General features: G+C 40.5%; 1 protein-coding gene across 2 annotated transcripts; it reads right to left on the minus strand.

Moving 5' to 3' along the window:
• Window positions 1-24,193: 24,193 nt before the first annotated feature.
• rcor1 (REST corepressor 1) lies at window positions 24,194-115,709 on the minus strand. 2 transcript variants are annotated; one of them, XM_052022297.1, is made up of 12 exons: window positions 115,357-115,682; window positions 115,184-115,240; window positions 88,077-88,157; window positions 61,116-61,168; window positions 50,234-50,395; window positions 47,835-47,956; window positions 46,680-46,764; window positions 40,523-40,717; window positions 34,788-34,865; window positions 31,247-31,304; window positions 30,909-31,138; window positions 24,194-28,077 (listed from the first exon to the last, which is right to left on the minus strand). In XM_052022297.1, the coding sequence occupies exons 1-12, from the start codon at window positions 115,496-115,498 to the stop codon at window positions 28,036-28,038; spliced, it is 1,305 nt and encodes a 434-aa protein (XP_051878257.1). In that variant the 5' UTR covers window positions 115,499-115,682; the 3' UTR covers window positions 24,194-28,035. The 2 variants fall into 2 exon arrangements, with proteins under 2 accessions (XP_051878257.1, XP_051878249.1); XM_052022289.1 differs by having other exon boundaries at window positions 24,195-28,077; window positions 40,523-40,720; window positions 115,357-115,709.
• Window positions 115,710-144,179: the final 28,470 nt, after the last annotated feature.

Here is a 144,179-nt window from a genome sequence, read left to right on the forward strand (position 1 = left end):
TCCTTTAACCCTCAGTGATGTCAACAATATTGCAAGCCCCATATTAATTAAAACCTTGAGTTCACCTACTTTACTAGCGATACTCCTTGCATTAAAACAAATGCAGTTATGCTTTGATGTTCACTTGCTTGTTCTGCTGACTGGAATTACTATTTCTCCTCCAGGTGATTGTACCTCTCCATCTGAAGAACTACTCTGAGCCCCCTTCCCCCGCCAACTCAGTTTAAACCTTCCCCAATAGTGCTAGCAAACTTCCCAGCCGGGATATTGGCCTTCCCTCAACCTCAGGTCAAACATGGACATGGAGATCTCCTCCTGATTACTGCCTATTGTCCTCCCTTAGCATCACGTCAAACATGGACAAGACCTCCTCCTTATTACCACCTATCATCCTCCCTCAGCTGATGAATCAGTGCTCCTCCACGTCGAAAAACTCTTGGGGAAAAAAAACACTGAAAGCAGCAGGGGCACAGAACGTATTCTGGGTGGGGCCTTCAGTGTCCATCAACACGAGTTGCTGGTGCCGTCACTACAAACTGAGCTGGCTCAGTCCTGACAGACACTGTTGCCAGCCTCAGTAGCAAGTGAATAAATACAAGGGATAACCCTATTTAATCACTTTCTCAGTAATCTACAACTCTGGCAGATGCATCTGTCATGACAGCATTGGTAGAAGGGACTGTGAAGAAAAAGTCCATGTAAAGAAAAAGTCCTGTCTTTATACCAACAACACCCTCCATTGTGTTGTGTGGTACTATAAATATGTGAAATGTTACAGACTCAGAACTGGGCATCCATGAGGTGTGATGGACCATCGGCTGCAGCAGAACTGTACACTATCACAGCTGTAACCTTGTGGCCTACCAGGTCCCTTACATGTTAGGGAATGGCCTTGAGTCAATGAGGAATGCATTAGGACATGCCAGAAGCATGCCCTTACCTAAAAATAATGAGGCTCCAGCCCAGTAAAGCCGCAATGTAGAACTATAAGCATGCTAAACAGCAAAAACAGTCCGCAGTAGACCAAGATCTTAAAACCCCAAATGATCAAATCAAACCTCCCAATTCCAGTCTTGTGAGGGGTGGGGGATAATTAAATATAGCCATATATAATAACATACAAAGAGAAGGCAGCTCTAAAAACATCCCCATCCTCAACAACGGCAAGGTCCAGCACGTGAATGCATTCACAAACATGTTCAACCAGAAATGCCAGATAGATGATCCACCTCAGCTTCCTCCTGACATCATCACCATCAGGGAACCAGTCTCCAGCCATTTTAGTCCACTCTACCTTACATCCAGAAACTAAGAGGATTAGATACTGCAAATTCCATTCACAATTCCTCAGCAAATGAACCAGCCCATGCCTGAATGCAGCATGACCTGAACAATATTCAGACATGGAAAGATAATGGCGAGTACCATTTGCTCCACCAAAATGCTGGGCAATAAGAATGTTTAACAAGAGAGAGTACAACCACCCACCCATGGCATTCAATGGCATAACCATTACTGAGTTGCTCACCTGGGAGTTGCCAATGACCAGAAGCTCAACTGGACCAGTCACATAAAGTTATGGCTTACAAGAGCAGGTTAGAGACTGGATATCTTGTGGCAAGTGACTCACCTCCCAATACCTCAAGGTCTTTACACCAACTACAAGATGCAAGTCAGGAGCATGATGCAATACTCTTCATCTGCCCAGGTACAGACAGCACCAACTCTCAAGATCAACACTATCCAGGACACCACCTCATCAATCACACGAGACATTCATTCCCTCCGCTATGGTGCACAGTGGCTGCAGTGTGTACCATCTACAAAATGCACTGCTGTTACTTGCCCAGGCTACCCCAACAACATGCAGCCTTTACACTGAGAAAGACGAGGGCAGCAGTGCATGGGAACGTCACCATGTGCAAGTTCCCTTCCAAGTATCATAGCATCCTGACTTGGAAATACGTTACTGGTCCTCCACTGTCATGGAGTCTATGTCGTCGAACACCCTACCCAATACCACGGGGGGCATGCCTTCATCAGAAGGACTGCACAGTTCAAAGCAGTAGTTCACGACACCACCATCTCAAGGGCAATTCAGGATGGGCAATAAATGCTCACCTGCCAGCAAAGCCCAAATCCTGAAAATGAATAAAAAACCTCAAGGTTAATACACTATTGGATCAGGTTATCCTATAACATGTTATCTGAAGACTCAACACCTCCCTTTGCAACTGGATCCTTGACTTTCTGACCAACAGACCGCAATCAGTAAGGAAAGGCGGCAATACCTCCACCACGATTACTCTCAATGCTGGTGCTCCACAAGGCTGTGTCCTCAGCCCCCTGCTCTCCTCCCTATATTCTCATGACTGCGTGGCCAGATTCTGCTCTAACTCCATCTACAAGTTTGCAGATGATACCACCATAGTAGGCCGAATCTCAAATAACGATGAATCAGAGTACAGAAAGGAGAGAGGGAGCCTAGTGACAAGGTGTCAAGATGACAACCTTGCCTTTAATGTCAACAAAACAAAAGAGCTAGTCATTGATTTCAGGAAGGGGGACGCTGCACATGCTCCTGTTTACATCAACGGTGCTGTGGTCGAGAGAGTTGAAAGCTTCAAGTTCCTAGGAGTGAACATCACCAATAGCCTGTCCTGGTCCACATAGATGCCATGGCCAAGAAGGTGCACCAGTGCCTCTACTTCCTCAGGAGGCTAAAGAAATTCAGCATGTCCCCATTGACCCTCACCAATTTTTATAGATGCACCATAGAAAGCATCCTATCTGGATGCATCACAACTTGGTACGGCAACTGCTCTGCCCGAACCTGCAAGAAACTGCAGAGAGTTGTGGACACAGCCCAGCACATCATGGAAACCAGCCTCCCCTCCACGGACTCTGCCTACACTTCTCGCTGCCTCAGTAAACCAGCCAACATAATCAAAGACCCCACCCACCCCAGACATTCTCTTTTCTCCCCCCTCCCATTGGGCAGAAGATACAAAAGCCTATAAACATGTACCACCAGGCTTCTATTCTGCTCCTATATGGCTATTGAATGGTTCCCTAGCATGATAAGATGGACTCTCGACATCACAATCTACTTCGTTATGACCTTACACCTTACTCTCTGCCTAACTGCACTTTCTCTGTAACTGTAACACTTTATTCTGCATTCTGTTATTGTTTTCCCTTGTACTACATCAGTGCACTGTTGTAATGAAATGATCTGTATGGATGGTACGCAAAACAAAGTTTTTCACTGTACCTCGATACATGTGACAATAATAAACCAATTTACCAATTTGTAAGCCTCCTCCCCAGTGGTCTTTGTACACAATGTAATTTGGGTTTTCTTATCTGTTTTCACTTAGAAGCCCCATTGGTACAGTTGTTTAAAACCACCTCCCCACAACTCTTGGCCATCAGGCCCAAAAGGAAGAAATTCTGGAATGTGTTGCTGGATCATGATGGATGAATTATTACAAGAACTTGCACCACAAGCAGGGATCAAAGATAATTTAACAATCACTAGGAGCTTGAACTTAATTTTCCACAAAGTTTCCCAATGCTTATGTAGCCAATGATCAAGGAAAATTCTGGGCTTTCCCACCTTAGTGCAACAGGCTGTCAATTAGATGATGTTTGCTCATTTAATGAGAACATAGGATTACAGATCCAGCTGGCGCTGCCTTTGGGAGCAGCCAGATAGAGTCTGAGCTTCGTAAATAATATGTACCAACTTCACACCATTAACCTTGGCATTAGCTCCAAAGGTCCTGTGTGATAGAGAGAGTGCAAACAACGATCAACACTGAGGAGAATCAATATTGATCTGGGGGAAACAGGAATATTGAAAATATTGAACCAGGTTAGTATTAATGTATGAACTGTTGTGCCATTTTTTCTAATTTGTCCAATATTAAGTTGAATTTCTTGAGTATTATTGGAGCCACACTCATCCAATCAATTGAAGAATATTCCTTCATGCTCCTGACTTGGAGCCATAGAATAATACAGCGTGAAACAGGCCCTTTGGCCCAACTTGTCCATGCCGACCATAGTGCCCGCCAAGCTAGTCCTATTTGCCTGCATTTGGCCCATATCCCTCTGAACCTCTCCTATCCATGTACTTATCTAAATGTTGTTATTGTACCTGCCTCAACCAGTTTCTCTGGCAGCTCATTCCATATATGCACCACCCTCTGCGTGAAGTTGCCCCTTGGGTCCCTTTCAAATCTTTCACCTCTCACCTTAAAGCTATGCCCTCTAGTTTTTAGTTTCCTTTCCCTGGGAAAAAGACTATGAGCATTCACCCTACCTATACCCCTCATGATTTTCTCCTCCATAAGATCACCCCTCAATCACCTATATTCCAAGGAATAAAGTCCTAGCCTGCCCAAGCTCTCCCTATAACTCAGGCCCTCGAGTCCTGGCAGTATTCTCGTAAATCTTCTCTGCACTCTTTCCAGTTTAATGATTTCTTTCCTATAACAGAGTGAACAAAACTGTACTTAAAACTCGAGGTGCAGTCTCACTGTCTTGTATAACTGCAACATAACATCCCAACTCCTAACCTTAATGCCCTGACTGAAGGCCAGTGTACCAAACCCCTTCTTCATCACCCTGTTGACCTGTGACGCCACTTTCAATGAACTTTGTACTCATACTCCTTGGTCTCAGTTCCACAACACTCCCCACGGACTGACCATTCACTGTACAAGTCCTATCCTGGTTTGACTTCCCAAAATACAACACTTCACACATCCAAATTGAAAGCTGTTTGCCAATCTTAGGCACACTTACCTAAATGATCACGATCCCGGTATAATTTTTGATAAACTTCTTCACTGTCTACAATACCATCTATTTTAGTATTATCCGCAAACTTACTAACTATGCCTTATACATTCACATCCAAATCATCTATATAAATAACAAACAACAAAGTTCCCAGCAATGACCCATGGCACACCACCAGTGACAGGCCTTCAGACCAAGAAACAACCTTCAACCATCACTGTCTGCTTCCTAACATTGAGCTAATTATGAATCCAATTTGCTCTCTCTCCCTGGATCCTCTGTGATCTGACCTTCCAGATTAATCTGCCACATGGGACCTTGTCAATGGCCTTGTTAAAGTCCATGTAGAAAGTCCCTTGTCCTATCCTCATCTATCCTCTTGATCATCTCTTCAAAAAACTCTTAAGAGGTTTGTCAGACGTGATTTCCCATGCACAAAACCATGCTGACTATCCCTAATTATACCATGTCTATCAAAACGTTTATAAATCCTGTCCCCAGAATCCCCACCAGTAAATTACCTTCTACCAATGTCAGACCCATTGGTGTGGCTTGTCCTTGCTGCCCTTCTTAAATAATGTGGCTAAAGATGAAGCAAATAGCTCTGCAAGAGCCTCCACAATTTCTTCCCTAGCTTCCCACAAGTTCCAAGGATGCACTTGGTCAGGCCCTGGGAATTTATCCACCTTAATGCACTTTAAGACTGCCAATACCTCCAACCTGGTAATTTGTATGTGATTCAAGACATCATCACTCATTTTCCTGATTTCTTTATCATCCATCATTTTCTCCACAGTAAAACCTGATGAGAAATATTCATTAAAAATCTCACCCTTCTCCTGTGGCTCCAGATATAGAAGGCCATGCTGAACCTTTTCTCCCAAGCCACCCTTTTATTATTAATAAACCTGTAGAATCTCGTGGGATTTTCCTTAACCCTGCCTGCCACATCCATCTTATACCCTCTTTTTGCCCTCCTGATTTCCCTCTTATCAAACAAGTCCATCAGCCAAATAGTTACTATTGTGAATAGCTGGGCCCAAGCAATACCCCATATGTAATGGCCTATCTACTCTATTCAGTGCTCAGAATGTAGTCTCCTCTGCATTGGAGAAACCACAGCAGAAGGGTGTGGAAAGGGTCACTTCTTTCCACAGATGCTGATTGATGCATCAGCTTCTTCCAGCATCTCTTTTTTGGTTCAGATTCCAGCACTTATCCAAAATAAAAGCCATTTTGCTAATCCTCGGCCCACTTATGTAGCTGAATAAGATCCCCCTGCAGTTTTTGATAACCTTCTTCACTGTCTACAATACCACCTATTTTAGTAGCATCTACAAACTTATTATGTCTTGTACATTCACATCCAAATGATTTATATAAAAAACAAAGGTTGCAGCACTGGCCCCTGTGGCACACCACCAGTGATAGGCCTCCAGTCCAAGAAACAACCTTCGACTATCACTCTGTTTCCTACCATTGAGCCAATTATAAATCCAATTTGTTCTCTCTCCCTGGATCCCACTTTCCAACCTAGCCTGCCACGTGGAACCTTGTCAAACTATTTCAGCAGTTACAACATAGGCACCTATCAAACAATGACATTTACCTGTATCTTGTAGATGATGAAGAAGCCTTCAGGTGTCAGGAGGCGAATCACTTACCATAAAAAACCCAGTCTCAGACCTGCTTTTGTAACACAGTACTTGTGTGGCTGATCAAGCTGAGTTTCTGATCAAAGGTGATTCTGAGGATGTTGCTGGTGGGGTTTCAGTGATGGTAATGCCGTTGAATGTCTGGGCCTCTCTCCCTCCCTTTGCAACTGGATCCTCAACTTCCTTATCGGGAGACCACAGTCAGTGCACATCAGTAGTAACATCTCCTCCTCGCTGACAATCAACACAGGCACTCCTCAAGGATGCATACTTAGCCCACTGCTCTACTCTCTCTACACTCATGACTGTGTGACTAGGCACAGCTCAAATGCCATCTATAAATTTGCCGATGACACCACTGTTGTTGGCAGAATCTCAGATGGTGATGAGGCGGCGTACAGGAGTGAGATAGATCGGCTGGTTGAGTGGTGCTGCAACAACAACCTTGCACTCAACATCAGCAAAACCAAGGAATTGATTGTGGACTTCAGGAAGGGGAGATTGGGAGAACACACTTCAGTCTTCATTGAGGGGTCAGCGGTGGAAAGGGTGAGCAGCTTCAAGTTCCTGGGCGTCAACATCTCAGAGGATCTATCTTGGGCTCAACACATTGATGCAATCACGAAGAAGGCACGCCAGTGGCTCTACTTCATTAGGAGTTGGAGGAAATTTGCTATGTCACCAAAGACTCTTGCAAATTGCTACAGATGTACAGTGGAGAGCACTTTGACTGGTGCATCACCGGCTGGTGTGGAGGCTCCAATACACAGGATCAACAAAGGCTGCAGAGGGTTACAGACTCATCCAGTTCCATCACAGGCACAACCCTCCCCACTATTAAGGACATCAAGAGGCGGTGCCTCAAGACGGCAGCATCCATCATTAAGGACCCTCACCATCCAGGACATGCCCTCTTCACGTTACTACCATCGGGGAGGAGGTACAGGAGCCTGAAGACCCACATTCAATATTTCAGGAACAGCTTCTTCCCCTCCACCATCAGATTTCTGAATGGTCCATGAACCCATGAGCACTACCTCATTATTCCTCTTTTGCACTATTTATTTATTTTTGTAACTTGTTGTAATTTTTACACCTTTATGTCTTGCACGGTACTGCTGCCACAAAACAACAAATTTCACGACATATGTCAGTGATAATAAACCTGATTCTGAATGTCAAGGCTGGTTAGTTTCTCTAGTTGAGATGTTCATTGCCCGACACTTTTGCGGCCTGAATGCTACTTGCCACTTATCAGTCTATGTATGAATGTTATCTAGGTCTTGCTGCATGAATTGTTTCATTTACTGAATTGCTGCAAATGGACTTGAACATTATGCAACCATCAGCAAACATGTCCACTTCAAACCTTGATGAAAGGAAGGTCATTAATACAGCAACTGAAGATAAATGACTCCAATCACTGGAGTGGTTTCCCCTTGATGCCCATTGACTTGAATTTTTCCCCAGAGTTCCTTAATGTCAAACGTGATCAAATACTGCCTTACGTCAAGAAGAGTTACTCTTGTCACTTCTCGTATTCAGCTCTTTAATCGATGTTTGGACCATGGCAATGATGAGGTCAGGAGGTGAGTGGTTCTGGCAAATCCAAGATGGGCATCAGTGAGCAGGGCTCACCCATTTGAGATGGATGAGAACGTCCTTTCTCAAGGGCAGCAGCTGCAGTATCTTTGAGATGTTTCTTGATATCATGTGGTGTGCATCCATTTGGTTGCATACATGCTTCTGAGACTGGGAGATTCCAGGAGGAAGCCCAGAAGGATCATTCACTTGGTACTTCTGGCTGCGCATGGTTGTGAATGCTTCACCTCATCTTTTGCACTCACTTTAGGCCCAAGCTGTATCGAGGACAGGGGTGTCCTTGTATCCTCCTACTCCTGTTGGCTGTTTAATTGCCCACCACCATCCACAACTAAATATAGCAGGACTGGAGAGCTTTAAATTGATCCTTTGGTTGTGAGGTCACTTAACTCTATTGCATTCAGTTCGTGCAGTTTAGTGTGCATGTCACAGCTTCTTTGCCAGCCAATTACTTAACCACTCTGCTGCCACATGGATTAAAGCAACTGCACAACTTTAGGAAATATGATAAACTTATGCAGAATTCTTTGCAGGGTTATCATCACACCGATAATACCTTACTTTTTAAAATCATGTTGATCAATGGAAATAAACTGAAATTCATATTGCTTGACAGCAGAACCAGATGTGCTACACTACAACTGATTTTTATTACATGATAGGAGGATGGGCAAGATTATTCAGCCCATTAGGTGTGTTGCCTCCAGATCATGGTGAACCTCTGTCTCATCTGAAAGGAGTGTTTGGGTCCCTGAATGGAGGTGATGTAGGGGCAGGTGTTGCACCTATGGCAGGGGCAGTGGAAAGTTCCTGGGGTGGGAGTGGGATGGGTGGGGGGGGGGGTGGGGGAGGGGGGGAGTGAACGAGGTAGTCAATGAGGGAGTCACGGAGAGCGGTCCCTGTGAAAGACAGAGAGGGGTGGGGAGGGGAAGATGTGCTTGGTGGCGTGGTCCCGTTGGAGATGGTGGAAGTGGCGGACCCACTCCCTATCACTGCTCTGCTTTTCCCTCCTATATATTGGGCTTCCCCTTTTCCTATCTTCAGTCCTGAAGAAGGGTCCTGACCCGAAACGTTGACCACCTGCTTTTCTCCAATGGATGCTGCCAGGCCTGCTGAGTTCCTCCAGCATTATCGTGTTTTTCATCTAGATTCCAGCATCTTCAGTCCTTTGTTTCTCAAGGAGGACAAGACTGACATTGCAACACTGCCGCCTGCACATTTCCTGTAAGACACAGTAGTATGAAAGGCCAGGGGTCAGATGGCAGTCACAACACTACTGACCCCCATGGTCGGATGATAGTATTGCCCATCGGGTCAGAAGCTACACCACTGTCAATCAAGGGTTCGGCTCCGCCCCACCCTTAAGAGCACACCTAAGGATTGGCTTGGTAACACACCTTTGTTCTTGACCCTGAATCATTGGCTTGCTTGAATTACCTGAATGGGCTCCGCTCAGTTCCAGCCCTATAAAAGATGGTACACATGGGCAGCTCTCTCTCTTTCCCAATTGCTGCCGGGGTCGAGATCACAGGTGAGAGGGTGCACTTCCACAGGGGTCTAGGAGCGTCCTAAGTAGATTCCCAGTAGCGTAGAGCTGTTGTTTGTCCAGATTCAGGGGGTTCAGACAACATTTTTGTTCGTTCCCTGATCATTTGTACTAGTTCGGGGGTGTGTGTGTGTGTGTGCGTGTGTGCGCGTGCACGCGCGCACGCACTTCACCCGTTGTGATTCCCCCCACATTTCGCGATCACCTGAGTGCGAGTGTGCATTTGTTCCTTCACATTCTGTTCCCGCGTCAGTCTTTGTAAGTAAAATCCTCCTTTTTAAAGTACAAAGACTGTGTGTCCAGATACCTCTATCTTTAAGATCCAAAAGAACCTTTCTCATAACAATTGGCGCTGCGAGCAGGGTCTTAAGGGTATTGGCTGGACACAGATGCGGGTAGGATGTTCTGGAACAAGGGAAAGAAGGAAAGTGTAGGCACTGAGGAGAGGATCCCAGGATGGACCGATGAGAGAGAGGGATTTGGAAGCCTGGCCAGTCTGCTGGCAGACCATGGGCTGAACAGTTAGATCCACGTGGTAAGAAATTGGGGCACCACGTGGTGACCCTCCTCCAGAAGTCAGGGTTCCCCAGAGCCAAAGGGAGTCAAAGGGTGCCTTCTGGCTCCTGGCATCCCTTTTGAGGCACCAGCTGAGATTACTGACCAGTTACAGGATACCTGCCTACAGAGGGAAAAGGAGATAGAAACGCTTCGGCAGTGATGTTGCACGCTGCAGGAGGCAGTTCAGACTGCCCAGACTCCGACCAATGACCTCGAGGCCAGGGGTACCAAGGTCGCCTGCCGGTTGATCCAAGTACAGCAGGCACAAGCCGCCTGCAGGTCTGGCTGGCAACCGGACCCTTTTAAAATCCATGCCTTGGTCCAGCGCAGAGACAAGCTGGACACATGGCTGTGGAATGGGGACATTTGGATGGATGAGGATGAGGAAGGGGGGTACGGAAAGAGCCCGAACCCCATCATCCCCACCCTATGCGCCAGGGCCCCTGCAGGCTCAAACAGTCACCATGCGGTCCCAGGTGCGCCATAGAAGGGAAGGGAGTCAGGATGGGACCCCCGCAGAGGAAGGTGCCCGCGGCCCCTCCCAGACCACGGAGACCCGGGACTTCTCCATTAAAGAGCTCACCCAGCTGGCGGATTGGTACCGCCAACGGCCAGGCGAACTGCTGGCCACGTGGCTGCTCCGACTGTGGGATGAGGGGGTCCCCAACGTGAGCCCCTCTCACCAGGAGTCGAGTGCCCTGGGGAGCTTGTCGGACCAACAGAGCATTAATACCGGTCTGCGGGTGCCACTGGGAGGGATCGGGGACACCACTGCCCTATGGGATTGGCTAGTGGCCGCCATGAGAGGCCGGTACCCTACCCTCCTCGAGTGGGATTTATACGCGTGACCACAGTGGAGCACAGTCAGTGAGGGCACCAGGGTCATCCGGGAATGGGCACTAGTGACCGGCATATATGCAGGGACAGGTGACCTCAGGCTGTTAGAAAATACCATCGCGGCCAGCGCGCTAGCAGGGTACCTGGTCACCACCACGTGCCCCGACCTGAGGCCAGCGGTCCTGCCCCTCATGGGACCCGCCAGCAGGAGGACTGTACGGGAAGCCATTACCCTCCTGGAGGGGTTGGAATAAATGCAGCTGGGGGGTGCCCACACAGGTCCATAGAGCGGAGACGAAGGCTGGGGACACCACCTCTTGCCTCACGCGCAAGCAGCTGTACCTGGACCTGTTGCGTGCGGGGGTGGACCGTGCTACCATAGATGGGATCCTAACGCCTGCTCTCCATGCACGATGGAAGGAGCTCTGTGGGGGAAAAGCCTGGCCGGGGGATGGCCCGTGACCACCCCGGGGCCAAGCCCGACACGGGGGGCACCCCCAACCAGCAGACCACGTGGGCTGCCCCCGCAGACACCGATACTGCCTCCGCACCTCCCCCACCTGAAGCAGTTTTCCCTGCCCTACGGGCTCAGCTCTGGGACTTTCTGCGACAGGAAATGTCCCACTTCTGCCAGCAGGAATCCTCACCCACGGGGTGGCAGCCCCCTACCCCGTTCCCATAGGATGAAGGCCAGGGTCCCCAGCGCATCTGCTCTGTCACCCTTCCACGCCCGGGGAACCTGAGGCCAATATACCCGTAGCAGTACACTGGGGAAAGGGGAATGTGTACAGGTGGATGGCACTCATCGACATGGATGCCCAGCACACCATTGTCCCAGGGAACCCCAATGCGTGGAAGGGAGTCCAAATGCAGATAGAGGGGTTGGGGGGGGGGGGGTTCCCTTCTGCCTGCAAAGGAAGTCAAGGTTTGCATGACCATCGGGAACCAACCTCCCCGAACTGTGACTGTTTTAATCGCAGACTCCACGGAATGTATACTGGGGATCAACGTCTTAAAGGGACAGTCCCTGCACACCAACCGGGGCAAGTTCACCTTTGGAATTGCCTGTGCTACAGTGGTAGTCGGGGCGGCCAAGTGGGAGCCGGTCGTTGCTCCTCCTCCCTCCCAAGGTCGTTTGCAGTAGACAATATAAGGTGCCAGGGGGACACCGAGATATCACAGAGGTTGTCCAAGCTCTGCTGCAGGAGTCATTAGGCCCGCAGCATCCCCTTTTAATAGCCCCATCTGGCCCGTCCGCAAAAAGAACGGGACGTGGTGCATGACAGCAGACTACCGACACCTAAACAAGGCTGCCCCCCACGTCTGCGTCCGCGGTACCCGACATCGTCACTTTAGTGGAAGACATTGCAGGGTGCCCAGACAAACCGTGGTATGCTGTGGTAGATCTAGCTAATGCATTTTTCTCCATCCTCCTGCACCAGACCTCCCAGGACCAATTTGTATTCACCTGGGACGGGAGGCAATACGCATTTCAACGTCTACCACAAGGCTACATGCATAGCCCCACAATCTGCCACAGTTTATTAGCCCGAGATTTACAAGCCATTCACCTTCCCCCAGGGGTGTCAGTCACTCATTACATAGATGACATACTTACAGGGGCCCTTGGAGGCTATAGTCTCAGAGGCTCTTGATATATTAATATCCCCCCACAGAGAACGGGGCTGGGCCATTAATATGGAAAAGGTACAAGGCCCAGCCCAGAAGGTATTGTTCCTGGGCATACAGTGGCACGCAGGCAGAAGAGAAATTCCTGACACTGCGAAGAACAATATTTTAAATATTGCTGTCCCCACCAACAAGACGGACACCCAGAGTTTTGTGGGCCTCCTTGGCTACTGGCAGCAACACATTCCTCACCTGACCATACTCCTGAGACCGCTTTATAGGATCTCCCGCAAGAAAGCCACTTTCTCGTGGGGGCCTGAACAGCAGGCCGCCTTTGAAGCAGCCAAACAGGCGGTGGAGCAAGCCCTGCCCCTCTCCCTGCAACAGGAAGGGGTCCCCTTCGAGGTACAGGTCTCCGCTGGTGAGTCGGTGGCCGAGTGGAGCCTCTGGCAGAAGGTCCAGGGGCGCAGAGTCCCGCTCGGCTTCTGGACCAAATCACTGCCTGAGGCCGCCACCCGCTACAGCCCCTTCGAGCGCCAGCTGCCGGCCTGCTACCTGGCGCTCCTCGCAACCGAGAACCAAACCGGTACTGACCCCATGGTCCTTCGCCCCCACCTGCCCATAATGCGTTGGGTCAAGTCCCCCGACTCCACACACAAAGAGGGCAGAGCCCAGAGGTCCCTGATAGTGAAGTGGAAGTGGTACATCAAAATGGGACCGCTGGGTCCCATTTATTACTTTTTATTACTGATTTATTACTATTTATTTATTACTATTTATTACTTTGATTTCTTTACCATCCTAACTGCTCATATTTGATCCTACGTTACTGGTCAACTTTTTTTCAAGGAATTGTTTTATTGGATTAAACCAGACATTAGATGAGGCTTTCTATTGAATGGACATTTTGGTGAATAAATTGGTACACCATGTAGTACATTTAATTAGCCATAGAAAAATTCATGTAATTAAAAGAGTCAACATGAAGAGCTCTATAAGGTCAAAAAATTATGCAGCCAGCCTGGAGCTTTTATAGATTCTACTTTACTACAATATTAGCCCAACTCTTGGAAGGATTTTATGCACTTTAGCACCAGCTTTTAAAAAAAAATATTTGCACTAAAAACAGGATCTGCCATCAAAACTGGCCACATCTCTAAAGTAAATTGATCATAATTTCCACTTCATGATTGTTTTGCTCATTTATAATCCTTGAAAGCAGCTCCAAAAATTAAACTGGATCTCTTGGATGCAAGCAGCCAAATATAGATATATATTTTCAAAGATGCAGAATCATTTCTAAATTAACTACGTATCCTATTCTAGGTATTAAATAAATGTTTAATATCATTTTAATTTGGTTGGGTTATTCACCAGCAGTGGACATAATATTATTTAAAATTGCTGATGTTTTTATAATTTTTGGCTATATTGTCCAGATGCATACTCTAGCCTGGGGAATCAGTACACTCAACCTTACAATTGATTTGAAAAATGGCTTCATACGGAGTAAAACATGACAATTATCTTTTGTGGCTATCAGATTATTAAAAAAAATATAAATTTGGAGGAAACAGTAGAACTTCTGATTGGGAAATTTGGCATGATTTGAAAAATGGCTTCATATGGAGTGAAACATGACAATTATCTTTTGTGGCTTTCAGATTATTAAAAAAATATAAATTTGGAGGAAGCAGTAGAACTTCTGATTGGGAAATTTGGCAGTGAACTTAAAACTGTACGGATTCTTTCCAAACAACACTTCTCAGAATTTCTATGGAGGTGTAGGAGCTAATACACAAAACATTTGAAAAGTTATTTAAAATATGGTCTATTATTATGGTTGCATAATGGTCCATTGATTATGACAGCACCTTGAATCACACATTCAGGGTTAGAAAGTCAAAGTGTGCTTTTCTCTGAAATTAGTAGCAACAGCCAACCAATATGAACTCAAATACTTTACAAAACTTCTCTTTAAAACAGTAGGACTACAAAGAGTAAAAAGGTATAAATAAAGCTATCATCTTGGCAGAGAATGACCAAGTTCTCTCTCACCTGTAGGATCCCACACCTCCTCAGGTTCCTTAGATGAGATTAACAGACCAGGTGCGCATTCCATGTACTCTGTATTTACATTTGAATAGGGCCTCATTATCAGTGATTGGATGGGTACTCATTATTGGGAGGATGGCAACATTTTAAGGGTGGGCCATTTCTAAGGGCATTATTGCTCTCTGCATTTCTCATTTCACTGATTACACTATAAAGTTTTAAATTTAATTGTCTATTGTTTAGCTATGTGGCTTTTGAATGCATACTTTCTGTGAACTGACAGCTTTATGAATCACTGTATTTTCCTGCCTGCCTGCTTCATGAGTTGTGTTCCCTAACTACCCAAAAGAAGTTTCATAACCAAGAATAGCACCATAATAGGCTTGTTACAGAGGTAAATTGTTAATAAATGTGGGTGGAAAGTCTGACTTAAGCTGGTAAATAGGAAGAACATGCAGAACACATGGTTCTAGCATGGGAAACATGCAAACTCTTTGCTAAAAGGCAGGGCATGCACAAGAATGTATACAAGCCTAGCTTTGCAGGTACATCTTAATCACACTTAACTAGCATTGGAAAATGCTCTTAATACAGGAGGCAAGTCACAGACTGTAGCATACCAAGCCTGCTTTTATTGCTCCAATACTTACGTGATTGGTCCAGTTAGGTTTCTAATTGTTACCTCCAAGTTGTCTGTGGAGTGGATTTCAACAATGGTAATGCCATTAAGTGGTTAGGCTCTCTTTTTGGAGATGACCATTGCCTGGCCTTGCACAGCAAGAATGTTACTATGTTACAAGAATGCTACTAATTGACCCATGCCCAAATTTTGCTTCTGGCAGGCAAGAACTGGATACTCTGGCTAAACAATGGATGGGAAGTCACTGATAAAGCAGTTGAAGACACTTGGGCCTAGGGCAGTGCCCAGAGAAGCTCCAATCATAGTTGAGATGATTGACCTTCAACAACCCTAACCATCATTTAACTAGATTTGACTGCAGTAACAACATTTCTTGCTTGCAATGATTATTGGACAGTTGGAACCCTCCCTGACAACTTAATATCAGTGGATTACTGTTGATATTTTATATACTGGGTTTTTTTTTGCTGAGTTACTGCAAAGTTGAGGAGCACTCAATGTTTCAGTATCCACACTGCACTTATGCAAATCAATGCACCCTCACAAAGATAGACATCATGAAAACTCCTTCATATTTTCTCAGCCTTGTACATGGTTACTCTTATTTGCTTTGCCATTGATCACAGGGTTATTTCCATTAGTGGACACTTCAATCACACACTAGTTGCCACAGCAATACTTATTATTTCAGATCGTAAAGTTTCCTTCAGCACTAGAAGGATGACAACAATTGACCACAGTCTCAGGATAATTGAATGCAATGTAATGTTTAATTTAGATTTATAGATCTAAATGAAATGAAGTTTTACTTAGCGTTGAAAGTGAGGGGGTCCAAACAACATTTTTCCTGCTTTTTTATATTGGGGATAGAGTCATAGAGCTCTACAGCACAGAAACAGGTCCTTCGGCCTAACTCGTCCATGCCAACCAAGTTGCCTAGTCCCATCTCCCCATGTTTGGTCCATATCCCTCTGAATCTTTCCTATCCATGTACCTAAGTGTCTTTTAAACATTGTAATTGTACCCACCTCTACCGTTTCCTCTCACAGCTTGTTCCACATACCCACCACCCTGTGTGGAAAAAGTTGCCTCTCAAATCCCTTTCAAATCTTTCCCCTCTCACCTTAAACCTATGCCCTCTAGTTTTAGACTCCCCTACTGTGGGAAAAAACAGATCAGCAATTTTAGTTAGTATTTTGTAAAAAATCTGAACAATTGAGGCACTTAAATGATGAGGTTCTTATAAATGCCTCAACTACACAGACTCTCAATCTACACAGCAGAAAAGCACTGTTTGGCCCCTGACACCTTAAGCTCTTCAAGTAATACCTCAAATCATTTAGATCTGTAAATTTGAATGGTATAAACATTATATTCAATAATTTAAATCAGTCCTGTCCTCTTTTGGAAAAATATTGGAAAGACATTTTTAACATTATTTCAACTGTATTGCATATTGATTTACAACCTCACCCTATCACTGCAATTTTTGGATTACCAAGGGTAGAGTCTGGCCATTTATCTGCTTCGCTTATTGTATGATTGCCTTTGTTACATTAATGGCCAAATGATCCATTTTGCTTAAATGGAAGGATCCAATACCCCTACTACTTTTCAATGGTTCTCTCAAACTATATCATGTTTAAACTTGGAAAAAAATTAGGAGTGGTACTGTTGATCCTTTGCTTAAATTTGAAGATATTTGGATTCCATTTATTCAATATTTTCACATGATTTAGATCCCTCTTCAATAACTTTCCGATTTAGAGGAACGGAATTGATGACATAATATTGCTCTGTCTCTATTGAGAAATTTCAGTCCAGTCTTTTTTTTGGTCTTTTTCTTTTGAAATTTTTCTTTTTAGTTTGGTTTGATATATTGTTTATAATTTTTCTTATTGATTTGGGGATTTCTTTTTCTTTTATATACACAATAAATCTTTTTCTTTCCTTTCTTTTATATTATATTCATTTACTAAAAGATCGTGGGATCTACAGATTTTTCTTTATATTTTATTATTCTTTATGATTATCTATGCCATGATTGTTCTTCCGATCTCTTTGTATTATGTGTACAAACATCGATGTTATAATATTAATCCGTACTAATTTGGAAACTAATAAAAAGATTGAAAAAGAAAAAATAATTTAAATCAAAACGTACTTAGGCTTTACTGTAAAAACCCAAGATCAGTGAACAAAAATACATGAAGGAATATATATAGTGTTAGGAAGACATAATTTGTTTTCGAAATGCATCAGCCTTGCACACGCTTACAGTTGTCAATTACTTCATAAACAGTATTTTGTTCATCCACCTTGAATCAGCTGTGGCATCATTCCTTCATTCTTTATATTGCTTCCTATCATGTAGTTTCCTGTCTTAATTACCAACTGGCATATAATTTTCTGTTCATTTCTTTTTCTTATTGTGGATAATGGAGCCAGACTCCAAACTGGGTTTCTGACTTCATTTTCTTTACAACCTCAGATACCATGCACCATGGCCAGCCTGTCTGCTTTGAAACCCTTTAGTATTAGCTTGGCTCAGTGGAGTATCTCTTCTAATAAGCTAGAACTTATTTCAACTTGAACCTCCAGGCAGTAGTACATCACCATAAACTTATTTTCTATATTTGCAGTGGAGTCCTATTGGAAAATTCCCTTTTCCACTGATAAGTACAATTTTACTGGGCAATTTTTCTTTCTTGCGGTACAAGGTAGGAAAATTGACAGGATATATTCATCATCTACTGTACTTTAGACAACCCTCAGCAGGGAAATTTGCAAGACAGATTAGCGGGTATAGTTCTGATTCAGTGGCCAAATGAAGACTGTACACAGAGTCCACATTCTCCAGTTTATTGTGGGCGATACCTCAGGAAATTATTTAGTAAATACAAGTTGAATAAATACAATAGGACATCACACTTTGTTAATGATATTAAACAATATTTAGAAATTGACTGCTTCTGAGTCTCAACTCAGAAGTGCCACTACGCTTTAATCTACAGTCAACTCCTGACCAAACAACAACTGAAGTTTCTTCAAGCTGTGTTGGAAACATTTTTATAACTTCCTGCATATTACTGACTCAGTCCTTCAGCTATTGTAAATAATAGGAAATCTAGTAGATTTCATGAATTGGTTATTGATTGCAGTGATAGTATAACTTAAAATGCTACAATATTTTAGCTTCAATCTTGGAATTTTGCTCTGATTAATGCCAAGCAGCACCTCATCTGCCCACTGTCCAGAAATTCCCCACACAATTACAGCTGTCTTCTTCACTAATGAAAATGCACATAGACAGATAAGAAGCCAACCACAATTCTGCAAAGTTCCTGCATGCAATCTGAAGCATTAGAACAGGAAGCAGCTGAGCCTTGATGCAGGAAAGCCCCTTTTAATTGTTTAAGATGGTAACAGACCAACTGATACTTTGGAACCGGTCCAGAATACATCCTGAAAATTACTTATTACAAAACTGAGAAATCCCTATCAGCCAGATATCCATCCAAATCACTTGAGAGCAGGGTCATGTCACAACATATAATAATGCATTATGGAATGATTCACATGGTAAGATAAGCCATGAACAACATGCTTCACAGAAGAGGTTAGATCCACGTCAGATCCAAACAACTGACTTATCAGGATATGCAAAATATTTAACAATGGGAATAGATTGAAATAGCAGATTTTTTGAAACAATATAGCATTTATGCTTTGGAGATTTCCTGCACTTAATTGGTCAAAAATAGTTAGCATAATTTATTATAGTAAACTACCTTCACAATAAACTACCAGACTTAATAGAGCATGGCATAGTATCCAAATATGTTCCATATTCTCACTTTAGGAAGTAAGCTTCTAGTTTGTTTTAAGAAATAATTTGAAACCATAACATGCGAGGCTGGCTACCTTTTTCTTCCCTCGACAATACTTAGTTGGGTAAATTAAAAAAAAAGTTTAGAATATAATTGTAAACGGAGCTCCCAGGTTATGAAGGACCTGACTGGGAACTCTGATTTTACAAGTTCTCCCATACAATTTTAAAGTTAATTATCATATGTTTCATGGAATTCATTAATGACTGGATATAATACATTCCAATAATTTAATTATGGGTAGTATTAGGGTGATTAAAGAAATGAAAGAATTATAGCAAGTGTATACAGAGCAATACAATATGGGTTACTATAGAAAGTAGACATTTTTGACTTTGAGAAATTGCCTTACGGACAGTTCTCAGAAACTGAATCATTATGTAACCCAGGCACTACGTGTATTACATAAAATATATGTCTTAGAAACATAGAAAAACCTACAGCACAATTCAGGCCCTTCGGCCCACAAAGCTGTGCCGAACATGTCCCTACCCTAGAAATTACCAGGCTTACCCATAGCCCTCCATTTTTCTCAGCTCCATGTACCTATCCAACAGTCTCTTAAAAGACCCCATCGTATCTGCCTCCACCACTGTTGCCGGCAGCCCATTCCACACACTCACCACTCTGAGTGAAAAACTTACCCCTGATATCTCCTCTATATCTACTCCCCAGCACCTTAAACCTATGTCCTCTTGTGGCCACCAATTCAGCCCTGGGGAAAAGCCTCTGACTATCCACCCGATCAATGCCTCTCATCATCTTTTTTACCTCTATCAGGTCCCCCCCTCATCCTCCTTCGCTCCAAGGAGAAAAGGCCAAGTTCCCTTAACCTGCTTTCATAAGGCATGCTCCACATTCCAGGCAGCACCCTTATTAATCTCCTCTGCACCCTTTCTATGGTTTCTACATCCTTCCTGTAGTGAGGCGACCAGAACTGAGCACAGTACTCCAAGTGGGGTCTGACTAGGGTCCTACATAGCTGCAACAATACCTTCCGGTTAATAATGTCTTAGTATTATGTCTTAGGGTAATAATTTCACAAATTACAAAATTAAAAACTTTAAGGTGCAACTTGTATCATTTACAGTGAATGAGTGTATGGTTTGGTTTCACTACAGTAATATACATAGAACAGTACAGCACAGGAATAGGCCCACTCTGTCTGTGCCAGCCATGATGCCAAATTAATCCCGTCTGCCTGCACGTGACTGATATTGTTCCATTCCCTGCCCGTTCATGTGCCAGTCCAAATGCCTCTTAAACGCCACTATCGTATCTGCTTCCACCACCATCCCGGCAGCTCATTCCAGGCATCCACCACTCTTGTGTAAAAAAAAACTTGCCCCGCACATCTACTTTCCGCCTTTCATCTTAAAGCTATGCCTTCTGGTATTTGACACTTGTACTCTGGGACAAAGACTGACTATCTACCCTATCTATGCCTCTCATAATTTTATAAACTTCTATCAGGTCTCCCCTCAGCCTCTGGCCCTCCATGGAAAACAACCCAAGTTTGTCCAACCTCTCCTTATAGCTAATACCCTCTAATCCAGGCAACATCCTGGTAAATTTCTTCTACACCCTCTCTAAAGTCTCCACATCTTTCCTGTAATGGAGCAACCAGAACTTGAACCCCAAGATCCCTCTGTACATCAGCGCTCTTAGGAGACCAGCCATTTCCCAATACCACAGTTAAATGTATGGCTCAAACACTGGCATGGGAGGAATTGGTTGCAATTCATGGCTCCTGGCACCAGAGATGGGGAAAGGGAGCTGTTCCAATGGCATGGCCTTCATTTGAATTGGGCTGGAACTAGGGATGTGAGGTTCTGGTGAGGGGAAATTTAAACAATTGAATAGAATGGACAAGGTGATAACTGATTATCAGTTAACTACCAGCTATGTCAGAAAGGTAGAGTACACAGATATAAGATAATATTTTCAACTGGAGCTAAAGTACAGAAAATGGTAAAAATATAAAACTGAACAAAATATTCAAAACAGGATAGAGGAATTAATGGCACAAATAGAAATAAATGGATACAATCCAACACCCATTACAGGGAAGTGGATATAAAGTGACCAAGGTCGGGAATTAAATATTCTACAATATTTAGAAGAGAACGATAACATGAAAATAAGAACATAGAACAGTAGCTTTATCTGCAAAGATTTGTGTGATACTGAAGTAATTAGTGCTATGCTCTATTTATGTCTGTGTTGGTCAACTTAGATCATTAACTCTGACCTCTTCAATCATGGTTTGAATGCCGTAGATTTTTTTTTAAAAAGGTATCATCTGACATGATTGATTTTTATTTCATTTAGGTCTTTCCAACCAAACATAACTAAGGATATTATGCTAAAACCAGGGTTGTGAACAATTTAAACCAGAAAAAGTTGTCAATTCTGTCTGCTTAAGAGTTACCTCTTTATTTTAAGGTATCTTGGAGACATCTCTTGAAATTGAACAATATTCATGATGAATTAAAAGATTACAGCTGACTATGGTCTCAACTGCAGGAAATAATTTGTAACAATCTACCATAAAGGAATAAAACAGTAGTTATTGTTAGCATTTTGCATTAAAAAATTTCATGTAATTCAAAAAAATGCAACATTTTTTTGGAACCAATCCAGCTAATTAGTGACAGAAGCTGATGATGACACAGCCATCAAGTGACACTTATCAATAACCAGCTTGCTGATCCCAGTTTGTAATTTATCAGACCCATTTGAATCTAGTCTTGCTTCAAAAATGAACCAAAAGGCTGAATTTCTGATGAGTAGTGAGGTAACTGCTCTTGACATCAAGGCAACATTTGATTCGAGTGTGGCATCGAGGATCCCTGAAACAATTGAGCACAAAGGGGAAGACACTCCAATGTATGAAGTTATAAGAAAATGGGAACGATAGTTGTGGTTGCTTGGCATCAATAATCCTAACCTCTGAACATCACTGAAGGAGTTCCTAGGCCCAACTATCCTCAGCTACTTGATCAATGACTTTCCTTGGATCATGATTGCACAAGATTCAATTCCATTCACGTACAGCAACTGAACAAATGAAGTTGTTCATGCCTGCATGTAGCAAGACCCAGCCTCAGCTACTTGATCAATGACTTTACTTGGATCACGATTGCACAAGATTCAATTCCATTCACGTACAGCAACTGAACAAATGAAGTTGTTCATGCCTGCATGTAGCAAGACCCAGAAAATATTTAGGCATGGGCTAATTGGTGGCAGATAACAATTGGCCCATAAAAGTGTCAGGCAATGATCATCAAGAGAGTACTTAATCATCTGTCTTGGAGGTACACAGAGGCATTACCATCACCACAGCTATCAATGTCTTGGGGGTCACCATTGGTCAGAAATTCAACCAGACCACTTGCATGAATATACAAGAGTAGATCTGAGGCCGGATATCCTTGGTGAGTGACACTCTAAAGTCTTTCCACCATTTACACAGAACAAAGCAGCAATGTTATGGAATACTTTCCAGAAATTCCTAAACACTTGAGTTTTAAGTGACTGACCCTTTATGTAACCACGTACCCTGGTTTGACTCATCCACTCTTGGAAACCTCTCAACACGTAGTCTGCCGTGCCCTCTTAGGATCTTGTGTTTCAACAAGATCACCCCTAAATCTCCTAAACTCCAAAGTATACAGATACAACCTTTTTTTTATGCACTCCTGATAGGCCAACCATCTCATCCTAGGAATTAATCAAGTGAAGCTCTTTTGGACTGCCACCAATATTATTATATCCTTTCTTAAATGAGGGGACAAAAACAAATCTAGCCCTACAATCAAAAGGTTCTGGAATGAAGTCCCATTCTAAGACTGGAAGATAAAAACTCAGGTTGATCCACCAGTACAATATGGAGAGTGTTGTGTGCAATTTACTCCTGTTTCCCAGACTTCAGATGTCCAAATTCAAAAATTGACATTGTGAAAAATATATAAATGCATACCTTTCATTAATATTGCAAAATATCTTGTTATGAGGCATAAAATTGAAGTGGTAGTCAAGTTTAGTGCATTATTAAATGACATTTGAATGTATTCATGCACATTACAAATATTCAGTAAGAACTATGGTATTATCCTCAGTTCTATATGGCAATATGTCACTGGGCATAAATTAAACAGTTTAATGGAAAGAAATAAATTTATCTCAACATGATCATGTGCCTCTATATTGTTTTTAAAAACAGGCTGTAGTATATAAAAAGAACAAAGATAGAAATAAATATTGCTTATTAATGCAATACAAATCCAAAATGTATTGATAATCCCTGGATTTAACTGAATATGCCAAGAAATTTTCTGCAAAAGAAATATTGTGCTAAAGTGTTGTTTAAAAAAAAGAATTTGTTCTGTGTGTACCACCTTCAATCCATAACTAGCCATCCCATTTTGAAGCTCTCATCTGCTGGCAGCCAAATGGCTCTCTATTGCAAATGAGGAACAATGAAGTTATATGGTTGTTGCCATATTCCTTCAACAAGCCTGGAAGGCTCTTGCAAATATATTTTTCTTTCTTAATGTCCACCTGAAGGAATGCAAAGACCCTTGATTAACCACAGATAATGCAACATTCGCTCAATTTTGAAACATAAGGAATGGATTATTAAATAACCAGAACTCTGTTTTCATTAAGTGTTATTTAAATCAAGTCATACTTATGTATAGTCTATCTGAATAACACAATTGATTTGCTTACCTTTCTCCAGCATCTTTTTAGTACTGCATGGTTTTCTTCAACATACACATGGATTGAGGAAGCGTGGACAAAAAATGGCAAGGTGCCATATTATAATATTTATCCACTTCAAAGCAGGCTTAAATTTATGCAACACACTATAAATGTTATGAATTTATTTTTTTTATCCAGTTTCAAGTTGACAAGGAATCAGATGTAAAATTTGTCAAATTAAATATTAGATGAGAAATTTGACATTATAAAGTAAAAGACCTGGCAATTACTCCATGTAGATGCTAGTTTTATTTACAGCTACAGCAGAAGCTATAAAACCTTAGTTATTTTTTCCCTATTTTGGATGCCCACTTTTCTCAATCTTCCATTCAGTACCTTAAACATGTTCTAGTATTCAATTAACTAAATGAAACTCCACTTGGCTCCAGAACTCTGTACTTTACCCAGTAAACTTACTGTCAGCCTTGAGAAATTCATGACTCTTAGGAGAGGGATGTGGGTGGAATGCAAGTTCCACATTTCTATTCCCCCTTTATGTGACAAACTATGTCTTGACAGTGTCATCTGTAAACTTAGAAATGCAATTCTTTGTTCCTTCATATGGTTATACGTTGATGCTTAATAGGGGCTCCTGGGGAACACTGTTTATTACTTCCTAGCAATGACAGCATTTTGTTTAGTCCCACTCACAGTTACCACTTCCAAGCCAACTGTTAAAGTTATTTCACAAGATTAACTCCAATTCTATGAATTCTCATATTAATAATCTTGTGCATGTCTTTATTAAATGCCTGTTGGAAATCTAAATTGACAACATTTTGTGAACTCCCAATCATCACATTAGTGACTTCCTCAAAATAAAAAAAATCAACTACTTTACTAGGGCAAAACTGACCTGTCACAAATTCCCACCAACTCTGATTAGCTGATACTTGTCTTTTTGTCAGGCTGTCTCCACTGACAACTTTGTGATACTGGTTTATCTTTCCTTGCTGCATTTCACTTGAACCTGCAAAATATTTGACTACACTGTCCTCCTTCAGCAGCTATTCACCACTGTTGGTAAATTGCACTTGCCTGGTCCCATTTTTATCTGCTTAGTTGTTAGCAGAGAATCACATGCACTTGCCTCTCCTCTTCAGTTTTGACTGTTATCTCTGGTTTTCCTAAAGCATACATTCTTGCCCCACTTGTTTCTACCCTAAAAGCTTTCCCAGAACAACATAATTCAAAAACAAAGTTGGCTCAAATTCCTATTCTCAAATACTTCCTTACCCATTCACCTCTCTTTCATTGTAATCTCCTCCAGCCTTAGAAGCCCAAGATGTACTAACATCAGATGAAAGGTCTCAACCCAAAATGTTGACTGTCCATTTCCCTCCATAGATGCTGCCTGACCCGCTGAATTCCTTCAGCTTTTTGGAGTCCAAATTCCAGCATCTGCAGTCTCTTGTGACTCCCATTTCTGGCTGCTTGTTCATTCCCCAATACAATCACGCCATTATTCTTCTGCTAAACCCCAAAGCTCTTGAATCCCCTCCATAAAACTCTTTTTTTAATTCCTTAAAAACCTGGCACTTAATTTTGTTCCACTATGTTAATGTTGCAAATATAAACAACTTGTTGATAATGATTTTCCAATACACATGTCTGAAATGGAAACCACTGGATTTACAGGATTATGGCATTACACAGTTACTGCACTTTTTTCTTTTCAGTCACCAACTTAAGTTATTTAAAATTTATTGAAATTAAATTCAGTTCAATAGTCCTCAATTTAAGCATCTTGACTTCATCCCCGTTTCATCAAATTTGTTTGCAATAAACAGATTAAATCGGCTTTTTAGATAATTTACAAAGAATAGTTTTGCACACACTTTTGAATGGATAATGAAACTGGTCATGTTGAGAAACTGTTTCAAATAGTGGTTTATTTAACTGTAATCATTCTTTTCAAGTTACTTTAGTGGGCTATCAAGCCAGAAAGAATCTAGAAATAAAAACTTATAAATTTGTTTAAACAGCCACTTGAGTTTTAAATTTAGAGGAAACAATTGACAGAACTTCTAAAAAAAATGCTGTGCCTTGTAAGATGACCATTTGTTCCTCAAACTTCTCACAGCACACAAGGTATCCTGTTCCTATAGTCTGCCCTCATTACGATTTTCTTCTCTCAAAATACTTGAAAAATTGCTAATGCACACGTTTGTTATATTCTTAAAAGTTTATTCACCTTAATGAAATGCAATGGATAATTGTTTTGCATAGTGTAGCTTGTAAATAAATCAACTGTCTTAGTATCCAAGTATTTTATCCAATAATTTTTTTTATTTCAAGGTGGCATTTCAAACATAATACAACTTAACTTTTCTAATGTTTTCTATTTGAGACCAAATACTTCAATTCTTTTCCTCTTTCAAGCTATAAATGTTTAATACTAGATATTGAATATTTGCAATGACAGTTCCATTACTGTTCCAACCTTCACAAGCACAAAAACTCATTAAAAATACAAGATTCTGGCAGGTTAAACCTTAGAAAAATAAAAGGGATTTAAGAAGTTTTTTCTCCTTTCTGAAAACTGCCTTCAAAAGTTATTTTGCTTTACCAAAACTCTTGTGTGCATATTGAGAAGTTAGAAGTACAATTTTATACAAGTGGCATTTACAAATTTTTCAATTTGTTCCTTCTTTGATCGATGACTGTTTATCCCTCCCACTCTTCCTGGATGCAATGTCATAATTATAGTTTCTTAAAAATATACAGTTAGCAAGAACCCTGCACAATATTCAAAGCAGTACTGTAATATCACCATTTCTCAATGTGGAACCATGATACATAATGCTTAAAACCTTGGAAATAATTAGAATTATTTCTCACTAACAATTATTTCTCAGTTAAAATTAGCAGTAACAGGCAATAAAATATAAATCTGCAATATAAACACATTGACTTTTCTTTAAAAAAGAACATCCTATTGAGCACATCAAGAGGCTATATAAAAACATGCTCAATTTATTGCAAACTAAATCCTTATATTTTTTTTTGAAATTCTGGCAAACATCACTACATATCAGCAGCAACCCATAAGCAATTTTGACAAACTTAATTTAGAAAATTCTAAATGCTGGAATATTACTCCCAGAAAGAACTAATAATGGTTTGCATTTCAGGCAAATATTAATGTAGAAATTGTAAACACCCATTCTTACACAGAAACATGCATAGACTCAAATGACTTGAATGAACCCAATGGATCTGTAGCGCATTGTGCTTAACCCTTATCATATTGAATAAGCAGGAACTCCATATGGTTAGCACACCTAATTCTGCAATGAACACCATACAGCTTAGCTGTGCTAATATTCTATACCTGAATATGATCAGTTTCAGTCCAGTAACTGCAATATTCAAGTAAAAATTCTCTCCATACTTGATGTGGAAGAACTACTCTAAAATACTGTACAGCAAACAAGATGAAACTTAAATAAAAACAGATCATTTTTTTTTCATGAAAATGCTAGTAAAAGGCCCTTCAAGTTTCCTCAGACTGGGAGGTATGTTTAAAGTCTATGAGACAGTCCAAACTACAGTTAAAGTACCCAATAATTTAGAGACAGTTCAGACATCCATTTCCTGTACGCCAGTTAATACACTATACAATCATGGCATTCACATTAAATCATAAAATATTTGAGGGAAGTATCAAAGATGTATCTGATGGCAGTCACCATTCCAAAAATATACAAATTATTAATGTCTTGTGGACATTAAATCATGAACTGGTTAAGTGAAAAAAACAATAGACATTCCACAAGCGTTTTTGTGAATTCCCTATTCTGTTTAGAAGCATGTTGAATCAAAGGTTTTTCCATGACTCCGATGAAAAGTTGTTTTCCTGGTGACAAAAGCAGGGTAAGGCAGAAGTGTCCATTTGTGAATATTGCAGCTTTTTTGGTGTTAAGCTGGAAGCTGGTCCTGGTGAGTTTGTGGAGGTGGTTGGTTGAAGTTTGGCATTGTTGGATGACCTGGACTAAACAGCAGTCAAGATAGCATGTTCAGGTCATCTACTGAATGTCATTCTCACGATGCAGAATGGTATCTTACATCAAGCACAGAAGGAACCTGAAAAATATTGTTTAAAGAGATTACCAGTACAGAATTTCAGAATTATTTTAGTCAAATTTAGATTTTTTTTAAACAAGCCTTAACCTAAAAATATTGAAATCTCTGCATCCATATCTATTTACAACATTTGAGAGGATCCAAGTCAAAGCAGAAATACAAGTAAATTATTCCCAGTGTATAACATTTATATGAACTGTATATAATGCAGCTTGGAATTGATTACTATGAACATGATTCTGTTTTGACAGGCAAATATGAGCCATTAATAAAGATCCCTTTAAATGCAATGTAAGGATTTTTTTGTTTTGATGTGGTCACCCTAAAGTAGCCCCCCAAAAATAAACTAGAACCCACTACATCACTGCAAGGCATTCTTATGTATAATGGAGGGAAGGGGTAGTGGAAGCAGGGAAAAGAACAACAGAAATTCTATTCCCTTACAAAGGTGCTGATTCCTTGCTGTGGTAGAGTTCCATGAGTGCCAATAGCACCTCAGCACCTTACTCAAATGAATACTATTCACTTGTAAACCTGAATGAATGCAATAAAACCATCTGATCACTTCATCAAGAGCATCACAGCCAATATTCAACTAGCCCATACCTTTTTTCCCTGCATGGTGTAATTACAACAGGCCAAAGTAAATTAGTGCAGGTGCTGGAGACACTCAGCAAGTTAGGTGTCATCCACTGAGGCATGGTTAGGTTGATAACTTCTCAGTTCTGACAAATTAATGTTGTACCACTTTTCAAAGTGCAAAGGCAGAGAAAGAACAAGAAGAACAAAAAGAAAGGACAGATTTTGTGGAAAGCAGCTGTAATTTAATGACAGTAGAGGTGACAGCTTAAAGGCAAAAGAGTCACAAGACAAAATAAATCATGGGTTGAGAGGAGTGTACATATTAACAGAATCATTAGCATAATCTGCTCTTCAAAAAAATCATGGTCAGTGGTTTTGATCTTAATTGCTGAATCAAGGTCGAGTCTTAATGTTGTTCCTTGACAGAAACAGCAAGCAATTATCTCAGTGCAAGACTGGCACTGCAGAAGTCAGCAAAGCATCACCAACCTGAATTTGGTTCCCCCCACCACCTCCAATATACAACCAGCACTATGAGAGCTAAAGCAGTGTACTGAAATAGAAACACAAGCAGATCACTATTCTATTTGAAAGGATTTTCTGTTAATTGTTCTCCTTTTGCCATTGCCAGATCCCCTAGACCCATATCTTATTTTTCTACTTGTCTCATTATCACCTTCCTTTGCTTTTCACATCATCCCTTTTATCATTTAAATCCTGTACCTTCTAGCTTATCATGGTACTTGTTTATCAAGGACCTTACCACCTACCATTCTCTTTCCTCCCTTCTCACTTTTCCATCTCAATAGCTATACTAAAAACTTGTTGTCTCTCTAAGCTTTCAGCTCTGAGAATCAGAGGCAGCAAAGAGGCACTGCTAATAAAGCTGCAGCCTGATGGCTCCAATGACCCTGGTTTAATCTTGGATCTCCAGTGATATCTGCGTGGAGTTTGCAAGTTCTTCCTGTAACCGCATGGGTTTTCTCTGGGTACTCTAGTTTCTTCCCACATGCTAAAAAAATGTGCTGGCTGACAGGATAATTGGCCACTGGTGTGCAGGTGAATGGTAGAATTGGGGGTATGTGGGGTAGTTGATAGGAATGTGGAGAGAATAAAATGGAACTAATGTAGTATTAGTGTAGATGGGTGCCAAATGATCAGCAATGGACTCAGTGGGCCTGTTTCTGTATTGTTTGATTTTGGTTGAGAGCCCATGACTATGAAAATTAGTCTGAAATGCTAACTGTTTCTCTCCACAGATGTTCAAAATATCCACTAAATTGATAAATAAGCACAACAATTAATTTATTACTTTAAAATAGTTGATGATATGTAATCCTTCCTGTGATTAAACCTGGAAAGATGCCTATCCACTATTCCTTTCATCTCCTTTGTTAATTAAGGACCCTTGTTTTTAAGAGTTTACTTTTGCATACTTCTGTTCTTGAGTCTATTCAGTAAAATCTGACATTTGCATAAATAAAATATCACAATTTTCAATTTGTCTTTCTTCAAAATCCATGTACTCAAAGCACAAGAAAATCCAAGCAGAATAACTTTATTCTTCATTGAAAGCATGTTTAAAAGGCATAATTAGGACAACAGGCATCTGACTTGGAGCTTGCTTTCCCAATTATCAAGGTTGGATATTCTACTGCGCAACTTTTCTCTGATCCCTTGATTTTTCCACCATCCCTAAGTTTATCTTGATTTTGAAAAAAAAATCGACAGAGCCTCCACAACCTTCTAGCAATTTCCAAAGATTCACAACCCTCTGAATAAAGAAACTTCTCATCTCATTCCAAATGGCCTAACCGATATTGAGAGTGTGACCCCTGGCTCTCGACTCCTCAACTAAGGGAAGTATCTTCTCTGCATACACTCTGTCACACCACATAAGTGTTTGAAAAAATCTAGAAAATACAGGCCTCATCTACCAAAATCTCTCATATGGCAAACTTGCCTCAAGTTAGAAAAGGCTACAAACTAAACGCATAGCTCCACTAAGAGCTATACAAAATAATTTAACTAAATACACAAGTGCTATCTGCATTCCATGTAAAGGAGTAATAAATTAGTATTTTCTGCAAGTGCATCTAAATGCCAACTGCCACATACTTGCTGCTTGTTGGAAGCTGCACCTAACATCCTTGTTAAACCAGTTTTCTAGGACCTTTGAAAAATACAAGAGAATTAGATCTTGGCAAGCTTAAGCATAAAAAGTACTAAGGCAAAGGATGGGGATTTACCTCCTCTTCCTCCTCAGAAAGTTTAGTAGCAACATCTGGAGAATTTTGGGATTTGTCACCAATGTTTCCATTTGCTTCTCCACCACCGTGTTCTGCTTCCCATTCCTGTAGAACCTCCTCAAGGTTGAAACGACGACGGTAATTCACAAAGAAGTTTTTCACTTGTACGACTGTCTTATTGCCAATTACATCTGAAATAGCTTGAAAATCTCGGCCATATTTTCTTATTGCTGGGGAAGTGGAAAAAGTCTATTACTCAACATTAAGGTTACAACATTTTAACTAACATTCTTGCATTTTCATTACAAACCAAAATAAAAATTGGAACATTTACTTACCCTGCACAGCTAGCAGTTGCTCTTCAGTGGTCCAACGAGCATTAATTTTCTGATTTGTCTAAAGAACAAACTTGCATTTAATATTCCAAATTGCTTCACAACCAAATAATTACTTCTAATGTGTCCACTCCTGTGACCTTGCTGGCAAACATTGCAGAGCAAGATGCTATCAGCAAAATTGTTTAGCGTCCAATCAATGTGATTTAGCTAAAATAGGTGAGATGAATGTCAGCTTGTATACTGCAAGAACATGGCAATGGGATTTTTTTTAATGTCTCTCTAAATAGATTTGATGATTGGTAAAACCTTGTTTTAAAATCTCATCTGAAATACAGTTCATATGAAAATGCAAAACACATTTACTTGCACCATGGTATTAACCTGCACTTGAGCTGAAGTGGAATAGGGGTGGAACCCACAACCTTTTGATTCAGAGTTGGGAGAGCTATTGGACAATATTTCAGCAACCATCTGACACACAGCAGTATATTTCAAACCTCCAAATTGACCAGGGTTAACTAAGCAACAAAGATGACAATACCGTATCAAATTCATGACTATACATTAATCAAAGGTTCTAATGAAGGGTTTCAGACTTGGACCATAAGTTTCTTTTTCCACAGATGCTACCTAACCTGTTGAACATTTCTGGCATTTTCTGCTTAAATATCACATTTCCAGCATTTGCAATTTTGTTAATGTTCATTAATCAAAGCTTTTCTGAAAAAGATTATGTACCTGGCAATGACTGCAATACTTCAATGAAATGAATTTGCCAGTGTAGTTTGGTCCAAATATTACAGGTTCTGAGAAAAGGATTTGCAGACAATGAAGTTTCACATGTTTTTTTTCTCCTCTATTTCTGTACTCTTGGACTTCCACCACATTATGATAATTCAATATGATCTAAAACTAAGCCAAATAAACCTAACGCAGTAACTTTAACTCCCCACTTCCAAATGCACCCCAAACCTGTGCTCGTGACAAGGCATTATCTGTATGAACTTTTGCAAGGTGTTTAACAAAGATTCCACAGGAGATTATTAACAAAATGCAAGTGGACCGGAATTGGGGATAGCCTTTGAGTTGGAAATTAATTGGGAAGGAGGCACAACAGGAAGGCCAATTCTTATATTGTAGAATGTGGCAATGATACATTTTAACCAAGAGGATATTACTGGGATAGGAACTTCAAATTTTCATCCTCTTTGGTTTTCGACTTGAATGAACAAATAAACAATCCAAGGAGGAGAAAAAATACATACCCTAAATGGGAATTAGGAGCTTTTAAAGGAACACGCACTAACTCTGAGAGGAAAACTATAGAGACATGGAAACAGGCTTTTGGCCCAACTCATCCATGCCAACCAAGTTGCCTACCTGAGCCAATATCCCTCTAAACCTCTCTTATCTAAGTCTCTGTCTAAATGTCTGGTACCTACCTACACTCTGTAGCACGCTCTGTGCGTAAAACTTGCAGATCCTTTTTAAATCTTTCCCTTCTTATCTGAAACCTTTGCCCTCTAGTTTTAAACTCCCCTACCCTTGGAAAAAGACCATGACCATCCACTTTACCTTTGCCCCTCATGATTTTATAAATCTCTACAAAGTCACCCTCAGCCTCCTTCGCTCCAAGGAAAACAGTCCCAGCCCATCCTTGTACAAGCTCTCATGTCCTGGTGATATCCTTGTGAATCTTTTCTGTATCCTTTCCACCTTAATAACATCCTACCTATAGCACGGCGACCAAAACCGAGCACCATACTCCAAGAGTGGTCTTACCAACATCTTGTATGGCTTTAACATGACATCCCAACTCTTGTACTCAGTGCCCCAACCAATGAAGGCACACATGCCATATGCCTTCTTCATCACCGTCTAACAGTGTTGCCACTTTCAGGAAACTTGTATCCTTTGGTCTCTCTGTTCTACAATACTCCCCAGAGTCCTGCCATTCACCGTCTATATCCTACCCTGGTTTAACTTCCCAAAATGCATAATTTCATACTTGACCGAGTTAAATTCCATCTGCCATTCCTTTGCCCACTTCCACCGTTGATCTAGATCCTGTTGTAACGTTAGACAAACTTTTTCACTGTCCACTACATCACCAATTTTGGTGTCACAATTTTGCTGTGACACTACCCTGTATTCTGTTATTGTTTTTACCCTGTACTACCTCAATGCACTGTGTAATGAATTGATCTGTACGAATGGTATGCAAGACAAGTCTTTCCACTGTACCTCAGTACAAGTGACAATAATAAACCAATACACCACCTATATTTGCATCCAAATTGTTAATATAGATGACAAACTAAAGGGGACCCAGCATTGATCCCTAAAGCACACCATTTGTCATAGTCCTCTAATCTGAAAAAAAAAACAACCCTGCACTACACCCTCTGACTCCTACCACCAAGCCACTTTTGTGTCCAATTGGCAAGCTCACCCTGCGATCTAATCTTCTGTAAATAAATTCAAAATGAGCTAGGAGAAAGTAATATTAAACAGAATATTTTCTGGCATTTCAATTTAGGCTAGAACACAATGAGAAGGACATTGTTCTTCAGTTGTATTAGAGACTTGATTAAATACCATCTGGAATGTAGGATTCAGATTTGGTCACTGCATTCATGGAAAGTGACACTGGCCTTGAATCAGGTATAGCATAAATTCAGCATAATGATGCTGGGCTTGGATTACAAACTACAGATTCTTTACTCATGTTTCCTCAAATAGACTGTGGAGTAATCAAGATGTTAAAATGTTAATGGAATTTTTTATAGAAAGGATACATAGAAATTATTTTTACAGAAGACGAGACAAAAATGAGCACGTCTAAACCTAAATATTAGGAGCAAAATCAAGCAATCTCTTAAGGCTGCTGAAATCTATGCTTGGCTTTTATAAACTAATTTCCAGCCCAATTGCAATTCGTTATTGATTTTAAGGGATAAAATGAAAATGAACAGCAAACTTTTGCAAGTTTTATTTTTAATTAGAGAAAACATCCAAAAGGTGAATCTCTTTATTGTTGATCTATCCTCAGCATCTTTACTTAGAATGTTGCATTTTATGAAATACACACCTGTTGCTTCTGTCAATTAAAGCAGACATGCTAACAGATTGCCTTTCATTACACAGTTCATCATTTATAGTATAGGACAGGATAATGGTCAATACTGGCCTAAATACCATTGGCTAAAAACTCAACTAAAGTCATTTAAAATACAATCAATAAACTGGAAATTTTTCTCAAGAAGATTGGTGACAAGAGGATGACAATGTGCAAGCATTAACAGAGAACATGGAAGTAGTCAGGGAGCATTATACAAAATAAGAATAAAATAGACTATGCGTGACATTGCCTATCTTGTGTTTAAGTAGTATATCAATACAACATATGCTCTTAAGGTGCATGAGATATGCGAAAACAAAGAGTAGTATTTCAATGTCTCTGATGCTTTAGGCAAGCAAATACTTAAGATAACAACATAAGCATAACACGCAGATTTTAACTAGGTGAATAGTTCTTTACCTCCAGTGGCTTAAATTCCTCTATCCCACCATGCAACTTTTGTTTCAGAGCACCATTTACCTGTTTCACATTTTGGATCTAGGATTTAAAAAAAAAAGAGCACATTTTAATGAGTACACAAAGAATGCCACTAATGACATTTTTTATTTTAATCTCTGCCATGCAGTTTTTGCTGCTATTAACAGTACAAGGGACGAGGCAACGAAGAACCCTCTTCCCCCCATTTCATCTACAGATGTTAATGACTTGCTGGGATAATTCCCAAGTACATTAGATGTTCTTTACTATCTAATTCAAATTACAGTTTTTCATATGCAAGCTTTAATGAGTGCTGAGCAGTCCATTTGATTTTTAGAGACCTTCATAGCCAAAGATGACCCCATCCTACACAAACGTTTATTAGGTTGAGTATATTATTTAATAATCAGTGGTGTGAGTGTTGGTTCATGTTTCTCAACATAATCCACAGACACCAATTATAGGTTTGGGAGGACCAGAAGGAAGGGAGCGCGGGTGGGTGCTGGGGGGAGAGAGACTTTTGAGGATCAACAGGGCCAGGGACAGTGAATTGGAAGGCTGGGAAGTGGGGGACAAGAGATGCCTGGAAGGAGGAGAGTATTTTGGGGAGATGGATGGGGACTGACTGGAAGACCAGAGAGGTGAGCACACTGCAAGACTCATCAACCCCCTCCTCCATCAACCCCAATCATCTGCCCTACCCTCCCCAGCCCTGCACGCACTCAGCCTCCTCCACCAGGTTCCTGCCTGAGCCACTCCTTGAAAACATTCGTCCTGCCATTTAAGGCTGGGATGATCAGGAATGGTGATTCTTGGGAATTTTCTACCCAGAATTCATCCAAAGAGATCAATAGATTTCTAGATATTAAGGGAATCAAAGGGTATGGGGACACAGTAGGAAAATGGTGCTGAGAATGATTTGTCATGATTTTACTAAATGGTTGAAAAAGCTCAAGAGGTTCAATGGTCTACACCTGGTAATTAATTCTTATATATGCATACTCACCTAATTGATAGTACAAGCAAAATGGACTAGATTGACCTCCTCATACTCCATGATCACATAATGGAGATCAAACCAAAGAGCTTCACGTTGTACATGTTTCAGGACTTTTGGTCATTTTTTTCCCCCCCGAGACACATTTAGTGAAAAGTTATAAAAATATGCTAGAGATACTCAGCAGGTCAGGCAGCATCAGGAATGATGAAACGTCACTGACCCGAAATGCATTCCTCTCCAGAGAAGCTGCCTGACCTGCTAGGTATCTACACCATAGCCGGTTTTTAACTTCCAGCATCTGCTTTAAAAATAGAAAATGCAGAAATACTCAGCAGGTCAGATTACATCTGTGGAGATAGAAACAGAGTTAATGTTTCAAGTTGAAGAACTGGAAAAGTGAGAAAAAAAACTGTTAATTTCAAGTTGTAGAGAGATTGGGGGAGAAATGGATGGGACCAAGAGCATATCTCTGATAGGCTGAGGCAGGGGTTTGCTGAGGTGATACAGCGTTTACAAAGTTGTCAGGTCCATAGATTAATGAGGGCAGTTAGAGACAGAAAAGAGGAGCCATGCAAAAGCTGTTGCAGACAACTGAAACCAAAAGGAGAATGTTGGAAATGCCCTGCTTACCAAGCTGTGTCTGTGGAGAGAGAAAAGCTGAGTTAATATTACAGATGGATAATCTTACAGAAAAACTGGCCAGTTCTGATACAGAGAATGAAAGTTACCCGAAATCATTGAAAACAATATTGAGACGCTGCAGCATGACTAGACAGAAGATGTACTATTCCTCAAGCTTTCACTGGGCCTCACTGAAACAGTACAGGAGGCCAAAGTCAAAAATGGCCAGAGTGGGAGTGGGATTATTAAAGTGACAGGTGACTGGAAGCTCAGATCTGCCCCTGCAAACTGAATGGAAGAACGATGCAAGGTGCTCACCCAATCTTGGTTTGGTTTCTCTAATGTAGAGAAGACAACATTGTGAGAGTAATACACTAAATTAGAAAAAGTGTGCAAGTGAATCACTTCTTCCTTGGATGATGGGAAAGTACAAGGTAGAAGAGCAAGTGTTACATCTCCTGAAATTGTATGGGAAAGTGCTGCAAGGAGGAGAGTGGTTGGTAAAGATGGAGGAGATCAGGAAGTCGTAAAAGGAAAGGTCCTTTCAGAATGTTGAAACGGTAGTGGAGAGGAAGGGAATGTATGTCTGGTAGTGGAATTTTGAAGGGGGTGCAAATTATGAGGGATGAATTGTTGAATGAAGGCTGGTGGGGATGGAAAGTGAGAACCAGGGAAACTGATTTTGCTCTGGCTTGGAGTGGGTTGAGAGTGCAGGTGCAGGAAGTTGATAAGATGCATGAGGGCTTTGTCAACAATGATAGATGGGAAAACACGGATAGAGGGGGAGACATGAATAGAGGGAAAAAGACACCTCAGAGGCATTTTTGGAGAAAGTCTCATCAGAGCAGATATTTACAGAGACCAAGGAACTGGGAGACAAGAATGGAGTACTTACAGGAGGCTTGGTGGAAGTAGAGTTGACATAGCTTTGAGAGTCTGTGGGCATGTAATGAATGCTAACCTATCCTGAGGTCCAGAAAGGATGGGAAAAGTCAGAGATGAACATTTAAAGGAGAGAACAGGACAGAAGTTAACAAAAGGTTTTGCATCTGTAATAGTAACTCAAGATCTCCCCTTTCTACAGGTACTGCCTGATGTGCTGGGTATTTGCAGTATTCTCCTGTTCACTTCTCTGCAACAGGTCCGATCTGCATTCCACAGCTTTAACAATCCCTTTGTTTTCTCTCTCTCCAACTTCCTTCTATCAGTGAGACAGTTTCATTAACATTGCATCACTACAGCAACCCTCGGCTTAACCTATTAGAAATATTCCTTTCACCCTGCCAATTCATCCCCGACTCTTGTTTCAACTCAAAACTAACTTGTTTTCTCATTTTCCCAGTTCTGATAAAGAGTCCTTGATCGGAAACTTTCTCTCCACTGAGCTGTTGAGTGCTTCCAGTGTTTTCTGTTTTCATTTCAGATTTTTGTGGTTTTGATTTTTTTTAAATCCCAGCAATTTTTTATTAGAAAAATAGCCCACAACTCAAAAGATGTAATGACAGATTCAACAATTGTCGTCATTATTGCAAAAAAAAGTAATCTGTAGTGTTTAGAAGAAAACTATTAAACGTGGAAATGAACTTGCTGTCATATTGCTAATACCTTGACACCTCGCCAGGCTGTGCTATTCGTACACTGTCAGCGTGAACTCCAATATTTTGTTCACATTCTCAATACAAAAACATTAAAAACTTTAAAGCATTTTAATTGAGCTATAATTCTTTTAAAACAAAAAGAATACTGAGAATACCAAGCTGCATATTGAGACATAATTACTTCATTGGCTCTAAGTTAAATCTGCAGACTGTCATTCTTTCAGAATATTTAGAAGATCCATGTTTCCTAAATTATTATTTCTTCATAGCTCACAGTATTTTGATTCCATTTTAATCCCACATTCCAATCGTCATTTAAATATACACATTTTACATAAAGCTAAAAAGATAAAATAATGCATTTTACTTCTTCGTTTACCTTTTATAAGAATTCTTTAACCTGAAATGATAATTGACCTAATTAATGACATTCCTATTGCTGGACATCACAACTCCCCAACTGATGAAGGGTGATACAACCTAAACACTATTTTCATGTCACTACTCAAATTTGTATTAACTGAACAAAGGGAATGTGATGGTAATTCTGCACAATAATGTATTTCAAAGTAAGTTAATGGTCCTACCCGAGTTTTGCCTGAGAGCAATTAGAGTACACATGCAGCAGGCAACTGGCTGGTTTAGATCGTATGATGGTTGGGGGCAGAGTTATGTACCCAGGTCTTGTAGCAGAAGTATAGGGAATGAGAAATACCAAAAGAACATGAAGGAATGAGTGACACTGTTAAAGGAAGATGCTTTGATTGTGCCAACTTTTCCAGAATTTGGGGGTATTTGCAAATCATATTCCCTTTGCTTAGCTGCATTGAAGAGGCTAGAAAACCTTGCTGTTAAATATTTCTGTTCTTTAATACATGACATTTAATTCTAGTTTCATGTCATCCCATTTGAAAGGAGTAAATCATTAACTGGTAGCAACCTTTATAAATATTATGAAAAGATTTAGTACAAACACTTCTACATCAGAAACATCCACACAAAGTAATCAGAAATAAGAGCATGCATTTAATTTTCAAAAATGATGCAACTACATTCAAGCAGGGAGTTCTGCAACTAAATCAAAAATCTCTTCAATTCACAGGAAACATTTGGGAAAACACTGGGATGGCCCTTGTGGGCCACGGCTTGCGGTTCCAAACAGAGCTACTGCGTACAGCCATTCAAACATAAGTTCCAATATGGAGTTCAATGTCAGAATCAATACTTGTTGAGATTCCCTCTCACTACTCTGGAAAAAAAATAGCCACTTGGATCCTGAGCTGGGCCAGGCCAGGCCAGGCCGAGTGCAGGATCCAGGACTCCACTGATTTCAATAGGGATTCTAGATAGGCAAATGTAAATTACAGAAAATGTTCGAAGCACTCTGTAGGTCAGGTAGCATCTGTAAAGAGAAACTTAGTCAGTGTTTCTAGTCAATGGCTCTTCATTAGTATTAACAAATCTTCATTTTCACTCATATAATTGTGAACACTTTAGCTTTTTGCCATCCTTACACCCAGCTTTTACTTTTCAATTCTGACGAGGTTCACTGATCTGACATTGGTTCTTTCTCTCTCCGTAGATACTATCTGACCTACTGAGTGCTTCTATTCTGTTTTAGTTTCCAATTTCTGTCATCAGCAGTTCTTTTGTCTCTAATGCTGTTTTTTTTAAAAATTATAATGCTTTAGTTTAATACCTCAAATTTGTGCGTTTATTAAATTTCAAGCAATTGTTAATTATTTACTTCAATTTTAATATTTTTAAAAAATGTTTTATCAGAATGTCAAAAAACACTTAAAAACTAAAAATTGATGACAGCTTTGACAGAAAACAGAGCTCCACCTTCAGCTTTCTATCAAAACCATCAGGGCTTTTCAGAGACAAGGCCTTTGCACTACAATATCTATGGCTTGGATGTTGTCGGGACTCAAGGATAGGGAGAACCAACAGGAAAGGTCCACCACATCCAATAAGGTTGGTGTGGGCATGAAGTACATACGCATGCAAGGTTCTGGGCAGTGAGGCCACTTTAGCATAACTCAATCTATTCAGCAACATTCCAACCATGAGAACAGAGACAAAAGACAAGACATTTGAAGAGGATGCCCAGAAGCTCTTGTTTTAGAGTCTAAAGTCAAAAGGTCATATTAATAACTAAATTAAATGCTGGAGTTTCCAATCACATACAATTATTCTTAAATATTTCCACGCATTTCCTGCTCATTTGCTCATTTTCAGTTTTACCCTCAAATAAAAAGCCCAGGCATAGAAAACGAAGTTTCATTTGATTCTCTGCTTAAATGATATTGTGGGCATTACTCAGGAAGGCTCAGTTTAACCATCAGGAGAGGTCCAACTAATTTTTCTATTTTCATCACTGATTTTTCCCAAAGCATTACTACATAGAGTATAATGAAAGACTTATCTTAGAAAAACTTTCAAAAAGCTATTTAAAAGTCTGCTGAACGTCATTGAAATGAAGAATCAGAGCTTACTTGACGTTTAAGTGAGACCAGTTCCATATCAAGCTGTCTAAGGACTGTGTTAGCAGCACCAGAACCTGTAGACAAAGCATCAAGATCCTCTTGAAGAAGAAACATCCCCTTTGGAGGTTTCTGACTTATTCTTTGCTTCCCTTGGACTGTTCGTGTCTCTTTCTTTGGTGGGACACTTTTCACAGTTTGAGAACCCTGCTGTTAAGAAAGAAAAGTCATAGATTAAAAGACATTTGCCATAGAATTCATAGGAACTTAAAAGAAATTTCCATTACTAATCCTGAATCTGGGTGTGCATTTAAGATTAATTCCTCCTTTGCAATTTTTAAATATTAACCCTTTTTCCCTAGAGAATGACATGTGATATGAACAATAAATAAGCAGAAAAATGAGAATAAGAACTAAGATCAGAGTCCCTTTGATTAATCTGGAGTTTCTAAGTTCAGACAATTCCTGGACTACTCACATCCAGCACTGTCAACAGCTGAGAATATACCACCGGGTCAGTGACGTTGTAGTTTTTTCCCCCACTCAAAATAGTGAATGTTATTTTGGATGCTTATATGGGAGAAGTGATTGCTGTTTCAAAATATAGAGGAGTCTGGTAAAATCTGTAAATTACTGCAGAGATGTTGTTTGGAAAAATCAAAGCAAACTAGTGTCCTTGAAATCCACTAAGCTCACTTGCTTTTGATAACAAGGTTGCCAAATTTTATATACACATAAATTGAAATAGTTCATGTATTCCTGTATATAAATGTCCTGCAGTTTCACAAATCCATTTTGGTTTTCTTATTGTATAGTGTTGATACAGAAATTTGCTGGGGGGTGGGGGCAGAAAATCATTGGTTGTCAATACAAAAGCATCAGTCCCTGGTTGCACTCACCTTCTCATACTTAGCTCCACTGCATTGGGAGTAAAGTACAATCTCCAGCCAATAACCTCTCACCTGTACACTGCTACAAGACAAATGTCTCTAAATCTACACATGAAAGCAAGTGAATAAAAAAAATAAAAAAATCTATTGTGTAAACGCCTACCCCAGCACAGCTTGCCTCTAAGCACAGCCAGTTCAAAGCTACTATTATTTCATATTACTGCAGAATGAACATCTTGATTAACAAAACATCCCCTATATCAGCAAGAGCCTGGCTGAAAAGCATGGGGAAGTTGCCATGGAGTAGCATAGTATATTAACACTATTTTAATTTAAAACAGAATAAACTTTACAATCAAGTTTTGTGTGCAGGATCATTATGTGCAAACTTAATGTAGCACAGATATAGAGGTCTCAGCAGCCAACCTGTACCTGCAGTTGAAAAGCAATAGGAATACTATAACTAAATTTAGAGGAAAAGAATACACATGATGCAAAAATAGATCTCCTATTTAATGTTATTAAGACAATAGTTGATTGTTATTGACATTATCTGTATAAGCAATTAGCTGCAAGATCAAACATTTTCTGAATTCTAACCTCCAGAAAAGATCCAAATAGAATCATAGATATACACTTCATATTTGCCACATTACCTTCCTAATTCTATTTACTCAACTTCAAACATTGGTATAACCCATACAGTATTCCCAGAACTTATGTTTTCAGATTTTACTTCTGGTTTATTTTGGGATTTTGTGTGTTTTTTAAAGTCGCGCTCAAAGTTGGTTCATTTGAATTATTACAAAACACCAGTGAATGAAATGATTTACATTTCAGCCTGTGTAAAACTATATTGAAATAACAACACACATGCTTTCAAATACATGCTATTATTAAAATTTACTCAATTCATTTCTTGTGCCCCAGCACCAATATTGCAGAGTTGATACTTCTGGCTAGCAGCAAAACTGCCCTATCCAATTTCACTGCATCTACTTGGCACATTACACATAAAATTAAAAACTGTCTCAAGTTCTGGAACATTACAGATGCTATAAAAGGATGCAAGGACATAAGAGACAGGAGCCTGATTCACCATTCATCGATATCGTGGCTAATCATCTACCTCAGATTCATTTTCCTGCACTACTTCGATATCCAGAAATTTATCACTCTCCATTTTAAACGACAGAGCCTCCGCAGCTCTCTGGGACAGAATTCCAAAGACTCACCACCCTTTGCATAAAGAAATTTCTCCTTATAGTCCTAAATGGTTTGCACCTTATTCCGACATTGTGCCCCTTAGTTCTACATGCCTCAGCAAGGAGAAACATCCTCTCTGCATCCAGTCTGTCAAGACCTACAAGAATTTTTACATCTTTTAATGAGATCTCTCATTCTTCTACACTTTACTGAATCATTTACTCAAATCTCTCCACATCCAGCAAACCTGACAAGCCTAGAATCAGTCTGGTTAATCTTCACTACACTCCCTCTATGGCAAGCATCCTTTCTTAGGTAAGGAGATCAAAACTCTATTCCATACTCCAGGTGCATTCTCACCAAGACTCTCTAGAATTGAAATGACTTCTTTATTCCTGTATTAAAACCCTTTCATAATAAAGGCGTACACATCATTTGCCTTCTAATCACTTATTGCAACTACATGTTGGCCTTCAGTGACTTGTGTACATGGACACCCAAACTCCTTTGAGCAAAAACACTACCCAATTAAAAGATATTCTGCTTTTCTGTTCTATGCACCAGGGAGTGGATGACCTCTCAATTTTCTGCATTACATTCAATGTGCCATATTCTAGCTTGCTCAGCTTTAAGAATCTGTGTTCTCCAAACTCATAATCACACCTAGTTTAGCATCATCAGGAAATGACATTTGGTCTCCTCGGTCAGATTGTGAATAGCTGGAGCCCAAATATTGATCTCTGTGGTTCCCCACTAGCCACAACTACCTATGAGATATTTATTCAAACTCTTTGCTTTCTGCCCAGTAACCAACTTAATCCATATTATTGCCCCCAATTCTTTGTGCTCCAACCTCCCTGTGTGCGACTTCAGGAGAATCCGAATAACACCATATACACCAATTTCCAGCATTCTACTCATCCTCAGCTCCAGCAAATTCGCCAAATATTATCTTCCTTTCACACCAATTCTGCCCAGCCCTACAGTTCCTTAAGCTGTTTTGTTATTACAGCCTTCATTAGAGATTCCAGTATTTCCCCTACCACCAATATTAAGTTAACAGGTTGGTAGTTCCCACTTTTTCTTCCTTAAATTGTGGAGTTATACTTGCTACCATCCAATCCACAGTAATAATTCCAGAATCCACAATATTCAGGAAGATAATACTGGCATTCACCATCTCGATAGCCACCTGTTCAAAATTCTGGTATGTCATTTAATCGGGCTGCTGGAATTTATAGCTTTCCAGTTACCAACTCTAGTCCCGTTTTTGACTGATACTTATTCCTTCAGTACCTCGTTCTCCCTCGACTCTTGGCTCACTGATGCTTTTGGCAGGCTTTTTTAAAACCTTTTTTCACAAAGACAAGCACAAAATAGTTGTTTAGTTCCTCCACTATTTCCTTATTCCCTTTTATAAATTGTCTTTGTGGGGGACCACATTTGCCCTCGCTAATCTTTTCTACATACCCACAGAAATTCTGACAATATTTTTAGTTTGTGCCAGGCAACTCTCATTGTTTTCTCTTTTCTCAATTTCTTGATCCTTCTTTGCAAATTTCTAAAATGCTTTCCATCTTCAGGCCTACTGCTATTTCTGGCAATTTTATGTTTTTTTCTTTTAAGATACCATTAATTTATCTTGTCAGCCTCAGATGAATCACTTTTTCCTTTGGATTTCTGTACCAGAGCAATTTTGTTTTGCAATTTACACATTATTTCTTTAAATGCTAGCCACTGTCCATCCATCTAACTTTTCAATGTATTTGTCCAATCAACCACTGCCAACTCTTGCTTCATACCTTTGCAGTTTCATTTGTTAGGATTTAAGACCTTAGTTTCAGATTGAACTATGTCACTTTGAAACTCAATGCAAAACTGTATTATATTGCAATTACTCTTCACTGAAGGTCCCTTTACAACAAGATTATCCAAGAACCCATTCCCACTGCACAAACCGAGATCTAAACTACATTTCTCCCTGGTTGGATCCTCGCCAAATTGATCTAGAAACTGCAGAAATTCAGGAACTGCAACTAAAATGAAAAGCAAGAGGAATGCTATTCAGTTCTTAACTTGTTCAGACAATGGTGGAATTGGGAGAACTATGCTTATTCAAACAGAGAGTCCTTTTTGGCGAGTGGTTTTGGAAGGAAGCACCTACAGTAAGGATTCTGCCACATGCATTTGAGCTTTACAGCAAATACTTCTAAAGCAAAATGCACCACACATGTATGGTAAGTAACTAAAAATACTTATTACCCTTCATGAAAACACTGATCTACCTGGCAATCATGCTGCAAGCATCCTGTTTATGTATTATGATAAGAACAAAAACAGGAGAAACCTGTAATGGGTGGTGTGGAAGCTGTGCAAGTATGCAATTCCCTCTCTCTAGTGATATTGCTTGGAAAGAAAATTCTGAACACATTCAAAACACCATGGCTGATGTGATAGATAGGCCATGCACTGATTTTGCAAGTACACAATGAAGTTACTCTGTGACCTGAAATTAATTTGCTCTAATTTTGAAGGGAGAGACATGAAGCCACCTGCAGTTAAAGACTACTGTGCTAATTACAATGCTAAAGACAAGCTTTTACTCAGCTTCTTTAAAGCAACAGTAGCACTGATGCTTTATTCGAAGTTGCACAGGAGTTGAAGTGAGCAGACTTTGCAATCTGCCAGGAAGTGGGTTTTGCACCAAAAATGATACCACAATAATGTCTGTTTAGTCTTCCTTACCAAGGCTGTTAGCTTCTTGGTTAAATAGAGACATTTCATGAAGTTTTTAATAAGTTACAAAGGCTCAAAATTCATCAATCTGAGCAACTTTGGCAAAATCTTTGTTTTCACTCATTTAATCACATATTTCCTTAGCTTTTTACTCCACTTAAACCCCAAATTTTATTTTTCCTTTTTTCTCTCCCAACAGGGACCAACACAGACAAATAGGATTGATCAATAGTTCACATACACTTTTTGAAAGTTACCTGCAGCTTGATGAAAACAAAATGTAAATTCTGCATTATCACAATTTATTACAGGCCTTAAATTTAGTCAGCAAAAGAGATTGATATTTCCAGGTGGGACTCTGAAGGTCCTTGGTTTTTAAAAAAAATCATTAAAAATTGAAAAATTCAAGTCCTCATTGTTCCTCAGAATATGTTCGGGCTTAGTTTTAGTAAGCAAGATGGTGCACTCCTAACAATGAGGGAAGGTTAGACTGAATCCCTAGATAAGTTTGGAATTCTTTGGAAGAATAAAAAGAGGGATGGGATAAAGCACAAATTTATAAATCTTTCATGGGCTTCTTGAGGAAATCTCCAGAATTTTAGTATGGTTAGAAATTGCTGATGTTATTTGAAGAAGCCTATCAGCAAATTTAATTGAGTGATGTCTCTAAGATGAGGTTTCCAAGTTACCTTTTCCATAGTTTCCTTGAACTGTAAAATTTAATGCCGAGCAATAACTCAGAACAGCACAAAATACTTTAATTTTCTTTTGCTATTCTTGCCCCATAAACCAGTGACTGAGAATAAATTCAAAAGAGATACAACTTGAAAGCATTCTAGTTAAGAGACTCTTGCACACTGAATGCGAATGAATATGATCTGATATAAAACAGGATTATACTAAGTCTGACCTTTCTTACTAGATAAAAACAAGTCATAGAAGTTTAAACATGCAATTGAATTAAGTATAATTTAGGCTCCTGGTCTTGTACTTAACCAAAGTCATACATTTGCAATTGGACTGCATCTGCGTGAAAGTTTTGCAAATGAGTCAGGATCATTTGACTGAATGATAATAGTCGATATTCTGAAATGCAGCTATAAGTTTACATTGGATTTGCAATTCAAATTTATGGAATTGTACTAATTAGTTCTAATTTGAAAAAAACATCTTGCAGTGTTTGAGGTTATTAATTTGTTATTATAATGTGTTCTTTTTCTAGCCATGATCATAACTTGAAATTTCTACTTAAGCTAACATCCATACAATCTGGTGGGACACTGGCAAAGAAATTCAAACTGAACAATTGATCAGAAAAATGAACAACATCAACTCACCTCTTTCTTTGCCTCTTTGCTTGGATCAATTTCACTGTCAACAATACTGCTTGTATTTACATTAGATTCTTCAATCTCATCACCACTGTGGAAGAAAACCAGACATGGAGATACATCATAGAATTCAACAATTTGGCAAATCAGTATTCAAAGGCAAAATTTATCAAAGGCAATATTTACCAAAGAGTTACATAACCACCCTAAAGAGGGCCTGCAGGTAACACCTATGAATAAAAAAAATTGTCTGAAAATAAACCACACTATGTTCAGCTCTGCAAGAATGAGTAGAGTTCACGCTAATTTAAATTTACTAATTCAAGTAATCTGTTAAAATGAAATTAAATCAACACACTTGACACTACTAAATTATCCTGTTAACAAAGGAAGCAGTTGTAGCTGATTCATGAGGATCTCAATGGAGCACCAGCAGCAAAAACCTGAAGGACCAAAATTCCCAGCATGTGCTTTTGGTGAGTATCTAGGTTTAATTCCAAGTCCTGGAATTCAGTTAATTGATGGTATACTGGAAGATAATACTGCTCAGGGTAAGGAAACAGCTTCAGTGTGTGGATCCAGTATGTTGGTGCTAGAAGCTACCTCCTAGGTGGTCATGGCTATAAGACGGCTGAGGAAGTGATTCAAAACTTGATGTCCCAATGGGATGACTGCACACAAAATGAAACTCATTGAATTTGGGTTATTTTGTAAATTGATAAAATGATATTGGAACATGAACATCACATTAGCTGAATAATCAGATGATTTCAATATTTGTTTTAAGCATACAATGGCCACCTTTGATGTTTTAGGGAAGTTTTGCGTGAAATTGTTTTCATCAGTCAGCATATAAAAAAAAGAAATTTTGACTTAATTTGTGCTGGGAATTGAAGTGACAGAAAATTGGAATCTTTTTCAAAATAACAATTTTCAGAAAATTTATTCTAAAAATCCTAAAGACGGCAAGTACAAACAAATGTAAAACAATTGAAAATGCTGAAAGAAAATTGAACAGGTGAAAATAACCACAGAATATCTTTATGTAGGCTTTACCTGAAATAAACCATGACCGAAAAATCAATATGTAGTTTTAAAATGTTTACTGTACAATTAATTGCATCAAAACGACAAGAAATGACTGCCATAGCATTTAATTACCTTCCTTCCTTATCCCTTTTCATTTGCTTGCGAGCATGACGATCCATTACACTGGTCTTGGTTCGTGTCTTCTTCCATGAGTAATAAAACTTTACCAGGCTTGCTATGGATTTGTCAGGTAGCTGTAAAGATGCACATAGTTGAGCAATTTTGTGAAGTTCAATCAAATTTCAAAATCCAGCTAATGTGTCATCTCAGAGTTGTACTTTTATCAAAGAAAAAGTTGAAATCAAGCTGCATTTCAAATCTCTGATTAATAAATTCATGAACATAATCAAGGGAAATGGAATAGGATGGGTGGAAGATGAAATTGAACCAGACGATCAGCCTTAATTCTACTGAGAGGTGAATCAGGCTCAAGGGAATGCAAGGACATTACATCCTATTTTAAAACTCACAGTTTCAATTATGTATACATTTGTCACAAAAGTACAGATGAAGGTGACCTGATTGTTCAGCAGAGAAATCCATCAAACAAACAAAATGCTGGAGGAACTCAGTAGGTCAGGCAGCATCTGTGAAAGGAAATGGACAGTTGATGTTTCAGGTCGAGCCCCCTCATCAATCCAGATGAAGGGTCTTGGACTGAAATGCTGACTATCCATTTCCCTTCACAGATGCTGCCCGACTTGCTGAGTTCCTCTGGCATTTTGTTTGTGGCTCCAGATTCCAGCATCTGCAGTCTCTTGGATTTCCAGAGAAATGCATCAGTTGTAATTACACTGAGACAAAAAGGTTCCAAAAAAATTTCAGACCCAGTCTTAAACGTGATAATTTGGACAATATTATCTAGGGTAGCAGCTGTGCCGTTAGCCCCAAAACACATGCTTGGGTAAAGGTTTGGGGAAGAAAAAAAAAATCAACCATTGCTTCTAATTCAATGTTGCTTGTTGAAAAGCAGATATGGGATAGACATTTGGGTTCTACTCTCAAACTGTTTGTGAACTCTTGCTTTTCATGTTAACAGAGGAATAAAACAGCTTCAAAAATGAGGCAGAGAACATGCACTGTTTCCTAATAAAGACTCTTCAAATATGGGAATGGGGAGGACATGTAGTTTAAATGAGATGATAAAATGTCACATGTGATGGTGCATTTGGTCTGAAAGAGTGATCCATGAAAGGATCTACTGCGAGCTCAAGAGATTAAGAATGGGTTTGCTGAATATCCTGAAATGCTCCTAATTACAGATAGAGGCCTTTAAGTGGGAAGCCTGCACCACAAGGCCAAGGTGGATGACAACAAATAGGTTTTACTGGGGGAGGGAGAGATTGTGAGTGGTCCAATGGCAGTTACAAGGGTCCTGTAATTGGGATGTGGGCAGGGCTGTCTTGGTGGCTTCTTAACCTATATCTAAGATAATGAGGATATCAAAAGCATTACTTGCCAAATTATCAAAGTCACAGCAGAAGCTTTAGTATATTTAGAAAAGAAAAAAGATCAGTTGAAGCATAGGTGCAACTTATCAGACAACAGTTTAAATGGTGAATAATTTTCTAAGGCTACTCACTTATAAGAACCCCATTGAGACAGTAAATATACAAAAATCAGGACCGCAACTCTCAGTTCAGTTTTCTACCTTCATTTTCCTATTCTTTGAACTTTATATACTTTCTGCCAGCACAGTAGGGCTCTGCTACTGAATGTCAAAGCAAAAGTTTGAAGGCAGAAAAGAAACAGCCTTCATTCTATGCCGATTTTCACCTCTCCTGTAAACCTTAAGGTCTGACAGGCAGGTTCCATGGGTGCAATGCATTGCCGAATATTTCATCTGCAATACTAGATAATGATTGTTGACAGTCAATCCCAGCATGATCCTCACCCAATGCTCACATCAGCAACAGCCTCCGGATAGTAACTGCTAAGTGCGAACCACATTGAAATACCCCATCTAGGGAAAACTTGCCTGTGGGTTAAATTAGCAGACTCAGGATTTAACATAAATATCCAAAAATGAAGAATACTAAAAGTATGCAAGTCAGAACACCTGCAGTGTTTCAAAAGAGTTCTGAATTAAACCTATCGACAAAGAACAATGGATTTGATGGAGATCTGACTACGAGTTCATTGACAATTGAATAATGACAGTGCAGTCCTGTGGCAGCTTTGAAATCACAAACCAAATAGACTGCACTGTAGAGCAACACCTAGCAGGAATCTGCCCATCTCACATGCAACTTCTCAGTCAAGGAAGGATTATTACACAAAGGAAAAATGTGCACAAAACGGCTGAACTCTATCAAAGCTGTAGTCATTCAAGTTCAGCACTGCCCAGCCACTAAGTTTCAATGAAAAATGACACAGAAAATAAACATACTTCATGTTACAGGTATAAATTTTTTTAATTGACATTATTTACACATAGATACAATTTAAAAAAGGAAACCACTTATTCCTACCATTTGCTGAATTCTGTGGAAAGTCTTCCCATGGAAACTGAATGCCTGCTCAAAGAGTACCCGGTCCTCCACAGTCCACTCATCTGGGAATGGCGTGAAGTTTGGAAGGTCAGCTAAGGACTTCTCAATGTTATGTTTGTGCCAAAAGAGCATACCTAAAGCCTGTGGGGGAGAAAAAGATCACTGGGTGAAAGAAAATTTCAGTCCCCAAAACAGTAACATTAAAAGGAGATTGAATTATGCTGTTATTATTGGAGACCTGCACATCCAGAGCCGTAAAGTTTGATTATTCACTAGCAAAATATAACCAAATTGGCAGCTTGTTGAATGATCGTTAATATCAGTTAAAACCGGCACCAAATTGAAAGGATTGATCATGAATTTCAGAAGATTGTAAGTTTCAAGCTTCTTCAAATCATAGTCAACTAAGGGTGACTGGTCGCAGGTATCGTCTGCTAGTATTTCCTTGTATGAAGGAACACTCATGGACAAGGGAGAAGGGGCAAGATGCAAAACAGCATGATCTGCAACTTGCAAAACCTATCAACATACAAACTTGCAGTGAGACGAGACTGGCAGGTAAAATAAAAACAATTTTACATCTTTATAATGGTGACATAAAATTCTTCACAGGTGTTGCTGCATTTCAAAACCTGTGGCTTAACATATTACACTGAAACTGCAACTTGAGTATGTAGAAACAGTTGAAATGAAACGAATTATAACCTACCTTCAGTAGCTACCTTCTGAAAAGTGCGCATTGAAAGGAATGCAGTAATTCAAAAAGGTTGCTCGTGGGAAATTAAGGATGGACAATAAATTTGTTGATGCTGCCTGGCCTGCTGAATTCGTCCAGCATCATTATGTTTTTCATTTAGATTCCAGCATCTGCAGTCCTTTGTCTCTCTGGACAATAAACTTTATTTATACAGCATGATAATAGGCCCTTTGGGCCCAACAAGCCCGTGCTGCCCAATTACACCCACGTTAACCTGAGCATTGGTCCTAAATCAACTAAAAAACTTTTCTAAATGGAATGATTTTCAATCGTAGCTAGAGACATTGTGTTTAATCAGGTAACAACCCACGTGCCACCCATCCATTTTATCCTTTTATGGGATGCGAGTATCTGCCAAGACTAGCAGCTATTGCTCATTACTAATAACACCCGAGGTGGTGATGATGAGCTGTCTTCTTTAACTGCTGCAGACTGGGGTTGACAGCATTCTGTGACTTCTTGGGTGGGGACATTCAGGATTTGAATTGAACATTATGAAGGCCGAGTGTTAGAAATTTACTCATCCAGACTTCTGTTATGCTGTTGGTGGAAAGGCTTTGGAAAGTCAGGATGCGAGTCACTCACAACTGAATACCTAACCTCTGACTTTTTCTTGCTGCTGCAATAGCTTGTGGAGCTTCTGATCAAGAACAATTTCCATATAATGATGATTAAAACCTTGGATTCACCATTAGTACTGTGGTTGAACGTCAAGGGGAGGTGTTACACTCCGTAGTGATGAGTACCTGGCACTTAATCTTTTTCTTTATTCATTCATGCAATACAGATGTCAGTGGCAAGGGGGCAGCACAGTAGTGTTGCGGTTAGCACAACGCTATTACAGCACCAGCGATCGGGGTTCAATTCCCGCCGTTGTATGTGAGGAGTTTGTACGTTCTCCTCATGACTGCGTGGGTTTCCTCCGGGTGCTCTGGTTTCCTCCCACATTCCAAAGACGTAGGGGTTAGTAGGTTAACATGGGTGTAATTGGGCAGCGCGGGCTCGTTGGGCTGGAAGGGCCTATTACTGTGTTGTATAAATAAAGTTTATCATCCAGAGAAACAAAGGACTGCAGATGCTGGAATCTAATGAAAAACACGATGATGCTGAAGGAATTCAGCAGGCCAGGCAGCATCGACAAGTTTATTGTCCATCCTTACTTTCCCATGAGCAACCTTTTTGAATTACTGCAGTCCTTCCAATGAAGGTAGTTCCAGTGTAGTTGGGTAGGAAGTTCTTGGATTTAAATGCTGAGGTGATGAATCTCCAGAGCAGATGGAATGAGACTTGGACCTGGTGGTGGTGGCACTTCTGTGCAGCTGCTACCACCCTTATCCTTTTCGGTGATAACAGGTTCAGCAAGAATTGTCAGAGTAGCCCAGGCAATTAAATTCAATGCATTTTGTACATTGTACTGAGGCTGCAGTGTATAGAGTCAAAAAGCAATACAGCAAAGATACAGGCTCTCTGGTCCAACCAGTCCATGCCGACCAGAGTCCACACAACTAGTCCTGATTTCCTGCATTTGGCCCATATCCCTTCAAGCCCCACCTCTTCACGTACCTATCCAAGTGCTTCCTAAATGCTATTACTGTGCCAACCTCAACCACTTCCTCTGGCAGCTCTTTCTATAAACTCACCACTTTCTGCCTGGGAAAAGCTGCCATTCAGATCCCTTTTAAATCTTTCCCCTCTCACCCTAAATATATGCCCCCTAGTTGTGGACTCCCCAATCCTGGGGAAAAGACTGTTACCATCCACCTTATCCATGCCTTTCATAATTTTGAACACTTCTACAAGGTCACTCCTCATTATTCCAAGGAATAAAGACCTAGACTGGAATAAAGACCTAGACTGGAATAAAAGACTAGCCTTCTAGTCCTGGCAACATTCTTGTAAATCTTCTCTGCACTCTTTCCAGTTCAACCATGTCTTTTCTATAATAAGACAACCAAAACTGCACGCAGTACTCCAAGTGTGGCCACACCAATGATTTATACAACTAAAACATAATTTCCCAACTCCTATACTCAGTGCCCTGACTGAAGGCCAGCATGCTAAAACACCTTTTACACCACTGTCTTCCTGTGACGCCGCTTTCGATGAACAATGCACTTGTACTCCTCGGTCCCTCTGTTCCATTACACTCCCTAGTGGCCTACCATTCACAGTACATGTCCTACGCTGGTTTGACTTTGCAAAATGCAACACCTCACACTTGTCTGTATTGAAATCCATTTGACACTCCTTGGCCCACTTCCCTAATGATCAAGATTTCTCCTGTAGTCTATAATAATGTTCTTCACCATCAACACCACCTTCCAATTTCATGCCATCTGCAAACTTACTGATCAAGCCTTGCACATTTGCACCCATTTCATTTATGTAAATAATGAATAGCAAGGGTTCCAACACTGACCCCTGCAGCACACCACTAGTCACCGGCCTCCATTCTGAGAGACAACCTTCAACCACGACCCTCTGCTTCCTATCTCTGAGCCAATTTTGAATCCACCTAACTAGCTCTCCTTGGATTCCATGGGACCTAACCTTTCAGAACAGCCTACCATACAGGACATTGTCGAAGGCCTTGCTAAGGTCCAAATAGGCAAAATCCACTGCCTTACCCTCATCTACCCTTCTGGTTACCTCTTCAAAAAAACATGTCAAGCATGATTTTCGAATGCACAAAGCCATGCTGACTCCTCCTAATCAGACTCTGCCTATCCAAATGCTGGTAGATCCTGTCCCTCAGAATTCCCTCCAGTAACTTCCCTACCACTGATGTCAGGCTGACCGGCCTGTAGTTCCCTGGCTTGTCCTTACTACCCTTCTTAAACAACAGAACAACATTAGCCACCTTCCAGTCTTCAGGAACTTCACCAGTGGCTAATGATGAAGCAAAGATCTCTGGAAGGGCCTTGCAATTTCCTCTCTAGCCTCCCACGAAGTCCAAGGATGTACTCAGTCTGGCCCCAGGGATTATTCCACTTTAATGCGCGGTAAAGCTGCAAATACCTCCTCCTTGGTAATATGAATGTTGTCCAAAATAATGTCCACTTGTTTCCTTTATTTCTTGAGCAACCACGATTTTCTCCTCCACAAGCATGAAGGAGATCCAAAATCCTACCCATCTCCTGTGGCTCGAGACTGCTGATTTTTAAGGGAACCTACTCTCTACCTAGGCACCCTTTTAATCCCACTTCTTGGTATTTTCCTTAACCTTACCTGCCAGATCCATCTCATATCCTCTCTTTGCCCTCCTGATTTCCCTCTTAAAGAGTATTCTTGATCTTTTTATCGTCATCAAGGGATTCACTTATCTCCAACCTCCTAAACCCAATGTATGCTTCCTTCTTTTTCCTGACCAGAGCCTCAATATCTCTCATCAGCCATGGTTCCCTAAATTTGCCAGGTTTACTTTAACCCTAACAGGAATGTGCTGCCCCTGGACTCTTGATATCACACTCTTAAAAGCCTCTCACTTGCCATTCATTCATTTCCCTTCAAACAGGGTCACCCAAATGACCCGTTAGATCCTGCCTAATTCCCCCAAAATAAGCCCCACTCCAGTTTAGGACCGTAACCTGTACATGGGCAGTAGAGGAAAATGAATGTTTAGGATGATGATTGGAGGAGCAATCAAAGGGAATACTTTGCCCTGATGGCACTGAGGTTCTAAAATGTTGCTCATGTGAAGAATATTCCATCACACTCCTTAATTGCACTTTGAACATGGTGGAAAAGCTCTAGGATTTCAGGTGGCAAGTCACTCAGTGGAGGATCTCTCACCTCTAACCCATTTTGCAGTGACAGTATTTCTTTGGTTGTTCCAGATGAGTTCCTGGCAACTCCACAATGGCAATGGCATTTATGGGTGGTCACTGCCTGGAAGTTGGTATGTATTGTTGGTTCCAGCAGCCAGAGCAGCAGAGGGGAGGAGCTAGCAGCTTTTTTTTTTACAAAAATGTTGTTTCTGATTGGCGAAGTGTGTGACAACTCAGCCAATAAAAGGAAGGTAGGGTAAAGCAGAGTGGCCATTGTAAGATGGGGAAGCTGAGGCTTTGACTCAAGAGGCTTCAGTGAGAAGAGGTGGAGGAAGTGACCCAGGTGAGGGGAGTGTGAGCAGCTCTTGAGAAGGCACAGATAAGAACAGGCAAGATCTTTATTTTGTTGTAAATCCTTAGTCCTTGATTGAGTGTAGGCAGGATGGCAGTTAAGGCAGTGGAATGCTCCTCCTGTAAGATGTGGGAAGTTGGGGAACCTCAGTCTCCCTGATGACTACATCTGCAGGAAGTGCACCCAGCTGCAGCTGCTGACTGACCAGGTCAAGGAAATGGAGCTCAACGTACTCAGGATGATCTGGGAGGCTGAAAACCTCACAGATGAGACTTTTACTGAGGTGGTCACACCCAGGGCACAGGCTTCAGATAGATGGGTGACCACCAGGAGTGGTAAAGGGAGTAAGCAGTCAGTGCAGGGTTCCCCTGTGGCCATTCCCCTCAGCAACAGGTATACCACTTTAGATACTGCTGGGTGGGGGAGTGGAGGGGGGATGACCAGCAGCAGCCAGGTCAGTGACACTGAGACTGGCTCTGAGGCTCAGCAGGGAAGGGTAAAGTCAGGCAGAGCAACAGTGATAAGAGACTTGATAGGTAGGGGACAGACAGGAGATTCTGTGGCTGCAAAAGAGATGCCAGGATGGTGTGTTGCCTCCCAGATGATAGGGTTGAGGATGTCTCAGAGTGGCTGCGGAATATTCTCGGGGGGGCGGGGGGGGGGGTGCAGCCAGAGGTCGTGGTGCACATTGGCACCAATGACATGGGTAGAAAGGGGGAAAGAGGTCCTGCACAGTGAGTTAAGAAAGAGGCTGAAGAGCAGGACCTTGAAAGTAGTGATTTCTGGATTACTCCCGGTGCCACGTGCTAGTCAGGGCAGGAATAGGATGATAGAACATTTGAATGAGTGGCTTAAGAACTGGTGCAGGGGGTAGGGTTTCAGGTTCTTGGATCATAGGAACTCCTGGGGCAGGGCTGACCTGTACGAGAGGGATGGGTTGCACCTCAACTGGAGGGGAACCAATATTTGGCTGGGAGGTTAACTAGCACTACTCAGGAGGGTTTAAACTGGTTTGGTAGGGGGAATGGAAACCAGAGCACCAGGTCAAAGTGGAGGGATTCAAGAGGAAGGTAGGTCAGGACCAGTATAAACAGGCAGGAGCAAAGTAATAGGCACAATGGGATGGATGGGTTGAAGTGTGTATACTTGAATGCTAGGAGTATTATGGATAAGGATGATGAACTTAGAGCATGGATCAGTACATGGAACCACAATGATATGGCCATTAGAAACTTTGTTGAGAAAGGGATGGGAATGGGTGCTTAATGTTCTATGCTTTAGAAAAGATTGCAGGTGGGGGGGAAGGAGAGAGAGCTGCACTACTCAAGGACAATATCACAGCTGCAATCAAAGGGGACATAATGGAGGGCTCATATACTGAGTCAATTTGGGTAGAACTCAAAAGATAAGAAAGGTGCAATCACTCAGATTATACTACAGTTTCCCCCCCCCTCCCCCCCCCCCCCCAAGAGCCACTGGGACATTGAGGAACAGATATGCAGGCAGATTAGGGAAAGGTGCAAAACCAAGAGGGTTGTTGTCGTGGGGTGACTTCAACTTCTATACATGAAGAACAGGAGGATAACTAGGGAGTGGGTAGGACCACTCATGGATGAAGGAGGGAACATGTGCTTGGAAGTGGAAGATGTGGGTTAGGTCCTAAATGAGTACTTTGTGTCAGTATTTACCAAGGAGAAGGACATGGAGGATAGGGAGATCAGTGTGAAGCGTGCTAATATGCTTGGGCACTTCAAGATAGAGGTGATAGTGTTGGGTCTCTTAAACAGCATTAAGGTGGATAAGTCCCCAGGGTCTGAGTTATACCCCAGGTTACTGAGAGGTGCAAGAGATGAGATTGCTGGGGCCTCGACCAATATCTTAGTGTTCTCTCTAGCCACAGGCGAGGTCCCGAAAGATTGAGTAGCGAATGTTGTCCCATTCTTCAAGAGGAGAAACTGGGATAATCCTGGAAGTCATAGACCGGTGAGTCTCACATCAGTGGTAGAGAAGTTACTGGAGAGGATTCTTCAGGATAGGATTTATGGGCATTTGGAAAACCACAGCCTAATTAGGTACAGTCAGCATAGCTTTGTGCGGGGCAAGTCGTGTCTTGCTAACTTGATCAAGTTTGAGGAGGTGATGAGGGTGATTGAAGGTAGAGCTGTGGACGTTGTCTACATAGATTTTAGTAAGGTGTTCGACAAGGTCCCTCATGGGAGGCTCTTCCAGAAGATTAAGATGCATAGGATCCATGGCGAGTTGGACGTTTGGATTCAGAATAGGCTTGCCCATATAAGGCAGAAGATAGTGGTCGATGGGACATTCTAGCTGGAGGTCTGTGACTAGTGGTGTTCTGTAGGGATCTCTACTGGGACCTCTGCTGTTTGTGATGTATATAAATGACCTGGATAAAAATGTACATGGGTGGGTTAGTAAGTTTGCAGATGACACAAAGATTGGTGTTGTGGATAGCATAGACTGGCAAAGGATACAGCAGGATGTAGATCAGTTGCAGATCTGGGCAGAGAAATGGCAGATGGAGGTTAACTTTGCCAAATATGAATTGTTGCACCCTGGGAGATCAAATGTAAAGAGACAGCGCATTGTTAACGGCAAGACCCTTAACAGTGATGAGCAGAGGGATCATGGGGTCAAAGTTCATAACTCCATGAAGGTGGCTACACAGGTTGATAGGGTGGTAAAGAAAGCATACAGTATGGCATACTGGGCTTTTATTAGTTCTTGCATTCTCTTCAAGAGTCAGGAAGTTATGCTGCAGCTTTATAAAACTCTGGTTAGTCCACATCTGCAGTACTGCATTCAGTTCTGGTTACCCCATTATAGGAAGGATGTGGAGGCTTTGGAGAGGGTGCAGCAGAGGTTTACCAGGATGCTGCCTGGATTAGAGGGCATACGTTATAAGGAGAGGCTGGACAAACTTGGACTATTTTCTCTGGAGTGGCGAAGACTGAGGGGACATCTGAGAGAGGCTTATAAGATGAGAGGCATAGATAGAGTAGACAGTCAGTATCTTTTCCCCAGGGTTGAAATGTCTAATACCAGAGAACATGCACTTAAGGTGACAGGGAGTGGTGGTGCCTGGAATGCACGGCCTGGGGTGGTGGTGGAAGCAAATGACGGGCATTCAAGAGGCTCTTGAATAAGCACATGAATGTGCAGGAAATGTAAGAATATCGATATTTAGGCATAAGGGATTAGCTTAGTTGGGCATTTGATTACTAATTTAATTAGAATGGTACAACATTGTGGGCTGAAGGGCCTGTTCTGTTCTGTGAATGTTAGCTGTCACTTAACAGCTTGTGCCTGCATGCTGTCTAGTTCTTGCTGTGTGCTTGCATGGGTCACTATTTTGTGAAGTTGCAAATGAAATTTAATCTGCATTCATCAAACAACTTGCCCCTAATACTGTAATGTAAAGAAAGGTATTGATAAACCCAATGAAGACAGTTAGGTCAAAGACACTGCACTAAAACAACTACTATAATATTTTGGGTATGGGATGATTGGTTGTAGATGTTGACCATTGGAATCTTCGTCCCACAGTGCTCACCAAATTCAGTTTTACCAGGTTTCCTTAATGCCACTCTTGGTCAAATGCTGCCCTAACATTAACAGCAGTCACCTCACCTGAGAGTCAGCTTCTGTGATGTACTCAAGTGACAGTCAGACAGTATCAGTGAGCAGGTAACTGTATATACAATGTGGTAACACTATCAACTTCATCATTGCTTTGCTGATGACAGTACAATGATTGAGTCTCACTTTTGTAAGACAGGAAATATGAGCAATTTTTCATATTGCCACCTCGTTTATTGGTGTTGGAAATGTACGAGAACAGCTTGGCTAGAAATACAACTGGTTCCATCATTGCTAAATGATTTCTGTTCAACTGTTACATGAAGTATGTTTATAGACAGATGCAGTAGGACTAAAGTACTATATTTTCAGTGGTTGTATTCTGGTACAACAACTTCATTTCAAGTTTTTAGTTCTTTTTAAATGTATTTGCTTATGGCCGCTTTATACTAAACTACATGGTTGGGAGGTCCCTTCTACAGCACCACACAAATGCTATTACAATCTATTTTGTGTAGCAGAACAAAGTGACGAAAAACCCAACAATATTCAGCCCAAACTTGTTTCAAGAAGATGTGTGCAATAGTATTTCCAAGCAAAAAATAACTTTAAAATTGCTTATACTGAGTAGCTCGGTGCCCAATGTTTATAACATGTCTTGGCATTCTATCACCAGGGCAGTGAAAGGTGCTGCATAGCTTGCTAAGCAGTCTTGAATTATTTCTGTTAGTCAAAACAGTACCTGAGTTTAGCAATGACAGGTGGAAGTAAATTGGGAAGGGAGAGACAGTGTGTGGACAGCAGTAAATAGTCATACTTTCGGTATGGTCTCTGCTTGAAGTTCACAATCAAGACCTACTTTTCATCACGGGGGAGGGGGGGGTGGAACAAAGACTATTGAATTCTGCAGCTAGGATTAGTTTTCAGCACTCCCAAGACAAGGGTGAATTGAACAAATTGCCCAAGGGTTTTTTTATCTTGCCATTATAAAATTCTGTGTGCACATTGAAAACGGAAACTGCTAAGGTAATTTGTTGCATTATACTTGCAACATGCTGTGAATGGTGACAGTTTATATTTATCAAAAGTTACTGAATCTGAAAACTAAAAATGCTAACTCCCATGTATTATTGCAAACTGCTAATCTCAACAAATGAAATACTCTTCCGATGAGGCACTTGCAGATTTCAGCTTTTCTTTCATACATCATCACAATTACATGCAACAAAACAATTCTTCCATACTCAAGGGTCACTTGCCAGAATTTCATTCTCTCTCAACATGCCTTTCTGGAGCAATAGAAATTCTCTACACTTCTCAAATTTTTTCCACAGAACAAAGGATTCTTACTAAGAAATATTTGGGAGAAATCCAGAGCAGTCTGAAATGAACATAGCAAACTTGGATTCAGATAAATATTTATGACAAGGAATAACTGTTCTCATTAGCAAAAAGACCAAGTATGCTTTTTAACAAACTGGATGTTTACAGCACCTTTTTAAAAAAAAGTCTCAAAGTGCCCCCTCATTTGTACAATCTGGCAACAAGCAAAGGAGCAGGAGGCCAGAGGAGCAATTAGAAAGTTGGTCTAAAGAATGATATAAAGAAAGTGATATGAAATTTAAGTACATTCCAGGATGAGACAAGGGACTGCAGATACTGGAATCAGCAGCAATACTCAGGATGCTGGAGGAACTCAGTGGGTCTGGCAGCATCTATGGAGGGAAATGGACAGTTGACATGTTGGGTTGAGACCCTTCATCTGGAGTCTAGGGAGACAAAAGTTTGGAGGCCAGAGTTATAGGTGTAAAGAACCTTGCGAGAAGGTGACTGTAGGACTGGAGGTGAAGGAGATGAACAAGATTTAGGTGGGGATTCAAATATCAGGATATTAATTGTGTTTGGTTGTTAGGATAGAGTTTAGACAGGTGTAAAAAGGCAAAGTTCTTGTTTTTCCAATGTTTAATTGGAAACTTGGGTAAGCAGTCTGACAAAGAATGGAGAAAGTTTGATATAGAAATATGGATGCATAAAAACAGGTCAAGAATCGGACATGAGGGGTCCACACACATTTAGAGAAAGCACCACTGATGTACAGAATGCCACATAATCATTCGGGTGCTGTGGCAGAGAAAGAAGAATGACTGGGGATTATGTGATGTGGACAAGGTGGGCACAGATTCACAATGCAGCATCATTTCTAACATGCCACAGTAACCTGCAAGAGCATAGGAATGAAGGACGGGCTTACTAAGCAACAGTCGGCAATTGTGAAAAGGAACAGTCAACACCAGAGTAAAGGGAGTCATTTTCAGCCAGTGAGCATGAGGGCAAATTGGGGAGTCAAAATTGGCTCAAAGATCAAATTTTATATCAAAATATTATTACCTGCTCCATGTTGTAGCCATGCTTCTCTTTTGCTATTGCAATGTACTCATCCACTGAAAATGCAAAACAAAAAGTTAAAACTTTTACAACTTCAGATTAGTTTTAGTGAACATAACAAACAGAAGCAGGAATAGGCCATTCATCCCCTCAACCTGCTCCACCATTCATTAAGATCACAATTGATCTTTCACTTCAGTATTACTTTCCTGTACCAGCCCCATTTCTCTCATTTCCCTTAATATCCTAGAATCTGTCAATTCCAGTGAAGCCTGTCCCAATGAAACAGCTCCCTCTTTCACCCCATGTATTGGAAACCATTTACCTCACACCACTGAGTCATGTAGTCAGCTCTTTAAACTTATTAACTATATGCCAATTTGCACGCAGCTCAGGTGGTAAGCTGCATATTACTATCCTTGTGGTTCTCTCTTTTAATTTTGACCCTAGCTGTTTGCATTCCTTTAGTGCCACCATCTTTACCCTTTCTGGATCACTAAGTTCTTGCATAAACTAACAATCAAGTCTTTTGCCCTTCCATTCCAGGTTTCCCTGCAGCTCCAAGGATATGTCCTTCATCTTGGCACAAGACACATTACATATATCAGTTTGCTTACTCCTCATCCAGTTTTTTGCTCTCACCCACATAGGCTGTAAAAAAAAAATGTATCTACTGAACAATGGAAGGGTTGAAGCTTCTCCAGCACTACCTTCTGGATTCCCAATTGTAGTCATACTTTCTGTCCTATGTGACTATTTCTGTAGTATGTAACTCAAGTTACCAGGTAACTTCCTCCCTGCCTGATACATCACAACATCTGAATGTTAGCCTCCAGCTCATCAGTTTTGAGCTCATGAAGGTCTCGCCACCTGGATGGCAATCTGGTGCAATGGATCATCCAATGTTTATTCCACTGAAGTCAACATTACAAACTTTGGAGGTCTCTATTTCTGTGTAAATAACCTACTTCACCAAATTAGCATCAACACAAAGGAGAAATATTTACCCTTGTACACTTCAGCTTAGTGTACTGATTTCAGAGATGCATGGTAACAGGGTCCTCAAGTGTGACAAGAATATGCAGGGTACAATACCCCAATGTATGAGCAGCTTTAGGAAAACTGAAATCACAACTCAACATGTTTGTAAAATAGATTAATGATTTAGATGAAAATTTAGGTGGGCTGATTAGCAAGTTTGCAGATGACAGGAAAATTGGAGGAGTTGTGAATAGCCAGCTCGTCAAAGCCTACAGCAGAATATTGATCAGTTGGAAATGTGGGGAGAGAAATGCAGATCAAGTGTAATCCAGACAAGTGAGATGATGCATTTTGGGAGGTCAAGTGGAAAGTATACAGTAAAATGGTAGGACCCTTGATATACAGAGGGATCTTGGGGTGCAAGTCCAGAGCTCCCCAAAAGTGGCAACACCAGTAAATAAGGTGGTATAGGCAGTGTACAGCACTCTTGCGATCACTGGTTGGGCCACTGAGTTTAAAAGTTGAAGTCATGTTGCAGCTGTATAAAACTTTAGTTAGGCTACATATAGAGTACTATGTGCAGTCCTGGTTGCTGCACTCCAGGAAGGATGTGGAGGCCTAGGAAAGGGTGCAGAAGTAGCTCACTAGGATGTTGCCTGGACTGGTGTGTATTAGCTACAAGGAGAGATTGGACAAACTTGAATCATTTTCTCTGGAGTGGATGCTAAGGGGGTGATCTGATAGACAAAATTATGAAAGGGTAGATGGTCTTTCCTCTCCCACCCACTCCCCCCCAGCTGGAAAATGTCAAACACTAGAAGGCATGGCTTTAAGGTAAAAGGGGGAAAAGTTTAAAGGAGATTTGTGACACAAGTACACATACCACACACTCAGTGGTATGTGCCTATTGTGTTGCATTTTGAGGTGGTAGAAGCAGATACAATAGCAATATTTAAGAGGTGTTTAGACAGGCAAATGAACAGGCAGGGAATAGAAGGGTGCAGACTGATGGGATTAGTTTAGATTGACATCATGGCAGTGCATACATGGTAGGCCAAGGGTCTGTTCCTGTGCTGCATTATTCCAGTTCTAACTTTGCTTAAGGCCATGGATCAGATCCTTTAGCAGGAAAATGGACGTTCCCAGTTCAAGTATTATGTTGATCACTTGAAGCATCTAAACTATGAGATGGAAGTCTTAGCCAGGAATTGGTTCTTTACAACTGCATTTCTAATTATGTTACATTATGAACAGATTGCTGGTCCACATGGGTTTTAGTTACAGGTGTAGCTCACTAGTTCGGACAATAGTTCTGATGCCACTGCTTTTTGTTTCATTGGCTTGCTCCCTAGTGAAGAAACCAAAGCTTCTAACACCAAATTACTGATGCAGCTGAGTATCATCAGAGACCAAGCTTCCTCAGTATAACTTAGGAATTTACAGTTAGAGGCTATGAACAGGCATTGTTTTATGTTTAAGTGACACATGGGTGCAGTGGTTAGATATTGGAAGTGGAGTTAACATATGCAAAAATTGGACCTCATGCCAAGATAAGGAACCACAAGGTTTTTGTACTTATTCTGATGTCAAAAAGTGCTGCCAGTTTCCAAAACTTTTTGGAATCATCCAAGTACTTTCATAATCAGTTGTAAAACTATCACACTTCCTAATTGTTTTTTGGTTTGCATATTCATGCTTCATGTTCTCCATGTCCATTTGTTTAGCGCACTACAATTCAAAACAAACTCTCCTCTTGCTACTTATTGAGCAGCTTTGATCAAGTAGGACAAATTAATCAGACCTCGTCACAAATGTATGCGAGTGGATATTTTAACAAACCATGCTGCATTTTCTCAGTCTGTAAACCAGCAATGGGTTTGTTACCGACCACTTCAATGCACTGTTTTTTCAAACATACCCTGTTTCCAACAGCACAATCCATCTGTAATACTTCAAATTTTTCCATACTGAATTTTTCACATTCATTAGTTTTAGCTTTCAAAATTCAGCTGTCACAGATCCATGTTTAATTTTGTGATTAAACTATCTAGAGTGCACTGCCTGAATAGCAACCATTTTGTAGTTATGTTTCCATTTTTTGCCTCAAGATCCTTGTAATATCTTAAGTTTCAAAGACATTGTACTTCTGTGCAGGGAGTTTTTTTTGATCTTCACTATCTTTGTGTTCTGAAATATTTACTTGATTGCACCGCAATGTGTTCACAGCACTTTGCTTTTCAAGCCATCTTGAACCACTATTCTTAGTGCAAATATTCATGGCCCATGGTTTTAGTTTATTGATACATGAACCCAAAACACAAGTTGAAAATCTCCATCTCTAAAGGTGAAAAGTTTTTCTGCTGGCCATAAGAACACATGGCTATGACAATTAATTAGATTATAAACTTGCGTGCAAGTATAACTAGCAAGGTCAGCATTTTTTTTGCCTATTGCTAATTATCCTTAGAACAATAAAACTACCAACTACTTAGTGACAATAAAACTACCAACATCTTTCTTTTATTCATTAACAGATGTGGGCATTATTAGCAGGGGCAGCAGTTTTTCCTTCATTCATTGCTGGTGGGGTCATGATGCTAAGTGACCTTAAAATGCTCAAATTGTGCAATGAAAATACTGCCATATTACTTGCTGTACAGTAGATAAAAATGCAGCAAGCATTTCCTGGCCTGTGCTTCAAAGTCAAAAAGTGAAGCACTTGCTACAGGATGTACATCCTTTGACCCCCCTCTTGAAGCTGTATTTTTGTGGTTGTTCTCATTAAATTTCTCAGACTGATACCATCTCCTCATCCTCAATCTTACTCAGTGTGCTCCACCACCTCTCCCTACCCCTCACCATGTTAATGGTCGAGATTGGGTGATACTGCAAATGAATGAGGAAGGAGTTAGTCAGACTCCATTTTGTAGATGTGCATTGTCTGAAGCAAGTCACATTCACACTAACCTAAACACTTTTTCTAGATATTCATATCCAAGAATGAATTGCAAACATCTCAACTTCTGATTTTATAATGGTGTCTTAATGAAGTGGTTGAAAATGGTTAGACCAAGTCCAGCAGCCATGCCTCGAAGCCCACAATCTCAAGAGGAGCCCAATGAGATAACTCACGTGGCAATTGCAGCTGATGGCTCCCAATGGAACAATATCAACTTAGCATTTGATGCGCTCCATGATAGTAGAGGATGAGTATGTTCAAAAAGTCACCTCTTTGCAAGTTTAATTGGCTGTCACCATTCACTTATAGGACTGCAGAGTTTTAGTCTACTGCGATCAGTTAGCTCCACTATATTTGATGCATACATGCCAATTTATATTATAACATTAACGGTTGGCACCTTATTTTCAGTTTCACCAACTGCTGCCATTGTATATTCTTCTACACTCCTTATTGAGCAAAATTTGAATACTTAGCTTGATTCTGTTAGAAGGGTGAAGGATATGCCAAAACCTTCACTTTGAGCAGAATAATCTTGATAATCCACAGGATATCATTAAAACCTAGTTTGGAGTCTGATCAAAATTCATTCTACTTGATGCAAAAGTAGTATTCTTGACATGCAATATAGCCAAACAATGGGATAAGCAAGACAACCAAGCTTGAAGTGGAAGAAAGTGTAGGGGAAGCCTGTGAATGTTCCTAGTACACCTCTTGTCCAGTTGGTAAAGACAAGACCGCAGATTTTCTCCATTGCCTTGGTTCTTTCAGTTTGCCAGCTATGTAATTGGACTACACAAGATATAGGATATGGAAACGTACGGCTCAGTTTTTCCCCAGTTTTGTTTGTAGTTTATCCATTTCTCATACTTGCATTACATTTCCTATCCTCTACTGGGTATATTTTTTGTCAATCCTCACTTGTAAGCTCCCTTATCACACTCTTCCCTACCTCACTCTAGTCATCTTTATCCTTGGCCTCAAAGCACTTTGGTATTCGTGGCTATCACTCAACATTAAATTTATAATGAAACTAGTTTTACTGGAGCAAAGTCATCAAGAACTTTAATATGATACCTATGATCTATTTTCCTCATCACTTTTCTTATTTTTAGTTTAACCAACAACTTTGAAACTCCTCTTCACATTAAGCTTGGAGTTTCTTTTGGTGTGGCACCAGTTTGCTACACACTATAAATGTGACTAATTTTGTTCTCTCCTGAATAGTTATTTTTCCTATAATGAATGGTGGGAGACTGGAGGGATACTCAGCCAGGAATTCAAACCAAACAGGAGAATTTCAGCAATACCATCAGTATAGGTCCTCCCCACTCTACGAATGCTTGACTAATGTACAGCCCGTACACAAGGACAAGCATTTAGGAGACCTACAGGATGGATTTGCCAGCAGTTGGCAGGAGATACCTGCAGCCCTGCCTGTAGGAACTTGGTTCATGGCTGTATTTCTGACTTGTGAACTGTCTGGTAACCTGGGGAGGACCTGCACAGTCAAGAATCAGATTCTCTGTATTCCACTATTTTCCCCAAAAGAAATCTTCAATTAAAATTTGAAATGAAGTGAGCATCATGTTAAAATTCTTCATTAGCATTGCAACTTGAATAAAATAATTGGAGAATAGGTAACAAGTTTGATACATCTTCCACTGGATTTTCAAACAACCATGATGCCTAATGCACTTCCAAGTAGGTATGGCACCTCCAAACAAAGGAACACGTTGCCATTAAATGCAAAGTTAGCAACACATCATTGGAACCATGTTGATAAAACAAATTTTCAAAAAAGAATACTTGCCACCAAATCACATGCATGAAACTAGAATAGTTTAAATTCCTTTCATTTGGGGATTTTTTTGGTCTAAGAGTAGAAACTTTAGTTTCTTTTTCAACTTCTTGGTTACCCGGAATGCAAGAAATTTGCATATTATATACTCAAACATGGTGATTCCACAGATCAACATGTCACAAACTGTTTACTCAGTTACATTACAATAAACAGAATTGCTATCAGAATTGACTCTGGTTTAGAAACTAATTGGTACTTGTATTAAAGTGTGAGAATGTAATTTAAAAGGTTCTTATTTGGCAAATATGTATTGGCTAAACCGATTCGAAACCTTGCCCAAATGCAGATATAAATCAATTTGCCCAAAGTTACAAGGAACTTTTTCATTACTGGCTATTTTGAGTCAGCAAGGAAAACAAATGATTTGTCAGAAATATAGGACCATCCTTAACAATGTCTGACCTGCAAGTAGAAGTGGCTGATATCCTTTCCCTTAGATGACACAAATCTGACATAGAATCATAGAAGAATTGTATAGCACAGAAACTGGCTCTTATGAGACACCTTGTCCATGCAGACCATGATACCTATCCATGCTTGTCCCATTTGTCTGCATTAGACCTGTATCCCTTTATACCTCTCCTATTTTAAGTACCTGTCCAAATGCCTCAAACCTGAAAAATGTTTTTTCACAATATGTAAATAAACTGTTAAACTTCCCAGAATTATGCTTAGTGTAACTACATTGCTAGCATTGAACAGCAAGCAATTATTAGAAAATTGTACAAAAATAGCTCCTTTTATAACTAAAATATTCCTACAAAAATGTATAAAAGTCATCTTTCAGGTAACTTTGATTTTAGTTTTGTTACAGCATCAACCAGGCCATAACTCTCATGTGCAGTAAAAGGGAAACAGCTCAAAGATTCAATTTTAACTGCATAATTTGCTAATCTTGGCTAATGCAGTGCCTCAGTCACCTGGACGCAAGCAAGGGATGCCAGTTAATATAGAACAGGATTGAACTAGACTGTGATTCTCCTAATCACTCATGGGCAAAATGTCCAGTATTCAAGTCCACACACAAATACTGGCTAGTTGAATGAGGTAGCCAAAAGCAAAAAGACTCCAGATACTGAAATTAAAAAACAACAAATACTAGAAAAGTCTCAGGAGCTTAGGACATATTTGTGGAAAGAGGAAAAACAGCACAAACCTTCCAGATCAGTGATCTTTAATCAGAACTGAGAAAATGTGCAAAGCAAAACATGTTGTAAATTGCATGGAAGGGCAAGAGATGAAAAAAATAAAGGCAATATCTGTGATTGTGTGGTCCTGACAGACAGTCATTGTCCTGAACTTCAACTTTAAAGGCAGTTATTAAGGACTAGTATGCTAATTTCCAATGTTTATATAACACAAAAATGTTGGTATTCTCCCAGAAATGGAAACTTTGGATGACAAGTAATATGAAAATGTTTGCATCTTCTGATCACCTGAATACTACTTTTGTAAAATAAATGGCATTTTATGATTCTTAAATTTTGAGCTTTTTAAATTCCAATCTTCCAGATAATTCTTATTCATGGTGTGGTGCACCATCTACTGGTTACAGAAAACAATACCAATGAAATCTCAAGCAATATTGACCAAGGTTGATTCAATTGAATCAATTCTCAATATTGATTAAGAATTCTCAACTGCCATTAAGTAGCTATTTATATTGAATAACTGACTAAAGAAAAAGTTTAATGCCACAAATTTATTCAGCAGAATAAAAAGGAAAAGATAAAGGCTGTCAAGGATGAAGAATTGATTTTGGTAGAAAAAACAAAGTACTACAAGGATGTGTGATAGGAGAAAAGGAATTTAAGACGGGAAAGGAACGGTACTGTGGGAAAGATGGCACATGCCCCTTAAGAAGATGAGCGCAAACCTACTATCTTGGGATTGGGAGGATGGATCAGCAAAGACGAGCTGGTAGGTTGTTGGATTTAAGATAAGTTGCATTTGGTGGACTGTTTAATGATCAGTTTTTAAAAAAGCACCGAAATAAGACAACATTCAACTGGCAGAAGGGTAATATGTTCCACAGCTGAGGATCGGAGATCAAAGTGCAAGCAGAAATATTGCTCAACTGGAAACGTTTCAATGAAATTTGAAGTTTTGAAGCTTATGACAGAGTCAAGCAGAAAAGGCAAGGGCTGGTGCAATCAGACAAGTAGGCCAGAAAAGGGAATGCAGTCGGTGGCAAAAATCCGTAGTTCATGAGATTCAAAAACAATAGCTCTGGTCTTCCTGAAATTGAACTGGATGAAGTTGCAACTGATGCAATGTTATTAGACAGATTATTTGACATGACCAGCAATCATGAGTCAAGAACTGATGGGCAGAGCTGGCAGCATCAGCATACATATTGAAGATGACTCATGTTTAGATGTCGTCACTGCAGCTCAACGTATACAAAATAAGTAAGTGTAGATTCAAAATTAATAATGTAATAAATTGGTAAATTGGTTTATCACCATATGTACCAAGGTATAGTGGAAAAACTTGTCAAGCAATCTCTGTTAGAGATGCATTCCCTACTATAGGATAGGTTACAGTGGAATCAGTATCTGATGCGAAGTACACAATGAAGTGTAGCAAGGACCAGTACAAAAAAAATGTTCCAGAAAGATCAGGGAAAATGAGAAGGGATGAGCTACCACAGATGTTTTGTGATTTTAATCATGGTGGTTAGGTGATCAGTGAACTGAATTCTGTCAGGTTTTAACATGGCGCACGCAGGGACGAGGTGTCTGACAGCTGGGCTGTTTGGAAGTAGGGTTCACAACCTCAAAATAAGGTGGTCAGCCATTCAAGGCTGAAGCAAGATGATTTAACAAAGAGCTCATGAATTTTTGCAATTCTCCACCCAAGAGCCTGGAGAATTGCCTGAATATAGTCAAGGAAAAAATTAATAGAATTTTGAATATTAGGGGGCATGGGGTTAGTTCACTAAAGTGCAGAGGTAAAATATTAGCTATAATATTAATGATTGGGGAAAAGTACAAGGGCCAAATGGCCTGCTTTTGGTTTTTTAATTATTTACAGTATATTATACACGAGATGTTTAGAGTGGAACAAAGGACTACAAAGAGACAACATGCATTGGCAAAAGAGAACATCTGATTTCTTTCATTATTTAAGATTATCCTGGACAAATATTTTGGCTGAAGAGAGCCATACTTAACATGGTTGACCAAAAGTCTGGACACAAAAAGAAATCAGTGGAAACACTCAATTTACAACTACTTTGATGTGAAAACTGTGGCAAACCCCTCAAGAAATTGGACGTAGGCCACTGAGCCCCTCAAGCCAACTCTATTGTTCAGTAACCTGATCTGTTCTTTGGCCTTCCACAGTAGGGCACCTTACAAAGGGAAAGACTATGATAGCATCCAGCCCATTAAACCCAGCCAAAATCTTCTTTCATTGAAATCACCTCTAATTCTTTAAAATCCATGTGGATTACAGGCTTAATCCAAGGATGGTGGTGCAGAAAAGATTAATTGGATTATCATTCCTTAAATGAGGCCAAAATATACACAGCATTCCAGGAATGTTCACATGAAAGCCCCAATAGTTATAGAAATGCTCTTCACACTTTTAATCCATCCCCCTTCTAACAGTCATAGGAGAAAAACAGCCAGATGGACAATAAATGATTTGACAGTAATCAAATATAACATACATTGTGATACGAGCCACAGGACATTTGGATTTTGCGCTTTAATTTGGGAGAGAGCCCCCCCCCCCCCCCCCCCCAAAATGGTCAGATGGCAAAGGTATCTAAAAGGGCAAGGTATCAAAAGCCTAGCAAGAACAAAACATGGAACAGAGAACACAAAAAATATAATCAAATATAGTCTTTGCCAATCAAGCCACAGAAGGCTGAATTTGATTAATTATGGAAATTTTTCCAAATGACACAAAAAGAGCAACAATTCAGAGGACTGGTGCTTCAATGTAGATTGGTATCACCACGTCCACAACGATAGGTGCAGAGTTTAGAGGAGAAATCTAGACCCAAGAAGAAGAGGGGAGTAAAGAAATTTTTAGAATCAGTGATATAGAACAGAAACAGGCCCTTCAGCCCAATTAGAGCATGATGACATCAAGCACCATTTATACTAATCTTATGTTAATCTCATTTTATTCTCCCCATATTCCCATCAACCTGTCTAGATTCTACCACTCACTACATAACAAGTGCTACTTAGTGGTCAAATAACTTACCAACCTGCATGTCTTTGGGATGAGGGAGGAAACTGGAGCACCTGGATGAAATTCCAAGCTCATGTGGAGAACCTGCAAACTCCACATAGACAGCACTAGAGGTTAGGATTGAACCTGGGTGGCTGGAGCAGCAATTCTAATAACTGTGCCACTGCACTGGCAATTTGGCAAGGATGAAAACATTCATGGAGACAAGAAAATTGAAGGAAGTAGATGGATACAAATTTCAGTGGAGTGCTAATGGACAGAGGGAGAGAAAGCATATGTTAACTAGGTTAAAATCCAGAGATTTCTTCAAAAACATAGTAAGACTAGATTTTCCAAAGTGTCTTTTCAATGTCCTTTTCAAATTCTTTTGAAATCCCAGCACAGTGCTCATCAAGGCTCCAACTTAAGTCATTCTCCAACTTAAGTCATTCTGGTTACAAGCTACATAGTTCTGACAGGCAATAAAAGGTATGTGCACTCTTCTAGAACCTTTTCATCCACATGGATCTCCTGCCCTATTTAACAATCTAGTAATGGTTTAAAAGTTACAGCAAGGCAATGAGCCTCATTTTGTGTTGAGATCCAGGGATCATTTAATACTTTTTCCAGGTCAGGGAGGAGTGGTGGATAAACATCGATTACCAAGTTATTTTATGGGCTCGTGTACAGGCCTTTCCATTTACATTCCCAGCAGCTATACAGTTGTTCTGCTGTTAAGTAGCTTAGTTTTGTTGAAACAGCTTCTTTTTTGGTGCAGTCAAGGATGAATTTTCCTGTCTGAGCAGATGCAGGCTGCTGCAGCAGGTTCTGTACCCACATTATTTGAATGCTGACAATGCTGGAAAATCCAGGTTTGTTTCAATATAATTTTCAGTAAATTCCTGACTAAAGAAGAAACACATGCCTGTAGGAACTTGCTGTCTGCTTCAGAGCTTCAGACTTGCGGCAGCACTTTAAAGGGGAGTGGCAATATTTTAGTTATGAAACTTCCAGCATTTGCAAAATGTTGGAGAGAAATATGGCAGCATTATTGATCATCCTCCACAATTTCCACTTTTCTTCAATGGGATTCCACCACCAGACACACCTTTCCTTGTGCATTCCAAATGATTGGTTCCCTCCACTATTCCTTGGTCCACTTTCTTCTCCATCCATCACTCCTTGCACCAATTTCTCACATTACTGCAGTAACATTACATAATCTTTCCAAGTGAGGCAGCAATTCACTTTCACTTCTTCCATTTTAGTGTACTGCATTCAGTACTCAGAACGTGGTCTGTTTGGAGAACCCCATCAGCGACTGGGTGACAGCTTTGTAGAACACCTCTATTCAGTCTATGAGCATGCCTGATCTTCTAGATTCCTGTCACTTTCATTCTTTGCCCCACACTCACTCGGACCCTCTCCAGTGCTCCACTATGCCCAACATTAGATTAAGGGACAGGATGTCACAGCCCTCAGGAATGAATATAGCCATTTCAGGTACCCTCATCCCACACCAACCATTTTCTTTCTATGGAAGTACCTGTGCCTTTATTTCAATTCATTTCATTTTTCCACTGCCAGTTTTTTTTTAAAAAGAGTAGTTGTTACCTTGATGACTTTGGTCTGGTTCCTATCACATGCACTCGTGCTCTCTTCTCCCTCTCCTCTGCAACTTAGAATACTTTTCTCGCATCACCAGTTTTGGAGTTCAGTTGTTTCTCTGCTGTGACCGTTCAACTTGACAAGTGCTTCGAGCATTTTGCGTTAATACTCAGGATTTTCAGCATTTACAGTAATTTTGCTCTAATTTTCCATGCTGTTGGTTGGGTGCTGTTGTAATCATACTATAACAGTTGGCTAAAGTTTGAGAAGATCAGTAACTAGTGAAATACTGTGGTAAAATGGGGCCAAAGACTAGACATTTCAAAAGTGTAGGAGTAAATTATTTGGCAGACAGCTCTATCCAGGGATGGATTTTCAAAGAAATGGTACAGGAACAAAGGTCAAGAGTAATATGAATAGTGATCAGAAATCTTCCTACGATTAAACAATGAGTGCTGACCAGTAATGTAAATTGGGGAGTTTATCTAGAGAAAAAAAATGGAGAGAGGACAGAAGAGCAATGAATTCAGGAAATGGAGCAGAACGAATTGAAGCAGTGGTTGAAAAACATCAACAATAATGAAAAAAAAATAAAGCACAGAGAATGAGGGAGAAAAGCAACCTTCTAGCGAGATCTGATCAATTTTGCATTATTCCCAAGCATTCTTGCACTCAACAGATCACCAGTCTACATCACATTGGTGGATTCATCATTAAGCCCAACAGGACAGGTGATCTTCTGCAGATTTCCCAGCTCTCAACTTCAGTAAACTCCAAGGCTTGGAAATTGGTCCCGCATGATTTTGTAAGCGGCTGGCTTGACAGCCAATGAGTCTGGATGTAGGGCCTCATCATATGCCCAAGCCATTCTGTTAAAGCAATTTGCACTGGAAGAGGCCCAGGCTTGGCACAATGAAAATTGACTAGCACCCTCATGGCTGTGGAAAATCTGGTCTTTTTTTTGTTGTAAGGAGAATATTTAGGATCCAATATATTGCCTGCAAAAGATTCAAGAACCAAAAGTATTTTTAGCCAATACAACAGCATATCCTTGGCTTTCTAGAAGTTTGAATTAATGGCTACATGCAGCACAAGTTTGGAGAATACATTTGTTTGCTTTGTCTAATTTCAGAGAAATTGTGGCTATCTAATGTGGAGAATGTGTCAAAAACAGTGCCTTGCTTTTGGTGTTTTACACTCAATTTTGTGATAGTTTTAAGCAGGATTGACCTATAATTTACATTGTTGAAGCTAGGTTAGTTATTCATTTCTCAACAAACAAGCCTTGAGAGCTAACCAAAGAGAATGTTAGTGGCTGCAATTGCTCATTAGGTGGTTTACAAGGAGAATTGTTGCATGTTCTGTTAAGCATATATACATTTTTGTGTGCACACAGACATTTTCAAACAACAGCATATGGACTGTAGTTTTGTTTTAACTAATTTACTTAACAGTTGAGTTAAAAGCCAGACCCAGTGTGATACCATAGTGCTTTTAAACATTTAGAATCTTGAAAGGCACAATGGTTTCTATCCAAAGCAACAAAGTTGGTGCTAGAGAAAGTGGTTGAGACAGGTAGAATAACATTCAAAAGACATTTGGATAGTACATGCCTAGGAAGGGTTCAGAGGCAAATAGGTCAAACAGGATTAGCTTGGCAGACACCTTGGGTACTATGGACAAGTTGGGGCGAAGAGCCTGTTTCCACGCTGTTGTAGACAGTTGAGGAGAGAAAAGTTAAATGGAAGAACTGAAAACAAGAGAGACTTGGTCAGTATGAACCTGAAGGTACAATGTGAAGCAGGGTCACGCTAACATTTGAACATTTGGTTAGTGCCCATGTGGGAACATAGCTGCAATAATTTTCCACCTGAGACAACTTTAGTGCTGTGTTGCCCCCCACCCCGAGAGAGACAGACAATTTTGAGATGCTGTTTAGCAAGAACAGTATTGTACAAGTCTGAACTGTGATAACTGCATACCAGGTGATTGAGAACCAGCAAGAATTTGAAAGTTTCAAACAAGTACATATGGAAAAGGAGTCGACTTTAGTCACGTAATAGGCTCTGAAATCAAAGCAATGTCTAAAAAAGTTTAGAAAAAAAATGTGTAAAAGGTACCTCGTGAGAAGATAGATAGCAATAACTCCAGAGACCAACAATTGCAGAAGACTACTCCAAGTCTCTGACTCTGAAACTCACCATGTCAAACCCTAGCCAGGTTCATCTAGAGCAGATAATATCTGAATGGACTTGATAAGCTTGAGGTTGTGAAACTGCTAAAAGTTGTGTAACCAAAGAGTTAATGAAGTTTGTTTTGGTAAAACGTTGTGAATCTGGAGTTATTTGAATGAATTGTGATAAATGAAGAAATACAGTTAATGGGCAAAGTCATTGTCTGGTGTGGCTTGTCGTGTGATGCATTTAGTTCAGTTTAATTGGCAACACTATTACTCTGACTCTAATTGTCATCCTGGATGATCCTTAAAAAAAAATCCTGATGGCTGGAGCCCATTGGAAGTCACTCTCTAAAGGCAGAGAGTTCACCTACAAGAATGATTTAAAACTTGGAAGCCAGAAGTTTTAGACAAAGACCAACAATATGAATAAATAAGCAAGCCTGCTTTTACACCAGTTATAGTCAGCCAAGGACTTACAAGATTTAACGTTTGACCATTTTGTAAATACTGTGTGCAGTCATTAGTGCTGACAGAATTCACCCAAGCTTTGTTTCAGGAATCCTCTGTTGAGACAACATTGGGTCTCTAGTTTAAAATAATTATTTGTTGGCTTTGGTTCAGTGGTTACACTCTCACCTGTTGTGTGCTCATGGGTTCATAACCCAATTCAGGATTTGAACTTATTATTTTGGCTGAAAAATTATACAGCAGTTTAAGCAAATGATGCACCACTGAAGAGGTGGTTTATCAGATAAAATGTTAACGTAAGATTGCTTTCCTGCTCAGGAAGATAAAAAAAGGTTCACTAGGAGACCAGACCAATATTTGTATTATCCAATTACGCTTAGATCATTGCTTTTTGCAGGACCTTGTGGTGCCCAAAATGAATGCTGCATTTCCTAAAATTAGATCCAACATCACCAGTGAACAAAAGGTATTAAAGATCAAATTCACTGATTAGAACTTGTTTAATCCCTCCAGTCCACCCATTTTTGTCCCCCATCACCAATTTTCATCCCTATCCCCCTCCCAGTCACTACTCACATATTTCACCCACTGGCTCTCCCCCACATTCTCTCCCTCCCCCCCCCCCCCCCCAATTCTGGTCCTGGTTCCATGCACCTTTCCCCTCTCCCCTAATGGTTCCCATCACTTTCCAGCACTGGTTGCCTTTGTGTGGCTGCTCATCAACCTCCATCAGCCATCTCCACCTTCACCCCTTCCTCCTGGCTCCATCATTTTTTTTTGTCTACCTCCATTGATCATCCACCTGTTTCCCAACTCCACCTCTTCCCCCACCTGGCTCGATCTGTCTGTCATCCAACCTCCCCACCCCATCAGTCCACAGATCAGCTCCGGCCTCTGTCTCCCCTTCTCCACTTCTTAAGGGCATCTCCCCTCAGACCTGATTTTGACCCGACCACCACCCCCCAACAAATGCTGCTTGACCTGCTGAGATCCTCTAGCAGATTGTTGCTCTAGATTCCAGCATCTGCAGTACCTTGTGTCCCCATCGTTCAATTCTTTGTCTAGGTTTAATTCCTTGTCCATGCCAAAGTAGTGGATTTGACATGGGTCAATACAATTTCATTGTGCACTAGATAAATACATCAGAAACACCATTGTTGGCTTATTTATAACTAAAATATAATAATTTGATGTACTTATGACAATTTGTATGCATCATACTTCACGATCAAATGACCATATTCTACTCAAATTCAGCACACCACAATGGGATAAATGTTAATTTCATTTGCAATCTACATAACATTGGCATTCTTTAAACTTTCTCTTCATCACACACACATTCTGCAAATGTGACAGTCAATCTTTAATATCTAATGAAGCCACACTAAAAAATTCAACAGGTTCCCTAAAACTGCCTGCAATTTTCTACATACCCCAGGGATGTTTATATTAAAAAAATCTCTTGCTGCTTCTATGACTTTTATTTAATGACTCGATTACCTGCTTTTCAGTCTTGCCTCCACTGGTGGCACTGTGGAGCAAGTCATCCAGCTTCGCTTACTAATGTACCTCCCAGACCCACTCCCACTTCCCGAGCCCGTTACAAAGAAAGAGCAAAAATGAAGAAACTATTTACTTCCATCATCCAATGGGCACCGATCTCTTTCGATAGCTGTTATTCAATTTTCCTCAGTATAACCACAGCAACTTCTACAGATCTCAAATCAGAAGCCTAATTCCATTTCAAAAACCCATCACATTAACTGACAAATGTATGGAGGTTATTCCATGAAGGGCTTCTTATTTTAAATAAAGGGTGCAAACACTTTACGGAATATCACCCCACATTTAAGTCAGTTGCAAGGCCAGAAGTAATCTTTCCAACAACAGAAATGAATCACCTAATGACTCCTATTACTTGATCTCCTCCAAAATCTCAATTTGCTCAACTGCAAAGGATTTAAATTTGAAGAATTCCCCAAATTTATTACTAGAAAAGAGTTAATTAATAGGAGCTTCTTTTTCCATTGAGTACATTTTGTTTTATCATTCATCATTTACCTCCAGTTTTCAACTTCTCATTCCTCTTCCTGGCCATTGTCCTGGCCCCAAAACCCTTCCTCATGCTGACTAATACCCAGCACCCAAAAAGTAAGAGGAATTTGACACATGAGAAAAGAACAAGGGAAAAACTAATGACAGCAAAATAAAGTTGACAGAAACTGGATAGAAGAAAACTTGCCCTATGACAACGCATTTTCTAAATAGCCCTAAAGAAAAGCAGCTTTGTTTTTTCAACATGGCCCTCAAAACTAAATGGGGCAAGGATCTGAACCACAGGAAGACACTTACAAAAAGTTCTTTTAAAAAAAACCCTAAAATACTAAAGATATTACTAAGTAGCTCCTTATGAAAATGCTTAAAATTCAGAAAATAGGTAACAGTTTAATTCATGGGTGAAAGTCAAATTAACATGGTCACATTTGAACATTGTCCAATTTAAATTTGCCCCACCCTGCACAAGCAATTGACTAAGTGCATAAGAAGTCAGAATAACACTTTTCAATCACATCCATATTACACAAGAAAATCCAATATGTAACAGAATCTGGTAACAGATAGAGGATTTTACAAACTGCATAGCATTTGAATTTAAAACTAATTTTTTCCTTCAAATATGAACCAAGCATGGATTTACAAAAATTTAACTTTGCAATATTTTTGCAAATGTCAAGCATTTTAAACTGACAATGCATCATTTAAGTACACCTTCCTGGAGATGATAAAAATACATGTAATTGTTTCATGCAGAAAGATTTCAAATAGAGCAGAATAATTAAAATTTGCTGCAAGTGAAAGGTATAGTTAATAAGGAAGAAGACTGCAACAGATCACAAGAAAATGCTAAATCACATGCAGATTGCATGTGCTTGTCAGATGTCTGTATACACAGATAAGTGTGAGGTACTGCAGTTCCTTAAGAATGAGGTAAAATATTCCTAAAGAAAATAAATTAAAAGGAATAAGGTAGAAAAAGATTTGAAAGAGAACTCTTATGTGGGGAAAAGAACAACATTAGAGACCATCAATTAGATGGTTACCAAGACATCAAATCAGTAATTCACAAGAGATTTCTTATGCAGAAAGCAGTAAAAAAAAGTGGTAATTATAATATGGAGTAGATGATGCATTTAGTTATAGATGAATTTAAAAGGGGAAGATCATTTAACACAGGAAATATAGCTATGCTGATAGCATTAGGTAAAGAGGGACACAAGGTGGGACATGCAGAGTTTAAAGATCAGCATGGACTATTTGGCTCAAATGGTTCATTTCTGTGCATCAATACTGATGCAATTTTAAGTAGGGAAAGTGAACTTCGAGTACTTTGGCAAACAGAATAAAAAGAGTCGACCAAAACCAGAAATTTTTCCATCTTGGTTGAGGAACGATTCATGGATAAAGCAATGTGGTATGCTGTAAAATGCGTCTAATGGCAATCTCAAAAATGTAATGAAAGATTAGGTTTGAAGTAAAAAAGTTTTATTAAACTATATGCTGGATTATGCATAAAAGAATTAGAATAAATACATTAAGAATATAATGTCAAATAAAATGTGGAACTTATTTCTACTGTCATGGTTACTGGACAGATTATGAGGCCCACATTGGCCTTTCTGGATATCATGGCAGTCTATGTAGTCACCAAAATTATTTAGAATAAAGCCTCCAAGTGTTCACAAGATGAATTTATTTACTTTGATATTTCATGGAGATGACACTACAGTGAACACAGTGCAGAGGCAAATAGCAAACAGAAACACACAGTACATCAATGATGCTTTATTTAAAATATTGATGATAACTTAAAGCAAATCCAAAAGTAACAAGTCCTCTCCTATATTAGGATTAATGATTATATTACAAGTAGTTTATTACCAGCATAACCAACCATCTTTACTATTTCATTATAAATGATGCTCTTAGGTTTTAAATGTGAAAAAACGGAAGAACATTAACCAGAAGAAGATTGCAAAACACTGTTGTTCTCATTGCTGCAGCTGGCAATTTATAATCAGACAGACATTTCTTAAATGCAGCAAGTAACCCAGCTTTGCTCAGGAACTCATTTAAAAAATATCAAATGAATTACCCATGCTCACAAATGATAGAATTATGATTAAATGTTCTAAGTGTAAAGTCTTCAAATTCACTCTTTAGTACAGTTAATTAAAGGAAACTTAAGGATGTGTAGCTCAATCTGTTTACATATACGATCCCTTCAAATGCGTTTAACCACTTCTGGACATGCTAAAAAAAGCAGGGGGCCAGAATCAAACATTGAGATCAAGTAATATCACATTAAGTTATAAAAGTGATTTTTCACAGCCTTTTAACCATCAGAGTAAATAATTGACTCTAAAATCCTTTTTTCACTCTTCAATAAAACAATGAAAAAACACAGATATCATGACTTCAAATAACAGGTTATAAATAATTTTCCAACCATAAACTCTCAATCTCATACCAATCAATATCCATCTTGCTGATTCCTGGCTGTTAAAAATAGTTCTGCAAATCTGCAATCATTATCCTTGTCTTTATAAAGCAACACCCCTTACCTACCCTCCTTTTTTACCCACCTCACCTACTCAATCCAAGAGTATACATGCTACCTTGAAAATCTATGCCCATTTTCCTCAACTCATGTTGAAAGCATTCAGCTTTTGGCATCTGCTGTAGAACTATACAGTCTGCATCAAGGTCACAGGGGCATACTTTGACTGCGACCAAACTGGAGCTAATAATTGTTTCACAACTTAAAATGCAGGGAATGTTTGGCGTCTGTGTGCTTGACAGCATAACTTGGTTGAACTTATTCTTACACTCTCAATAACCAAGTTTTTGATTCAACCAGCATATTATAGATTTTAAATTATTCACTGCTTTACCAATCAAATTATAATTACAGGAACAATTTATCAGTAGATGCTTACTCAGGCGTACAATGTTGCACTGCTTCTAGAGACCGCTTTAGGAAAATTGAGCATTATTTCTAGCCTGCCAGATGCATCACTGCTTCAAAATCATCTATGAGCCTGCAAAGCTGTTTAAGACTCAGCTTAAAAAGGCATGCTTGTACATCAGTATACTGCTGAAAAGACAGACTTCATGGCTCTCCAAGGTTTAGAAACATTATGAAATTAAGCAGATTGGCAACCCAAGGGATTATAGGACAATAAATTTAAACCAAATAGATTATTCCACTGTTTCTGGGTTGAATAGAAATAAGTCAACAGTTTCTTTTTCTCTACATAAATAGACCCCAAAGTTCCTTATTAGCTCAGAACAGGATTCAAGGAATTGCTCCACTCTAAACAAAAACACCAACAAGAAATTGAGAGATTACCTTGCTAAAATTGAAACATTTATATAACTTTTCAGAATGGACTGTGCAATTTCTAAGTAAAACTTTCAAATTATTAAGATGAGTAGCAAGATCTGTAAGGAAAGATCACAGAGCCACTCAGCAGCCTCTAAAGCTCCACTGATTTTGCTTTCATCAGACAAACTTCTCTGGCAGCATTGCCAGAAACCTTTAAAATATTTGCCTGATGAATTCTTATCTACATTGCAAAAGACAATCCTTTTAAAGGTATTTGAAGCTGATAGCAGTCAAGTACATAAAATATTAAAAAATTGTGGAGACAGCATTCATCATGTATTCAGAATAGAGATTTTTGCCAGATTTTGCTGGTGCACAATGTAATGACATTGGATGAGTTGTTCACCTATGTGCTTGAGATGCTTGGTCGTTTATATTATGTTCCCATCATTGATAATCAACCACCTGTCAAAATGCTAACCATTTTTCCTATTCGAAACTCAGAGACTGATAAAATAGAAATCCACACCCGTTGTTCATTCATGAAATGAAGTCAGTTCTGCTGGTTCTCTTCATTTGTCACACTATACAAAAATAATGCCACTTATTAGTAATTTCATCTAATACCAGTGAGAAATTTGAAAATGAGCTACATTTTCTGGTAATGAAATATCATTTCCCAGATCTGACAAACATGGCATTGAACATAATACAATTAGAGTTCAAGTCTTCAGTAAGAGTAACTTTTCCTGCACCATTAAAAGTCAATCTTACACAAAATATCCATTGGCGAAAGGCCAAAAATGGCAATAAACAAAGTAACCTCACTGTTTACATCTATGACAGTTCTTTCTGCACCTCATGGAAAGGCTTTTGCTGGGCAAGGAATTTGTCCAAGATCAGCACTTTTTATTTGACATTTTCAGGATCTGAGTGTCACTGGCAAGGTGAGCCTCACTTTCATTTCTAACTGCCCTAAGAAGAGAGAGTAGTGAGCTGCTTTTTAAACTGCTGCAGTTATTTTTGCATAGCTTGATCACCATTTTTTTTAAATAAGTGTAAATAATGGCTAGGATCAACTTCTATAAAGATTTGATTTGCCCTCACCCAGTGAACAAAAGCACTAAACCATTTTGAGTGAGATATTGCCTTGCTTCCTATTCCACAAGTGCATTCTGCTGCTTCTGTTTTCCTTTGGACATAGACTTTTGAGCCATGCAAAATTGCTACATGTGGAAAATGGTCTGGTCAGCTATCATTGTATTCCATAAGTAATCAATTTGAAATTGTCGCCAGAAGCCAGAAAAGGAATAGAAACATGGAATATGCAAAGAAATCATTATCCAAAGGAATACTTTGCCACTACATCTCCTGCACATGCAAAACTCGTCAACTTCACCACCAACTTTCACCCTGCCCTCAAATTCACTTGGACCATTTCTGACACTTCTCTCCTCTTTCTTCATCTGTCTCCAGCTCAGGAGAAAAATTATTGCTGATATCTGCTACAAACCTACCTAGACTATACCTCCTCCTACTGGTCTAAGGATGCCATTCCTTTCTCTCAGCTTCTCTGTCTTTGCTGCATCTTTTCCCAAGTTGAGGTCTTCCACTCCAGGACAGCAGAGAAGAAATCCTTTTCCAGAAAACAGGGTCTCTCTTCCACCCCCCCCCCCCCCCCCCACGGTTTTGATGGAGCCCTCACCCACATATTCTCCATTTCCTACTCTTCGGTTATTGTGATCCCACCCCTTTCTGCAGTGACCACTCTCTGGTTCTCCCCTCCTCAGGTATTTTCCCCTCCAACTGTACGTTTTGCGATACCTGTCCCTATGCCTCCTCCCTCACCACCATCTCGGGCCCTGAACAACGCTTCCAGGTGAGGCAGAGATTCACCTGCATCTCCTCTGACCTTGTTTATTGTATTCTGTGCTCTTGATGTGGTCTCCTCCACATTGGCGAGCCCAAGCGCAGACTAGTCAACTGTTCTGCCAAACACCTGCACTCCTTCCACCATGGCCTTCTGGGGCTCCCAGTTGCTACCCATTTTAAATTCCCCTCCCCATTCCCACACCAACTTGTTTGTCCTCAATCTCCTCCACTGCCAGGGTGAGGCTAAACAAACTAGAGGAACTGCACCTCATATTCCACCTGGGTAATCTACAACCTGACTGCATGGACAATGAATTCTCCAATTTCAGGTAACCTGATCCCTCTGTCACCTTTCTCTCCTCCTGATCAACCCAGTTCTTCCTGCACTTACCCCCTCCTCCCCCAGTCCCCCCTCACCTGGATTCTTTCCCCAGGCCATCTGTCCATCACCCACACACTCCTCTTACTGGGTCCCCTGCCCTGACTATTCCCATCTGCCCACCCCACCTCTCTTATTTGATTGCTACTTCCACCCTTCCCTCCTCCATCTGCCTATCACCCCTCCTCAACTGGAACCACTGATCACTTGCCAGCTCTTGTTCTGTCCCTTCCTCTCACCTCTTTAAACTGGCCATCTCCCTTCTATCTTTCAGAACAGATGAAGGGTCTCAACCTGAAATGTTAACTCTCCATTTCCCTCCACAGATGCTGCCTGACCAGCTGAGTTCCTCCAGCATCTCTAGTCTCCTGTTGCTAATATTTTGCCATTGTGGTGTAGTTGAGACTGACCATAAAAGGAGCCAAACAGTTGGAGTAGGAAATGATGCAAGTTTTCTAGAGTCAGCGAATTATCATAATGAATTTGATTGATTTTGCCAAAAACACAAAACCTGCACTGAAACAAGAAGTGAACAGCTTCCTCTCTTTGCTGCAAAGTCCTGTAACTCTGGACTGTACAGAATTACTTTGCAACCAGGATAAAGATGCAAGAATAATTATGAGGGGATTTCTATATTAAATAAAGTATTGCATTGTCACCAATCTGCAATATCTGCGATTGCAATAACTTACAGCTAGTAATATAATAAATTTACATAGCTCATGAAGCTGACAGCCAAACAAATCAAAGATCACCTTTACAGAAGGATCACTGAGCTCCATTTTGACAAAATATAAACAATTCTTCCTCTACATCAATGGTGCTGAGGTCAAGAAGGTTGAGAGTTTCAAGTTCCTAGAAGTGAACATCACCAATAGCCTGCCCTGGTCCAACTACGCAAATGCCACGACCAAAAGCAGCTCACTAGCACCTCTACTTCCGCAGTAGGCTAAAGAAATTTGGCATGTCCCCTTTGACCATCACCAACTTTTATTGATGCACCATAGAAAGCATCCTATCTGGATGCATCACGGCTTAGTTTGGTAACTGCTCTGCCGGTGACTGCAAGAAACTGCAGAGAGTTGTGGACACAACTCAGTACATTATGGAAACCAGCCTCCCCTCCATGACTCTGTCTATACTTCTCATTGCCTCAGTAAAGCAGCCAGCATAATCAAAGACCCCATCCACCCTGGACATTCTCTCTCCTCCCATCAGGCAGATGATACAAAAGCCTGAAAACATGTATCACTAAGCTCAAGGACAGCTCCCAATATAATCACAAGACTATTGAACAGTCCCCTAGTACTACAAAATGGACATGACCTCAATCTACCTCGTTATGACCTTGTACTTATTGTCTACTTGTACTGCACTTTCTCTGTAGCTTTTACACTTTATTCTGCATTTTACCTTGTACTACCTCAATGCACTGTGTAATGAATTGATCTGTATGAACGGTATCCAAGACAAGCTTTTCACTGTACCTCAGTATGTGACAATAATAAACCAATTCTAATAATTGATTTAATTTTATTTGTATCTTGAAATCTTTTGTTTTAATCAGAATATATTGGTATCATTTAGGAAAAGTTGATGTAAGTTTTCTGTACATTATAGGATAGCTTTAAATTTGTAGAACAATTGCCCTTACAGATCCTTGTTATTTTATTTGACCACACATGGAATAGGCTGGTACATTTCTCTTTTGATGACTTTCAGCTTCCTTGCATTTACAAAGTATTAGGGAAGGTTCAACAATCAGAAGTGATTGCACATGAATTATATCAGAATCAACATAATCCACTCCTAAACCAAAAATATTTAGCAAAAACAACTCACATTTATACAAATGCTGATAACAAAACAAAACACCAAGGCATTTCAGAGAAATGTTCTTGAACAAAGTTTGATATTGGGCCTGACATGTTCCGAAGGCAGGTGATCAAAAACATGATCAGAGGTTGCCTCATATGCTTGCACGTACAATGTGCCTGTACAACATCCAACCCATACACCTGATCTAACCCACCAGGCCTGCCACAGTGAGACAAGGTTAACCTCCAGCCTACCACAATGCTTTGTGATTTGATCACAGTGTGTCTACTAACAAGAGCACAAGAGGAAACTGGAATACTTTAAAATACTTTGTGTGTGGGAAGCAGCAAAGATTCTGGCAAAGCTGGAAGGAGACAGTGAGGTATGCAAAAGAACATTAGAGGTAATGAGCACCAGAGATCGAGAAGGGCAGAATGGAGATGATCAAACAAGCTGCTGGAGGAATTCAGCAGGTCAGGCAGTATCTGTGGAGGCAAAGAGATAGATGACATTTTGGTTGAAGCCCTGCATCAGGGCAGAGTGTAAAAGGGGAGACAGCCAATATAAAGAGGCTAGGGGCAGGGGTGAGGCAGGAGCTGGCAAACAATAGGTATGCAGGTTAGGAGGGGTTAATGGGCAGATGAAGCCCCGGGGGGGGGGGGGGGGGGGGGGGGGGAGATAGTGACAGAGGCTGGAAGGTGATTAGTGGAGACAAAGGGCTGCAGATAATGGAATCTGATAAGAAAGGAAGGTGGCAAGTGAAACCAGATAAGGGATGGGCAAAAAGGGAGCAATGGGGGAAGGGGAGGGGATAGGAGTCCGAGTGGGTAGAGCGTGGGTGACAGGCAGCTTTGTCCACAATAGCCATCAACTCCCCTCCCTATCCCCAGACTGACCCATCTGTCCCTGGCCTCTTCTGCTGCCAGGATGGAGGCTGCAAATGAGTATAGTGTGTGAGAGATAGGCAGATGCAACCAAGTGGGGAAGGGGAAAGAAACTGGGAAATTGGGGTGGGTGGGTCCCGGGAGAGAAAGGGTGTGCAATAGGACCAGGATGGAAGGAACAGGGGGGTGCAGGTTACTTGAAATTGGAGAATTCAATGTTCATGCTGTTGGGTTGAAGACTACCCAGGCAGAATATGAGCTGCTGTTCCTCTTATTTGTGGCTCACCCTGGCAGCAGAAGAGGCAGAGGACAGACAGGTCAATGTGGGGATGGGGAGGGGAGGGGAGGTGAGGTGAAATGACTTGCAATTGGGAGCTCAAGATGGCCATTGTGGGTAAAGCTCAGGTGCTCAGCAAGGCAGCTGGCCAGCCAGTGCTTGCTCTCGCCGACGTAAAGGCCATATCGAGGGCACCAAATACAAAAGACAAGGTAATACCAGAGATAGTGAGATCTGCGTAGAGCAAGAGTGAACTGCAGATAGCAAAATCTGTGAGGGAGTGCCAGGGACAAGTAAGGAAGTGTATGGACATCTAGATAGCAAGGAAGTGTATTTTATTAAAGATAGAATTAAATACACAATTTTGCAAGAGGAAAGTTGCAGAGCCAAGGAAATTTAACTTGGAGAACTTTTTTTTTTAAAAAGCACATCTCAACAACCTGGATGCAGACAGGAATCCATAACCAGGAATCAGTTTCTGAATAAGGGGTACACCAGTTAGTTCAGAGTCAAGAAGAAACATCTTGAGACGTCTCTAGGAGTAGCTGGGAGGGCTACTTGGCCTACTCCTGCTCTGATTTCTCATGTCCAGCCAATTTAATTCACTGCATGTGATATTGAGAAACAGCTGAGAACAGTTGATATAGCAGAGTGACAAACAGAACATTGATGAAAGGTTATTTTAAAATGCCAACTCTCCTTTTCCACAAAAAGGGGCTGGCCCAAGTCTTTCTAGCATTTGTTTCTAATTCAACATGTTAAGAGCACCATGACTTTGATTTATAATCAACAGATAATGAAGAATTCTACACCAGTTTGAAATCAAAAAGCAAACTTTTCACTTTTTTTTAAAACATTAGGAACCATTGTGTTTAATAATCCCACTGACCGACCAAAAATGATCAGCTTTTCTGAAGAAATCAAATATTTCAAAACTTGAATTATCCAAGCTTCACTACAGTACATGCATGTTATTCCTCACAATGAAATGTTGCAAGGAGCATAGAATACTCAACCACTTGTTAAATAAAAGTTGTAGAAACGTGAAAATCAGCAGCTGCCTTCTAGTTCTGTCCTATTAAGCAAATATAATTATGAACAGACTGACAAAATTGACAGGTGCAAAGTTTGCAACAAATTGAGCTCAGTAACCCCTTAAACCAACAGGTATTTCTAATGTTTCTTTATAACTTTAGAAGTTCCAGAAAAAGTCTTCCCAAAATTTGCAGATACTGGAAATATGAACTATGAACAGAGTTGCTGTAAATACTCAGTAGTTGTGAAGACCTGAGAAGAGTTAACATATCAGGTCGATGTCCTTTCCAATGAAAGATGATGAATCTAAAACATTAACTGCTTTTTCCAAAAAAATGTTGCTTGACCTGCTCGAAGACTAATCTTGTGTACTAGCGGAAGGATAATTATTTCAGAAGATTGCAGTCAAGAGTGAACTATAAGCATTGATATAGCCTTTCCCAATAAACCACAAAAATAGAGCTGCACATTGTTCAGTGTGCTTCAATTAAGTTTTACAACTCTTTGCCAACTAAAGGATACCAATGATGAACAGACCTCAATATTATCATAACTATTTCAATCTCAAATAAACAAAATTCTTACATTGATGATTGAGTGATTCTGGTTTCAATTAATCTGGCTCTACATTTGGTACATTCCTTTTGAAAATACCTAAGTATATTACTCTTCCATGTGTACGCATGCAAATAAAGTCAAAAGCTCAGCTTTAAGATATACATTTCTTTAAAAAGAGTCACAGGCACAGACCCTATTGTCTATTGCCTTTGCCCTCTTATGTGAAGGATAAAATCCCCATGGCTTTATGTTGAAACTGTGTAGAGGAACCAGCATTTACTTTAATTGAATCTTAACAAGCACAAATTCAAAGCAGACTATATACTCGTGGGCTGCATTCTGCACTGTTTTTCTCCAAATAAATTCTCCACCAGTAATTGGTGTAAATCCAACATCTCAGAGACCAATTTCTTGGAAAATTGGGAAATATTCATTTGATCTTATAAAGTAACAGTCTTTAAAATGAAAATGAATGTTTGAAATATAAATTGAAGTACGAACTTACATTTAGACTCGGAGACATTCTGATTAGGTGACCAGACCAGCATTCCAAGGTTGTCCCTTTCCTGACATTGCTTTGCAACTTCTGTGTGCAAAAGGATAAAAATAAACAAACTCTTTATTTGATATTCATGACATGTACCTACTTCCAGCATTTGCAAATAAATACAAATTAAAAACAGTGGCTGGCAATGGTGCCTCCTACTCAGCAACCCACATCCGATCCCAAACTTGGGTGCCATCCGTACAAAATTCCCAGGTTTTCTCTGCAACCACATGGTGTTTTTCCAGGTGCTCACATTTCTGGGGAGCTGATGGACATGTGAAAAAGCAAGTTGCAGAGGTGTAGGAAAACAAGGAGGTGAAATGAGATTAATAGGAATTCTCCCTGGAAGATGCCATTGAGTCATTTTAAGTACAAGAACAACTAGTTCTATCATTGCACCAACATACTTAGCTTTAAGTAGACTTGTTGTATATGTAAGATGAAGAAGGGGTGGGTTTTGGCAGCCAGCAGATAGGAAAACAGTAAGGAAACAATGGTAAGATGAGGTAATTTGTTCCTTTATATTTGAGCATCACCTATTGGTTCATCATTTACAATGTGCACAATTCCTGGATTCAATTTTCTCCTCTTCACACATTCAAAGGGTCCTTGGCCTCAGGATGTTGCAAAATCGTTTACACACAATGAAATGCAGTTACAGTTGTTGAAAACGTAGGAACTAATTTGCGTACAGCATGCTCCTATGAACATTAATGTGATTACAACCAGATATTCTGCTTTTATTCATGCAAGATATGTCTACTCCAACAAGGGCAGCACTTTCTGTTCATCCCCAACCACAGTCAAAAAGAAAGCCCTCTTACTATGATGAGGATGTCCACAATCTTAGCCAAAGACAGTGCAGGAAAAATGATACTAGTTCAAGTGAAGATGTCATGTCCCTTCAAGAACTGGGAGATGACTGTTTAATGCTCCTGCTGCCCTCGTGTGGTATAGGTCAAAGATTTGAGACAGAACAGCCCTACCTGCTAGCACTTACCAAAACAGAAAATGCTAGAAAAACACAGCAAGTCAGACAGCATCTGTGGAAAGAGAAACAGTCAACATTCAGGTCTGTGACCCTTTGTTTTCTATTTCAGATTTCCAGCATCTGCAGCTTACTTTATTTTGATTTACTGCTGGCATTTATCACCTTCTTAGGTTAGAAAGTGGCGAGACCACCAGAGTCACTCAGCTTGAAGACACCCGTAATTACTGTCCCCTTTCAAAACCACCAGGAACAAAGAATCTCCTGCCCCATGTGTCAAAAGAGGTAGGAATGGTGACCTTCACTAGCAGAAATCCAGCTACTGAAATTGTTAGGTATACCCGAGCTGTTGACTAACAGGTCTCTGGCCAATTAAAACACTGGAAAGCTTTTAATTTTGTTATTTTACTTTTTATAGCAGAGCTTTCACCAGCAGCTGAACACATCAGAAAACTGCAAGAACATCCCCCATGAATTTCTACTTATTAATTATAATATGCACACTCTGGAGGCAAGGCTTCCTATTAGTGGCACTCAATCAGGAAAAAGTCTTATAATTGGGTTTAAAAAATGCAAATAATACAAATTACAGTTCCTTTCAAAAACAATTTCTGCCTACAATACCAAAAAGGCAGACTACCCAAGTTGATTGGATGGTGAAGCTAATGGAAGAAGCTGAAGTGAGCACCAGAAGATGCACAAATATTCTGTAGGCTTCCTCCCCTGGCAGAGCATTAAGAGCTGCCAAAAGATTTGTACATAATATGGAAGTGTACTGCCCGAGTATTTTAGGACTACTTTATTACCGGAAGGCAGGTAGATAACAAAAAGTGTACTTAACTCATCTGAGAAAGGTGCTTGTTGTGTTGGGACTCTATTGGCAATCCTTTTAATGATGAAAGGAACAGTCTGAGGGTTGTACATTTAAATTATATGGCAGGTCATGCTTATTATGTACTAAGGCTGATATCAGATATTTCTTTCCAGCCAAAGCTTTTATTCCCTGGGGATCTGCCTCAAAAATAAAAAAAGGGACTAAATCAAGCCATTTGGCCTCTCACAACGAACTTTAAAATAACTTTTTATCTGTTTCCATTTATGGTCCTGAATTCATGAGATACTTGAAGTCACTGCTAAATATTGGGTGGTTGCTTGTTGGCCATGCTGGCAAAGGTCAAAATTGGGGCAACTTGCGGATCAGATAATTGAGTCAACATGGGGGTCATCATGGGAGATACAGAAAAACAATCCACACCTCACTCCTTGCCTTTATGTTCTGCACACACAGGCAACCATTTGGCACTGGTAGTTGTACACAAACAAGCTACATGCAACCATTTGAATACAACTGTATGCATATCTGGGATTCTCTAATCTCTCTATTCTTCATTCTGTTTTCTTGCTAATATCACTTCCCTACAAATCTTCTGGGAGTTCATGACCAGCAAGTCGATTGAGAATGCCAGCAGTGCATGTCGGCAGGTCTGACTTGAAAATGAATGAAATTTCATTGCAGAATGGAATGCAGAGGTTGATTGATATAACTGGCAACCTTGGAAATAACTGCACAATAATTAGAGTAGTTTTGCAACTGACACTTGGAAAGAAAAGGGAATTCAGGTATGCAGAGTTGCTTGTTAAGTTGAACAAACCCAATACTGCGCTGCCCAGGACTGCAAGAAACTGCAGAGAGTCGTGGACACAGCCCAGCACATCACGGAAACCAGCCTCCCCTCCATGGACTCAGTCCATACCTCTCACTGCCTCAGTGAAGCAGCTAGCATAATCAAAGACCCCACCCACCTGGGTCATTCTCTCTTCTCCCCTCTCCCATCAGGCAGAAGATACAGGAGCCTGAGGGCACATACCAACAGGCTCAAGGACAGCTTCTATCCCACTGCGATAAGACTATTGAGATGGACTCTTGACCTCACAATCTACCTTGTTATGACCTTGCACCTTATTGTCTACCTGCACTGCCTCTGTAGTTGTGACACTTTACTCTGTATTCTGTTATTGTTTTTATCCTGCACTACCTCAATGCACTGTGTCATGAATTGATCTATACAAACAGTATGCAAGACATGTTTTTCACCGTACTTTGGAACAAGTGACAATAATAAACGAACACTTAGCAGGTGCAGCTTGATATAGCTGGTTAAACTGATCAGATCAGTGCAGCACTGGATTCATCAAGCAATCTGCAATGCAGCCATTAGTCTCAGGTGGCAAACACATCAAGAAGTGGTGGTTTTATGGAGCATCTTTAAAGGAAAAGAGGGAAAGAGGCAGGAAGGTGTTGGGAGTGAACAACAGGCCTTAAGGTTTTGGCACTTGAGATACAGGACCAAAAATGGGTATCTATTGGGTTTAGGAGTGGAGGCAAATATAGAGGGCACAAGACTAAAGGAGTCAAAAACAAGGATAAGAATTTTTATAAATAGACACAATACTTAATCAGGTGAGTGCTTAGAAAGAAGTGCACTGGAATATTCCAGTCTATGGGTAACAAAGGCATCTGGTTAGCAGCTATGGAATAGAATTTGAGACAGTGAATAAAGATCAATCTTTCCAATAGTCAGAAGAAAATTTTGCTTATTGATGTACTTGGCATTGAACAAGTAATTACACCATTCAGAGAAAGTGAAGTGGGTCAAGAGAAACAGTGTTAAGGTAGATGGTGCTATCAGTATGTTGAATTGGAAGTTGTCTTTTTGGATATTACCAGCGGCACCATGAATGACAAAAGAGTTGTCCAAGGATAGATCTTGAGGGAATTTAAAAGAGGGCCAAAAGAGGAGAAAAGATGAGCAGTAAATGTAAAAGTTAGCCCAAAAATACTCTACAGTGATAGATACCAAGAGTAGTATTGGACATCCAGAATATATAGACAGGCAGGTGGATAGGTGAATGGTTATCAGATTAAATTTAATGCTGAGGAGTAGGAAGCATTACATTTTTGGTAGGAGGAATGAGAAGAGGTATTATAATTCTAACAATGTATAAGAACTGAAAGATTTGGGGTATATGTCCATAGTTCAATGAAAGTGGCACAGCAGGTTGAGAAAGTGGTTAACAAAAAAAGCAAATGAGATCCAGGGCTTCAATGTGCAAGAGCAGGAAAGTCATAATGAACTTTTATTAAACCCTGGTTCAGGCACAAGTCGAGTATTGTGTCCAGTTCTCAATGCCACATTTTTAGAAAGATGTAAAGGCTTTATAGAGCGAGCCAAAAAGATTTACTGAAATGATTCCAGAGACTAGGGGCTAGTTATATAGACCAGAGAAGCCACGATTGCTCCCCATGAACCAAAGAAGAATGTGAGGAGATTTGACAGAGGGTTTTTAAAATCAAGAAGAGTGGTGAGAGAAGGAAACCAATCCCATTGACTGTAGGATCAAGAACCAAGGACAAAGAATGAAGGCGATTGACAAGAGAACCAGAAAGTGAGGGGGGGGGGGGGAAAGAGGACTTTCCTCAGCAAATGATAATGACTTGGAATACACTCAAAAGTAAGTCATAGTGGAGGCAGATTTGATTGTAAAGAAGCTGGATAAGTAACTGAAAGGAAAGAATTTGTAGGGAGAGAGATTAATGGGATTGCCCTTTCATAGTCGAATACAGACTCAATGGGCCAAATGACCTCATTTTATGCTGTAATCATTTTGTGCTACTAGAAATAACCAAATAGTCAATATTTCTGGCACCATCTGATATATTAAACTAGAAATGGGCTACAAATAATGGGAACAGGTTGACTTTGTTACAATTACATGGTTGAAGAAAATTTCTGCTCATCCAGTTCCATATATTGAATAAATAGTTTGACAATATCGAGACAATGGCCAAACCAAAAGGGGTGTTAAGATGTCGAGTGTCATGAAACATGCAGAAACTGAAATGTTTTCTGAAGATGCTGTTAACTGGCTGTATTTGAATGGGAAATAGGAGGCATGAAGGATTGATTTTTGAGGAACACCAGAGGCAATGCAATGGGGTGGGGCCAGAAGCCATTCCCAGTGTTCTCCAGCTAGATGAGAAACCTGGATGAGAAAGGAAAAGGCAAGTCCAGTGTCATTCAGCTAGGTGGCAGCAGTGAGATAGAGAACTTCACTCTCATGCTCAACCATCTCAAAGTCTGCAAGCCGGTCAGGGACAAAAAGATACATTTTATCCATGTCCCAGTCCCAGAAAAAGCTATTTTTGGCCTTGATAAGAGGAACATCAGTTTTGTGGTAGTGGCAGAAATTTGAATGAGTAATTCTAAAAGTATGGGAGTGATCTGGGACAATATATTTAATGGTGATATAGAGATAAGGAACTTGAGATGAGATCACAAGAAAGACTGTAGATGCTGGAAATCTGGAGCAATACACAAAAAAAAAGCCAGAGAAACTCAACAGGTCAGGCAGCATCTCTGGAAGGAAATGAACAGAAGACGTTTCAGGCCGAGACCCTTTAGAGATGGGATGGTAGTTTGCGGGGGGGGGGGGGGGGGGTGGAACTAGATTGTTAATAGTTCTCTTCTTTTCAACAATGTCAAATAGGGGAAACAGAAAGAAAATTGGATGGTCACTACATTTGTAGGAATAAAATCAAGAGACCAGGAGAGTTCAGAGCAGTAACGTTAGGGGAAGTTTGACCACCACCCCCCCCCACCCCGGGGACAAAGGGAATTAGAGGCAACTATAGGACGGCCTCATTCCTAGTCACTGAATTTACAAGTTCCTTGTACTTGTTCTTGCAAGATCAAGTAAGGGAAACCAGAGTTTAAGCAGATAGAGGGAAAAGTTAGAATTTACCCTCACATTCCAGAATGATGCTGGAGTAAGGAAGAGTTTTAGCAGATGAAAGCAGAATTCAATAGTACATTATATAGACCAGCTAAATCTGTTGATGAATGGCAAAAGCAGTTGCCTGTTCAAATCTATGCTTCATGGTCTCAAACAAGATGGGGAAATATACCTGTATATACACACTAGAGGGTGGCATAGTGGTACAGCTAGTTGAGCTGCCGCCTCACAGGATCCTGCAACCTGGGTTCCAATCCACCTATGGTCCTCCTGTTTTTTGTTCCCTTTCCCCATAAACATTCACCCTCCCCCCCCACCGCCACCACCCAAATACTCCATCACTCATTTTCATCCCCCACCTAGTTCCATCCAACTACTACCCACAAACTTCACCCACCATATATCCTCCCCCATCTGGTTCCAGCTGCCCGTCATCTCTCTTTTAATGGTTCCCATTATCACCCTTCTTACAGATGATCAGATTCCAGCACTTGTAGCCTTTTGCGCCCCTGCCTATCATCCATCAGCCCTTGCCACCACCCCCCCCCCACACACCCAAACCCCACCCACCCCGAGAGGCAGCATCTATGGAAGGAAATAAACAGTTGACGTTTTGGGCCGAGACCCTTCACTGGGACTGGAAGGGAAGAGGGCAGAAGCCAGAACAAGGTGGTGGGGGGAGGGGGAGGAGGAGCAGGCAGGTTATAGGGGGAAGGTAGGTGGACGGGGGAAAGATGTAATAAGCCGAGAGGTGATAGGTAGAAGAGGCAAAGGGCTGTAGTAGTAGTAGTAATCCGGTAGGAGAGGACAGTGGACTGTGGAATGAAGAATGGAGGAGGGGAGGAGAGGAGATGGGCAGTAATTTGTTTTTTGCTCCAGGTTTCAGCATCTGCAGTTTATCTCTGGAACTTTTTCTAGGTTGTACATTCCCTGTGACCACATGGGTTTCCTCCCACATGTCAAAAACATGTAGGTTGGCAGGTTAATTGTCTACTGTAAATTGCCAAAATTAGTCAGATGAGTGGTAGAATCTGAGTGAATTATTGGGAACGCAGGGAGAATAAAATGGGATTAGTGTCAAATTAGCACAAATGGGTATCTAAAGGTTGGCATGGACCTGGTAAGCCAAAGTCCTGTTTCTGTGTTGTAGGATTCTACGTGGCCAGGGTGAGAGAGAACAATAGTTTTCATGAAGACCGATACATCAAAGATAGAGGTCAGGATGTGGTTGTGCAATTTGGTACAAAAAGTAGCAGTGAATTCAGGGCCAAAGGTGGAGAACATTTTGTAAGTGAGCTGGGGAATTACTACGTACATACGAGCTGATGAAAGAGGAGGATCAGGTCACTCTGCTACAGCAGACCAGTTATATTGAAGGACTGGGGTAAACAACAGGGGGGATAGAACAATGAAAACTTAGAGGGGAGGGTGCAGAGTGGTAAAGCAAAAGATAAAGGAGGCAGAAAGAAAAAGAACATGTTTGCATCCAGAACAGCAGCTTCAGTACACATGCAAATGATCATTGGACAAAGAGGAGCTTAAATCAAAAGGTCATAAAATTGATGTTCATTGGGTGGAATTAGCATGACTGCCTAAAGTCAGGTGTAACAGTCACCTACGAAAGTGTCAGAAAATATACTGAAGATGCCATTTTCATGGAATTCAAGGTGCAAGAGGTGAGCAGCACTCTCTCACTCTCTATCCTACGCACATTTTTTTAAATTCTCTCCCTCCCTTCTCCTCCCCCCACCCCCCAAATTGGTCATGCCTTTAACTGCATGGTCTTTAAGCTCCAAAGTTTCTTCCCAAACCTCTACTTTGCTTTTTCCCTCCTGGGATAACCACTAAATTCCAGTTCTTTCATAAAACTTTTGTTTACCCACCCTAATCTCACATCACGTGTCTCAATGTTACATGGTATTTAAAACATTCCTGTGAAACATCTTGGAACCTTTTATTCCATTAAATAGATTATTGTTATGGGATATCATATGAAAACCAAAGTTTAGAGTCTTCATTTATTGATCCCACCAAATCAATGACAATTTAGCTCAAAGTCACAACAGTCAAGCACCCTACAATACTTCAGCATACTTTTCAGGGCAATCTGTTTCCTCAGAGCATTCATAGGAATGTAAACAGGCAAGATGAGAAACACATCCAGATCAACCCACTACAGTATACTGAATTAGTAAAAACATCCAGATCGATGTAGAAGCAGAGTATGCGTTTCTGCCATTGGTAGTGAGCAAACCAACATGTGGGATGAACCTATGCTACAGCTCTGGTAGAAGTGATCATTACAGAGACCTTGTGAAAACAAAGTCCACCTTTACAAATACACCCTCCATAGTCTTGTATGACAGTACAAGTACACTGAATGGAATAAACTTGGAATAAATCTGCCATGGAGATGCTGCGGACCAGATATGGCCTGGCATATCCCTCACTCTGTTACAAACAAGCAAAAGGATCATTGGCAGAAGGGCATACCAGAAATAGCAGAGATAAGACTAAAAATGAGGAGCCAACTTGATGAACCTGCAAAGGACTACATGAGCACTAAACAGCAAAAACTGTATTTTACAGATTGAGCCAAGCGCTCCCACAAACAGTAGGTCAGATCAAAGCTATGTAATCCTACCACATCTAGTTGTGAATAGTGGGGGTGGAGGGCAGGGACATTAAACAACTAATGAGAACATTAAAGAATATCCATACCCTCAATGATGGCAGGGCCCAAAACACAACTTCTAAAGGCATAGCTAGGCATTCATAACCATCATCAATAACTGCTAAGCAGATAATACAAACTGCGTCCTCCCAAAATACCCACCAGCGTTAAAGCCAGCTTTCAGTCAAGTCAATTCACATGATATCAACAAACAACCAAGAGCACTGGCTACAGCAAAGTTTAGGGTTCAAACAACCTCCTGGCTATAGTATGTGCTCCAGAACTAGTCAAGTCTTCAACCAAGCTGTCAGATAGATTGTACATCTGACAATATGGAAAACTGCCACTGTTCACAACTCTAAGATCTTGTCTCCTAGAAAGGCAAGATACAATTTGATTAAATTTTGCAGAAATGTTGGGAGAAATAGTAGGGTAGATGGAGAGAAAATATTTCTGCTGGTTGGGGAATCTAGGATTAGAGGCTAAAGTCTAAAAATTAGAGCTGAATTTCAGGAGTGAAATTAGGACTCACTTTTACATGAAAAGGGTGATAACATTTTGGAATTCTTTTTCAACAACAGTAATTGATAAGAGGTCAAATTTTAATTTCATATCTGACAATGACCATTTTATTCAGAAACTGTAATACAAGCCACAACAGGCTCAAGTAACCAAGTGGTGCAACTCCTGTTTCTTTCTGCCCAATTCTTCATAAATTATAAACCTGGGATTTGATATATTGACATCATTTTACTCTCAGCCTTGTTAAAACTTCTAAAATATAAAGGGGGTCTTTACAAGTATGTCAAACCTATACAATGAGTACAAATTTTGAAGATTGTAAACTAGATTATTTGGTCATTTTATATAATGATTTTTAATAACTTTAGGGCCTTTGGATATTATTAGTTGGAATACTCTTGTGCTTCAACAACATGCACTGGAATGGTTTCAAAACCCAGCCTTGCAAGTACTAGGACCCACAGGTGCCCAGTCTCCTGTACCCACTTACCTTCTTTACTTGCAAATTGGTTCTGTAGGTTTGATCTGTAGATCTGTACAAGAAAAGTAACCAAGCTCTCTAAATCATCCATGAGATAGCCACAAGAACAAGATAACACAAAAAAAATTGATTTTTAACAAAAATCTACAAAACACTCAAGATGAATGAAAAAAAATGTAGGAAAAAAAGTAAAAAAGTAAAACTTTCAGAGAAACCGAGCATGAATGAAGGCCAAACAAATTGATTCATCTGTCACTGCTTTGAAAGCAAAATATTTCCATAATTAAAGTTTATTTCAAAACTACACAAAAACGTTAGTATGATTAACTTCCACAGAGAAAGTTATACTGCTCTGCAAAACTAGAGTAGTAAGCAGAAGAGGTACGCAAATAAAATCACTTCATTCAGGTACTTCACTGTTGAGATTATAACTGGATCTGAATAGGGGAAGCTAAAAGGCACTTTATTTTGAGAAACAATGAAGGATCAATCACAATAGTGGAATTTTAAACCAATTGAAACACATTTAAAATAGATTGGAATATAGGAAGTGCTCACAGTGAAAAAGAATTTGTATTGCATATAGCACTGCTTTCAGTCAAGAAACAACTACTTGATCCTATTCTCGGTATTAAAGTACAGCAAATCAGTGAAATCTGGAATGTTTGAAATGTGGCAAGTACAATGTAATTTTTTCTTCATTTTTTTTTAAGCAAAAAGTTGAGCGTATACTGTACTGCACTAGAAAATACAAGATCAAAATGTGCCAAGACTAACTTTAAAGAAATCCTGCAACTAAAGCCACAAGGACGTTGTTCTGGATCCTGCTGAGGTACAATTCCCTCGGCGAAGCACACAATTCAAAAGCCCACCCCTCCTGCACCATAAAAGATAGAATGCAAAATGACAAAGTTAGCAAAAGATAGCCCCTAGGTTTCCAACATATATTGCCTATCCCTAACTGTTCTTGTGATTGTGGTGAAGTTCTTCTGGTGAAGGTATTCTCTAAATACTTCAGGTATTCCCCTTATGCTTCTGCAAAGAGAGTTCCAGGACTTAATCATCTCCAGTCCTACACCCCTCAAAATATCCTTGTTTTGTAGTTTCTTGATTATCAAGGAATGTACTAAACACCCATGCCCCCAGCCACTCAAGTTCCAAAGCTCTGGAATTCACTTTCTCCACCTTTATCCCTTTCCTTCTTTGAGGTACTCCTTAAAGCCTACATTCTCCTTGCTCTAATAATTTCTAGTGTAACATGGGGTCAAAGTCTGTTTGGTAATGCTCCAGCACTTTGGAACATTTGCTACGTTAAGGACACTGCAAATAGAAGTTGCCTCACCAAAACCAATGGATTAGCTCTGTATGCTGCCAATGGACACAACTTGCCACCAGACACGCACTCCTATATACAGATCACCCACATTTGAATATTTTACGTAAGGATGTAAAGATACTGGATCCATAAAGCCATACAGATTGACAAGGTTGAATATGCCTAAGGGGATGGAACAATGAACTCAGATTGAGATGCTAATCCTTCAAGGACAATTGGGGGTTAAATGTTGGCCTTGCCAATTATGTACAAATTACATAAATGAATAAAACCTATTTATCATTTTGAGCATCTCAGATCACACAGATTATATTAAAAGACATATTTCTATCTGTGGTTAAAAGTGTTCTGTTAAGCTTCTATCTTCATGGTGACTTTGTGGAACACTCCTACCAGGGCAACATATACTTCCTGAGGTACAGTATTTAAAACCGCATGCAGTATTCTAGATGGGCATGTCCAAGGTTCTGCATAAATACAACTTTCTCCCTTGTGTATTTCTGCTCTCTTGAAATAAAGAGCAACATTCTGAAGCATTAACATTGTTTAAGTACCTCTACAGTCTGTGTAACTGCAGACCAGTTTTTGAATCTGTGCCTTTGGAGGTACCAAAATCTCTATTTTGTCATGGTTTCAAATCTCTTCTCATTCAGAAAGATTTTTGGATTCAAAATGGATGACACCCTTCCCCATTCTGAATTCCATCTGCCAGAGGTTTACTCATCAAATCTGTCCCATTTTAATTTCCCATTCTCAGTTTCACAATTTACTGTCTTCAACTAGTGTCACCTGCAAACTTCGATGCACACATTTGGTATTCCTTAATCCTATTCATGCAGACTCCTAGGCAATACTACTTGTCATATCCCAATCAAATTCCATTTCTTTTAACCCTACTCATCTCTTACTTTTAACCAATTATAAAATTTTGACACAAGACTGCCTCAAATTCTGAGGATTTTTACTTTTACTATAGCATCGACTGAAGTTTACATTAAGCATTAAATTTCAGGTACTAAAGTACAAAATTTATCACAAATTGAGGGTGTGATTTAGTTGTCTAAAATTTTTGAAAAATGATTAGATATCTTAGAAGAATGTAATTATGTGAGAACCATCAAGCTATCTTACTAAAACCAAATTAACACACAGGACATATGGATATCGTACCACAATCTTAGACCATATGGCAGATAAATATTTCAGTAAATTTACTTTTGGATGTCAGCTAAAAGCAAGATCAGCATCAGAAACTATTAACAAATATTTTAATACATGCTATTTTGAGTAAATGTACATGCAAGCACATGTGGCAATTGTCATTACTTGAGAAAGGAAGCATAAGAAACCTTGCATACAATTTTAGGACAGTAAAAGAATGATTGGAAAAATATTACTTTTTGAAAGGGTGGTATGCAAGTTTACAGAATTTTTAAGCACCAATTCTTTAAGCTGTAAATGGTTTTAAATATAGAATTCATACAAGGCAAATTTGTAAAATTAGCCTTACTCAAGTTATGTGTGGGGGAGATGTAGAAAATAATTGGAACAATTTGCTTAAGTGTATCTGAAATTCTGTTCAGGAAAAAAGGCACATGTGATTACATGCATATTATAAAGTGAGCTTCTCTTCATACCATTAACACAGAAATTATGACTTAAGATATTTTCAACTAATGATACAGCTAACATCTGCTCTACACCTGCACCAAAGAAACAACATTTGCTTGATAGGCATTTTTGAACAGTTCAATGCTACTGCTTGCTTCAGGTCTTGGGTCACATATCTGATTCAAATATTCCACTGCCATTCTGCAGTGTAGTAGAATGGCCTCAACAGAGACTGAATTGTACAGAGGCAATAACAGGGAGTTGAAAGCACATCACTCCGTTCACCATTATGCTCAAAGTCATCTGGAACTAATAAACCTCACCATACATAATATATGAAGCATAGGAACAGGCCCAACCATTCTATGTTGGTGTTTGCACTGTAAACCAATCTTTTCACATACCATCTACCTCATCCCAGTTTTGCAGCATACATTTCCAATTCCTTTTCTCTCATGTATTCGTCAAGATTACTTTTGAAAACATACAAGCATCAGCATTTCCTCTGGTCCTTTCTTTTGAGGATTGGAGGACAATTGCCATTCCAAGTCATTGGTCTGGATTTTTAGAGTTTTGCTAATGGTAAAACTAAGTGTTCACTATAATTATACCATGAAACTGATAGCAACCTCAATTTCCACACATGCAGAGTTTTATGCAGACATCCCAAAGCTGTTGAGAATGATTCCACATTCTTCCATCCACTGCCTCATTTTGCTATCATCTTTACTAAATTGACAGAAATCATTTGCCATCAAAAATGAGATGTTTATGTAGTCTTGTTATAGAATACCCTAAAAATAAAACATTGTTGCAAGGAGTTTAAGTAGGCTTTTAATGGCGTTTTATTCCACACAACCACAAGAAATAGCAGGTCATTCGGCCTTTCCAGACTGATCTGCCATTCATTTAGATCTGTTGTGAATTAACTCAATTACTAAGCCTCCACAACCTTTAAGTTAAAGACTTCCAAAGATTCACAAGCCTGGGTGAAAAGATTTCTCATTTAAATGTCCTACTCCTTTATCTGAGACTCTGACCCCTGGCTCTAGATTCCCCAACCATGGGAAACATCCTGCTGAGATCACCTTTTTCTTCTAAACTGCAGAGAATATGCCCAATGTACTCACTCTCCCCTCAGAGCAAACCCATCATCCCAGGACCCCTTTTAGTTAATGTTTACTGCACACCCCCTGGGGCAAGTGTAGCTTTATATTTATTTATATTAAAAAAGGAAAGGAGACCAAAACTGCACTATACTCCAGGTGAATTTCACCAATATATCTTTACTTCTGTACTCAAATGCATTCATAATAAAGGCCAACACATCATTTACCTTCTCAATTGTTTGCTGCACGTGAATGTTGCCTTTCAGTGACTCGTATACAGGAACACCTTGGTCCCCTCGAGCATCAACATTTCCTGATCTATCACATTTTAAAAAATAATTTGCATCTCTGTTTTGGGTATTTAAGTGGTTGACCTCACTTTGTTCCACAGTATATTCCATTTGCCAAGTTCTCACCCACTCAAAGCTTTTTAAGATTGTCACAATCCCACCTAGTTCTGTATCTTCAGCAAATACGTGGTCCATCAGCCAAATGGTTACTATTGTGAATAACTGGGTCCAAGTGATACTGCATATGTAACAGCCCATTTAGTCTATTCAGTGCTCAGAATGTGGTCTCCTCTACAATGGAGAAACCACAACAGATTAAGGAAAGGGTCACTTCTCTCCACAGATGCTGATTGATGTGTCAACTTCTTCCACCATGTTATTTTGGTTCCGATTCCAGCATTTAGTTTTATTTTCCAGAGCAGATTGGATGACCACTTTCCACACCTCCATTCAGTGTACAAGAGTGACCCTGAGCTCACAGCAGTCTGTCATTTTAATTCTCTATCCCATTCCCACTCTAATCTGCCTTTGCCGTATGCACTGTTTTATATTACAGCCTTCGAGAGTGGCACAATGGTGTAACAGTTAAGGCCACTAGCTCACTGCTTCAGAAATCCAGGTTTGATCTTAACCTCAGGTACTGTGTGGACTTCACACAATTTCCACAAAACCACTTGGGTTTTTGCCAGATGCACTAATTTCCTCGCAACCCACAACACAGGCTGCTAATTGGCTATTCTAAATTACCCTTTAGTGTAGGTAATTGGCAAAAGGACAAAGGGAACTTGCTGGACATGCAAGGGAGAATAAAGTTGCAAGACTACAGGGAAATGAGGAAGGTGTGGAAAATGGGATTGTTCTGCTGGCAGCCCATATGGACCCAATGGGCTGAATAGCTGCCACATATTTAAGGATGCACCCAGCTATTCCAGTCAGCATCAGAACTAGCCACTTTGATGAAAGATTTTCAACCTGTAATGTTCTTCTCCCTCCACAGATGATCCAGCAGCCTGAACTGCTGAATACTTCCAACATCCTCTCATTTCAGATTTCCAGCAAGTGCAACATTGACAGTTCCAGCAACCCTCATTTCTCTCTCTCATCTCTTTCTACTTGCATCAGCTTCTGACAGATCAACTGCAATTAACAAGCTTCCATTGTCTTCACTAAAATCACACCACCACTTAAGAGTAATACAGCATGGAAACAGCCCCTTTGGCCCAACTCATCCACGCCGACCATGGTGCCCACCAAGCCAGTCACATTCTCCTGCGTTTGGCCGACAGTGGCATGCAAAAGTTTGGGCACCCCGGTCAAAGTTTCTGTTACTGTAAATAGCTAAGCAAGTAAGAGATGACCTGATTTCCAAAAGGCATAAAGTTAAAGATGACACATTTCTTTAATATTTTAAGCAAGATTACTTTTTTATTTCCATCTTTTACAGTTCCAAAATAACAAAAAAAAAAGGAAAAGGGCCCCAAGCAAAAGTGTGGGCACCCTGCATAGTCAGTACTTAGTAACACCCCCTTTGGCAAGTATCACAGCTTGTATACGCTTTCTGTAGCCAGCTAAGAGTCTTTCAATTCTTGTTTGGGGGATTTTCGCCCATTCTTCCTTGCAAAAGGCTTCTAGTTCTGAGAGATTCTTCAGCCATCTTGCATGCACTGCTCTGCTGAGATCTACCACAGATTTTCGATGACGTTTAGGTCGGGGGACTGAGGGCCATGGCAAAACCTTCAGCTTGTGCCTCAAGGTAGTCCATTGTGGATTTTGAGGTGCGTTTAGCATCGTTATCCTGTTGTAGAAGCCATCCTCTTTTCATCTTCAGCTTCAGCTTTTTTTATTTACACAGACAGTGTGATGTTTGCTTCCAGAATTTACTGGTATTTAATTGAATTCATTCTTCCCTCTATCAGTGAAATGTTCCCCATGCCACTGGCTGCAACACAAGCCCAAAGCATAATCGATCCATTTTGTCTGATGTTACTGCAGTGAACATCCTGGCTAGAAGCATAGGTGGTTCTGAATCCAACTGTACAGCATCAAGGAACAATGCTTGATAGTGTTGGATAGCTACTGTTTTTAATCCATTGTGATATTACATGGCATAAGTAAAATTTGCCGTTGTGATGTAACTAACATCCAGATTAACGGTATCCTAGTGCAAGCCAATGATGATACTTATTGATATTTCTGGGGGAAGGCCACTATAAACTTTTCAGTCTCATTTTCTTTACTTGGTGGGTTCTACCATAATTCTGGATGGAGATATTCATGCAACTGTCTTCCATTAATTGTTCAGCTGCCCAGACTGAGTGCAGAAGGACTCCAGGGTGTTAATCTGATCTGCAGACAGTGGAATAACTTAACTGTCTATCATATTCTGCATCGACTGTTTAGTCCTGTATGTAACTTCACCAGGTTTGCATGTCTAATTTTGTGTACCTGGTACTTCTCCTGGCATTCTCTTCTGTAGTATTTATTGAACCAATAATGAACCTCTAGCTTAAGGATAATGGAAGTGTGAAGAATATGCTGGTACCCCAAAGTTACAGATTGCAAGGCTAATATAACTCTGCTGCTAATTATGGCCTAGAGTTGCATGGATGCCTAACTTTGAGCTGCTAGACATGTTTGGAGACCATCTTCAGTGCAAAGATGGAACTCTGCCTCCACAGGAAAATGTAATGGTCACTCCCACCTATTTCATCATGGGCTGATGCATCTGCAACAGGTCAATTAGTAAAAACAAGATCAAGTTAATATTTCTCCTCATGCTTCTTTTCTCACCATCTGGCACAGGATCAGTTTCTTAGTCATGTCCTTCAGGTTCTACTTGAAGTGCCCTCGATGTAAGTTCCTCAGAGTAGATTCTGAGCCTTTGCTGCCTTCAGCAGTGATGTGCAACATGGAAGAGTAATGATTCACTGAAGCAGCTTAAAATCATCCAGGATAAACAATCTGCTTAATCGCCCCACCCACTAGTTTACATATTTAGTTTCTTCAACACTGCTACAAACGGTTCTGAACTAGGTGCACTATAGCAATTTACCAAGACTTCAACAGTCCTCACAAACCCATTGCCTTTAAGTGGTAGAAGGACAAAGGCAGCAAGCACCTTGGAACACCATTAACCAAGTTCTCTTCCAAATTGCATACCACCATAATTTGACCATCTGCATTGCTACATCAGAGTTCTGGAACTCCCTACCTAACAGCACTGTAAGTGTATATACAGCACAGAGGCTACAGCCATTCAAGCAGCTGCTTAATACAGCCTTTTCAAGTACTATCACAGACGGACAAGTGCCTGCCTTACCAGCAACATACACTGCCTGGAGTGAATAAAGAAGCAATACTGCTTTCTTCTTTATAGCCCACTTGCTATCCATTTTATAACTGCACTAACTCCACCTCAAGGGTCTACTAAGACAGTGTTTGAGCAATGCAAATTGGAATGAATTGTACACTCAGACCTTAAGTTTCAAGAGAAAATTCAGATGAAGTCAACAACCCAATATGACTAATGGATAAAATTTTGCAAACATGCACTATATTTTATAATGCAAGTACCAGAATCAGGTCCAATGTCAAATCATAGAGAGAAACTTAGGATCTTAAGTAACAAACTTATAATGAAGACAATGAGAACATAATGAAAATACAAGTCACTATTTTTAAGAATGATAGGTTTTAAATATTTCAGTTCTGATGGCCCTGGTGGTCAACTGTCTAGAACACACTTAATTGGTCAAAATTAATCAAGTGTACTTTTAGTACCCACTTTGAGTGGATAAAGCCGGATTTAACATGTTACCAAAGATATCAGAAAATAAAAAAAATTGCCTTGTAGTTGTGATGAGTCACAAGGACTTTGAACAGTTAAGTTAGAAGGTTGATGCCAGAAAACGAACCACTGAATAGATGCAACAGAAGCTCAGAATATTAGCTCCCCTCTCAAGCTGTCAATCTTCTTCATTGGTTAAAAAGAATCTTGTTACTTGCAAAGTGAGAAAAATTGTTAAACTATCCTTAGACTGTGGCCATCTTATTTGCCTCAAGTCCTGCAAATGAATCTTTTTGTGATTTCCTCGTTACAAAGCACTTGCAAACTATATGTCCATCATACAGCATCGGTGGTGTCAAATTCCACTCATGCTGGCAGAGCCAGTAGAGATGCTCTCGCACAGCTGCGGCAATCCAGGTTCAATTCTGACCTCCAATGCTGTTTACACAGAGCGTGCACCTTCTCCCTGTGACTATATGGGTTTCCTCTGAGTGCTCCTGTTTCCACCCACATTCCAAAAGGTGTGTGGTGTGGTAGGTAAATAGGCTATTGTAAAGTGCCCAGAGTTTGTAGGTAATGGTTTAATCACAGGGTGGTAGGTGGAATTGACAAATGTGGGGGAAATTTAAAATGTGATTAATGTAAATGGTGGTATGGATGTTAATGGTTGGCATGGACTTGGTGGCCAAAAAGCCCATTTCCATGCTCCATGGCTCTGGCAAAAAGTTAACTAAGGCATCGGAAACCAAATGCAGGCCGTTTCACAAAAGGTAGTGAGACGCCAAACTCAGAAATTATAAGAGTAGTTTCAAGATAGATTCGTAGACTGTTCAGTCAAATATGCAAATAGTACAAACACATATGAAAGCTATAGGCAAAAAATAGGCCACGGAACCATGTGCAGAATCATGAAATGATGAACACTGTAACATAATATACTCTCTTCTACCTTCCGTTTTCAGCCATTCAAGGGTTTTTAAAATAGAAAGACCTGCAAGCAATCTGCAAAATTGGAGTGAAAGTGTGCAAACTATGCTCAATAGAAATAAGTGTGCAGTAATGGGTGACAGAGTAAAATTAACACCCGTGACATTTAGAAAGATTTCGATGTATTCTCATCTATAACGCTAGAATTGACAAAAGCCACAAAATGAAATGAAAGAAACTGGGTGTCGTACGCAGAGGCATTTATTTGCCACCTTGGTTTTCCTGAATAGTTTGATACAACCTTGTAGCTTACAACATCATTTCTGAGGAAAATAAGGCCTGACCAGGTAATACAGCAATTTTTTTGTCAAAAACAAAACAGCTAATGGCTATATTCAAAGCTAATAACATTTTAGCTCCAAATATTTAAAACTGAACTTAATTTCTCAGTTTGACATTGAAATTCTCTGGATTAGCTCCACTCTCCGAGTTACTGGTCTAGTAATACAACCACAATACTTCCTTTAACAGTTTTCATGATAGATCATAGTAGTCTTCTTGTGCTAACTAAATTGCCAGCTGATTTGGAGTATTTATACACATTTCTACATTTAGATAGTACATTTAATTAGGAAAGGCTATTCCTGTACAAATCAAAACCAATTCTTACTCTCATCATGCCTTACCAAACCCCCTAATATTTAGTAATCACATGCCCATTTGAAAAACAATGCAGGTACCTTGGCATTGTTAAGTTATTGATTACATAGAACACATGCTTTAAATGGCCAATGGCTGATAAACCTCCAAGAAAACATGCAGCATCTGAAATACGTCACAGGTCCAAAACAGTACAAATCCATAATTAAAAACTGAGAACTAAAATGCTCCTGTATACATTAATGTTTAAACCAAACATAGCCCAAATGATTACCAAACAATTATAGCTATAAACAAGGGTAATACAAACATTGAGCAACAACAGTAAACTCTAAGATGCAAAAACTGAGGAATTAACAACATGATTCTTTAACTACGAGAAACAAAAGTAGAAGACATCTCCCTTATACATGGAAAAAGACAAAAGTCTTTATTGTTTGGGGCTTGCATTGAAAAGGATTTGGTTGCAATAACCTTCAATTGCTTAAGCATTCTATTTTTTGACAGCATATTTGTGCAAATATATATTAATTGGTGTGAGATTATGACACATATAATTAAAATGTTACTTGTCATCTGTTTCACAAAAGTATTACTGAAGATACCTAGCCAAAGGAGGAAATATTAGGTCAAAAATTTAGTTTTCAAGAAAAATCTTGAAGCAGACAAACAGTTTAAATGAAGGAATTACTGTCATGTAATTCACAGCTAATTAAGATCAGCTTCATTACATTGTGTCCTGGTCCTTCAATCTACATGATTCAAGACTACAAATAAGACCAAAACCAAATGTGCTACCCAGAAAACTAATTTTCCTTTTAAAACAAAAACTGCCTGCCACATTTTAGGTCCAATTCTCCCCAATCTCTCATGGCATAGTTCATGATGCAGATCAGAAATAGTCAAAATGCTGAGGGTAGGGTCTCTTAGCCACTGCTGACAGAGGCAAAGTAATAAAGTCAATAAAGGAGGCAGGCATAGGGTTACTAGATCAAACAGTGGCGAGAATGGGAACAAAGCCAAGAGATCCGAAAGTAGGACTTACAAGGCCCACAAGAACTTAAGACTGGATTGAGTTAGAAACCAGTCAGCATGGGTCAGATACCCAGAGGCATTTGGGCACAAAGTCAGATTGGGCAATAGCAGAGTCAAAAACGGCTGCGAAGATACGCATTGATGGGAATATTCCTGAAGTATACAACAGAAGCTAAAGAACCTTTGACTGAAAAAGTATGGCCACAAAGGATTCAGAAAAAATTGTTGCAGTAATTTGAATGTTAATCACACAACCCATAAAACCAACAACCATTTAAAGCCAATCAGAAGGGCCTAATGGTTGCTTTAATGCGGTGTGAAGTATCAGATGAAATCATTATAGCATTGGTTTAATAAAAAAAAGTTGCAGCTCAAGTGGTTATGATCCAATATTGATTACTGCTGGTACTGAAGCAGTGATAGTTAAATGATCTCCTTAAGCATTTACACATGTTCACTGCAAGTCTGAATGATATAGTATTTCCAGGACTTTTAAAAAAAAGATATTTTCCCCCTCACACTTTGATCCTTGCACTGCAACAGCCAGATTCAGCTCTTGGTTAACCATGGTGTATACATGGCACCCTAAACTGAAGTGTAGCTAAAAGTGAACTCCACATTTTATACTCTTCACAAGAAAAGTACTCAAATCCTAAAGAATTAAATTGTTCTCTGAACATAGCAACACATGGTGAAATTTGGTTGCAAGTGAAAAATGTAAAAGGAGATTCCTACCTTCAGTGGCAAAAATCACCTACAGGATTCCACACACTTAAAATCATAGCATATCAGATTCTACATTTAAGAACTTCAACTTCAAACTTCTAAAATTATTAATACTATCTTTGCCATGTTATTATATTTGTTAACAGACTCTGAAGAAGCTGCTCCTCCTAGAAACCATCATCACAGAAACAAAGAATGAGCTTGCATTTATCTAGCACCATTTTTATCCTCAGCCTATTATGTGGCTAATGAATTACTTTTTACGTCTAATCATGGATGTGCAGAAATCAAGCAGCCAATTTTTGTTAAGACCCTATAACATACTGGGATAAGTGACCAGTTGTTACTTTTGATAATGTTGGGGGTTAAATATCTGAAGAACACTACTTTGACTAGTGCACTGAGATTTTTAAATTTATTTAACAGAGATTCATCTTAACATCTCAACTGAAAGACTGCACCACAGAAAATGTAGAACTTTTTTGGTAATGTACTTCTATTAGCTTAGTTTAAGTCCATGGAGTTGGGCTTGAATCTGTGATCTAATCACTCAAAAGCAAGAGTACCACCACAAGGCAAAGTTGATGCTGTACAATCAGACCTGTGAACAACTCTCTAATGCATAGCATTCCAAATTTTATACTACACTTATGAGATGGAAAGCTTAATTTCTTACATAACAGCCACAATACCTTATTCTCAACCAAAATAGAATATTCTCCTTTCAATCAAGGACCTTTGCCCAAATGAATCTCTGCAAATCCATATCAGCAGCAAACTTGAAGGCCACTTTAAAGTGTTATTTTTTCATATAGCAAAGTTTTTTCAGTTTCTTTTTTCAAAAACAAAAATAAATTACTCAACTAGCTTAATGCATTACTCTATCAATCCAGACTCAACCAATCACATGCAAACATTCCCATTGTATTCTATTCTATGATCCAGCTTAAAAACTATGAACTTCAAGTATTTAACCAACTTTATGTTTTGGCAATAAAGTGAATGAACAAATAATACACTAACTGCCCCTTTTACACCTCTATTCTTTCCTCCTCCAGAAAATAAACAAAGCTTTTTCCATTTACTCTTCATTCCTGGAGCCGCACCCAATGTCTCCTTAATGCATTCTTTCTACAGTACCTACATTTGCCTCAAGCGAGAAAGGAGCCAGTATTTCATATATACTTCTATTACCATTTTAGACTTTAATTTCAACTTATCTCCTCACAGAAACATCAAAATGTATCAACATGATTTGTCATTTACCACCTCAAAGTCCTTCTTGTTTCATTTGGCTGTAAAATCTTACAAACTAGATGAACTCAAATGATGTCTTAAACTCATTGGATCCTCTTTGAATATTAATCTCAAATTGAATTTTATAAATTGCTTGAAATACATTCTCTTAAAATAAAAAAGGTCTACAGGTTAAAGTCAGAGTACTACAACACAGAAACAGGTCCTTCGGCCCATCTAGTCCATGCCAACCTGATCTTCTGCCTAGTCCCATCTACCTGCACCATATCCCTCCAAATCCCTCCCATCCATGTACCTATCCAAACTTCTCTTAAATGTTACAATTGAACCCACACCTACCACTTCTGCTGACAGCTCATTCCACACTCGCACCACCCTTTGAGTGGTGAAGCTCCCCCTCAGATTCCCCTGAAATATTTCACCTTTCACCCTAAACCTACGACCTCTAGTTCTAGTCTCACCCAACCTTGGGGGAAAAAGCCTGCATGCATTCACCCAATCTATACCTCCTATAATTTTGTATACCTCTATAAGATCTCCCCGTATTCTCCTGCGCTCCAGGGAATAAAGTCCTATTCAACCTTTCCCTATATCTCAGGTCCTCAAGTCCCTTGTAAATTTTCTCTACATTCTTTCAAGCTTATTGATATCTTCCTGTATGTTGGTGACCAGAAATGCACACAATACTCCAAATTCAGCCTCACCAACATCTTGTACGACTTCAACATAACATCCCAATTCCTGTACTCAATGCCCTGATTTATGAAGGCCAAAGTGACAAAAGCTCTCTTTATGACCCTATCTACCTGTGATTCCACTTTCAAGGAATAATAGATCTGTATTCCCAGGTCCCTTTGTTCTACCATTCACTGTACAAGTCTAACCCCTGGTTTGTGCTCCCAAAATGCACACCTCACACTTGTCTGCATTAAATTCCATCTGCCATTTTTCAGCCCATTTTCCTAGCTGGTCAAGATCACGCTGCAAGCTTTGATAGCCTTCCTTACTGTCCACTACATCCCCAATCTTGACATCATCCACAAATTTGCTGATCCAGTTTACCACATTATCGTCTAAATCATTAATGTAGATGATAAACAACAACAGGCCCAGCACCGATCCCTGCGGCACATTAGTCACAGGCCTCCAATCAGAGAGAGAACCACCTACTACCACTATCTGGCTTCAGTAGAGTTGGCGAGTCATACAGCATGGACACAGGCCTTTCGACCCAACTAATCCGTGACGAGCAAGATGCCCCATCCACGCTAGTTCCCTTTGCAGCATTTGGCCCATATCCTTCTAAACCTTACTTATCCATGTCCCCGTCCAAATGTCCTTCAAAGTTGTTAGAGTTGTCCTTCAAAAGCAATTAGTGTTTCAGCATTTTTAGAAAAATTATGTATAAATATTTCTAGAGTCTTATATTAATCTACATGTCCTCTGCTTCCTATTAGCTGAATATCCTCACTAGCATGTAACCATGTTACTGAAATTAATAGATTTCGAATAAAACCAACTTTATGGTAATCTATCATAACTCCATATTTTACTGTATGGCTTAGAATACTATTAGTAAAATGAAACAATGGCATTAATTTAGATCCCTTGATACATATTCTTCCACAATGAAAGAAATTCAGATATCCTTTCAAATGTATATTTGTAGTTTTAACTCTGCTACATTCATAAATGATTCACTTTGCATTGAGGTTTAAAATCAAACGCGTTCTTTTCAAAATTTAGATACATTTGTTTTAACAATGCCACATTACAAACAATTATTTGTAGATGAAATTGTTACATGAATTTTTTGCTTCACAGAAAAAAGTTATTCCATCTGCAGTTATCTTTGAAGCAATATCCAAATGTGTAACATCTACTAAATCCATGGATCTCCAAACTTTGGCTACGCATTTACCAACCAAAATTACAAACATGACCGCTACCAAAACTGCAGCATCACAATGTGAGGAATAACTAATGAGGGTACTATAATTATGTCGTAAAATCCATAATATATTCCATGTCACAGTATTACAGTGAGAATCATACTACAACTAATTCTGAAAATTCAATTCTAACAGGAACAAAATTTCCTACAAGAACATTCAAAAGTAAAATAAGTTCTATTCTTGGGTCAGGCCCATCTATTAAATAGCTCATAATTCTTAGTCAACCATTTCTAGCCTAGAAACTGTCACATATAACTAACTTGTATCAAAATTTAAGTTGGCTCCCTGATTTCTCCAAGCAACTTATGCAATTGCTAACAAGGGATAGAGACCAGAACAGTCCCAAGTTCAAACTACAGTGCTGAATGAACTTAACTAAAGCAAATAGCATCTTCTATAGTATAAAAATTAAAATACAGCCCGAACCTGACCCAATCACCACCAATCCAAACCCAATCAGAGCCAGACAACTTAAAAGTTTTTTTTAATACCCCCAAAACTACAATTGGGTCCTGTCAGATAGCCAAGCTCTAAAAGCAACCATACTTTCAGGATTTATTTTCACATCCCTTCAATTCTAACCTCCTGCTCATCCAATTTTAATTGTTCCATCATTTGTGCCCCATAATCAGTAGCTACCTCTCAGTGCTTCCCTATTTCCTTTAAGATGTTCATAAAGCCTAATTTTGACCAACTTGCCCTAACGCCTCCTCATGTGGCTTGGTGTCAAACACTGCTTAGAAACGCCCATGAAACATGCTGGGCATTTTACTACCCTAAAAGTATTAGCCAACTGCACACTGTTTAGGAAAATAACTCCAAGTATGTACACCTGATGACTATTTAGCTCTACCTGGTTCACATCTGGATTTTACCCAGAGACTGAACAGCCACAACTGCAATGCTTGCACAAAAGTTCACATCAACAAGGAATCTACAAACAAGCAATAAGGGCTTGTGCAGATACACACCAACAATATGACATTTGCAGAAAAGTGTGTAATGCAGACTGCGGATGGAAAGGAAACAAAATCAAGCTAAATCAATATTGAAAAGCATGCTGGCTTCTCATCTCCTTCTTATGCCACAAGTCTTCCAACAATCTAGCCATCAACTATGCTCGTCATCAACCACTGTCTCGGGTTAAACCAGTGTTCATAACAACAGCATGTATTTCAATCCCATTTGCTTTCAACCACAAATAATTTCCACTTCCAAATCATCTTTGACATTGGCATATTTAATCACTAAATCCCACATTGGTGCCCTTCTCTCTTCCAGAGTGGACTAATCCAATGCCCATCTGGTTATCCCATCTTCTACTGCCTCTCATTCAAAACGCCACCAATTATAATCTAACCTCACACAAAGGCCCACTCAGCATCACCTGTGCCTTACCAACTGTCATCAACGCCAAAACCTTGCTGCATTTTTTCTAAATCCTTACACACTCATGTAGCTCACCATCTCCACAGATTCAAAGTCAGGTTTATCATTTATCTTCTTTTAGTCAGTTACAAAGCCTCCCCAAGTTCATTCAGCCCAGCTTCCAGGACCTTTAAAACTCTTGACTAATCAGCCAGCAACAATGACAAACATTCCAATTCATTGCATTTCTCAGCTTTTAGTAATCTTGCCATGTAATGCTTATTGTAAACAAATAGCATCTTCTACAACTATGACATCACATTAAAATCTCCCCCAAAAAACAAAAGCTCAAAAAAAATCAATTTCAAACCATCTTTGAACATCAATTTCATTTTCAATACATCCAATTTAGCATTAAATTGCATTTTTTTTGGACACAAGGATAAATCCTATTACTAAGTAACTGGTAGTTAAATTAAGACTGTGTGGTTTATAAACATTTTGCTGATACAAATATACAGCTGACCAAGATTCAACTTCCAAAGCAAACTTCTGGAACACGCATCTAATGCGAGAAAACTACGAACTTGCTCATCAATGAAGAAAACTACTAGAAATATTTACATTAGCCAACTTCTTGTCGAATTGATCTTGTGGTGGGCTTCCCACTGTAAACTTAACACATAAGGCCTGTACGCCAAAACAGTTTCTTTTAAACGCGGTGCACTAAGTACGTATTTTTTAAATAAACTTTTAATTATATTCGGTCTTGCACGTTCAACAGAAAACACCTTTAGTATCGTTTGCAGTGGCTTCTTGTTTTCTATTTCTCGCACATGCGCCAATGGTAAATAATGCAGATTTCAAAATACACTTTAGTTTTTTATTTTAAAAAAAATCACATTGTCGGCCTGATCTAGAACGATATAACCCCAACAAATCTGAAAATAGAATTGTATTGGCTTTAAAAGACCAAATGTATTCAAATGTGTTTTTTTCAGGTTCGTTATCCTCATTCATAGCGAATGTGAAAGTAACCGCACCTGAAACGAGGAGGAAGGAGTTTTATAAATCGCATAACCTAAATAGCGAAACATAACGCAGGGAGCAAAGATCTTTCTAATTATAAACTTTTGAACATACCAATAAGATTGGTACAGTATTTCAGTTTTATCCAGGGTGGGGTAGGAAATGATGATTTAAGTCAAAGCACGCCTGCAGCACACGCTTCTATTGCTGCTATTCTCAAGGCGAACAGTAGGGTGGAGAGAGGGGGGGGGGGGCGAGTTATTCATCTATTCTCATTTTACTACAAATTGATGTTTTGTACTTTTCTCTCACCTTTACTAACTCTTCTCACGGTGACCTACAAAGAAGCCCGACCGTTTTTCATCCACGCCTACCCCTCCTCTGCACTAATCCCTGTTTAACTTAACCTATTAAATATAGAAGTGGGGGGGGGGGGGGGGAGTTGATGATGAAAACGAGTTTTAGGCTATTTCAACACATGAAACAGACGGAATTAAAGAACAAAAAAAATCTCACCGGGATCGTAATCAGGGACAACTGCCTGATATTGGGAACCCACTCGCATTCCTCCACCTGTAACAAGTAGTTAAAATAAATATCTCATTAAAAGAAATGAACAGAGCGATGTCAGTGCATTGAAATGAAACCAGTAATAAGTCAGTTCTAGGCTACTCAAACGCTGCCAGTACCGTGCTCGTCATCAGAGCCGCTGCTCGCCTCTTCCCAGGAGTTATTGCCATTGGTCGCGGCTCCCCCCGCAAAACTTTTAGCCCCATTCCTTCCTCTTCTCTTGCCCGAGACCTCGGGCCCTTTCTCTATCATGGTCGGCATTGTTGGTGCTGCGCGGCGAGCGCTGCTTTGCAGCCGCGATGCGCCCTTTTGTTGCGCCGAGACACTTTGTTGCGTGAAACTTTGCGCCCGGGCTCAGTGTCAGCGCCTCTGGTGAGCGAGTGGCAGCGGAGGTGGCGGCAGACCCAGACTCAGCCTTCAGCGCTACCTCTACGCCACCGGCCACACTGCCGCGGCCTGGCTCCGCCCACCCGGCCCCTCCCCATTGGGCGACCCGCGGCCGCCCTCGCTCCATTGGCGGAGACCTGCGTCCATCAGACGAGCCGCTGCATTTCCCGTCGCTAAGTTAGGTTGACATTACAAGTTAGGTTGAAGTACGTGGTCTTCAATCACTACGCCACCGCTGGTGCCTACGAATACCTTCTCATCACTTTTTAGTTTATTTTCATGATGCACTTTTATGTAACGTATAAGTGCGGGAACTTATTAAAGATAGTTATTTTAGAAAACAAGATGTGGGAAATAAAATGTACATTTCTCGTTTTTGAAGAGCTTATTTTTGGGTTCCTTGGAACTATTTATTTTTGCGGAGGACTATTTAGTCAGAAGCTGAGGGTGGCTGGAATAGAGGAATTGCCTTTATTTGAAAACATTTCTTAACTTTCATTCAACTCTTCCTACATAATTAGATTTAAATATAGATCAAGCTATTCAATGACAGCGAGGTACTAACGAAAGCCTTGCCATCTTTTCAAGAATAAATTCGTAGCAGAGAAGTGCTTCACGGGGTTTAAAGTTGTTGATCTTTGATAACATTTAAAATGATTACGATCAGACTGTTATACCTCCACATAAAATTACCCAACTGAGCAAGACTGGGTCTACAGATAATGGAAAATTTGTCCGTTCATGATTTAAAAGAGTTCAACGCCCGGGTCCAACCGAAGTTCATTAAACGCCCATTATACCACCACGGGTCAATTTAACAAAAACCTAAATAAGCACTCATTTAAACATTTTATAAGCATATAATTTCCCTTGCTGTATTTTCCTTTGTGAAACCACGCAATGCATGATGGTTTAAAAATTGCAATGCAAATATTTGGTTACATCATATCTACTGGTAAACTCAATAATAGTTATATAGATAATGAAAATTTAAGATAGAAATTTGCAATGAGGTGGTTAAGGCCTACAAGGATGAAATCGTATTGATACTTTTCATTGGGTAAGTCTACAAAGTCTTAGTTCACCATTAGGCTGCACCAGAACATCATCCAGTTTGTTGCAATGGAGGAAGCAATTAAATATAGTGTCTCATGTGTCGTAACAGGGAAACGGCATTACTCTAAGTCGAGTGCAGCTAACAAAACAGTTTATACTTATACTGACTTAGTACTAAAAGCATGATTTGAAAGCCTATTTGAGATATCAATATACAAAGCAAATCCCTTTGAAGATTAACATTTTAAAGATACAGGTGTACCTGAAAAAAAAATCAGCATTGTTATTGAAAACTCTCTGAACCATTTTGGCCTTGTAAATGAAAATGAGCATCTAAAAATCAAAATAGAAGCGTAGAAAAGTACAGTACAGGAACAGGCCCTATGGACAACCATGTCTGCGCTGACCATGATGACCATCTACTAATTCCATTGGCTTGCACGTGGTCCCAACCCATCTATTCCCAGCCTGTTCATGTGTTTGTCTAAACGCCTCTTAAACTTTGCTATTGTATCTGCTTCTACCACCTCCCTGGAATGAACCTGGCAGTGCATTCCAGGCACCAACCACACTGTGTATAAAACTTGCCTCGCACATTTCCTTTAAACCTTCCCCCCTCACCCTAAAGCTATGCCTTCTAGTATTTGACATTTCCACCCTGGGAAAAAGACTCCAACCATCTACTATACCTATGCCTCTCATGAATTTATATAGGTATTGTATCGGGTCACCTCTCGTGCTCTGAAGCTCCGGAGAAAAAATCCAAGTTTGTCCAACCTCTTCTTATAGCTAATACACTCCAATGCAGGCAACACGCTGGTGAACCTCTCCTGCACCCTTTCCAAAACCTCCACATCTTTACTATAGTGTGAGGACCAGAGCTGCAAACAATGCTCCAAATGTGGCCTAACCAAAGTTTTATACAGCTGGAACATGACTTCCTGACTCTCATACTCAACAGCCTGACCAATGAAGGCAAGCATGCCGTATGACTTCTTGACCACTTGCATTGCCACTTTCAGGGAGCAATGGACACGCACCCTAAGATATTCTGTATATCAATATTCCTAAGGGTCCTGCCATTTACTGTATACTTTTCTCTTGCATTTGACCTCCCAAAATGCATCTCTTCACACTTGTCAGGATTACGTTGGGCGGCACGGTAGGGTAGTGGTTAGCATGACACTATTACAGCACCAGCGATCGGGGTTCAATTCGCATCGCTGTCTGTAAGGAGTTTGTACGTTCTCCCCGTATCTGCGTGGGTTTCCTCCGGGTGCTACGGTTTCCTCCCACATTCCAAAAAAAATATGGGTAGGTTAATATGGGTTTAAATGGGTGGTGTGGACTCGTTGGGCCAGAAGGATCTGTTACTGTGCTGTATAAATAAAGCTAAAATTTTAAACTCCATCTGCCATTTCTCCACCCAAATTTCCAATTGGTCTTTATCCTCATTATCTACAAGTCCACCAATTTTCATGTCATCTGCAAACTTACTAATCAGTCCTCCTATATTTTCATCCAACTCATCAATATATATTACAAGCAGCAGTGGTCCCAGCATTGATCCTTACAGAACACCATTGGTTATGTACCTCCAGTCAGATAAACACCCTCTCCAACCACCTCCTGACTTCTAGAGAAATAAAGCACTGCAGATGCTGGAATCTAGATGAAAAACACTGTGATGCTGGAGGAACTCAGCAGGCCAGGCAGTATCCATGGAGAAAAGCAGGCACAAGGTGGTGATAGGTAGATGCCGGTAAGAGATAGCCATAGGCAGGTGTGAGGGAGCAGGGGAGAGCAGATCCACCAGGGGGTGGGTCAAAGGTAAGGAGAGAAAAAAAAGGGAGAAGAAAGAGAGATAGGCTAGGAAAGGGAAGAAGAGAAGAAGCATTGTTGGGGGGTGGGGGGTTGGGGATTACTTAAAGTGGGAGGGTTCAATGTTCATGTCATTAGGCTGCAAGGTTCCAAGATGGAAAATGAGGTGCTGTTCCTCCAGTTTGCACTTGGAATTCTCCTGGCAGTGGAGGAGGCTGAGGACTGACATGTCTGTGATAGTGTGGGAGGGGGAGTTGAAGTGACTGGCAATGGGGAGATGCAGATCGCGGTTACGGACAGGGTGCAGGTATTCTGCGAAATGGTCACCTAGTCTGCGTTTGGTCTCACTGATGTGGAGGAGGCCACACTTGGAGCACCGAATGCAGTAGATGATATTAAAGGAGGTGCAGGTGAATCTCTGTCTCTCCTGAAAGGACTGTTTGGGTCCCTGAATGGAGGTGGTGTAGGGGCAGGTGTTGCACCTGTGGCGGGGGCAGTGGAAAGTTCCCGGGGCGGGAGCGGGATAGGTGGGGGGGAGGGGAGGTGAACTAGGGAGTCGTGGAGAGAGCAGTCCCTGAGGAAGGCAGAAAGGGGTGGGGAGGGTAAGATATGCTTGGTAGTGGGGTCCCGTTGGAGATGAGGAAAGTGGGGGAGTGTGTTGGATACGTAGGCTGGTAGGATGAAATGTGAGGACAAGGTGGACCCTATCCCTATTGGGTCTGGGAGGGGTGGGGGTGAGAGCAGGGGTGCAGGAAATGGTAGAGATACGGCTGCGAGCTCTCTCGACCACAGTTGGGGGGAAGCCCCAGTTAAAAAAGAAGTTGGACATCTCGGATGTCCTGGATTGGAAAGCCTCATCATGGGAGCAGATGCAGCGGAGGCAGAGAAATTGAGAAAAAAGGATAGTGTAGCGACTCACCGTCCGAGCAAGCGAACCAGCTCGGCGGTCGGGTCGCGCATCATCGGAGTGGCGAGGCCCAAGATGGCGCTGGGCCTTCCTCTTCCCCGAGCGACGGGGAGACCCCGTGCACCGGAAAAGTTTGATGACATAGCGCATACGTCACTTCTGTTTTCGGTGGGTGGGAACCATTCCTCTTAAAAGGCCCGCGCAAGGCGGGAAAATAAATCAGTTTTTGTTCTGCAGCCCACTGACTAGTGTCTTGCTTTCACATCGCGGTAGCAGCTGCTACATTGGTGACCCCGACGGTCCAAACGGATTTTGGACCCGCACAATGGACGACAACGCAGCAGCCAATGCAGTGGCACTCAAGCTGCCCACCTTTTGGACGCTTCGGCCCAGCATCTGGTTCGACCAGGCTGAAGCACAATTCCAACTTCGGCAGATCACCTCCAACTCCACAAAGTACTACCATGTGGTCAGCTCTCTGGACCAGGAGACAGCCATCCAGGTTGGAGACTTCATCCAGTCTCCTCTGGAGGAGGATAAGTACCCAGCTTTCAAAGACCTTCTTATTCGGACATTCGGCCTCTCCCATTGTGAGCACGCTGCCCGTCTGCTTCATCTCGACAGCCTGGGGGACAGATCCCCATCGGCCCTAATGAATGAGATGCTGGCCTTGGCTGAGGGACACAAGCCTTGCCCAATGTTCGAACAAGCCTTCCTCGAACAACTACCCGATGACATTCACTTGCTGTTGGCTGATGCCGATTTCAGCAACCCACGTGAGGTAGCTGCCTGGGCAGATGTCCTGTGAAAGGCCAAACGCGAGAGTGAGTCATCCGTCGGCCAAATCGCCAGCCCGTGAACCTTGGGGACCGTATCGCCAGTTCTGGGGGGGTGGCGGTTGTGTAGCGACTCACCGTCTGAGCAAGCGAACTGGCTCAGTGGTCGGGTCGCGCGTTGTCAGAGCAGCGAGGCCCAAGATGGCGTTGGGCCTTCGTCTTCCCCGAGCGACGGGGAGAACCCGCGCATGGGAAAAGTTTGATGACGTAGCGCATACATCATTTCCATTTTCAGTGGGCGGGAACCGTTCCTCTTAAAAGGCCTGCTCAAGGCGGGAAAATAAATCAGTTTTTGCTCTGCAGCCCACCGACTAGTGTCTTGTTTTCACATCGCAGTAGCAGCCGCTACAATAGCGTTCTTGCAAGAGATTGGGTGGGAGGAGCTGTAATCGAGGTAGCTGTGGGCATCAGTAGGTTTGTAGAAGATGTCGGTGGATAAGGAATCTCCTGAGATGGAGACAGAAAGCTCAAGGAAGGGTTCCATTTTGGATCCAATTTTCAACTCACCATGGATCCCATTGGACTTAATCTTCTGGACTAGCCTACGATGAGGACCTTGTTAAATAATTTATTTTCTTCCTAACTTCCTTATGAGTAAGTTTGGAGTTAACAACAGCTAGAAATCTGACACCTTGTCCTCCAAGTCGTGCTTTAAACCTTTCATGGTGAAATCTGCTCGATAATATTTCCCATTCACTGGAGCCACCTGTTCTCTAAACCTACAACAAAAATCTCAAATAGTATAATTAATACTTCAAAAGTCTTTACTGTCTAATTTTGATTTCCTTTTATATTTCTCATTATTCTTGCAGCTACTTCCTGATAATGATTTTTTATTGCTTGCTACTGAAAAACAGAAATTATATTTGTTTTAAACTTCCCTTTGTTTGTAAGATGGCTCCACAATATACAGGAAACTAATGTTTGTCACCAATACAAAAACTATTTTCATAGAAAGATCATTGGTGTTAAAATGGAGATTCCCTGGGACTTCTTCTCAAAGTGGTTTACATAAATGACATAAATGCTTAAATCAGAAGATAAAAATATAATTTGTTAATGGGAGGCATTTAAGGTGGAAATGTTCTATGGTCATTCCCATGAGATTTAGGTACATTCCCATGAGAGAGAAGGGCAGGGAAGGGTAAAATAGATCAGACAAAGAAGCATGTAACTGATGCCAGTTCAGAGGGAAAGTGAAAAATGGAAATGAGAAAGTCAAAAAAAGAGGATGAGAAAAGATCTACAGCAAACATAAAGGGGAATCCAAAAAGATTCTGTAGGCAAGTGAACAGGGAAAAGGTTGTAAGAAGAGAATTGGGAGTGATCAGTGACCAAAAAGAAAACTAACTTTTAGAGGCAGAGGGACAAAATGAGTATTCTACACCAAAGAAGAAGTTACTGCTAGAGTCCAGCAAAGGAAGATGTAGCTGAGATTCTGGATGGGCTGAAATGAATAAAGAAGAAATATGAGAAAGACTAGTTGTAATTAAAGTGGATAAATCATCTGGTCTGGATGGGATGCATCATAGGTTGCTGGGAAAAGTAAGGGAGGATATTGCAGAAGTGCTGGGTGTAATTTTTCAAACATCAACAGATACACTGTGGTGCCTGGGAACTGGAAAATTGCGAACTTTACACCCTTGTTGGAGAAAGGAAATAGATATAAACTCATTAACTACAGACCAATCAGTTTAACCTCAGTGGTGTGGAAGGTTCTAGAAACATTAATCATTTACAGAATTAGCAGTTACTTGGATAAGGGTCGATTAATTACAGAAAGCCTTTATGGATTGATTAAAGGCAAATAATGTCAAACTGATGAGTAAGTTTTCTTGACAAAGTAAGAGAGAGGGTGATGAAGGAAATACAGCTGATATTGTACATATGAACTTCCAAAAGGCAACTGATAAAGTGCTATTACTCATTAAATGGAATAAAAGGGGCAGTAGCATCATGTATGGAAATTTGGTTCAGTAACAGGAAACAAATTATGGAGGGAAGTGTACAGTGGCAGTCCACGGGCTGGTACAAAAGACATTGTTTTTCTTAATAAATATTAATAATTTGGAGTTGAGTGTACAATTCACATTTGCAGATGACACATAACTTGGAAGCAAGTAGGACAGCAATAGGTTTCAAAGAGATATACCGTAGATAGGTTGGTGGACTGCTGGATGAACGGCAGATGAAATTTAATGCTGAGAGAAATGAAGTGTTACATTATGTAATGGAAAATGAAAAAAAGGCCGTTTAAACTGAATTCCAAAAGAAGTACAAAAATAGAGAGATGTGGGACATATTAAAATCAAAAAACAGCAAATGCTGGAAATCTGAAATAAAATCAAAGACTGGAAATACTCAGTAGGTCAGCTGGCATCTGTGGAAAGAGAGACGGAGTTTTACATTTCAAGATAAAGACCCTTTGTTAGAACGAGGATATGTGTTCACAGTTCTTTGAAAGTAGTGGGTTAGGTTGAGAGAATGGTTCATAACACACATAGAATCCTGGGCTTCATTAAGAGAGCCATAGAATAGAAGAACAAGGAAATCAGCGTGAACCTCTTTATAACACACCAGTAGGGCCACAACTGGATGGTTGTGTTCCAGTTCTGCAGATAAAAATTTAGAAAAGTGAAGGCTTTGGAGGGGGTACAGAAGAGATTTACTAAAATGATTCCAGGGAAAGAAGACGTTAGTTAAGAAGATAAGAGAAGTTGGGGTTGTTCTTCTTGGAACAGAGGAAATTATGAGGACATCTGAAAGTGGTATCAAAACTCATTAAGAGTAGCAGAGAGGAACTTCCCATTGGTGGAGAGGTCAAGAATGCCAGGGTTAACAATGGAGTCAGACTTGACTATAGCATTCAAAAGGGGTCTAAATATATACTGAAAGAAAATAATTTGCAGGGCTTTGGGAAGAGGACAGTAGAATGGGTCCAGTTGAATTGCTCCAACATAGAGCTGGCATGAACTTGACATAGAATGGCCTGCTTTCATGCTGTAACCCTCCTGTGATGCCATGATTCTGCAACTTGCAGTATGTGCAATGAAGTTTGATAAGTTACACATAAACAGAGTTGATATTGGCATATAGCATTTCATTATTTAGATAAAAGCTTAAATGTATTTTCAAAATGCTTGTACTATTATTTCAAACATTGTCTCGGTTTTGTGACAATTTTGGCTATTTTCCCTATTCTAAATTCTTATATCCACATTTATAATTGAAACTATATGAAAACTCATCATGTTGTAATTACACCATGCAACTGGGAATGGCACAGGAGCAACTCAGTTTTACGTTTCCCAGCTGTTCAGTCTCCATTCCAAAAAAATCCTGTGTGTCAAACTATTCTACCTTTCTGTTTCACAAACCTTGCTGGACTTTGCAATGTTAACATAACAGCAAAATAATAACAATATGAAACGTATTAGATAAAATTGACAAAATGTATAATGTTAATCAGGGGATTGAATTGTATCTATGTCCCATAACCCAATACAGAGAATCACGTCTTTTCTAATTTACCTATTTTGCTTTTTTACTATTTAACCCCACTTTGTCTGCAAGCTGCATCTAGCCTGTAGATTGACTGGATATATTAAACTTACTAAAATGTTATCCATTGGTTGATTAGTTTGTCTGTGCCACTGGTGGTATTTCTGTAATGCTTTAAATAATAACATATTGCAATTCTTAAATAATGCAACTGTTGCAGTATATAATTCATCAAAAATGACAATGTCACTTCAGTACTGCTTTTCCTATCATTCTTCCTTATTTCAGAGATTATTTTGGCACCTTTCTCAGCCTATTTTCATAAACACAGCTAAAAATATTCAATTTCTTCTGATGAGCACAAGAACTTCACAAATATGCTCAGAAATATTGTATCAACATCTTAATGCAAAGTGGGCCAATTTAGATTGTAGTGTCTAGTTTAGATTATCATACCTAAAATGGATATTGATGCGTGATATAGGGTATAGAGCATTCAAAGAAGATAAGACAGAATTAGATCAATCAACTATGAAGACTTTACAGTGCTAAGAATATTCCTCTTAGCAAAGTAAAAAATAAATACTGATTTGATTAGAATAGATAAAGTGGAAGCTGCTACACAAAATTGAAAACAAACCAAAGGATGCAATTATATCAGAAAATGAAAACAACTTAACTATTAGTAGAGGCCCCTGGACAACAGCCTTACTGTTTTGTTTGATGTGAATCCATTTTCACAGCTTTCATAGAGGATCTCTCATCCACTCATTCTGTGGGAAATATTGTATCTATAGCCCTCTCTGGCATCTTCTTCCTTATATTTATTACCTTGTTAAAATTGTTTTGCTTGATTTCAATATTTAATTCTAATTGTCACATTACATGTCCCACTTTCTCTATCTTGTGTACAATGTAAACATTAGCTCCCTGTATACATTTTCTTTTTAAGTTTAAAAATATTTCAAAAATTGGCACATTCATTAACAGTAGTCTGGTAGTAGTCTGTGTTTACATCTTTACTTCTTACACAGAAAAATATTGGATCCTATTGATTGATCTACATTTCCCTTTTGCCTATGTTTTTCTTTTATCTTAACAAATCAATATTGAACTAAAGATGTGAAGACTGAAATTGGATAAATATTCTATGTGTGGCCTTATTGTCCATCAAGATAATATACATAAACCTTTGGCTATGCTAACATTTTTGAAACTGTGCTGCCATACGAACACATTTGAAACATTTATAATCATTGACAACCAATTACAGTAAAAAACATGACTTTAAAACTTCAGTGGCATATTTAACATCCACAATAGTAGAAACTTGGGGGATCGTCTAGTGAGGCAATATGGGTAGAACGTAGAAACAAGAAGGGGAGGGTCATTCTAGCGGAGATGTATTATAGACACCCCCAATAGTCCGCAGGAATCTGAGGAGCAGGTGTGTAGAGAAATTGCTAATAGTTTTAAGAATAATAGGACAGTAATAGTGGGAAATTTTAATTTCTCCAATATTGACTGGGCCACCCAGAGTGTTAAGGGCCTCGACGGGGTGGAATTTGTGAAATGTGTCCAGGAAAGTTTCCTGAGTCAATACATAGAGGGCCCTACTCTGGAGGGTGCAATACCGGACCTCCTCTTAGGGAATGAGGTAAGGCAAGTAACGGAAGTGGCAGTCAAGGAGCACTTTGGCTCCAGCGATCATAATTCCATTAGTTTTAAGACAGTGATGGAAAAGGATAGGGCAGGTCCACAGGTTAGGGTCCTAAACTGGAGCAGGGCTAAGTTTGGGGAATTAGGCAAGATCTAGCAGAGGTCAATTGGGTGAGCCTGTTTGAAGGGAAAGGAACAAATAGCAAGTGGGAGACTTTTGAAAGTATGATATCAAGAGTCCAGGAGCAGCATGTTCTTGTTAGGGTGAAGGGTAAACCTGGCAAATTTGGGGAACCTTGGCTGATAAGGGACATTGAGGCTCTGGTCAAGAAAAAGGAAGCAAACGTTGGGTTTAAGAGGTCGGGGGGGGGGTGGCGAGTGAATCCCTTGATGACTGTAAAAAGATTAAGAATACTCTTAAGAGGGAAATCAGGAGGGCAAAGAGAGGGTATGAGATGGATCTGGTAGGTAAGGTTAAGGAAAATCTCAAGCAATTCTGTAGCTATATTAAGGGTAAAAGGGTGGCCAGTGAGAGAGTAGGTCCCCTTAGAGATCAGCAGGTCCGCCTATGTCTTGAGCCGCAGGGGATGAGTGGGATTTTTAATGAATATTTCTCCACAGTGTTTACTGAGGAGAAAATCATGGTTGCTCAAGAGATAAGGGAAACAAGTGGAGATGTTTTGGAAGACATTCATATTACCAGGGAGGAGGTACTTGCAGCCTTACAGTGCATCAAGGTGGATGAATCCCCAGGCCTGACAGAGTGCATCCTCGGACTTTGTAGGAGGCTAGAAGAAAAATTGCAGAGGCCCTTGCGGAGATATTTGCTTCATCATTGGCCATTGGTGAAGCTCCTAAAGACTGGAAGGTGGCTAATGTTGTTCCGTTGTTTGAGAAGGGTAGCAAGGACAAGCCAGGGAACTACAGGCCGGTCAGCCTGACGTCAGTCGTGGGCAAGTTACTGGAGAGAATTCCAGTAATTCCAGGATCTACCAGCATTTGGATAAACAGAGTCTGATTAGGAGGAGTCAGCATGGCTTTGTGCGTGGAAAGTCATGCTTGACAAATATTTTAGAATTTTTTGAAGAGGTAGCCAAAAAGATAGATAAGGGTAGGGCAGTGGATGTTGTCTATTTGGACTTTAGCAAGGCCTTTGACAAGGTCCCATATGGTAGGCTGGTCTGGAAGGTTAGGTCCCATGGATTCCAGGGAGAGCTAGCTAGGTGGATTCAAAATTGGCTCAGAGGTAGGAAGCAGAGGATGGTAGTGGAAGGTTGTTTCTCAGAATGGAGGCCGGTGACTAGTGGTGTGCGGCAGAGGTTGGTGTTGGGACCCTTGTTATTCGTTACTTACATAAATGATTGGGATACAAATGCACAAGGCTTGATCAGTAAGTTTACAGGTGACACAAGATTAGGAGGTGTTGTTGATAATGAAAAAGGTTATAGTAGATTTCAGAGGGATCTTGATCAGTTAGGGCAGTGGGCCGAGGAGTGGCAAATGGGTTGTGATGCATTTTGGAAAGTCAAACCAGCGTAGGACTTATACTATGAATGGTAGAGAGTGTAATGGAACAGAGGGACCGAAGAGTACAAGTGCATAGTTCGTTGAAAGTGACATCATAGGTAGACAAGGTGGTGGAAAAGGCGCTTAGCATGCTGGCCTTCATCAATCAAGGACCTGAGTATAGGAGTTGGGACATTATGTTGCAGTTGTATAAGTCGTTGGTGAGGCCGCACTTGGAGTACTGTGTAGAGTTTTGGTCACCCTGTTAAAGGAAAGATGTGGTTAAACTGGAAAGAGTGCAGAAAAGATTTACGAGGATGTTGCCAGGACTAGAGAGCCCAAGTCATAGGGAGAGGTTGGCCAGGATAGGGCTTTATTTCTTGGAACGTAGGAGAATGAGGGGTGACCTTATAGAGGTTTATAAAACCAGATGGGGCATAGATAAGGAAGATGGTAACAGTCTTTTCCCCAGGGTAGAGGAGTCCAAAACTAGGGGGCATAGATTTAGGGTGTTAGGGGAAAGATTTAAAAGGGACCTGAGGGGCAACTTTTTCACACAGAGGGTGGTGAGTATGTGTAGCAAACTGAAAGGGGAAGTGGTTGAGGCAGGTACAATGTATCATTTAAGAAGCACTTGGATAGATACATAGAGGGGTGGGGCTTAGAGGGATATGGGCCAAAAGCAGGATATTGGGAATAGCTGGGTGGGCACCGAGGTCGGCATGGACTCGTTGGGCTGAAGGGCCTGTATCCGTGCTGTATTGCTCTTTGACTCTCTGACTATAAACAGATATAACAGATATAATCCAGAAATTCAATTGTTGTTGCTTTGTTTAGTTTAGAATTACAGAATTGAAAATCCACACATTTGAAACACAATGATGACCAATTCCAGATTGCCTTGCGTTAGTCCAAATCAGGCACTTCCCAATGTGATCACATCTGTTCATCTGATGTGATATCAGATGTGCATCAATTCATATCATTACTCTACTGGAGAAATTAGTCTATGTTGTCCCAAGAATAACCCATTGGTCATTCCCAGACACATACGATGGCAACCCTACTAAATTGTGCTCCATAATTATCTTTTAGTCTTCAAGGTCTTTTTGCCCTAAAACCATGGTACCTATCTGCTCACTCACCAATCTTATCCACCTGATTTTCCCATTGGCCCAAGTCCTGACCCAACCCATGTGTATGTGACTCCCTGATCACCATTGGCCCCAAAATGTTCAACTGCCTGATGATCCAATACCCTGAGACCTCTGACCAATCCCCTAAGGCCCCAATGCTCCACTAAGCTGATACCCCCTAACAAGGCCTCAAATCTCCAAAACCTCCAGTGACCTATAATGTGCCCATTATGGTGCTCTGCACTTTCTAGACCCCTACACCTTTAGCAACAAGATCCAACATCTAAGCTATAAATCCAATTTGCAGAATGCTCTTTTAACAATCAATTTCTCAAAGCCAAAATTATTTTCAGATTTTAAAGAACATATTTTTTAGTTGTGTTTCCAATGTTGGTGGCCTTAATTTGGTGTCCAATCCATTTAAAATCATATTTTCCCCCAGTAATCGAAGAGTGTAAAACTGCAGATGCTGGAACAAAGGGAATGTCTGTGATTGGGTGGAGACTGAGGTTGCCCAGGTGACACAGTTGTTTTCAGTGGCTGTCTAGGAGAGGAAAATGAATGTAAGTTATGGCTGGTCTGCTGACCATCCAAAACAATTGTGTCGCCTGAACAACCTTAGTTTCCACTCAATCACAGGCACTTTATTTGTTTTCTTCACCTCTTCCACTCTCTGTAACTTTAAAGATGCTCATATTCCCACTGTTCCAGTTCTGACGAAGGGTCATGATGCTGAAATGTTTCTCTCTCCATAGGTGCTGCCTAATTTACTGAGTATTTCTAGCATTTCATGTTCATGTTCCTTTTTTTCAGTTAGTTTTTCCAGGAACACAACATAAAAACTTCAGCTGAACCTGAAACTAAATGTTGAAATATCAATAAAAACTTCAGAATTTAATAAGTCACAGGATCTGAAGATACAACTTACACAGCAAGGTAGATTAAGTCAAAATAATCAACAGAATAAAGTGCTGCAGGAAAGATTTTAAACTGAAGAAAATACAAAAAGTTGTTAACCTGGAACAAGAAGTATATTTTACTTTTTTTTAGTGGTGTAAAATTGGTTTGTTCTTCTTATTTTATTTACTTCACTGGCAAATAAAATTCCAATATCATTTTCAAAAGGATAAAAACTGAACAATAAATATATAGTGAACATCACATAGAAAACTGAAAGGCAGCAGTTAGAGATACCTGCACAACTTTGGATTATATTCATACTTAAAGGCAATGCATCATGTCGGCCCTGAAATTAGTTTACTCCCAAAAATGTGAAATCAGTGCTAAGTCCTCATTAAAATGATTTAGGTATACTGGCCGCACTGCCCTTGTTTGATTGCAGACCTCAAAAAATCCTACTCTCAGTCATCAGGTCCACCATCTCTAATTACACAAAGCACAATACATCCCTGCACAATCTCCACAGCATTCTTTACTACAACACCTCTCCTCATATTCACACATTGTTTTATTCCTCACACTTTACACACTGATTACCAATTATTCTTCCATGGCAGGCACATACTCTAAACATAGCACAACAATGTCACTAGCACACTGTTTCCCCCTAGATGCAGACTTCAAAAGATCAAGCTACTGAAGAAGGCTGATCAGTATACACCAGGAAATATTCGTCAGCAAACTTGCAAATGATAGTTCCGAATATGGAGGAATTTAACAGCTTCCATGCCAGCTCACACCATTGTCACATGAGCTCAGATTTTAGCCATTTTATCTCTTGAGAAATAGTTGGCAGAGATTTCCAGAGTAGTTCATCAATCCTGAAGTTTATTTTCACACAGAGACAGAAGATTGCAGAGGTACAGCTAGGGGACAGATGAGAAGGCATCTGTTAATATCTCAGGAAGACAGCAAGTCTGTATCCCCCTACCTTTCATTCGACTGGTGCCTTGAAGTGTTTCACACAGCCAAACTGCTTTGGGCCTGTAAAGACAATAATGTCTGCAGCTGGACACCCCTATCTGAAGTCATCCAAAGAAAAGGCAATAACCACCCTTAGACATGTAGAAGACAGGATGTGGGAAAGTAATCCTTATATATTTGTGTTAACTAAATACCATACCCAGAATTAGACACATACTCCAGCCAGGGTCAAACCACTAGTCTATAAACAATTAACTTCTTCACTTTTGTATTTCGTCTCTACTTACAAAGCAATTGATGTGAAATATGCTTTTAACAGCCCATGAACGCAATGGTGTAGTAATTCCTTAGAAATACTTCCTGACCCCAGTTATGATCTGCTCCTGTCTCAAAGGTCTCCCTGCAACATGACGATAGAAGTGGGGATGCTTGCTGATAAATGCATAGTAATCAGCTCCAAAACAAAACCAAACTGAGTGCAAGACGAAGTGGACAGGTTCTTTCATTTTGGATGTGATTGTTATTGGCACCATGTGGCTCATGCTACTTACCACAGAGTTTCCTAGACTATTTTTCTGTGCCCCACTGCAGAGAGATTTATTTTCTCTGCCCAATCCCATTCCCCAATGATAAATAGGAATAAAATCAATTTATTTTTGTATTTTTTATAACCCCCCTTCTAATTTATCCATGCCTTTTTAGGGGTTCACCCACAACCATCACCCTCACCACCCAACATTTTGAACACCCATGGCTGAATATTGCCTCTGGCTGCAACAGGGAAATTTGTAAAATCCCATTTTTAACTTCCAAATACATCAGTTCACAATTCTTGAATACAATTTGCCACATGTCTGCATATTTCACCAGAATGTCTATGTCCTTCTACAATCTTCAATGAATGAATAACATTCCAAAATCATGTAGAACTGTTTTCATAAAATGTGTAATCTTAGTATTATATAATGGGTAACCTCCCCCCAACTACCCCACTATTTATAAATGTAAGAATTATTTAAGAGGAAACAGTACACACAATTTATTGACTTTACCAAGATCTACAGAGGGCAGTCCTCCAACCCTGGTTTTATCAGCCAAATAGAAACATAGTTAAGAAAGAGAGGCATGAGGAGACCATATGGCCCCTCACACCTGCTTCACTACTTAATAATATCATGTCTTGCTTCAACACCCACGATTCCCTTAAGATCAACCTCTCTCCTGAATAGACTCAATGGCTGAGCCTTGTTAGCAGTCTGGGGATCAGTCAAAGTCAAAGACAAACTTGAGTTTATGGTCATATGCACAAGTATATGTAGGCACATGTGCAATGAAAAACTTACTTGCAGCAACATCACAGTCACAAAGCATCATATAAGCAGCATTCACAAGAAAAACATAAATTAAACATAAATTATACATAATTTTTACAAGAAAGAACACAATTAGAACAAAAAAAAACAAAGTCCGTTTTAGTGCAAAGTGATCAAAGTGGTCATAGTGTTGCTAAACTGTAGTGATTAGGGTTTTGCCAGTTGGTTTAAGAACTAAATGGTTGAAGGGAAGTAGCTGTTCTTGAACCTGGTGGTGTGGGACTTTAAGCTTCTGTACTTCCAGTCTGATGGTAGCTGCGAGAAGATGGCATGGCCTGGATGGTGGGGACCTTTGATGATGGATGTTGCCTTCCTGAGGCAGCTTCTCCTGTAGATACCACCAGTGGTGGGGAGGGATGTGCCCATGATATATTGGGCAGCGTCCACTACTCTCTGCAGCTTCTTACGTTCCTGTGCATTCAAACTGCCATATCGGACCATGATGCAACCATAGAACATTACAGCACAGTACAGGCCCTTTGGCCCACAATGTTGTGCTGACATTTTATCCTTCTCTAAGATCTATCTAACCCTTCCCTCCCTTATAGCCCTCCATTTTTCTATCATTCATCAGGCTATCTAAGAGTCTCTTAAATGTCCTCTATGCTGCCTGGCTTGCTGAGTTCCTCCAGCATCAAAGTGTTTTTCATCTAGATTCCAGCATCTGCAGTCCTTTGTTTCTCTCTCTTAAATGTCCCTAATGTATCTGCCCCCACAACCTCTGCCGGTAGTGCATTCCAAGCACCCACCAGTCCCTGTCTAAAAAATTATTTCTGACATTCCCCCTGTGCTTTCCTCAATTCACCTTAAAATTATGTCCCCTCATGTTAGCCATTTCTGCCCTTGGAAAAAGTCTCTCTCTGTCTACTCGATCTATGCCTCTTATCATCTTGTCATCTCCATCAAGTCACTTCTCATCCTTCTTCACTCCGAAGAGAAAAGCCCGAGCTCGCTCAACCTATCCTCATTAGACATGCCCTCCAATCCAGGCAGCATCCTGGTAAATCTTCTCTGCACCCTCTCTAAAGCTTCCACATCCTTCCTATAATGAGGTGAGCAGAACTGAACACAATACTCCAAGTGTGGTCTAACCGGAGTTTTTTAGAGCTACAACATTACCTCAAGGCTCTTAAACTCAATACCTCGACTAATGAAGGCCAACACACCATACACCTTCTTAACAACCCTATTGACCTGTGCAGCAACCTTGAGGGATCTATGGACATGGACCCTAAGATCCCACTGTTTCTCCACACTGCTAAGACTCCTGCCATTAACCTTGTGTTCTGCCTTCAAATTCGATCTTCCAAAGTGTATCACTTCGCACTTTTCCGGGTTGAACTCCATCTGCCACTTCTCAGCTCAGCTCTACATCCTATCAATGTCCTGTTGTAACCTTCAGCAACCTTCTACACTATCCACAACACCACCAACCTTTGTATCATCAGCAAACCTACTAACCCACCCTTCCACATCCTCATCCAAGTCATTTATAAAAATCACAAAGAGCAGGGGTCCCAGAACAGATCCCTGCGGAACACCACTGGTCACTGACCTCCAGGCAGAATATGCTCCATCTACTACCACCCTCTGTCTTCTATGGGTGAGCCAATTCTGAATCCACACAGCCAAGTTTCCCTGGATCCCATGCCTCCTGACTTTCTGAATAAGCCTTCCATGAGGAACCTTATCAGATGCCTTACTAAAGTCCATGTACACCATATCCGCTGCCCTACCTTCATCAATGTGCTTTGTCACATCTTCAAAGAATTCAATCAGGCTCATGAGGCACGACCTGCACCTCACAATGCCATGCTGACTGTCCCTAATCAGCCTATGCTTCTCCAAATGCACATACTGTAAATCCTGTCTATAAGAATCTACACCAATAAATTGCCCACCACTGAAGTAAGACTCACTGGTCTGTAATTCCCAGGGTTATCCCTGCTCCCTTTCTTAAACAAAGGAACAACATTTTCCACCCTCCAATCATCTGGCACTACTCCTGTGGCCAGTGAGAATGCAAAGACCATCGCCAAAGGTGCAGCAATCTCTTCCCTCACTTCCCGTAATAACCTTGGATATATCCCGTCCGGCCCTGATGACTTATCTATCCTGATGTTTTTCAAAAGTTCCAGCACATCCTCTTTCCTCAAGTTGACATGCTCTAGTGTATCAGCCTCTTGTAAGCCATCCTCACAAACATCAAGGTCTCTCTCACTGGCGAATACTGAAGCAAAGTATTCATTAAGGACCTCCCCTACCTCTTCCGACTTCAGGCACGTGTTTCCTCTTTTATCCCTGATCGATCCTACCCTCACGCTGGTCATCCTCCTATTCTTCACATACATGTAGAATACTTTGGGGTTTTCCTTAATCCTACTTGCCAAGGCCTTCTCATGCCCCCTTCTAGCTCTCCTAAGTCCATTCTTAAGCTCCCTCCTGGCTACCTTGTAACTCTCCAGAGCCCTGTCTGATCCTTGCTTTCTAAACTTTAGGTAAGCTTCTTTCTTGCTCTTGACATGATATTCTACGTCTCCTGTCAACCATGGTTCCTTCACTCTACCATCATTACCTTGCCTCAATAGGACAAACCTATCCAGAACCCCCTGCAAGTACTCCCTAAACAACCTCCACATTTCCGTTGTGCACTTCCCCAAGAACATCTATCCCCAATTTACGCTCCCAAGTTCCGGCCTAATAGCATCATAATTCCCCCTCCCCCAATTAAATACTTTCCCATATCATCTGCTCCTATCCCTCTCCAAGGCGATGGTAAAGATCAAGGAGTTATGGTCACTGTCTCCACAATGCTCTCCCACCGAGAGATCTGAAACCTGATCAGGCTCATTGCCCAGTACCAGGTCCAGTGTGGCCTCTCCTCTCGCTGGTCTGTCCACATACCGGGTCAGGAATCCTTCCTGGTCACGTCTAACAAACTCTGCCCCATCTGTCCCCTTTACACTAAGGAGGTGCCAATCAATATTAGGGAAGTTGAAATCACCCATGACAACAACCCTGTTATTTTTGCACCTCTCCAAAATCTGCCTCCTGATCTGCTCCTCAGTGTCTCTGCTGCTACTGGGGATCTGTAGAATACTCCCAATAGAGTGATTGCTCCCTTCCTGTTTCTGACTTCCACCCACACTGACTCAGTAGATGATCCCTCCAGGACATCCTCCCTTTCTACAGCTTTGATACTATCCCTGATCAGCAAAGTCACTCCCCCTCCTCTTTTACCTCCGCCCCTGTTCCTTTTGAAACATCTGAACCCCAGAATATCCAGCAGCCATTCCTGCCCCCAAGTCTCTGTAATGGCCACCATGTCATAGTTCCACATACTTACTCATGCTCTAAGTTCATCACCCTTTTTCCTGATACTTCTCACATTAAAGTAGACAGACTTCAGACCATCCAACTGACTGGAATTTTGCCCTTTCAACTGCCTTTCCTTCCTCACAGTCTTTCTACACTCTGCATCTACTTGTACATTAAATGCACCAACCTCTGACCTATCACTCTGGTTCCCATCCCCCTGCCAAACTAGTTTAAACCCTCCCCAACAGCTCTAGAAAACCTGCCTAGAATATTGGTCCCTCTCGAGTCCAGGTGTAACTCGTCCCTTTTGTACAGATCGTACCTTCCCCAGAAGAGATCCCAATGACCAACAAATCTGAAACCCTGCCCCGCACCAATTCCTCAGCCACGCATTCATCTGCCAAATCATCCTGTTCTTACCCTCACTGGCGCATGGCACGGGCAGCAATCCAGAGATTACTACCCTTGAGGTCCTGCTTTTCAGCTTCCTACCTAGCTCCCTATATTCCCTCTTCAGGACCTCATCTCTTCTCCTACCTGTGTCATTGGTATCAATATGTACCACGACCTCTGGCTGTTCACCCTTCCCCTTCAGGATGCTGTGGACCTAATCCGAGACATCCCCGACCCTGGCACGCAAGAGGCAACACACCATCTGGGAGTCTCTTTCACATCCACAGAATCTCCTGTCTGCCCCCCTTACTATTGAATCCCCTATCACTACCGCTCTCCTCTTCTCCCCCCTTCCATTCTGCGCCACACAACCATGCTCAGTGCCAGAGACCTGGTCACTGTGGCTTTCCCCTGGTAGGTCATCCCTCCAACAGTATCCAAAGCAGTATACATGTTATTCAGGGGAACAGCCACAGGGGTACTCTGAACGACCTGCCTATTCTCCGTCCTTCTGAGAGTCACCCAGCTGATACCAGACAGAATACTTTCAACAGTACATCCGTAGAAGTTTGTTAGAGTGTTCGGTGACAAGCCAAACATCCTTAACCTCCTAAGAAAGTAAAGATGATGGCATGCCTGCCTTGTGATTGTATCTATGTGCTGGGCCCAGGACAGGTCATCCGGTATGTTGTGTAGGCACGGTAGTGTAGCGGTTAGCGTAACGCTTTACAGCACCAGTGACCCGGGTTCAATTCCTGCCACTGTCTGTAGGAAGTTTGTACATTCTCCCTGTGTCTGCGTGGGTTTCCTCCAGGTGCTCCGGTTTTCTCCCACATTCCAAAGACGTACAGATTAGGAAGTTGTGGGCATGCTATGTTGGCGCTGGAAGCGTGGCAACACTTGCAGACTGCCCCAGAACACTACGCAAAAAGATGTATTTCACTGTGTGTTTCGATGTACATGTGACTAATAGTAAAGATATCTTAACGCCTAGGAATTTAAAACTGCTGACTCTCTCCACCGCTGATCCCTCAATGTAGACTGGTGCATGTTCGCCCTCCTTCCCCTTCCTGAAGTCAACAATCAGCTCTTTAGTTTTACTGACGTTGAGCGAGAGGTTGTTGTTGCAGCACCACTCAACCAGACATCCCATCTCGTGCAGTTGTAGTATATTACTTGTTTGCTGTGTCATGTTTCTAACTCTCTTGATATTTTCCTGGGAAGTTTCTGTTTTAATAAATTTTACATACATTGCCTCCAATTGCCCCATTTACAACCCATCCTCACAGCAGTCCTGACTTCAACCTATGAGAGATGTTCCCTTTGTCCCGTTCATCCTGCCTCCTACTTTCTTTGCAACCTAAAACTAACTTTTTTCTCCCTTTCCTAGTTCTCGTGAAGGGTCTCAGACCTGAATGTTAACTCTGTCTCTCTTCCCACAGATGCTGCCTCTTCTGCTGAGTATTTTCAGCATTTCCTGGTTTTGCACCAAGGAAGCAGTGGTCAAACCAGCTGACAGTGTGTTAAAATAGACAGCAGTATTCACGAGATATTAAATAGCATTTTAATGAAATATAACGTTATATTTTATAATTTTCAGATGGGTTTCGAAGGTTGCCTAAATCTTGTTTCAATATATTTTGTAATGTTTAAAGTGAAAACCTTTGTGAATAGATCTTCAGACAATCACGCTACTGGAAAATAACATACATTCCATCAGGATGAAAGTCTTCAAATCTAATTTTGGAACATTATATTAAGAAAAATGTGCAAAGTGAGGATCCAAATCAGCAAGAAGGAGTGCTTCATATTTCAAAGTAAGATATAAAATGATTACCATATTTCGTACATTTAAGAATTTAAACACCTCAAATCATCTGCATTTTAAGGTACACTACATACTCTGAAGATGTTTATGTGGAACTTGATGTATAAAGAAAAGAATGAAAGGGATGAAAACAAAATAGTGTATGAGAGCTAAATTGAATAGAAAAGGGGGACAGAGGTTGAGATTAAGCTATGCTCCTTGGCTGCAGTGCAACCAACACACCAGCTTTGAATCCAGTTTGCTTTTTTCCCTGCTTATTTTAAAAAATCCAGCATTCATTCAGCTCAGAGCTACCTGGTTGATGGTTGAATGCATCATTAGATAGCCAGAATCATGAGTGGCCAGCTCCAGTTAAAGTGAGACCGCACTGAGTAGATCTAGCCTAAATATCTATTGTGTCTTCAGTAGGCGCTTGCAGTTATTCTGGCCAAGCCCCCACCCAATACGATTCTCATCATCTCCACAGCCAGCCTCTCTCACCAACTCCCACCCCAACAAAATCCACAGACAGATACACTGTTCTTTTCTTATACCTGTTCCTGGTATCTTCCCTCCAGCACAATACTCTTCTCACAACCCAATCTTCATCCCAGATCAACTAAATTCACTGACCACTCCAAACCCAAATCACTTCTTCCATAATATCCATTATCCACAAGAGCTGGATAGAGGAATCATGGATGAATAACCTTTATGAGCGTTTGATTGTGCAGGACATCACATCTAAATAGTTCCTGTTCTTGCTGGTAAAATGAACTTCCCCACATTTACCCATGTTATATTTTCTCCGCAGATGTGCTGCACCTAACAAGCTCTCTTCTCGTTGACTCTGCAGGTTACATCTTCCTAAAGCCATACAGTGTTGAGGGAGTGGAATTCAGTTCCAGAGTAGGACAGAGTTAAAATACCTGGAATGTATGGGATGTCCCATGAGGAAAGGTTAAACAGATTAGGCTTGTCTCCACCAGAGTTTTGAAGGGTTAGAGGTGACTTGATTGAAACATATAAAATACTTAGGGGTCTTATATTGGAGGATGTGATGAAGATGTTTCCTCTTCTGGGAGAATCTAGAACTAGTCGTTACTGTTCAAAAATAAGGATTGCTTAGTTAAGATTGAGGTAAGACAAGTTTTTTTATCTCAGAAAGTCATGAGTCATTGGAACTCACTTCCTCAAAGTGTGCTGAAAGCACAATCTTTGAATATTTTTGAGGCACAGGTGGATAAGTTCTTGATAAGCAAGGGGAGGAAAGGTTACTGCAGGAATGTGGAGTTGAAGGAACACTCAAATCAGCCATGATTTAATAAATGGTGGGGCAGTCTTGAAGGGCCAAGTGGCCTATTCCTGCTCCTAATTCATATGCTTGTAAGTTTATAAAATGCAGCACCCATTAAATGGTTTATATTCAGTAGATGTCACTCTGCGCCTTTGCGAAGCCTGATTGCTCTCTCCATCTGCAGCTCTATAAAAATAAAGAAGGATGGTAGGGTACATTCCATATGCAACAGTGGACATCAAGTTCCATATGTTGCAAATCTCCCCATCTCTAATCTGGAAAAAGCCAGAATTAAGAGTTCTTTGAAACAATTACCTTGCACGATTGGCATTAGTGCCTTTGGCAACCTGTGAGATTATAGATATTGCTGCACTATGAGGATGGCCTTACTGAAGAAGACTTCTCACATGGTGCTCCTCACTGAGTTTCAGATATAAGAATTGCTTCTCCCTAAGAGCCTATTTCCACCTTCCAGCACTTTATCCTGGTTCATGTTCCCTCTTTTCACTCTTCTAATCATACATTATTCCAAAGGGAATGCCTATTAATATACTCACCTCAGGAAACACAGAGTCTGCGGAGTCAAAAAGTCATTCATCACTTGCCACACAAGTCCCTTTGCAACATGAACCTACTGCAGAAAGCACCAAACATTTGCAGATTCACAGCATCAGAACAACAGCCAGAAGAAATCAACCAGCAACTAACCTATGAATAGCTGATGATGACTGAAATGGGGAGAACTATTTTAGCCAGCATATAGCTAGCCCAACAAGGAATAGGGGTGGAGTGAAAATGTGCATTTAGTTTTGGGGAATGAGGCTGGGCAGGTGGAGGATTATCAGTGGGAGAGCATATTTGTGGTGTTGGTCATAATTTGGTTAGATTTAACTGAAATATGGAAAAAGATAAAGATAAAATAAGAGTATAAGGATAAGAGTATGGGTTCTGAGGAAAGCACACTTGATGCTATCTGCATGGATTTCAACAAAGCTTTTGACAAAGTTCCATGTAAGGGCTTGTCAAATAGGCAAAGGCCCATGGGAACCAAGAGAAAAGGGTAAATTGGGTTGAAAATTGACTCAGTGGTAGGAAGCACAGGGAAATGGTTGACAGGTGTTTCCATGACTAGAAGACTGTCACCAGGGGAGTTCTACAGAGCTCAGTACACAACTCCTTGCATTTGTTGTATATATTCATGATTTTGAATAAATTGTAGAGGGGGGCGGGGTGATGAGAATCATACAAAATTGGGCTATTGGCAGGGAGCAGGAAAGTTCACTGCTTCATGGGAGTATAGATGGTATGGTCTGTTGGGCAGAAACATGGCAAATGAAATTTAATCCAGAGAAGCTCGAGGAAAAACATTTGGGGAGCTGTTGCAAGGAAAGGAAAGTACAATAAATGGAAGGATATTGAGAACTGTGGAGGATTGGAGGGGCCTTGGAATGTAGGTCCACAGATCCTTAAAGGTACCTGAAGAGATATTTGAGGTGGCTAAAAAGGCAGATGGGATTCTATCCTTTACTGGTCAGGGCATAGAATATAAGGTTATGCTAAGATTGTATACTATGCTGGTTAGTCTGCTGCTTGAGAGCTGCATTCAGCTTCAGTCAGCATATAAAGGAAAGATGTGATGGCACTGGAGATAGTGCAGAGGAGATTGACTGGGATTCTGCTAGGTCTGGAAAATTCCAGCTATGAGGAAAGATCGCTAGGCTAGGGTTGTTCTCTTTGGTACACAGGAGACAGAGGGGAAACTTAGTTTAGGTGTATTAAATTATGATGGCCTAGGTAGAGTAAGTGAGAAGGATGTATTTCTCTTAGATGAGGGGTCAGAAAGCAAAGGGCATAGATTTAAACTAATTGACAGAAATATTACATGAACACGAGGGACTGAATAGCCTCCTGCTGTGTTGTAAGTCTATCCTGCCAGATAGCATTCCACTTTGTGAGAGTTAGAGAGGGCTGGGGCATTGAATTCCAAACCAGCAATGCTCACAGAGTCATACATCATGGAAACAGGCTCTTTAGCCCACTGAGTCTGAACCAAACATCAAGCAGCCATTTCCACTGATCCTGTAACAATCTCATCTTTTTATTCTCCCCACATTCCCCTAAACTCCTCACAGATTCTACCACACACCTACATACTAGGGGAAATTTACAGTGGCCAATTAACCCACCAACCCGCACACCTCTGGGACGTGGGAGAAACAGTCACTGGGAGAATGTGCAAATGCCACACAGGCAGCACCATAGGTCAGGATTGAACCCAGGTTGCCAGGGCTACGAGGCTCTACTCGTGGCTCTAACAGCTGCACCACAGTGTTGCTGTAGTCAAATTGTGCTGATTGTAACCAAGATCTGCCTGCTCTGCAATTCTATGGCATGGATTTTGCCCGCAAGTATTGATCTGTTCCAAAGACAGCTTTTTGCAACTTTAATGACCCAAACTAATGGAGTTAATAATCCCAATTTTTAGCTATATATTTTGATCTTACTCATACTATGAGAAAGAGAAATATAGATATAATGGCACAAAGAAATACGTGCATAAACAGAAAGAAAGGGAGGAAGGCAGATGCACAAGTATTTAAAAAAATGTAATTTGTATATTCAGTGAAGTACATGGTGTAAGAAAACCAGTGAAACAAAGGACTGCAGATGCTGGAATCCAGATGAAAAACACGATGATGCTGGAGGAACTCAGCAGGGGGAGAGGCAACATCCGTGGAGAAAAGCAGGCGGTCAACATTTTGGTCAGGACTCTTCTTCGGGTCCAAAGATAGGAAAAAGGGAAGCCCAGTATATAGGAGAGAAAAGCAGAGCAGTGATAGGTGGACAAAAGAGGGGAGGCGGGGTGGGCACAGGGTGGTGATAGGTAGATGCAGGTAAGAGATAGTGATAGGCAGGTGCGGGGGAGGTGGGGAGAGCAGATCCACTGGGGGATGGGTCAAAGGGAAGGAGAGAGAGGGAAAAAAAAGTAGAAAAAAAAGGCTAGGAAAGGGAAGAAGAGAAGAAACATGGTGGGGGGGGGGGGGGTTGTGGGGAAAGGGAGTGGTGGGGATTACCTAAAGTGGGAGAATTCAATCTTTGTGCCATTAGGCTGCAAGGTTCCAAGACAGAAAGTGAGGTGCTGTTCCTCCAGTTTGCGCTTGGAATTCTCCTGGCAGTGGAGGAAGCCGAGGAAACCAGCCTCTGGTACAATGAAGAGAGACATTCGGTGAGGCTATGAGCTCAACAGCCATGCACAATGCAAAAATAAAGCAGGAAGTCCAGAGAGGAAAAAAATAAACACACAATAAAGGAAAAATTCAGTAAATGAAAGAAGTATGAAAAACTCCCCTTCCCTTGCATGGGAAAACAGAATAGTGACAAACATTTAAAGAAAGACTACTTGAAAGGACAAACCTCTGGAAAACTGAAAGAAGTGGGTAGAGAAAGAGCAAAGGAAAGCAACATGAGAGAAGCTTTGACATGAAGAAAATGGTGCAGTTATACTGTTGCTTTCATACTGGATGCACTCCCAGGCAAAAGTAGCATTATAACTTAGGATGCTACCAAAGGTAACAAATCTCAACGCAGCTGAACCACCCCCCCCCCCCCCCCCCACCCCCCTTCAGTCAGACATCCTTCTATCTTGAATTCCCATTCAGGGCAGAATAACTCAATCTAAGGGCATTTGAGAAAAAGTGATTGCATGCACACAAAATTGAAGAACAGAATGAAGAAAAAAAGTCACATGTTAATTGAGACTGAGGTACTGTACTTGTGAATGCACAGTCAGTAGCTGATGTGTAAGTAAGAATTGTGGTGCAATGTCCGTGAAGTCTGCTTCAGTGTTATTCAAAGGGGACATGACTGAGCTGGGAACCTGGTGCAGACAGGCCTTCTGTAGGTTTTGTTCTCCATTTGGTCACCTGGATCACCACTGCCTTCCTCGACCCTCCACATGCAGCTGTTGTCAACCTACAAATCTGCCACCTGGGGTATTTAACTGAAAAAAAAATTGGATTACAGCTGGATAAAATAAGAACAAATCTCACTTTAAGTGACAAGAGAATTTAACAAACTTTGCGAACAATCAATTTGAAATGTTTCAAGATTCCAGCATCTGCAGTTCTTTGTTTCTCTAATTTGAAACATTTAATCGGGAAGTGGAAGAGGTACAAACCAAGTGAGGACAAAGAAAGTTAACCAAATCTGGTTCTTCAATGTATAATTGAGAAGATTAGAACAAGTTTTTTATTCAATGCTCAGCACTTAAGATAGATGTCAGCATATTGAGCAGGTTAGCAATAGGAGTACTCAGCAGAACAGGATGTGACTTCATATCTGATGATAAAACTACCCAGGCTGTTTGATCTATATTACAAAATAAGCAATCCCAGCTCTGACTGACGTTCTCAAAAAAGGGCAATGATAATGAAGAACATTGTGCAATACTCATTAAACAATCTTTGTTTCCTATAATTTCTGAGCAGTCCCTCCCTATGGTCACTCCTTTACACTCTTAAAGTAAGGCAATTAATCATATACAGTGAGAACCCTGATGTATTAAGTACCTAATCATATTCCAAATACAGAGTTCATGCCTGCTCTACTTTTCAACATTCAGCTGTCACAACTTACATACCTGGCTCTCCATTCACCACATTATTTCTGCAGCTAACAATCTGCTCAACCTAACCTTTCCCTCCACTGTTGACGTTTGGTCACAATCACCTTCCCTCACCCAGGTCACTTTCTCTGGTGCCCCCAGTATTTCTACTTAGGTTCAAAGGATGCAGATTTTAATAAATCTACCAGACTATTGGTTTAGGCATTCTGTGCCTTCTCTAGTGAGACCACATAAAACACTATCAGACCCTGGTTAGTATTGTTATCCCAGGAATTCCCTAGGTTTTTTTTGTTTGTGCTGTAAACCTTTGCAAACTTCCCTCTGCTATCTAAGGCATGAAAATCTTGTGACTATCTTTATAATCAGATTGTTTAGATTTGTCACTTTACACACAGCCAAACTTCTAAGAATCCTCCTGTCTGGTTTCTTCTCCTAGATTTGCTTCAATTTCTCCTCATGTCCTATTCAAGCTCATCTCATCCTTGAGATCCACCTCTTACTCCTTACAGCCAATTTCCCATTCAACTACTGCCGCCCAACTTCCTCTCATGGCTCCCAAGGTGGCTGATGGTTTAAACAATTTTCTCTCCTCTTGCCATTGTTACTCTCCTCCAAAAATAGCCCTCAACTCCTCTGTCTATGTAAGCAACCTCCCATTATGTTCCATCCTTGAGTGTGCTATAACCTCCCAAATTTGTGCCCAACTTTAACAGAACTTATTTGAATCTTTCCATTCAGATTTCTGTCCTTACCACAATAGGCAATCAATGAATAGAATAGTTCCATAGAAGGAGGCCATTTGGCTCATTGTATCCATGACAGCTCTTTACCGGAGCAACTCACTAGTTCCATTCCACCACTACTATACCTTGCAAGTCTCTCCTCTCCATATATTTCTCCAATTCCTTCACTTCACCACATCTGCAGGCAGTGCATTCCAACCATTCACTGTGTAAAAAAGCTTTTCCTCCTGTTGCTCTTAATTCTTTTCCCTTTTATTTCATACCTGTAATCTCTAGTCCTCAACCTCACCTCAAGGGAACAGCCTCCCCTATGCAGACCCCTCATCAGTTTATGTACTTACATGAGATCTCCCCTCAGCCTTCTTTTCTCTAAAGAAAACAGTCCCAGCCTCTCCAATCTATCATTGCAACTGTAATCCCTCATCCTAGGAACAATTCTGGTAACACTTTTCTGGAGTCACTTTTACGGCCTCACATCTTTCTGCTTATGGAGTGACCAGAATCGAACACTAAACTCCAGTTGAGGCCAGAGCAATGTTTTATAAAGGCTCAGCATGGCTTCCTTGCTTTTATTCGCTATTGATCAAGCCCAGAACTGTGTTTGCTCTGTTGACCGCTCCCTCAACCTGCTCTGCCAACTTAAATGAATTGTGCGCACAGTTCTCAGATCCCTCTGCTCCAGTGCCCTTTTAGG

This window comes from Pristis pectinata, chromosome 1, assembly GCF_009764475.1.
Source record: "Pristis pectinata isolate sPriPec2 chromosome 1, sPriPec2.1.pri, whole genome shotgun sequence".
Taxonomy (NCBI): Eukaryota; Metazoa; Chordata; class Chondrichthyes; order Rhinopristiformes; family Pristidae; genus Pristis; species Pristis pectinata.

Coding starts and splice junctions, on each gene's coding strand:
- rcor1 (XM_052022289.1), bottom strand. CDS start 115,498: ATGCCGACCATGATAGAGAAAGGGCCCGAGGTCTCGGGCAAGAGAAGA. Junction 34,866..40,522: donor TGGTCTCACTTAAACGTCAA/GTAAGCTCTGAT, acceptor TTTAAATCCTAG/ATCCAAAATGTGAAACAGGT. Junction 31,305..34,787: donor AGGAATTTAAGCCACTGGAG/GTAAAGAACTAT, acceptor TTTGTTCTTTAG/ACAAATCAGAAAATTAATGC.